This window comes from Labrus bergylta, chromosome 2 (assembly GCF_963930695.1).
Source record: "Labrus bergylta chromosome 2, fLabBer1.1, whole genome shotgun sequence".
In the NCBI taxonomy this organism is placed as follows: domain Eukaryota; kingdom Metazoa; phylum Chordata; class Actinopteri; order Labriformes; family Labridae; genus Labrus; species Labrus bergylta.
In genome coordinates this window covers 27,739,985-27,858,294 of record NC_089196.1, presented here as the reverse complement: position 1 = coordinate 27,858,294, position 118,310 = coordinate 27,739,985, and the positions used below count along the sequence as shown (strand labels likewise).

General features: G+C 40.5%; 6 protein-coding genes, 3 long non-coding RNA genes and 1 other non-coding gene across 11 annotated transcripts; 6 read left to right on the top strand and 4 right to left on the bottom strand.

Annotated features, from left to right (window-relative positions):
- Window positions 1-2,718: 2,718 nt before the first annotated feature.
- Window positions 2,719-7,241, bottom strand: LOC109999954 (type-2 ice-structuring protein). 2 transcript variants are annotated; one of them, XM_065950575.1, is made up of 6 exons: window positions 6,999-7,241; window positions 6,786-6,884; window positions 5,879-5,958; window positions 4,123-4,254; window positions 3,955-4,033; window positions 2,719-2,925 (listed from the first exon to the last, which is right to left on the bottom strand). In XM_065950575.1, the coding sequence occupies exons 2-6, from the start codon at window positions 6,844-6,846 to the stop codon at window positions 2,852-2,854; spliced, it is 426 nt and encodes a 141-aa protein (XP_065806647.1). In that variant the 5' UTR covers window positions 6,847-6,884; window positions 6,999-7,241; the 3' UTR covers window positions 2,719-2,851. The 2 variants fall into 2 exon arrangements, with proteins under 2 accessions (XP_065806647.1, XP_020510787.2); XM_020655131.3 differs by lacking the exon at window positions 6,999-7,241 and having other exon boundaries at window positions 6,786-6,972.
- Window positions 7,242-10,507: 3,266 nt separating this feature from the next.
- On the top strand, window positions 10,508-15,268 carry LOC109999945 (type-2 ice-structuring protein-like). The gene is made up of 6 exons (XM_029281449.2): window positions 10,508-10,630; window positions 11,144-11,240; window positions 13,089-13,198; window positions 13,302-13,430; window positions 14,013-14,142; window positions 14,782-15,268. The coding sequence occupies exons 2-6, from the start codon at window positions 11,177-11,179 to the stop codon at window positions 14,853-14,855; spliced, it is 507 nt and encodes a 168-aa protein (XP_029137282.1). The 5' UTR covers window positions 10,508-10,630; window positions 11,144-11,176; the 3' UTR covers window positions 14,856-15,268.
- An 8,277-nt stretch (window positions 15,269-23,545) lies between these two features.
- LOC110004963 (golgin subfamily A member 6-like protein 25) lies at window positions 23,546-43,799 on the top strand. Its single transcript, XM_065962118.1, has 8 exons — window positions 23,546-23,605; window positions 24,521-24,635; window positions 24,813-25,183; window positions 31,842-31,912; window positions 34,863-35,065; window positions 39,427-39,705; window positions 39,787-39,894; window positions 40,101-43,799. The coding sequence occupies exons 2-8, from the start codon at window positions 24,527-24,529 to the stop codon at window positions 43,487-43,489; spliced, it is 4,530 nt and encodes a 1,509-aa protein (XP_065818190.1). The 5' UTR covers window positions 23,546-23,605; window positions 24,521-24,526; the 3' UTR covers window positions 43,490-43,799.
- On the top strand, window positions 33,573-34,858 carry LOC136177409 (uncharacterized). Its single transcript, XR_010665020.1, has 2 exons — window positions 33,573-33,771; window positions 34,726-34,858. It is a non-coding gene; the product is annotated as an uncharacterized lncRNA (long non-coding RNA).
- A 4,679-nt stretch (window positions 43,800-48,478) lies between the features above and the next one.
- On the bottom strand, window positions 48,479-50,817 carry LOC136181308 (uncharacterized). The gene is made up of 3 exons (XR_010667664.1): window positions 50,698-50,817; window positions 49,608-49,684; window positions 48,479-48,709 (listed from the first exon to the last, which is right to left on the bottom strand). It is a non-coding gene; the product is annotated as an uncharacterized lncRNA (long non-coding RNA).
- Window positions 50,818-52,712: 1,895 nt separating this feature from the next.
- On the top strand, window positions 52,713-89,451 carry LOC110004105 (protein IWS1 homolog). Its single transcript, XM_065962113.1, has 8 exons — window positions 52,713-52,907; window positions 77,128-77,469; window positions 81,933-82,208; window positions 82,290-82,397; window positions 82,604-83,596; window positions 84,299-84,835; window positions 86,678-87,019; window positions 88,628-89,451. The coding sequence occupies exons 1-8, from the start codon at window positions 52,772-52,774 to the stop codon at window positions 89,449-89,451; spliced, it is 3,558 nt and encodes a 1,185-aa protein (XP_065818185.1). The 5' UTR covers window positions 52,713-52,771.
- LOC114919644 (uncharacterized) lies at window positions 62,347-67,447 on the top strand. The gene is made up of 2 exons (XM_065950535.1): window positions 62,347-65,762; window positions 66,342-67,447. The coding sequence occupies exon 1, from the start codon at window positions 63,923-63,925 to the stop codon at window positions 65,018-65,020; it is 1,098 nt and encodes a 365-aa protein (XP_065806607.1). The 5' UTR covers window positions 62,347-63,922; the 3' UTR covers window positions 65,021-65,762; window positions 66,342-67,447.
- Window positions 89,452-96,560: 7,109 nt separating the features above from the next.
- LOC109975125 (uncharacterized) lies at window positions 96,561-104,754 on the bottom strand. Its single transcript, XR_010667662.1, has 3 exons — window positions 104,467-104,754; window positions 97,690-97,766; window positions 96,561-96,791 (listed from the first exon to the last, which is right to left on the bottom strand). It is a non-coding gene; the product is annotated as an uncharacterized protein (transcript).
- A 260-nt stretch (window positions 104,755-105,014) lies between these two features.
- LOC136177402 (butyrophilin subfamily 1 member A1-like) lies at window positions 105,015-108,713 on the top strand. Its single transcript, XM_065950547.1, has 3 exons — window positions 105,015-107,055; window positions 107,206-107,547; window positions 108,394-108,713. The coding sequence occupies exons 1-3, from the start codon at window positions 106,920-106,922 to the stop codon at window positions 108,696-108,698; spliced, it is 783 nt and encodes a 260-aa protein (XP_065806619.1). The 5' UTR covers window positions 105,015-106,919; the 3' UTR covers window positions 108,699-108,713.
- A 6,890-nt stretch (window positions 108,714-115,603) lies between these two features.
- On the bottom strand, window positions 115,604-118,285 carry LOC136181305 (uncharacterized). Its single transcript, XR_010667660.1, has 3 exons — window positions 117,905-118,285; window positions 116,695-116,771; window positions 115,604-115,796 (listed from the first exon to the last, which is right to left on the bottom strand). It is a non-coding gene; the product is annotated as an uncharacterized lncRNA (long non-coding RNA).
- Between the last annotated feature and the right edge of the window lie 25 nt (window positions 118,286-118,310).

Genomic DNA, 118,310 nt, shown 5'->3' with positions numbered 1-118,310 from the left:
AATGTTTCCGAGTTGAAAAATGCAAATGAACGCCTGCTCAAGTCAACAACAACCCAAAAACTTGACGTCATAGTCATCATCACATGGCAGGTAAATTCTGCTTTTTTTATTGTAAGGATACCTTTTATTCACTTATTGCACATCAATGTTATGCTCAAATAAACTTGGAACAGAGCTCAGATGGCCTAGTGGTTAGGTGGCGCCCCATTTAGGAGGCTATAGCTCTCCAAGCGGGCGGACCGCAGGTTCAAGTCCGGCCTGTGGCTCCTTTCCCGCATGTCATTCCCCACTAGATCTCTCCTGTTTCCTACTCTATCCACCGTCCTATCAAATAAAAGTAAAAAGCCCCAAAATAAATCTAAAAAAACAAACAATCTTGTAACAGAGACGTTTCACACATCTTCTTTGTAGCCACGATGTTTGTTGTTACAACATTCAGACTTTCAGAACTGAAAACACGTGAAGAACCACTTCTAAAATCGGAAACTCTTACCCTCCGAGGAGCACCTGAATGCAGCATTACTCTCTGTGGTCCTTCCTTTCTGTCAGCTCATTACGTCTACCTGCTGGTGTTTATTTATGAATTTATTCCTTGTTGCCGCTCCTTGTTTGGTTTATTCTGCAGGTGTAAGATGTATGTTTTGTTAAACGCAATTCTCTTTGGCTCTACAGCCAGATCTTTACCTTCTTCGTTTTTTACTCATGTGACAGTGGACAGTAGAACAACAGGTATTGATCCATATCTGGTATTTTCTTTGTCATATTGTTACTTAGCTCATTTTGCAAACAGAAATCTATATGAAATTAAAATAAAATACATTTTGTCTCACCTATGATGTCACGCTGAAATAAACCTCTGCCTCCTCCTATAGGAAAAGCTGGATGGACAGTTAAACAAGGTGGTTTGTTGCTGCACAACTAATATTTGATGCAATATTTCAACTTTGGAATGAAAACACAGCTGAAATGAACGATAGCGACACTGAAGAAAACGCAGAGCCTACCGGCTCAAAGGAGGAGAAAACATCACAACGTCGACAATAAAGGACGTTCAACTTCAGGAGTTTGGAGACATTTTGGATGTTTACAGTCCGACATAAAACAGAGTAAAGTGCTCTGTTAACTGTGCCAAAGACAAGTGTGGCTAAAACAGGCAACTTTTCCACCATTTGAAACAATATATCCCATTCGAACACAGAAATAAATAAATCACCAAACAGAAAATAAACCAAATGTTTTAAAGTTGTATCCATGTCTGACTTCCCGTCCCGCTTGTTCTTTTCTTTGCTAAATTGATGCGTCGTGCTACTGCAAAAATAGAAGCCTTGTGTCTCAGCGCAGCGGAGCCAGTGGAAACACACACATTGAATAAAATGAAAACCGATCAGCTCCGCTGCCGTAACAGAGCAGAGACGGACCGAACACGCATCTGGTGGAAGTTACTTGCCCGCTGCAAACTGTTATATCAGAGTTTTCCAGAAATGTTCCTCTGTTCAAGTAGAGTTTGTCATGTTCTGAAAGAAAAGAACGTTAACCATAATTAACCATCTGTTTTTTTCAGGAGCCAAAATCAGCCTTCACATTAAAAAAAAAAATTATTTAACATTTATCGTGATAATTATCGACTGATATGAAATTGTTTATTGTGATACGGTTTTGGTCATATTGCCCAGGTGTACTTTAATTTGTTAAATGATTGAGGATAACTAAGTTAACATGCCTGCAAGTAACGATTCATTTCAATGTTAATATTGTTGTTTGGTAAAAGAAAAATAGAGGAGAAGAAAAAACACCAGCACATATTCACGCTCAAGAAGCTGGAGTACACAAACAAGCCATTTATTGTAACTACACTAACGTTAAAATAAAGTTGGAGTCAGAAGCATCATGGCACACAAACACAGCCACGTTCAGCAGGCTCATGGTGGAGATGTAGAGATGAAGATGGTAACCTTTGATAGACGGAGAAAAACATGTTGCCACTGCTGTTTCCTTCCTTAGGTCTCCTCTGCTGCTGCTCTTCGTCACTTGCTGCCTTGCCCGTACCTCACCCCCTGTAATCCAATACCTCTCAGGTATGCATACTCAGGCATCACATATTCTACCTGTTGTTAGTACCTCTTGACACCGTCAAGTTACCTAAAGTCATGTTTTGGTTTTATTGTCATTTGTTATATTGTGTACTTACCCTTGTCTCTGTCTTTCAGATCCTCGTGTTCTCATGCCTTGTGCCTGCCAAGGGTTAAACCAGGGCTGTGCTGCCCTCTGGTGGAACTCTAGGAACCTGGTTTTAATTTTCTTAATGTCTGAATTTTGAATTAAGATGAAAAGTCATGGTGGGGGCACCTCTGGTGTTGAAAAATTAAGCCAATGCAGAAGTACAAAATCCTAATGTGTGTGTGTGTGTGTGTGTGTGTGTGTGAGATAGGGTGGGGGGACTGAAGAGACAACTCAATCAGATTAAAGTAAACTATCAATTAACTCTTAATGACTTACAGAGCAGGGTCAAATTAAACTGTAGAAGCTAGATATAACCATCTGGAAACAGGGTTATGTAGTAAATGTACCTGAAATGAAATCCTGGAGCGTTATATACAACTGTACCTTGGCCCAAGCAAACCTCTTTCATCTGTGCCAGGGCCAAGAAAGTGTATCCTTATGCTCAGTCCCATTTCATGATACTTTGAACATGATTAAAAATGAGGCAAAAAGATCATCAGCCTTTTCAATGCTTAAGGTTTTAATGTGCAGAACACAAGAAAGAAAGAACAGGTAATCCTGCGGAAGAGACTGACGGCACAAAGGCACAAAGCCACGTCAGCCTTCTCTTGCTTCTCTTTAAGCTCAGGGATTACATGAGAGTTATACTGCAAATGGAAGGCAGTTCATCTTTACACTGTACTGCATCGATGCATTCCCATGATCCTGTAAAATATACACACACACACACTAGAGTCAGTTAACACAACAGACACCTGTCCACCTGTCTTACGATCATCAGTATCAGGGCTTGAGCGGACATTTAGTCAGAGTAAATGTGTCTTCATACATTGTACAGAATTCAGCTCAAATACGAGCCACTTTATTTTGATTCTTTTAAACATAATTCATGAACAGTTAATAATATATTATACAAAACCATATAAGCAAGAAGAGCTGAAAGGTCCAATTATTTTGATTAACGCTTGAAGATGAGCTTGAGGAGCTCCCCCTAAAATATGGGGGTTATCAAGACTGTTTGTCGACCCCACCTTCAGAAGTACGGAAATATGGTAGTAATGTCTATATAGAAAAGGTCTCCTCCTAAATGGTAAATTGACTTGACCTTGTATGGTTCTTTTTTAGTCTTCTGACTACTCAAAGCGCTTTTATACTGCAGGTCACACCTACACATTCATACACTGATGTCTACAAGCCCCCCAAGGATGAGAAAAGTCCATCCTCTCCGTCTTTTGCCTGCTCCACTTTTCAGAAAATGTGTGCTCAAACAGGTTGTTTGAAGATTTTCCCTTCATGACATCACAAAGGGCAGTAACCCCTCCCCCAGGTGGGTGACACTCCCACAGCTAGGTGTTTGTTCTGCCCTCTGAGTCTGCCTTCTCACCATAAACAACAGGACATGGAGCGAGAAAGCCCGAGACACACAAGCCCTTCCAGAGAGGGGGCATGGTCAGACACAGATCATTTACATATTTAAAGGTACAGACACAGAAACAGCCTGTTCTGAGCAAGGCATGATCAATAGGCATGATCAAATACAGGATCAGAGTGGATTTAGAACAAGACACTTCACACACATGTTTTGAGGAGCTGAGACTTATTTACACTGGTTGAAAAGGTGGGGAATATGTGACCTTTAATAAACGCCTACATTAGTATAAATCTCTCTATGTGGAAAGAATTAATTTAATATTGTATCACAAATCTTAATGTTGTTCAGGTGGAGGGATTTACCTTCATGGGTTCTCTTTATACAGCTGGGGTTCCTGGGTGCTCCATACCAGTCAAATGTAGACCAGTCCCAAGAGGAGCTCTGTGAGGTGAAGCAGATTATAAAATTATTTCATAAATGATAATGAAAGAAAAATTTAAATATTTTGAGGCCTCAAGTGAATAACATACATCTGTATTACAGCCTCCGACCAAGAGTTGAGGAATCTCAGGACCAATATGCTTCATGATGTCATCGATATTTTCTGAGAATTGATTCTTTAGTGCAGCTACAAGGCCTCCATTCATGAACCGACAGTGACTCTACAGTGCAAAAACAAACCTGATTATGAGGACACAGGATGAGAGGCGATAAAATAAATGGTAGGCAAGCAAATGCAGAATAGTTTTTGGTCTGAGGTCTAACTAACTAATAAGATATTTGTTTCTGGAATGGATTCAGTAGTTTGCTTCAGCCAGTATCAGTGAAACAGGCTGTAATGACTGCAACATCATCCATCAAAGAAAACGTGATTGGTAAAATGAGATTGACTAAAGGTTTTTGTATTTGCAGATCAACTAATCTTGGCCGACTTTCTATCCCCTGCTCTAATTTGTGCCTTCGCTGTTTTAGCCCCCCACTCTTTGGAATCCACTCCACCACACCTTCAAATCAGGAGAATCTTTTAATCTGAATCTGAAAAACTCACTGGATTGTTTATACAAAGGTCGATCGGTATTAACAGGTTTAGAAGGCTGTTTTTTCAATGAAAACAGTTGAAATTGATGGAATTGATGCACATTTTTTCTGAGAACGTACCACTTATTGTGTGGGTCTTGGCAGGTCTACTTGTAACAACCGTTCTGTTGTTATAAATAGAGGGGACTCCAAGGAAAAAAGGTCTGGAAACACTGTCCCTAAATAACACAAAAAACTAACCCATTCATGACAATAATAATAATAATAAATGTTATTTAAAAGCGCCTTTCTGGACACACAAGGACACTGTACAACAATTAACATTTAAAAAACAATGATGGATAAAATCAGCATACAAAAAAGAAATGAAATGTAGGACAGTGTAATTACAGTTAAAATGTTAGAGTGAGATCTTGAAAAGATGGGTTTTGAGTCTGGATTTGAAAATGGAGAGAGAGTCAATGTTGCGTATGTCAGGTGGCAGAGAGTTCCAGAGCTGAGGAGCAGGGCAGCTGAAAGCTCTGCACCCCATGGTGCTGAGGCAACATAGGAGCAGAAAATCCTTAGCTTACCCTCTCTGTCAATGGTGGGTCTGAAGAAAGCCATACATTGGCTATTAAAGGTAAAAGAAAGTTATCTGACTCATTAACAAAAAGGTCACTTGTGCCAGGCTCAGACTACAGGGGAAAAGGTCTGATTTATTACTGTATCATCTTCCCAACTAAAGGAGAGGAATCTGTGTCGGGCCTGAGGTCGGTCCTGTCATTCAGCAGAGATTATCTGGTCACGTAAGGAGTCTACAAATCCATTTTTAAACGGCAAAAACTGCTTATAACTCATAATAGCCATCCCCAAATATCATTCATATTAATCATGAGTTGTAGAATCTGGGTGATAAAGTCGGTACCTACAACAGCCAATGAGAGACTTCTGACTGCGGCTGCAAACAACAGCAATACATCCTAGCTCTGTGGCTAACTTTAGCTAGCATGCGACTGACAGACAACAGTCAGCACCGTTAGTGCAAGCTTCTTGTAAAATGTATTGAATAAAGCTACAGGTTACTACTTACATGAAAAGTGAAGACTTAGTCAGGCACATTTGTCTCTGAGGATTATGTTAAGCTTTTTCAGTTTGTCTCGTGGCTACAAGACCCAGAAATATATGTCAACAATAAAAAAAATTGACACCAGAGTTACTGCAAAAAAATAAAAAAATTGACCCTGAACAAGGAATCCCCCTGATTACCTCAGCATCAGACCAAGTCCTAGTTTCTGGAACGTAGAGCAGACAACGAATATCGTACTTTATCCAGCCTGGAGGACATACTTAAGAGGACAGACACAGAAGAGAGGGTTCAATCACATAAATAACATGCGTAAGTGCGTTATTTTTCTATGTGTTTGCAAGGAAACATTTTTAAAAAGTTATGTTTTTTTTCCCCCAAAAAATCAAATTGACTATATGGAAGAAACACCAACCATGATAACATGTGACTTTCTGGATCTGTTTAAACTGGACAATTGAAAGTTTATCATTCAGTTTTTCATCCATATGTTTTTTTTTGTCATTTGTTATTTAATTCACTTTGAAAACAAAAATTATTATAAATCATCAAACCCATGTGGATGCTAATTTTATTTGGATGGATCAGTAACACTCGTAGGCAGCTCTTTATCCAATGGGCACGGCCAAGCTAGCTCTCATTTTGCTTTGCTTACAGTCTACCGTCCTCAAAGATGAACATATGGCGATTTATATGTTTTCCATTCTCTGGTGTTACTCTAAAGATGTGATTATAGTGGAGAACGAAACTGTAGCTTATTTGCTTATAGCTTATAAACTTCATGCCACACCTGCATAAGTCAGTGCCCAAGTTGGGCCCCCTCCAGTCAAAAGTCAAAGCCAGTCCAGAACATAAGTGTCCAAAAGCAAGCCACTCTTACATGAAGGTTCTTGTATGGATTAAAACAAACAAGACATACAATTTGAGCATATGAGGTGCCTGGGAGCAGATCTTGGATAGTGCCAAGCTAGCTTTGTAAGCTAACAGGCTACGGGCTGTACTTCATTTATTGTTGCAACATAAAGTAAAATGAAAAATAAGAATCAGCAGTTTAGTAAATTATATCCACCACAACCAATATTTACTTACTGAAGGCTTGGGTGAGAGCCATCATGGCACAGAACACCAGAGAAGCAGTCAGCAGGTTCATGGTGAAGATGTCCCGGGTGTAAAGATAATAATGGTAACCTTTGATAAACAGAGACGAAAATGTCACTAAATCTTTAGCAGCAGGAAGACAACCAAACTGATACTGATACTATATGTAAGAGAGAGAGGATGATAATAAAGCTAAAATCAAACCTGCAGCAGAATGATCTCCTCTGCCCTTCGGTGTGGAGCTGCTGAACCAAACACAGACCAGCCCTTAAACATTCCAGTAACCAAACATGACGAGGCCACGTACACCAACAACACACCTAGTGCAAATACCAATTTCATTCTAAGTTCCAGGGAAGCCTGAGGTCAATTTCAAGATAAGACATGTTATGGTTTGGTCTTTTTCTAATTTGGTTTTTCAGTGTTTAGTGTTTCTTCTTGTTGTAATGTCTTTTGTTCATTCTTGAGTTCTGTGGGTTTTTAGTGTTTCATGATTTAGTTTGTAGTTGTCCTCTGTGTTTCTTGTATTCCTGTCTGTGTGTTTCCCAGTGTGATTGCCCTGATTGTCCTCACCTGTGTCTTGTTAGTCTCACCTGTGTTTGATGACCCCTGTTTCTATTTAGTCTCTGTGTTTCTTCCCTCCTGTGTCAGTTCATTGTATGTTGTAGGTGTATGTGGTATGTCAGTCAGTCGTCAGTTTGCTAGTGTCTCTTGTGCTTCCTCGTGGCTCCTTGTTTTGGCATTTTAAACTTCATTTTAAATAAATCCTTTCTTTTGGTTCTGCACTTGGGTCCACCTTCTGTGTTTTACTCACCTAACTGTAACAAGACAAGTGATGTGTTGTATAAAATCCTTGGAAATAAAAAGTATCAAACATTTTTTTAGTCAAAAGGAGCCTGGGTAGTTATCTTGTGACAGACAATATACACACAGGTGGCTTCAATTTGTCAATCATCAAAAATGTGTTCAGCGTTATGGAGATAAATTCTGGTTCTTTAGAAATGACACCAGACACCACACCAACTTTGACATCCCTGAGGGCTGCTTAGATAAGCAAATGTTGCTTGCTGAGTCAAGTGGGGCATTTTAGTGGCAAAAGGTAGAAAAACAAAAACTCAGTAGAAATTAAAAATCATAAATAGGGGTGCTGGTAGCCTAGTGGTTAGTGCACACACCCCATGTATAGAGGCTGATTGATTCCCTTCTTCTCCTTGAAAAGTACCGTCGATAAATGCATGAACTACTGTGAAAAAGGAACTTAGATAGGATTTTTTTTTTTGCAGAAATGGAGCACAGCGTGAGTTCAAGAATGATTATATTCTCTCTCACATTCATCCATTATTCTTCTCTCAACTTAGCCCCTCCTCTCTACCACTCCCTCCATCTCCCTGCTCTGGTGAACAGCTGATTATGGGCGTTTACTCTTTAAGTAATCAACCAACCAGATTCTGCCACAGCCTCTCCCGACCAATCATCCTGGTGCGGTCAAATTAAAAAATCGGTTCGCTCTTTTCCCCAATCAGTTTGTCACTTCAGTGCGATGGCTGCACCCTGGTAACCTAATCCTGCATTCTTCTATCACCACCACCACCACTACCAGGGTCTAGACTCCATTAGGGGGGTCTCATCCTTTAACTTTACTTTATAGTGCCTGTGGTACTAATGGCTGTGGCTACTGTGCCATATAAATATTGTCTACTAGTACTTTGATGTCTTTTAAATAAAAAACTCCTCCTACAATTCAAAGGGGAAATTATATGAATGGCTAACAGTCAAAGTCATGGAAGAGGTTTTCTTTTTCATTTTAAGGAACATCAGTAAGCTACGTCTCTGACTCATTTATTAGATAAACACATTTTCTGTAGGAAAAGGCCCTTGGTGACAGATTTTTGTCCTTAATATAAATTGTAATACAGATGAAAACAAAAAGCTCCAGATCTTTAAAGGATCAGTCAATAAGATGTGTAGTGAGTGAAATGATAAAGTGATCTTACTATATGATCAGACATTAAGGAAACATGCTATGTTGAAGTGCTGGCTTCTCTGACAACAATGCAGCAGCCAGTATGTCCTCCTTCTAACTTTAGATTCTGGTCCTCAGTGCTCTGGATTTGTTTGGACCAGAGAAGGTAGGCAGTTTTAAGGTGTCCCTCCACAGCCGTTTTGGACGCCCCTCGGTTTGCCAGATATGAGAGCAGTTATCAGGTCAACAGGTGTTGCAGCGATGGAAGCGGGCAGGAGAACTGGTTCAGATAGAAGTGATTGTACCCGACCTAAAAAGCCTCTGCATGTTTCTAATAAGCTCCACGAGCAGAAACGTGCTCAAACTAGGATCAATATTGGAGATGCTTTTGAAAAATGGAGAGAGGTTAGAACACAGAAAGGTTTACAGACCGATGCAGAGCTGGATAAACACTGAAGCTTCAGTGTCCACCACATGGTGACCTGCGTGAGCATCAACTCTAGAGAGGAGGGGGGCGGGGGGAGACAGCTCTCTACAATGTTTGAATGACATACAATACAATGAAAGCAAACATACAATGACATTGGACTGCAGTATCCATTTTAAACACTCGGTGTGAGAGTTACATATTGCTCCTTTAATACCTCTAAAGGGTCAAAGATTAAATTTGTTTTAACCCAGATTTAAAATGTTACTGTTTTCGTGTTGCACTTTAGTGTTTAATGTAGTTTAAATTTGCTCTTCCTGCTTTGCACAAATGTTCTTTATGTCTATGAATCATTTCAGTTTTTTTTTCTATTTCTCTTTTTAAAATGATCTTTGACTCTGTATTTATTTATACTTTGATACTTCTTATACTCAATCTTCTATTTGCTGTCCGGATGTTTCTTTTATTCCGCACATTAATAAAGGGGCCTTGCCTTAAGTTAACAACCAGAATAATGAGTGCAGTTTAATCATTACAGATACCTTGAAAAATAAACATCAGGTCAGAGGTCCCAGCTGGTTGAATGTTTGTTCTCACACTTGTGAACTCATTGGTCGATCTCACGTTCTCTCTGGTTATACTTTAAAGCTAACACTGACTGTTGGTTTTGTGCTGTCCTGCCCTGAGCGATGTGTTGAGCTGAGTCAGGGCGTTGTCGGGCGGATGTTGATCTTTGAAGTTAAAGTGCTGTCACATTGACAAAGCAGAGGCGTGTTCTTATCTATTACTGAGCAAATAAGACAAACACACATCATCAGATTCATTTTTTGAGTCACCACTTTTTAATATATTAATGAAAAATGCGCAGCTCGGTCTATTTCTCATATGTAACCTGCAAAAACTCATACGATACGACTTATAATACTCCACATTCACCTGACAAGTCCCGATAAACTTGTTTTTTTTTTCAAGATTAAAAAAGTTTATTCTTATAAGCAAAACATATTTGATGATGGACGGCCTTGCTCACAACCAAAAAACACATAAGGGAGAACATCTGCAGCCTTGAATCTTTTGTTTTACATAGATTCAAATATGAACATCTGAAACTTTGAACTGCCTGGTAAGTAAACACTGAGGTGTTTTATGCTGAAGTATTTATTTAAGATTGATCATTAAGAAGAATTCAGACAAACACAATAATCGTATATCATATAACAGCATAGGTTTACAACACGTCCTTATAGTGATGTATGAATTCTATCGAGAAGGAAACTCCCTTTATGGAAGAAATAAATCATTCTGTTCCTTTGTGCTGTTGGTGGGCACAGCCTGAGTGACGGTGCAATCAGAAACTGTATAAAAGAGCTGAACTTTTCTTTTCTCTGCACTTTGATGCTTCACGCTGACACCGAGGAGGAGCCGAAGATCACCATCTTTCTGCAGGTGAGTTAAAGTCTCACATTAGCTCCTGTCTTTGTAACTTAGATTATCTATCACAGCAGGTTTGTGACAGAGAGTTTGGAATTAAAAATGGGACGTTATGAAGAATACATTTGTAAAAACAATTTTAAAAATGAATTTGACTGTATTTGTATCTTTTGGGGGTCATTTCTTTTTTTAAATGATGTCATTATTTATATTATAATTTCTGTCCCTTCTTTTTCCCTTGTTCTTCTGTGTGACTTTGAAGGGTCAGGCTTAAATCAACAAGCTTTTATTGGCTTATTTTATTTTAATTTTTTTACATCTGTATTTTTTTCGGCACTGATGACTCCATATAGGTGCTATTTTTTCTTATAGGCATAGAAAAAAAACTGTTTGCCTGATGACGGTCTTGCTATGTTGCCAATAAATGTTTTTTTGTTTGTTTGTTATACAGTGTGCAGGTGTTTACCTTTAAGTTTCCTATAGATATATGAAAGTTCATTTGATCATTTTAATTGTATTTCTTTTAAGTTGACGATCTCTGAAATCTGATTCATCTTCACCATGACGCTGTTGGCTGTTTCTGCACTTCTCTGTGCAATGACGATTACGACCCTTGGAGCTGCCTGTGAGTAGATTGTTTGAATATTTTGTGTGGCTTTTCTTTTCCATTTATATATAGACATATTGTTCTTCCCCACCACATACATGGTACTCAAACTTAAAGAAACATTTCACTAATGACCATTTCATAAAAAGAAAGATTCCACTTGGACCTCCTGTAAATGGAACATAAATCCTTCTGAAGAGTTTTGATGATTTCAAAGAAGAGGAGTGTTGAGTAGAGCCAATCATTTTATTTCTTTGCTCATGGAAAACAAACCTCTTCAATCCTCTTTATTATTTTATGAAGACATTTGTCATGCTGTATTTAAACATACACATGCTGTAAATGTTGCCACATGTTACAATGAAAGAGGGAAATGAAAAGGAATCTGAATGTGCTTTGTGCAGCTGTTTTTTATGGCAATGTTTGGTCCCACTTTGAGGGGGTTCGATAGTCACTAGTTCAGCACTGTTCCTTTTGATTGAGTCTGAATGATTTAAGAAGAATTAAATGATTAATATAACAACCCTACAATAATGAGGATGTAAAACTAGGATGACCATACTGTATGTCCCAATTTGACCGGGACTGTCCTGTCCCGAGTCCCCACAAATATATATAAAACACTAATATGTCCTGGTTTTAACCTATTGAAATACCAAAACAATACACCATTCTTGCACAAATGATCAATCAATCAATGTCGTTGGCAAGGCTGCTGATCATCAACACTGATTTTTCGGCGCATGTTTCAATCAATCTCGAGGTTGCAGCTGTTGCTTAGTTAGCCTAGCTTATCATGCCTACAGGACCTGCTGCCTAACAACATGTAGGTGAGCTGTCATACTGAACAGGAAGTCAGTGTTTTCCATATACCTCCAGAAGAGTTACAGCTTCATTCATAAAGTACCAGCCAATAAACATGCTGCTTTTTGCAGACACTGAAGGGGCTGTTTTCAGCCGCCCACAGTGGAGATTCCAACATACAAAGTCATATTAAAAAGAGCAAACACAAACTGTGGATACAGACTGGAAGTAGCACTGTTAAAATTTACTTCAGTGAGGGAAACGACGCTGACAACCAGAGGTGTCAAATGTATTGACATTCATTACTCAGGTAGAAGTATAGATACTAGGGTTTAAAAAGACTTCTATAGAAGTTGAAGTATCAACTCAAACTTTTTACTCAAGTAAAAGTGTAAAAGTACTGGTTTCAAAACTACTTAAAATATAAAAGTAAAAGTAATGTAAGGGGGAAAAAATGGCATGAAGGACAAAAGCTTAGGCCGCACCACAGCGTGTCGGATTGGTATATGTTTATACTTCTCATCCAACCACAATCAAATTCACTCTATCTGGATGGCGTGATTTATCTGGATAAGTTTTTGTTTTTTTTGTCTTTTTTTGAACGATGACAAGCCGGAATGAAAACAAGCCGAAATAAAAAAGGAGTAACGAGGCTATTTTTAAAATGTAAGGAGTAGAAAGTACAGATAATTGCTTAAAAATGTAAGAAGTAGAAGTAAAAAGTCGGCTGAAAAATAATTACTCCAGTAAAGTATAAATACCCAAAATTTCTACTTAAGTGAGGTAATGAAGTATTTGCACTTTGTTACTTGACACCTCTGCTGACAACCAAACATAATGCTCAGGAGGAAACCTTTACCTACCACCTTGAGTGACCAGTGCATGTCATTGATCTGTGGATCGATGCATGTGAGTTTGCGGTAAAATTAAAGTGTCCTTATTTGGAGGTTTGAAAATATGGTCACCCTAACTCTGCCAAGAAATACAACATACTGTCATTATTAGTGGAGGATGTGCAAAACTTTACTGGAGACTCAACACAATGCTCTTCTCTGTCTTCAGTGGAACCTCACGTGTTTAGTAAGTTCTCATCCTGTCCCTGTGCATGGACACAGTTCCAGGACCGATGTTTCATCTATGTCCCGAAGGCCATGACGTGGGCCGAGGCTCAGGTAATGATTCGGTGCAGAAAGCTTCCTCTGCACACAGCCACCTGGATAATAAGCATCTCTTTTATGCCCTTTTCTTTTTAATGTTTGTTCATCTCCTCTGCAGCAACACTGTCAGTCCATGAGGGCCAACCTCGCTTCTGTGCGCAGCTTTGCAGAATACACGGCCATTCAGAGCTTAACTGCAATTGATCGATACAGGAACACGTGGATTGGAGCATCTGATGCTCAACAGGTAGATTTTTTTACATGTAAACTTGTTAAGTTGTAAGCAAGTTCAACTGGAAGAAGGTCCAATAGTAACGAGCTGAAAGGGAGCATATCCTTATCACCACCTACTGTAGCTGAGTCAGACATTTTTTGGTCAATAAATAACTGGCACCGTGCTGGCCTGGATCACTTGCAATCACCTGACCTGATATTCTTATTGAACCAAATATATATATGTTCATTGGGTCTGTGCACTAACAAGAAATTACTTACTAAATAAAAGGGCACTAATAGGGCAGGTGCTCAAGTCACTTGTTATCTATTTGTGCATGTGACTTAATAGAGGTGTGATAAGTCAAGTAACAAATTAAGATAAGCAGAACATTAATGGGATTACTGAATGTTCAGACACAGACCCAGCCTCAGTTCATATAACTCCACATAAAAAGCCCAATATGCGAGTATGTAGTACTTACGACGGTCTGCTTTGACGCGCAAGTATAAACAAGGCTTAACTCTGAGGGGTTAGGATGGCAAAGTTTCCCTTTAATTAAAAGTTCTTCTTCAAATACTTTTTGATATTCTTGTCTCTTCTCGTTTTTTCAAGGATCGTTTTTGGTTCTGGAGCGACGGAACACCTTTCACCTACACAAACTGGTGTCCTTATCAGCCTGATCACAGACACACTGGAACGTATGGACCAAATGGGCCGTATTGTATACAAATGAATTTTGGAGGTAAATCTCCTACAAAGCATCATGTTAATTAAAGGGGCGCTGTGGGTCAATGGTTGAGTCGATCGTGTCTCACCTGGAAGGTCAGGGGTTCAATCCAGCAACTGCAGCCACATATCTAATGTGTCCTTGGGCAAGACACTTACCTCTATGTTGCTGCTTCGTTGGCGGCTTATGAATGTGTTTGAATAGATGAGTTCATACTGATGGACTCTTTACATCAGCCTCATCAGCAGCCTGTACCATCAGTGTGTGAATGTGCAGTTGTGACCTGGGTGAAAAAGTCCATTTACCATTTACCATTTAATATGGGAAAGATGTGTGGAATTTACTTTATATCCATCACTTTGGAAAAATCATAAATATTTAGTTTTGGAGGTTAAAACTAAATAATGAATGACAGTAAATGCAAATCATTTCTTTGGTTGTTAAAAGAAATTAGACATTTCATTGAATTCCTTTCTATATTTTTGGAACATATAGTAGCTGGGATTATACACAGTAGATAGTAAAGATACCATAGTTTTGAGTTCAGTAACTTCTCCCTGCAGCTGTGTGGTGATGTTGGTATGAAGACGAAAATACAGTGTACAACTTCTATCTCTACAGACAGACTGATTCTTGTGTTTTCTGCTCTTACAGTCGGAAAGTGCTGGGATGATGGCGAATGTAAGGCTGTGTTTCCATCCATCTGCGCCAAGAAAGTCCTGGGTTAACACCGAGCCAGGACGTACCTGTCGAAAGCACTATTAAGCCACTTTTTGCATAGTCTGACTTTTTGTGTTATCAGTTTCATAATAACCAGAAATATTTGTCACGCAATTCAAATTATGTCTCTTCTAACGCTGTAACGCCTTTAAAGGAATAAAGGGACAAGTAACTTCTACAGCAGCAGGTTGTTTTTGAGGCTTTAATGAAAGCAGAATGAATGTGTTGAATGCTTGAAGCAAAACTTTATTTATAATTGTCTTTCTCTTCTTGTGCAAACATTAAAGTGTCAAGCCATTTCTCAAAACAAGAAGATCTGTTGGTCATATTTTCTTGGCCTGGGTCTTTTTCTCCCTGTACATTGTAAATCTTACGTTATTGTTGTTATAAAAACTCTGGATTACTGTGCATAAACAATTCAATAAATCTGGTTTATTAAGAGCCTCACGCGGGGCACCATTTATGTTGGGAATTTTAAGAGCTCACAGGTGGACAACAATTATGTTGTGGTTTTATGTAGTCAATTTGTTTATTAGATTAAAATTAATATTAATTATGAATATTAATTGACACAATTATTAATCAGAATTAATAACAATGGGGCACCGTCCTCAAATCATCCTCAAATCAGGGAACAATAACCAAATTACACAAGGCTAGCCCTCGCACCCAGCTGCTATCAAAATGAAGAAATGTTCTGCAAACACTACATTAAGAGTATTTTTTAATCATTTTTATGCCGAACAGACAAAAATGATTTGTGCAGACATTTCAAGCCAACAATGACTTTTTCCGTGCAAAGTGAGACATGCATGTTGATTTTCTATACCTCCACACGTGCATCCAATCACTAATTAAGGCCCTTCACATCAGCATGTGAAGAAGCTGCTACACAAGTGGGCATGTGATTTCAAACATTTTGTAGGTTATATACTTAATATAATATACGACTTACAAATTATCACACAGATGCCAATTTCATAGTATTCATAATTACACAATGTCTGACCACATTCTATGATTAAAATTTTTTCTCCATTTTTGTTTGATCAACCAATCACAGCTTCTGAAAGAAATTGTCATACCTAGCAACGGGGTCAACCACTCTCAATAAGATAAAAGTTTCAACAGAGTAAGCAGTTTCAACAGAGTAAGCAGTAACAAAAAATACAAAGGTAGAAAAATATGTACATAAGAAAACATGAAATATACAGAGGCAAGTATTGCATATTGCGGGTTGTTTTCATTAGTAAATGTTGATTGAAAATACATCTGGAGTCCCAAAGACCCAGAATTCTGACAACCCAAACAAGTCAACCCTTCAAAATCATGTTTATAAGCTAAAGCTAAAGCTTCTAAAAAATAAAATAACTTGAGGGCTATGAGGTCACCATCAACCCATATCCCATATTGATGTTCATTTATTTACCTACAGTTTGATTAACTGTGGTTAACTGTGGCCTGCAAGTGGCTTTTTAATTGATCCTCAGTAATCTTTTTTAATCTTTTATCATGCTTTATTTTACTTTTCAGAACTCAAGGATGCTTCACATGACCATCAGACGGTCCCTTCACTATCATTATGGTGCCTTCAATTCAATTCAATTCAATTCAATTCAATTGTTCTGGCAGGCCGTCAATCAACGATCTTGAGGAGCCTAAGAGAGCTCAAGAGCTCCCAGGAAAGCAGGTGGTTAGTGACTGAGATTTACAGATAGATACATGCAGTAATATGATGTACTGTATATGCACAGAGAGAGAGAGAGAGAGAGAGAGAGAGAGAGCGAGAGAGGAGCTCAAGGTGCCAGTTTCCCCGGTAGTCTAAGCCTATAGCAGCATAACTAAGAGCTGGTCTACACCAGCACTAACTATAAGATTTATCAAAAAGGAAAGTTTTAAGTCTATTCTTAAAAATACAGACTGTGTCTGCCTCCCGGACCCCGGCTGGAAGGCGGTTCCAGAGGAGAGGAGCCCGATAACTAAAGGCTTTACCCCCCATAGTACACTTGGAGATTGTAGGTACCACCATTAGGCCTGCACTCCGGGACCGCAACGCTCTCGAGGGACAGTACGGCACTAGTAGCTCCTTCAGGTAAGATGGTGCCTGGCCATTTAGCGCTTTGTAGGTGAGAAGAAGGATCTTGAATTCTATTCTAGACTGTATAGGGAGCCAGTGCAGAGAAGCCAGGACAGGAGTGATGTGGTCCCATTTCCTGGTTCTGGTCAGTACACGAGCTGCAGCGTTCTGGACCAGTTGAAGAGTCTTTAAAGATTTGCCAGAGCACCCTGACAAAAGAGAGTTACAGTAATCCAGTCTGGAGGTAACAAATGCATGAACTAGTTTTTCTGCATCATTTTGAGACAGGATATTCCTAATCTTGGATATATTACGAAGGTGAAAATAGGCTGTTCTTGAAACTTGACTGATGTGAGAGCTAAAAGACATATCTTGATCAAAAAGAACTCCTAGATTCCTAACAGTGGTGCTAGATGCCAGGCTGATGTCACTAAGGACAGTCAAATCACTAGAAAAAGTCTCTCTGAGGTTCTTAGGGCCTATCACAATAACTTCAGTCTTGTCAGAGTTAAGTAACAAAAAATTTCTGGTCATCCAGGTCCTAACGTCCTTAAGGCACGTTTCTAGCTGACATAACTCACTGGTGCCATCGGGCTTCATTGATATATAAAGCTGATTATCATCTGCATAACAATGAAACTGTATGGAGTGTTTCCTCATAATATTTCCCAGAGGAAGCATATATAATGTAAAGAGAATTGGTCCAAGCACTGAACCTTGTGGGACTCAATGGCAAACTTTAGTGTGCATAGAGGACTCATCATTAACATGTATAAACTGAGATCGGTCTGATAAGTAGGATTCAAACCAACTTAAAGCAGTCCCTGTAATTCCAAGCAAATGCTCCAGTCTGTACAACAGGATCCGATGGTCAATGGTGTCAAAAGCAGCACTAAGATCTAACAAGACGAGCACAGACAGAAGTCCCCTGTCTGAGGCTAGAAGTAGATCATTTGTAACTCTAACTAGTGCAGTCTCAGTGCTATGGTGGACTCTAAATCCTGACTGAAACTCCTCAAATAAACTGTTGTCATGGAGAAAGTCACACAGCTGTTTAGCTACCACCTTCTCCAGGATCTTCGAGAAAAAAGGAAGGTTGGATATAGGCCTGTAGTTAGCCAGAGTTCCTGAGTCCAGAGTAGGCTTTTTAAGTAGAGGTTTGATTACCGCTACTTTAAATGCCTGGGGTACATAGCCTGCCAGTAAAGACGAATTGATCATATCTAATATAGAGTTGCTAACTAAGGGAAAGACTTCCTTAAACAGCTTGGTTGGGATTGGGTCCAAAATACAGGTTGACGGTTTTGACGCAGAAAAAATGGAATATAGCTCTGAAAGGTTGATTGGAGAAGAACAGTCGAAACTAATATCTGGTCCTGGAACTGTCTCTGCTGTATCAGACGTATCCGCACCAGGTAAGGGCAGGAGGTTACCAATTTTGTCTCTGATGTCTAGAACTTTGTTGTTGAAAAAACTCAGGAAGTCATTACTGCTGAGGGCTAGAGGAATACAAGGCTCAATGGAGCCATGACTCTCTGTCAGCCTGGCTACAGTGCTGAAAAGGTATCTAGGATTGCCTTTGTTTCCCTCAATTAGAGAGGAGTAGTAATCAGCTCGGGCGTGACGTAGAGCCTTCATATATCTCACTGACCTGCTGTTCTACACTGTTGTCTTCCTCGCCCTGATGAACTCATGTAGGGGTAAGTTGCAAACATTACAAACAGTGTGGTTCATGTTGGCATGAAGAGTTATTTAAATTACTGAAGTTTAAGTATGTGCTTCTAATGACACCATATGGCTCACATTTGCTGAGCTGTAGGAATAAAAAATGAATCCCTGTTTGTTTTCAGCTCAGTCTGAGGTGATCGTTCCATCTCAGCCAGTAGTTTCATTGGTGGGTAAACCGGACGATGGCTGATGCTGTGATCCGAGGCTGATGGGATGAAGGAGGTGATGAACTTGCGATGGCCTGGTGGTGATGGGGAGGTGGAGGGTCGCTCGTAACGATGGCATGAATGAACTAGTGGAAGAGAAAGCCATTTTTAGGAGGAGGATTGTTTTTTGCAACTAATTTGTTTTTATATATTTTTTGAAAGGATACGATTTATTCATAATAATGCGACCATAATCTATAGCTGTTAGGCCATTAACTAAGAGTTTGCCCTTCTAATTACTGCTTATTGATAGCAAGGATGTTGTTGAACATGAATTATGATCTTAATATGCTTTGCTTATTCTAATTATTATTATTTATGATCAGCCATACAAAGAAGATTTTCAAGCAACCACTAACATATTTTTAATGTATCCAGCTAGTGTTGTAGTACTCGAAATATGTCACTTTTTGAAAGTCTTGGTCTTGTCTCGGTATCAAAAGCATTTTTCACTTGATCTTGTCTTTGTCTCAGACTGGGCGGACTCTGGATTTTAAGTCAAAACCGATTAAGACCACGACTGCTATTTGTCCACGTCATTACTGAGATTAGAAGGAAAACAGCTCTTTCTAAAATAATGAATAACTTCAATTTATTTGTTATTTGTGAGTGAGTGACATGCCCACCGCACACAAGATTATAATTTTTCGGTGGTTCTTGGTCTTGACTCAGTCTCGATCCCTAAATGTCTTGGTCTTGGTCTTGTCTCGGTTTCGATCCCTAAATGTCTTGGTCTTGGTCTTGTCTCAGTTTCGATCCCTAAATGTCTTGGTCTTGTCTCGGTCTTGGAGCACTCTTGTCTCGCGTATGTCTTGGTCTAGATAAGTGTGGTCTTGACTACAACACTACCTCCAGCACACCATTTCCCCTCCATTTTACATGCACTTCCATGTATTTTGTTTGTTTGTCATTTATTGTATGTAATATCTGTTTTATTATGAGAATGAAGAAACACACTTCTGAAACTTCTCTCCTCTATAGGTTCTGTCTCCTCACCTGTTGTTCAGATGACCAAAAACAACAATGGAGTGTTGTTAGAGTGTGAGTCTGCAGACTGGTATCCAGAGCCAGAGATGTTTTGGCTGGACGGCGAGGGAAACCTCCTCTCTGCTGAACCCACTGAGACAGTCAGAGGTCCTGATGGTCTCTAAACTGTCAGCAGCAGAGAAGAGACATGGGAGGAAGTACACCTGTAGAGTCACACAGAGGAAGATCAACCAGACCAGAGAGAAGCACCTCACTATTCCAGGTAAATATAAGTCATTAATTGGTTATATGATCACTGAACTAAACAGTAAATATGAAAAGAATTCTTTTTTTTTGTTGCAATTTTCAGATCATCTCATCATGCTCCCCAGTCTTTCCACTACTCTTGGTACTCTTAGTTAGTTGTTATTGGCTCTGTGATTGGCTGTGCTGCTTTGGTGTTTATTCCTGCGATCATCTTTGTCGTGTGGAAACGGAGACAAAAGAAATTCAGTAAGTTTCAAACTGTCAGCAGTTTTATTGTTAATCTTCAGTCTAAATATTTCTGTTTCATTCTTTGTAATTGAAATATGTTTATTTGCATGTTAAAATTCCATTATTTGGCATTTCCAAACAGTTGCAAGTCAAATTAAAAAGGTCAAGTAATTGTTTTATCTGTCTTATCTCGTCTTTGAATTAAATAAATGCAAAGAAATGTATTTAATGAGCTCCACTTTTAGATTTACTGCTACACAAGTGAGTTCTGACACCATGGTTTACAGGTAGGAGGCAGCTTCAAAGTACTTATTCTATTAAATATACTGTTTGTAGAGGCTAAACCAACGCTTTAAGCCACTGAGGCGCTGCACCTGGATTTACTTATTAATGCACTGAATGTTACCTTGTCAGATGAATGAAAGTTAAAATGCCATTCTTTTATTTTACACTTATTGGCTCCACATGTCCATATTTCCATACTAAAAAAAACACCCACTTGAAACACTTGCAGCAACTGCTTAGCGGTCAAAAACACTCTTCATGATATCACTGCACCGTGAATCTCTTTGAATTTCTCTTTGAAAAACTAAAAACTAATCTTCACAATCCAACGTTTCAATTATCTACCGTTCCCTTGAGCTGTTCTCATTTACTTTTCGACCCATAAAAAGTTACTTTATTCATGGTTAAGTTAAGTCTGGCTCACACTGTGCAATTTTTCCCCGATTGTATAAAAGTCAGGGGTCAGCTCACACTGTACGACTGAATCGTTTACGACGCTGACCAGACCTTGAGATTTATGTGCTCAAACTGTACGACCCGATTGTTGGGCATGGCCAGAGAGCTCACACTGTACGAGTGAAATCCGGACGGAGCATTGACAATTGTGAATAAAGTTTCATTTGAAAAAAATAAAGGACGGCGGTTGGTGAAAGAAAAGGAAGTGAAAGTTGTTGTAGGATAGAGGAAAGTAGATACCATCATATATATATGGATACAAGTTTCAGAAAAGTGCTGCGCTAATGATCTGTGCCTTAAACTAAAAACAAAAAAGGGAAAGCCGGGTTGCGTCCTGCCGCTGGTTGCCATGACTACAGTCTTCCCTTGTCTCTCGTGATTATATTGTAGTCAAACACAACTTCTGCCCTTTCATGACGTAAACGTCAAGATTTTAAATTCTAAATATCAAACATGTTTGAAATAAATCAGGGCGTCCCCGACGATCGCCGGGCAGATCAGGGACGTTAAGATTGGATCTTTGTACCACTCACACTATAAAATAATCTGAGCAGATAATCGTGTCCGAGCAGCTTTGAGTCGGGAGCGACCCTGTGATTGTCGGGAAGGAAAAATCGGAGCTGAAATCGGCCCGATTATCCTGCAGTGTGAGCCAGGCTTTAATGGTGTAATCTTTGATCTGCCAGAAGTTCCTTATTTTCTTTCAAAATAAAAGCAGGTGTGTATCCAAACAGGAAATAGAATACTCTTAGATTAAGATGGTACACAATTCAATGTAAAAGCACAAGAAAAACTGAATTTCAAACATTATCAAAAATGTAATCAAAATGTGATTAATCTCAATTAACAATTGAAACTAAGCAATGTGTTGCTATTAAAACATTTAATTGTTAATAATTATATTAATTGAGAGATTGACCCCACCATTATTCAATTAAGGAGACAATGATTCCTCGCTCCTTCTCTTGCAAACCTGTTTATTCTGTCATGAGAAGTGTCTTCTGACAAAACATGCTCAGCAGGGAAATACAGAAAAAGAGAAATGTCTATGATGTCCCTTCTCTTAATGAAACTGGTGTAACCATTTCTCAATGATAAATGACTGCTTGGTGTTTTTCTGTTTTAAAGAAATGTAGGGGTTATTATATTCCCCATCCAAGCCACACTTCCAATATGATTGTGCAGGAAGGGATGCAAACTGCTGCTCCACTAGTTGAGCAGGCATTCAACTGAAATGCACTATCTTTCATCTTCCATTTAAAAACATCAGGCATTCAATCTAATTTCCAACAGATGTCACCATTTTATTTCATTTAATGTCTACACAGAAAAAAATGGAGGAGACGTGAGGATTGAAGTGAACACTAAGGAAGAAAAGCCAGTCACATCTAAAAGCGATAAAACAGGATTTCATGTTGTGAATGAAGAAGAAGAAGAAGAAGAAGAAGAAAGACTTACACTCATTTCAGTTCAAGAAGAGAACAATGTGAACACAAAAGGAGAAAAGAGTGAACCTAAAGATGAAATTGTGACAGAACCAGAGCCAGTAAAAGACATCGTCTCTGCAGCAGGACAACGTGAAATGAAGGAAACAGATCTACCTGTGATTCTAAAAGAAGAAACAAACCAAGAGCAGGAACAGGGATGATGGAGACGAGAGTGAAGAGGACACAGTGAAAACAGTTAGAGATGATTCAGGACTTTCAATGGTACAACTAAAACACATCAATACTGATCAGAAGATGGAGAGTGAAGAGACACAGCAAGAGGCAGCGAGTAAAGTCGATGGGAAAGAGACAAAAACTGAGAAGGAGAGACCAAAGAAAAAGGAGGCTCTGGAGCAACAGTACTGAAGAAGTCAAAGGAGAAAGGAATCAAACTGAAGTCAGAAAGAGAGAGTGTGGAGAGCAAAGAGATGCTTCATTCAGAGATAAAGAAAGCAGAAAACAAAGCTGAGACTGAGCTCAAACAACAAGAAGTAAATGTTGAACAATGTCTCTTCAAAGATGATAAACAGGAGAGGAGGAAGGCAGAACCTGAGGATAAAACAGAAATAAACCAAGATGGGAACCAGTTGAACATTACTACAATGACAGAAGAGGAAGCAGAGAAGCAAAAGAAGCAAAGCAGTGAGGATGTGAAAAAGACAGAAGGAAAGAAGGATGAGTGGGGGAACAAGGTGTCAGCTAATATGGAAGGTACAGAGAGGTCAGAGCTTGAAAAACATCAAGATGACACAGGAAGAAAGAACCAAGAGGTTTTAGGAGACAAAGACGTTCAGACAGAGAAACACCACTCTAGTTAAAGAAGAGACCTCCCTTTCTAATAAGCGAATTTTGATTTAAAAGACACTGCATTTGAATCTCAGATGTTACACAAAAAGGCTAAGAAGCCTCATCTCCCATTTAACAGTCACTGAAGCTTATCAGGCTGATAAAACTTGAACGCACCTTTTTTATTACAGATGACCATGGAGATCTGTTTATCAGGTTTTTTGCACTTTGAACATGCAGAGCCCTCTTGGATTTCCACAGACGTCGAACAGGTATACATTTTTGTCACTGTAAGTTTGTATTTAATGTTTTTGTCTTGACCTAATACTGGAAAACAAAACTGAATTTTGTCTTGTGAAAACAATGTAGGATTTGGTTTTCTCTGTGCAACAAATGCCATCCCTGCATGTAATTCCAGAAGGTATGTGGTTATGTTTAAAATAATCATACTATTTGTATTTCTTAAATCTATGTTTAATCCAGAAACCCCCGACTATTACCAGCAGCTTGTTTTCAGTTTTTAAAGCGAATGTCTGTCGGGAATTGAGACATTTCTGCAAATCAAATCCCTGCTGTTTCACTAAGGTTTGAGCGATGGTTAAATGATAGTGAGTTGTTTTTACTTAAATTGGCATTTTAGGAAACGTTTAACGATTTTAAAACTGTTAGTTGTCGTTTTAAAAAAGCTGTTAAATCCACATTATCCCTCTTTTTTGTGTTATAAATGAAAATGAAACTTAAGTGTTTGTTCACTGAAGGACACAGAGGGATGTGTTAATCATTATACTAAAAGTAAAATACGTTTGAAATTTCACAAAAATGCCAACATATGTTCACGAGAAGTGAGTATGTTTAAAATCTTGAACACAAACGTGAAATGTGGATTAACAACATTGTGCAAAGGACCTGTATCCCATTAGTCACTCACTTCAAATCCAAATGTTCTTTTTGGGATTTTGGATTGTATTCACAGATTTTCAGATTGATGTAATGGTCATTTAACAATATTTTAGAGTTGGAGTACTTGAGACTTGAGACGGTTATTTTCTATATTAAACATGTCATCCTTTCAAAATCATGTTTACAGGAAAATATCTTCATCATCCCAAACTGAACATTGACATTAAGTATTTTTCAGTATTATCATCCTCATTTATGTTCATTTTTACACTGATTTCTGCTTGCAGAACTCCATGATGCTTCATGTGACAAATAGACAACCCCTCAGCAGTCAGTTTGGTGCCTTCACTGACCCCGCTGTCCATGCTGTTGTCTTCCTCGCCCTGTTACACTCATGTAGAGGTACATGCAAACATAACAAACATTCAGGCTAAAGTATACATGTAAAATAGGTCTATACATGTTTAAATTAATATACAGTATGGCCCTAAATACCACTACATGGCTGTCTTAAAATTATTACTTAGGCATTTTCGTTAGGAATGAAAATGAAGTCCCTGCTTTTTTGTTTATTTGCAGCTCAGTCTGAGGTGATCGTTCCATCTCAGCCAGTAGTTTCATTGGTGGGTGAAGACGTTATTCTGCCATGTCACCTGGACCCCGTCATGAATGCTTTCGACATGTTTCTTGAGTGGACGAGACCTGACCTGAACCCCAGATTTATCCTTTTGTGGCGTCAAGGTGAAGAACTGGAGACTGAAAAACATCCGTCCTTCAGGGGAAGAACATCAGTGTTCATCGATGAGCTGGAGAAGGGAAACATCTCACTGAAACTTTCCAAAGTTAAAGTCTCCGATGAGGGAGGATACAAATGTGTCAAGTATTTAGTAGAGGTGATAATTGATTGTAAATATCATACTCGACCAGTCAAGACTTCTGTCCGTTCAAGCTGAGGACCTCGTCTTAATGATCATATCAAAGCTAATGCAGGACATATTTATGAGTTATGGGACATAAAAACGTGAAACTGATGACACATTTTTTCCTCTACTAAACCACATCCAATCATGGGGACACACTTTGTCTGACAGGTTGCTCTAAGTCAGTGGTTCTCACAGTGATACGTGGGCTCCCTCTGGTGGTACGCAAATGAATCTCCATAATATAATACAAATACTTGTTCAGCATAAAACAACTTTTTTGGGGGGTAATGGTGGGGCGGGGGATCGACACCCCTTTCTTTTTTACTATCTTAGGGTGTATTTGAGCCAAACTCAACCACCTCAAGAAGAATAAATAAGATGCGATGATGTGGTAGTTCTGTACTTGCGTGCCAATATGCCGCTAGTTATATTGTGACTTCAATGTAAAGTGCTGCTTTGCTGTTAATTCCTGCGATCATCTTTGTTGTGTGGAGACGGAGACTAAAGAAATTCAGTAAGTGACAAACTGTCAGTCTTCTGATTGTAAGACTCCAGGTTGCGGATGTTTGATGATGTATTGATGAGGTTATTTTTTAGGACTGAGCAGTCGTTCAGTTTTGACTTACTTTGCATTCTTTTACATTCAAGTATTTGTGGATTCAAAAACAGTTTTTGTGTTAGTATGTCTCTGTGGTGGAGTGTTGTGGCTGGAGCTTTTATATTATCAGGTTGTCTTTTCGTCTATGCATGAGGTACAACATCCAAGAGAATGACACCACCTTTGTCAATAAGTAGATTATCTCCCTTTAAACTTGGTGTACACTTTACGATTTCAGGTCAATTTAGACCACATTTTGTAGTCGTACGACTGATTTTGATTTCTGGCTTTTCAGCCCGAATGTGCGTCTTACGTACACTGAAGCACGGCGTCCAAACTCTGTCCAAACAGCTGCTGACTGGTCTGATGATTTTCTGGCATGTTTGATATTTTGGTCGTTCAACTGCACACACTTGCAGAGCAGGGGCGTGTCCAGACTTTTTTGACTGGGGTGGCCCACCTGGGGCACTAACCTATGCAGGGGTGGCATAAAGAGTGATATGCAGACAAGCACACACAAATATAAATTTGTATCTTCTCAAACCTCATCAATAATATAGACATTATAACATTATTGACAAAAAAACAAGATTTATGTTCAAAACCACAATTTAACATACTTTAAAATTGTATGCTCCTGCACAGTCTAACTTGCAATAATGCAATTATTACAATGTTACAATTCACTTAGCAGACACTTTTATCCAAAGCGACATACATCAGAGAGTAAGTACAACACTAATCCATTCATACACCGACACTGAAGCAGAGGGTGTTAAGTGTCTTGCCCAAGGACACATCAGACATGTTGCCCAGCTGGGGTGTGATATATACCACACCATGGTGTATACCATCCAACAAAGAAAAAGATTCGGGTTGTGTTTGACTGTGCTGCAACCTTTCAAGGAACCTCTTTAAATGCACAGCTCCTGCAAGGACCAGACCTTACGAGCACATTGGTAGGAGTCATGACCCGGTTCAGAAAGGAGCCTGTAGTACTCATGGCTGACATTGAGGCCATGTTTCATCAGATACAGGTACCTGTTGAGGATGCAGATCTGCTACGGTTTCTTTGGTGGCCAGATGGGGACCATGATCAAAACCTGGTTGGACACAGGATGGTTGCACATCTGTTTGGGGCTACATTGTCTCCAAGCTGTGCAAGTTTTGCACTCAGAAAGTGTGCAGAGGACAACCAGGAGCAGTTCCACCCCAAAGTAATTGACACGGTCATGCATAATTTCTATGTTGATGATTGCCTTGCATCTGTAACTTCTGAGGAGGAAGCAGTGGCACTATATCAAGACCTACATGCACTTTTTGCTAAAGGGGGCTTTCAACTCACCAAATGGATTAGCAACAGACGTGGGGTGCTTGCTGCTATACCTGTAGAGGATAGAGCAAAAGTCATCAAGGATCTGGACTTGGACAATGACACACTTCCAGTGGAAAGGGCATTGGGTGTACATTGGTGTGTTCAGTCAGATGTTTTCAAGTTCAAGATTACAATAAAAGACAGACCCTTCACCAGAAGAGGGATCCTCTCCACAGTCAGTTCCATCTATGACCCCCTAGGGATTCTGGCACCTGTGGTCTTGTCCGCTAAAAGGATCCTGCAGGACTTGTGCAGAAAGGAGCTTGGTTGGGATGATGTTGTTCCAGCATCTGCTGCACAAGAATGGGCAAGTTGGTTGCAAGAGCTTTCCCAGCTTGAAGCTTTGAAAGTGGACAGATGCCTGAAACCAGTGGATTTTGGGGAAGTAACTTGTACACAGTTGCACCACTTTGCAGACGCAAGTGAAAGTGGTTACGGGACAGTTACTTACCTGTTATCACACAACATCCACAACACAGCGCACTGCGCATTTATCATGGGAAAGGCCAGAGTAGCCCCATTAAAGTCTATCACCATACCCCGTATGGAGCTGATGGCTGCTATGGTTGCAAGTCATATGGATGTAATGTGGAGAAAGGAGCTGCAGATGTCTCTACAGGATTCAGTGTTTTGGACAGACAGATTTTGACGACTGATTTTGATTTCTGGCTTTTCAGCCCGAATGTGCGTCTTACGTACACTGAAGCACGACGTCCAAACTCTGTCCGATCAGCTGCTCCCGACTGTTCTGATGATTTTCTGGCATGTTTGATATTTTGGTCGTTCAACTGCACACACTCGCAGAGCAGGGGCGTGTCCAGACTTTTTTGACTGGGGTGGCCCACCTGGGGCACTAATCTATGCAGGGGTGGCATAAAGAGTGATATGCAGACAAGCACACACAAATATAAATTTGTATCTTCTCAAACCTCACCAAAAATATGGACGTTATAACATTATTGACAAAAAAATAAGATTTATGTTCAAAACCACAATTTAACATACTTTAAAATTGCATGCTCCTGCACAGTCTAACTTGCAACAATGTTACAATTCACTTAGCAGACACTTTTATCCAAAGCGACATACATCAGAGAGTAAGTACAACTTACCCTTGACCTTTCAGATGAAAGGCAATGACTCTGCCAACTGAGCCACAGCCACTCATTATTTGGTAATGTTTTGGTCCCAACACATTGACAGTACCTGTTTTAAGAAATAGATGTGCAAAGTTTTTATTTACAGTTTAAAGTGCAAACAAAAGAAGATATGATATACTGATATTTAAAGATGAAAAAAAAAGCCCTAATAGTCAGTTTTAATATAAGTCCAGCCTCTGACAGGGCTAATATCCAATCACAGTTAAGGATTTTTGAAATGGCTCCTGGGGTGGCCAATCAGATTTCTAGGGGGGCCCATGCCACCCCTCTTGACACGACCCTGTCGCACAGTGAGAGCAGAGCTACGAGCCGATTCCCCGACTTCAGGACTTTTTTTCCTGATTGTGCCTGCACAAACTGACAGACAACATCCGATATCACCATGACAACAGCAGGTATTCCTGTTTAATCTGTCTTCTCCCTCCTATTATTGGAGAAAAGTTGGCTGGAAATATTTTTAGACCTCCAGCTGGCAGGGAATATTTGTCATAATCTACCTGCTGGTTGGCTTGTGATGCTGAGTGATCTACCTGTGATTCTAAAAGAAGAAGAAACAAACCAAGAGCAGGAGCAGGGACAAAGACGAGAGAAACAAATGATGGAGACAAGAATGAACAGAAGACAGTGAAACCAGTTAGAGACAATTCAGGACATTCATGGTACAAATAAAACACATAAACACTGATCAGAAGATGGAGAGGGAAGAGACAAAGCAAGAGTAGGTGAGAGATGAAGACGAGAAAGACACAAAAACTGAGAAAGAGACACCAAAGAAAAAGAAAAAAGGAGTCTCTGGATCAACAGGACGGAAGAAGCAAAAGGAGAACCGGAGAGAAGAAATCAAACTGAAGGCAGATAGAGAGAGGATGAAGAGCAAAGAGAAGCTTCAGTCAGAGATGAAAAAAAGAAAACATAAAGATGACATGATGATCAACCAACGAAGGGGAATCCAGCATCTTTTAGAAGACAGGAAACAGGAGAGGAGTCAGACAGAATCTGAGGATAGAGAAGAAAGAAATCAAGAAGAAAACCAAAGTACCCTCACTAAAACAACAGAAGAGAAGGCAGGGGACACTTACAAAGGAGCGGACAGTAATGAAAATCAAGAAGAGGTCATGGAAACACAAAGCAAACAGAAGGTAAAAGTAGAGGGTAGAGAAGGAGGGATTGGCATGTCAAATCTGATGAAGGAGCTGAAAATGAAACTCTAAAGAATAAATTAAACATACAAACAGGATTCAAAAGAGGAGGGGAAGGCGATGCTGCATCGTTCAGCAATTATTGAAGAGATCAGAGAGAGAGAGGAGCTGAGTGTCAAGAGGAACTGCAGGAAGAGGAGGACATGGAGAGACTGATGAACCTCAACATGTCACATGGAGGATCAAACCACAACAAACACAAGAGAGCAATGAGGACTAGGAGAGAGGTAGAGATTATGAGAGCTATGACTAAAGAAGAGAAGGGAGATGAGCTGAAACAGAAAACAGTCGACATTAGGCGACTCAGCAGAGAAGAGGAACTGAATGATGGAGTGCTGAGCAGCTTATTTATCTTTTTAACAAATCATTAGAAGAGGATTTTTGATGACTTTTGGATTTTGAAATTGTCAAATCAATCACAAAGAAAACAACGAGATGTGGAATTATTATTAGATGTTTTTCATCTAAGTTTTATCAAAATGCCAACCTGTGCATCCACCAACATGGCAGACATTTTTAAAATTCAGTGACTGAGTGAGCTGAGGTTACACTTAACAGTGAGCATGAAATGTGTACCTCAAACTCACTTTACAACTTCTTTCATTCATCATTTATTGTCTGATGATGTCATTTCTGTGCATTTTGGTTACCATTAGTGTGTTGTATTACATGGACGCTCATAATTCACATTTTCAGATTCAGTTTTTTGCAATGTAATTCTGCACTGTTTACCTCTTATCAACTGTCACTGTGTCAAACTATTTGTTTATTTTTTATTAAATCTACCTCACTACGATGTGGTTGGTCTGAAGACTTTATGGGGCCTTTTGGGGAAGAATTTTTTGATACCTCTATTTTGATATCATTGTATTCAAAGTGGTCTCCTTATTTACATCCAAATATTTGCAGAAACAAACACAGAAGGACTCACAAAGTAGTACACTCCATCTTGTGGCGAAAATTGGTAGTAACACCTACAGTAGACTTAGACTTAGACTTAGACAGTACTTGAGACCACATTGTTAAACAACAAAGATATTTAGGGGATACTTGTTTTTAAACACTCAAGAACTTCCTGTTCTCACACTATTGTGAAAAATGTTATGATTAGATTATTATAAAAAAAGTATAATGCATCTATTTTACCATTAGTTTGTTGTTATATAACAAAATGTTTTCCAACAATCTCACACATTTCAGTTTAATCAGTAGTGTCTGCACGGTTTCTATCTCGTCCTCTGCTGATCCCTTTCTCTCTCTCTCTCTCTTCTCTTCAACTCATTTATGATGTGCTAATTAAACAAAAACACCTACTATCACAAAGACAAACATACATACTCTACTTCTTTTGGAGAAGAGGCTTCAGGGTCTAACTTCTTACCCTTCTTACTTATTTTGCAAAAATTTAGAAGGGACTGAGTTATTTTTTCTGTCTGGATATGAACCCTCAAACATCTCTCATTCTGCAGCTGTAACACTGACAGAGTGCCTAAACATAGTCATACTCTCAGCTGCAGCAGGAAAGAGGAGGAGAGGGCATCGAGGCCTGCATCACATGACCCCCGACCTAATGACCTTTTTCACTCTACAGCTTATAAATGGGATTTATTTAAAATTATTTCTATTAAAAATTACTCAAAATGAGTTTTGATAAAGCATATTTTTCGAATTAAGAAGTGTAGTATAAACAACATGAGATCATATATGTATACAGTGATTTTATTTACAGTTAATTCACCTTTTCAGGATGAAGTAATTGAATATTTTTTTAACATCTTTTTTTTCCGGTGTTGCGATTTGCAGACGGTCCCTGAGAGGGGTGTAGACCAGTGGTACTCAACTTGTCTAGCCTCAGGACCCACCACCAACTCCTCCCTGAAAAACCGTGACCCAAATTCTAACCAAATTCAACCAATCAGATTGATTTAATGAAAATTTTTAAGTTTGCAGGTTCTGTCAAATGTTATAGCTCAGACAATGCAAAACACCTGATGGAAGATATAAACAAACATGTTAAAACAAAAAAAAAGCACTTGACAGACTGTTCAAGAACAGGTTTTTTCCAGGAACATGACCCACTGAAAACAGCTCCCAACCCACCTTTGGGTCCCGACCCTCCAGTTGAGAATCACTGGTCTAGACTGTCTTGGCAGGTTAGGGTCACAACAGGTGTTATGGAGAGAATTGCATGCGCACCTTTCAAGACACAATTTCTACACTGATGGATTTTACATCCATCTTTAAATTTCCTCTACAAACACATTAGAGTCAAACACTGTTTGCAGGTCAGAACAATAAGGACACTTTACGTTTATCAAGTGTAAACTGCACATAGTCTACTTTGTCGTCACAGATCTGCCCGCAGAAATATGAGACCGTTTTCAGACACTTCCGCGACTTCCCGCAACTTATTCATGTGAGCAGGTTTTATCTGTGATGAACCTTAACGAGTGCAAACTGTGCTGTGGCCTGACACACACAGATCTAAAGTCTCTCTCTCTCTCTCTCTAATGCACTGATCCCAGGGCAAGTTAGCAGGTACATCCCTGATGCAATGTGTTCATTTTGGGTTTATAACACGCTGAAAAACAATCTCTCTTTGTTTAAACACTAAACACGTTGACTAGACTTTTTATTTTGTTTGTGCAACAGATCCTCCCATGATGTGTTTACGGGATAACATTACGTTTAAAATACATGTAGCCTATATTCATATTATTTGTATTTAATGAGTCAATATATTCAAACCAAATACCTCCGAGTCCGATTATAACCAGCAGCTGGTTTTGATTTGAGTCTTTTACTCCGTCGGTAACCAGGACAAACTTTAACAGTGTGACGACAGAGAGGTGGTGAACTTCCTGCTGAGCCTTCTTTATTTAAAACGGTCTTTATATAAAACATTTAAGTCTATCTAATGACAAACTGTCCGTTTATGTTTAAATATTGTTAAATTAACTTTATCGCTGATTTTTTTTTCCAAATCAAAGTGAAACTAAACTGTTTGTTTAAAACGTGCAGAGTGAAGGACACAGGAGGACTTGTTAATAATTATACAGAGAGGGTCATACAGACATTCATGCTCACACCTCCTGAGGATTTATCTCAAAGCTTAGCCAGGGACAGGGGTTTCAAATTAGCCACAGCTAGAAACCTGGATGCATGGCATCTAGTTTGTGTTTAAAGAGGACATATCATCCCCCTTCTCCATCTTTTCAAACATTCCCCTGGGGTCTAAATGAAACATCTGTGCTGTGCTTTGGTCAAAATATAACGTGAATCAAGCACCAGAGGAGGTTTGTGACCCTGCAGACCACAAATAAAGGACTGGATGGGTTTATCTCAAATTTTGTGGGTCAGTAGACACTCAGGTTACCCAAATAAATTTCCACAAATACTGTCAAACTGGATTTTTCACAATATGTCCCCTTTAATATATGAAGCAATGGTCACTGCATGTGTTCTTGTTAGTAACTAAAAAGAAGAAATAGCACAAAGACCTTCAGTGAGTGCAGTGGATGTTTACCGCGGCTTTTTTGCTTCTCTGAGCTGTTCTGCAGATAAACTTTGATAAAATATGATTATTAAAGCAGAAATGTGTCCGTTGATGATATTTAACTGAATGTACGCTCAGTGTCCAGTTTATTTGTTCCACTAATATGAATTATAAACAAATTCTTACAAGCTGAGCAGTTAAAAATACTCACTAGTAGCTAATTAAGGGTTATTGATTCAGGTTAGTGCAAGTGGAATTTTTTTCTAAAGCTGGTTTGAACAAACTTTTTACAAGTGAAACAAGACTAATTCAAATGTTCTTGTTTCTGAATTGATAAGAAAATGTAGAAATTCACAGAGGTAAGTTTTGCACACGAGGTCGTATCACATCACAGATTTTCAAAAAGATTATTAAATATACATGTGGAGTCTCAGAGACCCAGAAACAGATTTCTGTTCTGACAACCCAAACAAGTCAACCCTTCAAAATCATGTTTATAAACCATTCTAATAAATTAACTTGAGGGCTTTGAGGTCACCATCACCCCATACTGACATTCACTTTTTTACCTACAGTTTGATTAACTGTGGTCTCCGACCTGCAAGAGTCTTTTTAAGTGCTCCTCAGTATCGTCTTTTTTAATGTTTTATCATGCTGTATTTTACTTTTCACAGCTCCAGGATGATTCACGTTTCCAACAGACGGTCCCTTCACTATCAGCATGGTGCCTTCACTGACCTGGTGTTCTACACTGTTGTCTTCCTCGCCCTGATGAACTCATGTAGAGGTAAGTTGCAAACATTACAAACAATGTGGTTCATGTTGACATGAAGAGCTATTTAAATTACTGAAGTTTAAAGTGATACTTCACCTGTTGAAACTTGAATCTGTATTGACATTGGGTCATATATTTAGTAGAATTGTGAAATACATTTTGAAGTTGTTGCCTTCTTGGCTGTGAAAAGGCAGAAAGTGTCTTTTTGGCTCATGTGGATGAAAGACACCAAATCCCAGAATGCACAGCACCGCAGGCCACTCCCACTAAGGTCCTCTAGTTCAGAATCAGAAATACTTTATTAATCCCAGAAGAAATTTAAATCGATACAGTTTCTCCAAAATATACAATATAGCAGTACAAATAGAAATAAAAACATTTACAGACATATTTACTTCAACTGATTCAGAGATTTCTTCCAGAATTGATCTTGGAAATTCCTGGCAGAAAACAGACTCTATGTCTGTGTCCATAGGCAAACAGTGAGAGCACCGACACTACCAGTCTGCCCCAGCTTCTCGACCTCACCGCCGCCGACAGGCAGGCATCATGTCTCTGCTGCTGAACTGGCAGCGGTGGCAATATAGCCGCGAGACGGTTGCTGCCGACATGCTGGTCTTGTGTTGTGGCCCTGCGGTCAGGCTCGCTGCGGCCGGGCTCCGAAAATATCAGGAACTAGCGTTGTAGTTTCACCCCCGCTAACCGCAACAGCTTCCAGTGATGCAAAAAACGTCATTTTGCGTCACTGGAAGCTCCTTTTCAGACTTAGAAATACAAAGATTTCCCATCTCAGGGGAAAATGAGGGCGGGATGCACGACCATTCAAAAATACTACCAGGTTTCTAATGATACAAAGCTTAATGCAAATGGGTGAAGTATCCCTTTAAGTATGTGCTTCTAATGACACCATATGGCTCACATTTGCTGAGCTGTAGGAATAAAAAATGAATCCCTGTTTGTTTGCAGCTCAGTCTGAGGTGATCGTTCCATCTCAGCCAGTAGTTTCATTGGTGGGTGAAGACGTTATTCTGCCATGTCACCTGGACCCCGTCATGAATGCTTTTGACATGACTGTGGAGTGGGCGAGACCTGACCTGAACCAGATTTATCCTGGTGTGGCGTCAAGGCGAAGAACTGGAGACTAAAAAACATCCGTCCTTCAGTGGAAGAACATCAGTGTTCATCGATGAGCTGGAGAAGGGAAACATCTCACTGAAACTCTCCAAAGTTAAAGTCTCTGATGAGGGAGGATACAAATGCTTCATGCCTGCATTGTCAAAACCCTCCACTGTTCAGCTTGTTGTAGGTAAGAGGACATGTTTTTATGATTATTTAATAAATGTTCATGCAGCGGTCGTGGATTTGCTGCTGATGAGAGAGGAATATGTTAGAAAGGATATGTGCATCCAAATCTTTCATTGGTGCTTTCAAAGTGTTTATCTGTCCAGACGATAATGACACACGATGTGATAGTTTGCACACAGAAACAACATGACAACGTGTTCACAATACTATCAGTGTGATTGACTAAATTACTCAAAAAGCTTAAAGGGGCTATATGTAACTTTTTACATGGATCAATCGTTTTTTATCGTCCATTAATAAGCGAACGGTTAACTCGTGAAAAAGTAGATGTTCATCTGTGTTGCCTGAATAAAAAGTTTTTTCCGCGAAAGCTCCAGAAGTGACATTTTATGCACGTTCTCAACGTCCTCCTCACTCTGCTCCGCTTACAAAGATCAAAGTCAAAGTCAACTTTATTGTCAATTTCAAAATATGCCAGACATACAGTGGAATTGAAATTTCGTTTGTCTCCGTCCCGCGGTGCAATACAACCAATAAGGTAAAATAAGATAAGGTAAAAATAGATAAATAAAATGAGGTAAAAATAAGATAAATAATATTTACAGTAATAAATTCTAAATTGTGCAAAAGGTAGTAAATAAAATACAATAAAATTTAAAGAAAAAGTGAACTTGTGCAGTAAAGTAAGTGTACTTTTGAATAGTTAGCTTCAGAGTTTTTAGTCCAGAGTTTCTTGGTGGAAAACGGGAGGGGGTTTCAACATCCAGTGTTCGTGGGGGCAGAGGGGAGGGAAAGAAGAGAGGGGAGAGAGTTAAGCTTCCTGACAGCTTGGTGGAAGAAGCTGTTTCCCAGTCTGGTGGAGCCGGCCCGCACGCTGCGGTACCGTCTCCCCGATGGCAGGAGGCTGAAGAGGCTGTGTGAGGGGTGGGTGGGGTCATGCACAATGCTGGTTGAGACATTGCTGGTACCGTAGAGGTCCAGAAGAGAGGGGAGTGGGACACCACCATAATCCGTTCAGCAGCCTTCACTGTGCGCTGCAGGGTCTTGCGGCTGGCAGCAGTGCAGCTCCCAAGCCACACAGTGATGCAGCTGGTCAGGATGCTCTCGATGGTGCCTCTGTAGAAGGAGCACATGATGGATGGGGGGGCTCGTGCTCTCTTCAGCTTGCGGAGGAAGTAGAGGCGCTGCTGGGACTTCTTGGCCAGTGATGTGGCGTTGGTTGTCCAGGAGAGATCCTCACTGATGTGAACCCCCAGGAATTTGGTGCTGTTCACTCTCTCCACAGCAGCACCTTTGATGGTCAGTGGGGGTTTAGGAGTGGGGACTCTCCGGAAGTCGACAAAAACCTTCTTAGTCTTGTCGACGTTCAGAAAGAGGTTGTTGTCTCTGCAACACGTGGCCAGTTGGCTGACCTCCATCCTGTAGTGCGTCTCATCGTTGTTGGAGATGAGACCAACCATTGTTGTGTCGTCCGCGAACTTCACAATGTGGTTGCTGCTGAAGGATGGAGCGCAGTCGTGGGTCAGCAGCGTGAAGAGCAGGGGGCTGAGCACACAACCTTGGGGGGCCCCCGTGCTCATGACGATGGTTTTTGATGTGCTGCCGTCGACCCGCACTGTCTGAGGCCTCTCGCTGAGGAAGTCCAGCAGCCAGTTGCACAGGGAAGTGCTGAGCCCCAGCTGGTCCAGTTTGCTGATCAGCTGCTGAGGGATGATGGTGTTGAATGCTGAACTGAAGTCTATGAACAGCATTCTGACGTATGAGTTTTTGGTGTCCAGGTGGGTGAGGGCTGGGTGAAGAGCAGAACAGATGGCATCCTCGGTGGATCTGTTACCTCGGTATGCAAACTGGTAGGGGTCCAGGGTGGCGGGGAGGGTGGATTTGATGTGGGCCATGACTAACCTTTCAAAGCATTTCATGGCGATGGGGGTCAGTGCAACGGGTCGATAGTCATCAGAAAGTGGATGGTGAGGGCTTCTTTGGAACGAGTATGATGGTGGTGGCTTTGAAGCACGACGGAACAACAGCCTGACTCAGAGAAACATTGAAAATGTCCGTGAAGACATCTTTGAGCTCCTCTGCACAGTCCTTCAGCACACGGCCAGGAATGTTGTCTGGACCTGCAGCCTTGCGGGTGTTGATCTTGGAGAAGGTTCTCTTCACGCTGGCTGCAGTCAGGCACAGGGTCTGGTCGTGGGGAGGGGGGGTGGTCTTCTGTGGGGGCGTGCTGTTGTGTGCTTCAAACCTGGCAAAGAAGCTGTTGAGGTCGTTCAGCAGAGAGGTGTTGCTGTCACAGGTCTGTGGCTTGGGTTTGTAGTCCGTGATGGTCTGGATACCACGCCACAGGCTCCGCGCGTCTCTGCTGTCCTTGAAGTGTCCGGTTATTTTTAGTGTGTAGCTGCGTTTGGTTTCCCTGATGCCACGGGACAGGTTGGCCCTCGCTGTTCTCAGGCAGGCTGCGTCCCCAGCTCTGAAGGCGGTGTTCCTGGTCCTCAGTAGCCCGCGTACCTCTCCTGTCAGCCATGGCTTCTGGTTAGCCCGGGTGGTGATGGTTCTGGTGGTGGTGACATCAGCAATGCATTTGCTAATGTAGGAGGTAACAGTGTCAGAATACTCCTCAATGTCTGTGTGGTTGTTGTAGGTGGCTGCCTGCTTAAACATCTCCCAATCTGTGGTATCAAAGCAGTCTTGTAGTGCAGCAGAGGCCCCCTCTGGCCACACACATACCTGCTTCAGAACTGGTTTGGTGACTTTAACCCTGGGTCTGTAAGCTGGCATTAGCATTACACTGATATGGTCAGAGTGGCCGATGTGGGGTAGGGGTGAAGCTTTGTAAGCACCTTTAACTGATGTGTAAATCATGTCCAGAATTTTACCTTCTCTTGTGGGAAAGGTCACGTGTTGGTGGAAGTGGGGTAAAACCGTCTTGAGATTTGCATGGTTAAAATCCCCAGCGATGATGAAAAATCTGTCTGGGTGGGCTGTCTGTTGCTCACTGATGGCGTTGTAAAGTTCCCAAAGTGCGTCGATTCTATTAGCGTTGTTGGTGGTGGGGGGGAATATATATATTCTATGTATATAGAAAGGACGGCACTTAATGATCATAAACTCCGCCAGCGTTGAACAGTGTTTACATACCACAGCAGCATCTCGACACCAAGCATCACTGATGTAAACACAGAATCCACCACCTTCTTTCCTCCTTTAATCAGGATTCTGTCCGAACGGTAGCATGTGAATCGTTCAAGCTGAACGGCGGAGTCTGATATGCGTTCGTTCAGCCATGTCTCTGTGAGAATGTACGCACAGCCGTCCCTCACGTTGTAGGTGCGCAGCTCTCAGTAGCTCTATATGGTCCATTTTATTGTCCAGAGATCTTATGCCTCCACGTTTACCTCGCTTTTGTTTCCGCTCGCACCGTTTACGTTTCCGTCTCCTCTCCGGGGGGTAAACCGGCTCGCGAAGCAGTCCCAAAGTTTGAAACTGTTGTCTCCGGGGAGTTATTCGGGTAATAACTCCACAGAAAGGCTGTTACTGTTTAAGTCCAGTAAAAATCGAAAAGTCAAAAGAAAAGTTAGAAAAAGAAGAAAACACCGCTCTATTATCTCTATTATGCTGGTAAATAATGACGATGCTCGTTTGTGTACGTACGAGCACGTATGACGAGCACACGAGGGAGAGCGAGCAACAGGCTACTGGTGCAGTTCGCCTAACGGCCATGCGGTGTCACTACAAATGCAGTATTTTTGAAAGTTACATGTAGCCCCTTTAAACAGCTTAAACGTTACTGTTGAGGCACGTAGCAGCCATGTTGGATTTAATTCGGCCTACTGAAGGTTCTCTGAGTTTCCAGGTCGGAATTCTGACTTCAGAGGGGCGTTCCTGATGACGTATCAGACTGGAAACTCCACATTGCCGACTTCCCAAATCAAATGCAATGTACCATGTGTCTGTACCTTTGAATGTAAATGAGCTGTGTCTGACCACGCCCCCTCTCTGGAAAGGCTTGGGTATACTCGGGCTTTCTCGGGCTTTCTCCATGTCCTATTGTTTACGTGAGAAGGCAGACTCAGAGGGCAGAACAAACACCTAGCTTTGGGAGTGTCACCCACCTGGGGGAGGGGTTACTGCCCTTTGTGATGTCATGAAGGGGAAATCTCCAAACGGCCTGTTTGAGCACACATTTTCTAAAAAGTGGAGCAGGCAGAAGACGGAGAGGATGGACTTTTCTCATAATTTGGGGGATTTGGAGACAGACTAGAGACCCATATTAGAGTTAGAGAAACATGGTGAAGTGGATTTTCATAATATGTGATCTTTAATAGAGATCTTATGATGATGTAAGAAATCTCTCCTCTATAGGTGTGGTCTCCTCACCTGTTGTTCAGATGACCAAAAACAACAATGGAGTGTTGTTAGAGTGTGAGTCTGCAGACTGGTATCCAGAGCCAGAGATGTTTTGGCTGGACGGCGAGGGAAACCTCCTCTCTGCTGAACCCACTGAGACAGTCAGAGGTCCTGATGGTCTCTACACTGTCAGCAGCAGAGTGACTGTGGAGAAGAGACATGGGAGGAAGTTCACCTGTAGAGTCACACAGAGCAAGATCAACCAGACCAGAGAGAAGCACATCACTATTCCAGGTAAATATAAGTCATTAATTATTTAATGATGTAATTATCAAGATAAACAGTAAATACAAACAAATGTTTCTTCTATTTCAGATCATTTCTTTGTGGTCCCTAATCCTCGTACTCATGTTGTTATTGGCGCTGTGATTGGCTGTGCTGCGATCATCTTTGTTGTGTGGAAATGGAGACAAAAGAAATTCAGTAAGTGACAAACTGTCAGTCTTCTGATTGAAAGACTCCTAAAGGTTTTATGAAGTCATGCAGACGTTTGATGATGTATTGAGGAGACTAGAGTTCAAGAAGTGATTAGCATTTAGTTTTAGTTTCATTTGCATACATCCATTTATGATGAGGCCAGCTTTTATTCAAAAACTTCACCAGTTGTTCCATCTTTTGTGTCTTCACAGAAAACAAGAAGAGGAGACGTGAGGATGGAAGTGAACACTCTGAGGAAGAAAAGCTAGTCACATCTAAAAGTGATGAAACAGGATTTCAGGTTGTGAATGAAAAAAAAGAAGAAACAAACCAAGAGCAGGAACAGGGACAAAGACGAGAAACAAATGATGGAGACAAGAATGAACAGAAGACAGTGAAACCAGTTAGAGATGATTCAGGACTTTCAATACAAATAAAACACATCAACCCTGATCAGAAGATAGGGAGGGAGGAGACACAGCAAGAGGCAACGAGTGACATCGTCCAGAAAGAGAGAAAAACTGGGAAACACTCTGAGGAAGAAAAACCAGTCACATCTAAAGCTGATAAAACAGGATTTCAGGTTGTAGAAGAAAGACTTCAACTTACTTCAGTTCAAGAACAAGAGAACAATGTTGACACAACAGGAGAAAAGAGTGAGACTGAAGATGAGATTGTGACAGAACCAGAGCCAGTAAAAGACATCGTCTCTGCAGCAGCAGAACGTGAAATGAAGGAAACAGATCTACCTGTGATTCAAAAAGAAGAAGAAACAAACCAAGATCAGGAACAGGGACAAAGACGAGAAACAAATGATGTAGACGAGAGTGAACAGGAGACAGTGAAACCAGTTAGAGACGATTCACGACTTTCAATACAAATAAAACACATCAACACTGATCAGTTGATTGAGAGGGAAGAGACACAGCAAGAGGCAACGAGTGATGAAGGCAAGAAAGAGACAAAAAATGAGAAACACTCTGAGGAAGAAAAACCAGTCACATCTAAAAGTGATAAAACAGGATTTCATGTTGTGAATGAAGAAGAAGAAGAAAGACTTCAACTCATTTCAGTTCAAGAAAAGAACAATGTGGACAAAACTGCAGAAAAGAGTGAACCTAAAGATGAGCTTGTGACAGAACCAGAGCCAGTAAAAGACATCGTCTCTGCAGCAGCAGAACGTGAAATGAAGGAAACAGATCTACCTGTGATTCTAACAGAAGAAGAAACAAACCAAGAGCAGGAACAGGGACAAAGACAAGAAACAAATGATGGAGACAAGAATGAACAGAAGACAGTGAAACCAGTTAGAGACGATTCAGGACATTCAATACAAATAAAACACATCAACACTGATCAGAAGATAGAGAGGGAAGAGACACAGCAAGAGACAGTGAGAGATGAAGACGAGAAAGAGACAAAGCAAGAGGCAACGAGTGATGAAGACGAGAAAGAGACAAAGCAAGAGGTAACGAGTGATGAAGACAAGAAACAGACAAAGCAAGGGGCAACGAGTGATGAAGACAAGAAAAAGACACAGCAAGGGGCAACGAGTGATGAAGACAAGAAAGAGACACAGCAAGGGGCAACGAGTGACGAAGACAAGCAAGAGACACAGCAAGAGGCAACGAGTGACGAAGACAAGCAAGAGACAAAGGAAGAGGCAACGAGTGACGAAGACAAGAAAGAGACACAGCAAGGGGCAACGAGTGACGCAGACAAGAAAGAGACAAAGCAAGGGGCAACGAGTGAGGAAGACAAGAAAGAGACAAAGCAAGGGGCAACGAGTGAGGAAGACAAGAAAGAGACACAGCAAGGGGCACCGAGTGACGAAGACAAGCAAGAGACAAAGCAAGGGGCAACGAGTGAGGAAGACAAGAAAGAGACACAGCAAGAGGAAACGAGTGACGAAGACAAGAAAGAGACAAAGCAAGAGGCAACGAGTGACGAAGACAAGAAAGAGACACAGCAAGGGGCAACGAGTGACGAAGACAAGCAAGAGACAAAGCAAGGGGCAACGAGTGACGAAGACAAGCAAGAGACACAGCAAGGGGCAACGAGTGACGAAGACAAGAAAGAGACACAGCAAGGGGCAACGAGTGACGAAGACAAGCAAGAGACACAGCAAGAGGCAACGAGTGACGAAGACAAGCAAGAGACAAAGGAAGAGGCAACGAGTGACGAAGACAAGAAAGAGACACAGCAAGAGGCAACGAGTGACGAAGACAAGAAAGAGACACAGCAAGAGGCAACGAGTGACGAAGACAAGAAAGAGACACAGCAAGAGGCAACGAGTGACGAAGACAAGCAAGAGACAAAGGAAGAGGCAACGAGTGACGAAGACAAGAAAGAGACACAGCAAGAGGCAGCGAGTGACGAAGACAAGAAAGAGACACAGCAAGAGGCAACGAGTGACGAAGACAAGAAAGAGACACAGCAAGAGGCAACGAGTGACATCGTCCAGAAAGAGAGAAAAACTGGGAAACACTCTGAGGAAGAAAAACCAGTCACATCTAAAGCTGATAAAACAGGATTTCAGGTTGTAGAAGAAAGACTTCAACTTACTTCAGTTCAAGAACAAGAGAACAATGCTGACAAAACAGCAGAAATGAAGGAAACAGATCGACCTGTGATTCAAAAAGAAGAAGAAACAAACCAAGAGCAGGAACAGGGACAAAGACCAGAAACAAATGATGGAGACGAGAATGAACAGAACACAGTGAAACCAGTTAGAGACGATTCAGGACTTTCAATACAAATAAAACACATCAACACTGATCAGAAGATGGAGAGGGAAGAGACACAGCAAGAGGCAGCGAGTGATGAAGATGAGAAAGAGACAAAAGGAATCACAGAGGAGATAAAAGTAGAGTGGAAAGGTGGAGAGAAACAGGAGTCTGTAACTGATAAAGAAGCTGACACATATGAAACCCAAAAGAAGCACAAGAAGATAACATCAGAATCTAAAGAAGGAGAACAGCAGCTGATGCTGCAACATTCAGACATGAATAAAGAAATGAGAGAGAGAGGACTGGAGGGTCAGGAGGACCTGCAGCAGGAGGAGGACATGGAGACTTATCAACCTCAACCTGAATCAGCTACAGAGGGACATAAAAAGGAGGCTTTTGGTAGAGGACAGAAAGAGGAACAGACCCAAAACATCAAGACTGATCAGAAGATGGAGAAGGAAGAGGAGTCTGTAACTGATAAAGAAGCTGACACAAATGAAACCCAAAAGAAGCACAAGAAGATAACATCAGAATCCAAAAGAGGAGAACAACAGCTGATGCTGCAACATTCAGACATGAATAAAGAAATGAGAGAGAGAGGAGTGGAGGGTCAGGAGGACCTGCAGCAGGAGGAGGACATGGAGACTTATCAACCTCAACCAAATGTCATACAAAGTACTGAACCACTAAATACACAAGAGGAAGGTCTCCATATGGATCAGCAACAAAGAGACGATTTAAGGAGGAATTCAGAAGAAGGCAGAATGCAGATAGAGGCTAGTTCTGAAATGCTAACACAGGGTCATGAAGAGCAAAATATGAATTTAATAAAGGAACAACAGCAGCAGGAGGAGGACATGGAGACTGATTAATCTCAACCAAATGTCATACAAAGTATTGAACTAAATACACAAGTTCATTATGAATCAGCTACAGAGGGACATAAAAAGGAGGCTTTTGGTAGAGGACAGAAAGAGGCACAGCCCCAAAACATCAACACTGATCAGAAGATGTAGAAGGAAGAGAGACATCAGGAGGCAGCGAGTGATGAAGATGAGAAAGAGACAAAAACTGAGAAAGAGAGACCAAAGACAGAGAATAGGGAGGAGCAAACGAATAAAGGAGTCTCTGGATCAACAGGACTGAAGAAGCAAAAAGAGAACCAGAGAGAAGAAATCAAAGCAAAGAGAAGCTTAGGAGAGGGTAGAGAAGGAGGGGGATGAGGGGTCAGAAACTGATTATAAAGAAAACAGTGAGATGTGGAATTATTATTAGACGTTTTTTATCTAAGTTTTATCAAAATGTCAACCTGTTCATCCACCAACATGGCAGACATTTTTAAAATTCAGTGACTGAGTGAGCTGAGGTCACACTTCACAGCGGGCATTAAATATGTACCTCAAACTCACTTTACAACTTCTCTCAATCAACATTTATTGTCTGATGATGTCATTTCTGTGCATTTTGGTTACCATTAGTGTGTTGTGTTACATGGACGCTCACAATACAGCACACTATCATTCAAATCCCATATTAATAACATTAACCGGTCTGCATACTTCCACTTATGAAACATCAACTGTCTCCATCTCCTCCTGTACACCTTCAAGGCCATCCACAACCTCGCCCCTCCACATCTGTCTGACCTCCTTCACATCGCCACTTCAGCCCGCTCCCTCAGATCCTCCTCCTCCATCCACCTCACCGTGCCCTTTGCCCGCCTCAGCACCATGGGGGGCAGAGCTTTCAGCTGCTCTGGAACTCTCTGCCACCGGACATTCGCAACATTGACTCTCTCCCCATCTTCAAATCCAGACTCAAAACCCATCTGTTCAAGATCGCCTACTCACTAACATTTTAACTGTAATTACACTGTCCTACATTTCATTTATTTATTGTATGCTGTTTTTATCCATCGCTGTTTTTAAATGTTGATTGTTGTACAGTGTCCTTGTGTGTCTTGAAAGGCGCTTATAAATACAATTTATTATTATTATCATTAATTCACATTTTCAGATTCAGTTTTTTGCAATGTAATTCTGCACTGTTTACCTCTTATCAACTGTCACTGTGTCAAACTATTTGTTTATTTTTTATTAAATCTAGCTTAGTACGATGTGGTTGGTCTGAAGACTTTGTGGGGCTTTTTTTGATACCTCTATTTTGATATCATTGTATTCAGAGTGGTCTCCTTATTTGCATCCAAATCAATGCAGAAATAAACACAGAAGGACTCACAAAGTAGTACACTCCATCTTGTGGCGAAAATAGGTAATAACACCTACAGTACTTGAGACCACATTGTTAAACAACAAAAATATTTAGGGGATGTCTGTTTTAAACACTTAAGAACTTCCTGTTCTCACTCTATTGTGAAAAATGTTATGATTAGATTATTATAAAAAAGTATAATGCATCTATTTTACCATTAGTTTGATGTTATATAACAAAATGTTTTCCAACAATCTCACACATTTCAGTTTAATCAGTAGTGTCTGCACGGTTTCTATCTCGTCCTCTGCTGATCCCTCTCTCTTTCTCTCTCTCTCTCTCTCTCCCTCTCTCTTTCTCTCTCTCTCTCTCTCTCTCTCTTTTCCTGTTCATCATCTGCAGCTTTCTGTCTGGATAGAGAGAATAAAAGCATGTCAACGTGATCCCTCAATAATTGTGCACTAATTGAACAAAATCATTTACGATGACAAAGACAAACACACCTACTCTTATGTACATATTTTGCAAAATTCAGAAGGGACTGAGTTATTTTTTCTGTCTGGATATGAACCCTCAAACATCTCTCATTCTGCAGCTGTAACACTGACAGAGTGCTTAAACATAGTCATACTCTCAGCTGCAGCAGGAAAGAGGAGGAGAGGGCATCGAGGCCTGCATCACATAACCCCCGACCTAATGACCTTTTTCACTCTACAGCTTATAAATGGGATTTATTGAAAATTAATTCTATTAAAAATTACTCAAAATGAGTTTTGATTAAGCATATTTTTCAAATTAAGAAATGTAGTATAAACAACATGAGATCATATATGTATATATAAATATTTTATTTACAGTTAATTCACCTTTCCAGGATGAATAATTGAATATTTTTTTAACATCTTTTTGTTTTGGTGTTGCAATTTGCAGACGGTCCCTGAGAGGGGTCAAGACCAGTGGTTCTCAACTGGTCTAGCTTCAGGACCCAACACCAACTCCTCCCTGAAAAACCATGAACCAAATTTTATTTTTCAACCAATCACATTGATTTAATGAAAATTTGTGCAGTTTTTTAGGTTTGCAGGTTCTGTCAAATGTTATAGCTCAGACGATGCAAAACACCTGATGGAAGATATAAACAAACATGTTTAAAAAAGCACTTGACAGACTGTTTGAGAACAGGTTTTTTCCAGGAACATGACCCACTGAAAACAGCTCCCGACCCACCTTTGGGTCCCGACCCTCCAGTTGAGAATCACTGGTCTAGACTGTCTTGGAGGGTTAGGGTCACAACAGGTGTTATGGAGAGAATTGCATGCGCACCTTTCAGGACACTTTTCTACACTGATGGATTTTACATCCATCTTTAAATTTCCTCTACAAACACATTAGAGTCAAACAGTGTTTGCAGGTCAGAACAATAAGGACACTTTACGTGTATCAAGTGTAAACTGCACATAGTCTACTTTGTCGTCACAGATCTGCCCGCAGAAATATGAGACCGTTTTCAGACACTTCCGCGAGGGGTGCATTTCTCGACATAACACCAGCAGTCTACATTACTGTGAGTGAAAGCTGAATCTGTGAATATCTTTCTAACTTTACTGAAGTTCTGAAGCCTTTAATCCTTCACTGAACGGTATGAACGGTCACGTCCACTGAAGCTCATAAAGCCGATGAAACGTGAACACACCTTTTTAGTACTGCGGTGAAGCCAGCCGCTCCTCGAGTTTACCTGGTGAAGTGAGCCGCCCCTAAATTTGAAGTGCTCACGTATTCTGATCTTTATGGTAAATGCTCCGGACTGCAGAGCGAGCAGGAGTAACAGACAGAGAGAGCGAGTCTGTTATTAATCTCCTTTTCCAGGCAAAAGTGATAAATGCCGAAGTCTTACCATAAAACTGGCGATGAGGTACACGTGTATGAAACGGGAGCAAACAAAATACTGTTCAGGGAATAGTTTAGGAGGTCGGTGAAATTAGTTTGAGAATAATACTGCAAGTCTGAGATAACTTCCGTTTTTCAAAATAAGGTGTTTTCCTGGGAAAAAAATATAAAAATATATTTTCTTCCATAAGTTGAAAATTATTCTGATATGGTTAGACTTATTACTTCCTAGACTACATGCACAGGTACTATGAAGTACTTTTACTGTGTACTTTTTGAGAAATCCACTGTCAAAGTCCATAATAAATCACTATAATGAGTTTTTTTTCTGACTTTGATGTCTTGTAAGAAAGAAGAAAGAAAAGTACACCATGATTCTGATATGGTTAGACTTAGTACTTGTTAGACTACATGCACAGATACTATGAAATACTATTCCTGCACTTTTTGTGAAATCCACTTTCTCACTTCCCCATGTAAACTCGAGGAGCGGCTGACTTAACCGCAGTCTCCTTTCCCGCATGTCATTCCCTACTCTCTCTCCCTGATTTCCGACTCTATCCACTGTCCTATCTCTACATTAAAGCCCCCCCCAAAAATGTTGTGATTAGATGATGATAAAAAAGTAAAATGCATCTATTTTACCATTAGTTTGTTGTTATATAACAAAATGTTTTCCAACAATCTCACACATTTCAGTTTAATCAGTAGTGTCTGCAAGGTTTCTATCTGCTTCTCTCTCTCTCTCTCTCTCTCTCTCTCTATCTATCTCTCTCTCTCTATCTCTCTCTCTCTCTCTGTCTCTCTCTCTCTCTGTCTCTCTCTCTCTCTCTCTCTCTCTCTCTCTTTCTCTCTCTCTCTCTCTCTGTCTCTCTCTCTCTCTCTCTCTCTCTCTCTCTGTCTCTCTCTCTCTCTCTCTCTCTGTGTATGTGTGTGTGTGTTTGTGTATATATAGATAGTTGAAGATTTTCTCCTGTCTCTGTCCTCAGATCTGCTTCACAGGCGGAAATCTCAACCCCCCCCACAATGTCCAACTTAAAGTTACGCCCTTGGATCTGAGGATCCGCTTATTTCTTTTTATCAGACTTTAACCCATCAGAGTCCTCGGTAGACTTCCACAACCATCCAACAGGTTTGAATATGTTTCAATTAATTTTGTTCATTTTGGGTTTATAACACGCTGAAAAACAATTTCTCTTTGTTTAAAGATTAAACACGCAGACTAGACTTTCTGTTTTCTTTGTGCAACAGATGCTCCCATGATGTGTTTACGGGACAACATTATGTTTAAAATACATGTAGCCTATATTCATATTATTTGTATGAGTCAATATATTCAGATAAAATACCTCCGAGTCCGATTATAACCAGCAGCTGGTTTTGATTTTAGTCTTTTACTCCGGTCTTTATATAAAACATTTAAGTCTACCTAATGACAAACTGTCCGTTTATGTTTAAATATTGTTAAATTCATTTTATCGCTAATTTTACTATGCAAATGAAAGTGAAACTAAACACTGCACAACTAAACCAGCCGCTCCTCGAGTTTAAATGGGGAAGTGAGCCGCCACTAAATTTGAAGTGCTCACGTATTCTGATCTTTATGGTAAATGCTATGGTTGGACTTAATCCTCTTTGACTACATGCACAGGTACTATGACACAGCTCTCTGCAGTGTTTTGAATGTGACAGTACCAATTTGATTCGCTCTGTCACAGCTACATGTTGCACTTTTAATACTTTGCAATAAACACACAAACAAGCATTTTTCAAATATGAATAATCAGTCAAAAATACAAAATTACTTTTGACATTGTTTTTACATTTCTTATAAACATTAACATTTTCAAATAACATACATATGAAATTACAAAGACTCTGAACACCAACTACTATCTACAATCCCAATCGTTCACTCTTGCATGTTGGAGTTTTTCTTCATCCATGGCTAGGCACTGCTCATGGTACCATCTTTCACATGTGTCACACTGTATCTGTAAAATAAAATGTGCAAACCTTTATCAACTTGTCAGGAATAGAGAATCTTGTGCAATAGAGAAACATTTCTAGTTATAGGCACTCATTGTAGACAGTCATGACTCACAGTGATATTTACAGAGGATATACTGGATTTCTGCTTTATTTACAGTGTGTGTAAAATGTCGCACATTCAGCGTTTAAGACCACATTTTGATTTAGGAACATCTCTGTATAGAAGTGCTCCCGGTTTGTGTCAAAAGTACAGTTGAGCTCAATACATGACAGTAATGTGAAGGCTGAAACTGATTTGATGCGTTACATTAACGCTCACTGGACTTCTATATTTTCTGTTTACATTGCACTCTGTTTTAGACTGCAAATCATGCACATATCTGCACAACTCCTCCATTGCACATTTTGTGTTTTATATTCTATTATATATTTTTTATTGCTTTTTATGTTTTTATTGTATTCTTTTTAAGCCGTCAGCAGGAGATCTTGTGCTTTTATTCTGATTCTGAAGAGTCAATAACCCTGTTTCAAGGTGGAAAACCATAACCAGTTTGGAAATCCTTTGTCCTCTTTCTGACTAAACTTAAATCTAGAATCCTCTCATAACCCTCTTATTGTCGCTGTATAAACTTATTAAACACTATAAAAATTAACTCTTAAAAGAAGTCAACATACATTTGAGTATTCATTTCATCTGTTGACATTCGACATGGTCAGAATTGTCAAAATCAGATGTAATTGCACATTATTTTGTGTCTTCTCTCTGTTCACTTTTAGTACATATTGGAAATAAATAAATATCACAGAGCGGTTGTGCATCTAAAACTACACATTTTAATTTACAGTTTTATCATAGGATAAACCATAAATTATAAAGAACACACAGCAACAACCACTCACCCTGTCAGTAGTTGGAGGCCCTGATCCTGGGGGCTTTGAGGTCGAGCACATAGCACAGTGGTTGTTCATGTCAAACACTGGCAGAAAATAAAATCATATTCAGTCACATGATGTGTACATTTTTAAGTTTATTGGCATTTTTGTTTCTGTAAAATGATATGTAGCTTGTTAACTGGATCAGGATTAAGATCATTTGCTACTTGGACAATAATACTAATGTTAATACTGGTGAAGCTGGTTTATACACCAGATTGACACTTTTTTTAACATGTAAACACATACAAGAACTTTAAATGGCTCCTTAAAATTTGTCTGGCTGCCATTACATTTTTAACCCTTTTTAAAACTGAAATTTTCACGATAGTAGCTCAAATAAAAGTCAATATGAAGCAAACAATGAGCTCAACTGCAGATTGAGTGTACTTAAGGTAAATCAGGCAAAGTTTTTATTGAAACTATCAACACTAAATCCATGGATTCAAAGGAGAGAGGACATTGAAACAGCGTTAAGGCTTCGGTCTTGAGAGCATGTTTGTTATTTTACATGTTTTATTTACATTTAGAGATAAATGAAGGAACATCTTGAATGTTGGTTTTCTTTTTATTTATGAATTGCAGAGTAATTCAGTTGTCAATATCCATTGGACCGACTAAATCAACTCCAAAGTACTGAATGTGCATTGTGCAGCGGAATCTATCTGAAGACTTAGTATTGGCATATACTCATCACAAATAACTACAAGAAACAGTCTACAACAAGCCTGATTTCTATTTGTAAAACAATTGAATTGGTGCTGAAAAACAATTCTGATGATGCCACAATTGAACTCTGATCATCCACTCAGCAGATAGCCTCAGACTCCCCCTGCTCCTAGCTATCTGTCTGTCACTCAGCTTCCCATCAGCTTCCATGCATACAGAAATCAATGATTCATTAAGATGAAGAAATCAATGATTCTGGGGACTATGAAAAGCTGCATTTTGTGAACTCATTTTCAGAGGCTGTAGTTTGTTTAGATGTGTTAGAGAGAAAATAAGAGAACAAAACTCAAACCTTTAATATCATTTAAAGGGGAAATTACTTTCTTACCTGAACCACTGAGTAAAGATAGTGCAAGCTTTGTCCTCTCAAATGCCATCTCCTTCTTGGATGTCCCAAAGGACATAACTGGAAATGCCGGAAAGGCCTCCATCACGGCCTTTGCCATCTACACCAACACATAATCTTTAATCAATCATACATCTTTATTGTGTTTCACAAGAATAACTTGGACTTTTCTAATTGAAAAAAATCAAAATCAAAGTATTGTTATAGTCCGATTATAACCAGCAGCTGGTTTTGATTTGAGTCTTTTACGCCGTCGGTAACCGGGACAAACTTTAACAATGTGGCGACAGAGAGGTGGTGAACTTCCTGCTGAGCCTTCATTATTTAAAACGGTCTTTATATAAAACATTTAAGTCTATCTAATGACAAACTGTCTGTTTAAGTTTAAATATTCTTAAATTCACTTTATCGCTGATTTTTCTTTGCAAATGAAAGTGAAACTAAACTGTTTGTTTAAAACGTGCAGAGTGAAGGACACAGGAGGACTTGTTAATAATTATACAGAGAGGGTCATACAGACATTCATGCTCACACCGCCTGAGGATTTATCTCAAAACTTAGCCAGGGACAGGGGTTTCAAATTAGCCACAGCTAGAAACCTGGATGTATGGCATCTAGTTTGTGTTTAAAGAGGACATATCATCCCCCTTCTCCATCTTTTCAAACAGTCCCCTGGGGTCTAAATGAAACATCTGTGCTGTTCTTTGGTCAAAATATAACATGAAACAAGCACCAGAGGAGGTTTGTGACCCTGTATAAACCAGCTCTCTCAGGACGCTCCGTTTTGGTGTGTGTGTCTCTTTAAATCAGTGGTTCTCAAACTATGATAGTACACAGGACTCCCTGTGGTAGTACGCAAAGATATCTCCACAATATAAAAAAAAACACCCTCTAAATTAATCTAGTTTTTGCAACAACTTTAATCTGCTCAATTTATGCTCGAACGTACACAGAAATAAACAACAACAGGAGTACAATACAGTATAATACAGCGGCTCTGGTTGCACGGAGCCCCCCCCCCCCCGAGTTTTCCTGGTAGACATCACTCCTCTGTAGGGAGAATAAAAATGGCATGCCTGCGCAAAAGTTTTGCTCTAGGGTGGGGGTGGAGTCCATTGGTGGTGATACCAGGGGAGGGGAGGGGATTTTTAAAAAACCAGAATCCCACTGTGACATCACAAGGAGAGCACATTTGAAACAGAGCATTTCTCTCTGTGTTCTAAGACCACAAACAAAGGACTGGATGGATTTATTTCACATGTTGTGGGTCAGTAGACACTCAGGTTACCCAAATAAATGTCCACAAATACTGTCAAAGTTGATTTTTCACAATAAGTCCCCTTTAATATATGAAGCAATGGTCACTGCATGTGTTCTTGTTAGTAACTAAAAAGAAGAAATAGCACAAAGACCTTCAGTGAGTGCAGTGGATGTTTACCGCGGCTTTTTTGCTTCTCTGAGCTGTTCTGCAGATAAACTTTGATAAAATATGATTATTAAAGCAGAAATGTGTCCATTGATGATATTTAACTGAATGTACGCTCAGTGTCCAGTTTATTTGTTCCACTAATAGGAATTATAAACAACTTCTTACAAGCTGAGCAGTTAAAAATACTCACTAGTAGCTAATTAAGGGTTATTGATTCGGGTTAGTGCAAGTGGAATTCTTTCCTCAAGCTGGTTTGAACAAACTTTTTACAAGTGCAACAAGACTAATTCAAATGTTCTTGTTTATGATTTGTTCAGAAAATGTAGAAATTCACAGAGAAGTTTTGCACACGAGATCGTATCACATCACAGATTGTCAGAACGATGATTAAAACACATGTGGAGTCTCAGAGACCCAGAAACAGATTTCTGTTCTGACAACCCAAACAAGTCAACCCTTCTAAATCATGTTTATAAACCATTCTAATAAGTTAACTTGAGGGCTTTGAGGTCACCATCACCCCATACTGACGTTCACTTATTTACCTACAGTGTGATTACCTGTGGTCTCCGACCTGCAAGAGGCTTTTTAAGTGCTCCTCAGTATCGTCTTTTTTAATGTTTTATCATGCTGTATTTTACTTTTCACAGCTCCAGGATGATTCACGTTTCCAACAGACGGTCCCTTCACTATCAGCATGGTGCCTTCACTGACCTGGTGTTCTACACTGTTGTCTTCCTCGCCCTGATGAACTCATGTAGAGGTAAGTTGCAAACATTACAAACAGTGTGGTTCATGTTGACATGAAGAGTTAGTTAAATTACTGAAGTTTAAGTATGTGCTTCTAATGACACCATATGGCTCACATTTGCTGAGCTGTAGGAATAAAAAATGAATCCCTGTTTGTTTGCAGCTCAGTCTGAGCTGATCGTTCCATCTCAGCCAGTAGTTTCATTGGTGGGTGAAGACGTTATTCTGCCATGTCACCTGGACCCCGTCATGAATGCTTTTGACATGATTGTGGAGTGGGTGAGACCTGACCTGAACCCCAGATTTATCCTGGTGTGGCTTCACGGCCAAGAACTGAAGACTATAAAACATCCGTCCTTCAGTGGAAGAACATCAGTGTTCATCGATGAGCTGGAGAAGGGAAACATCTCACTGAAACTCTCCAAAGTTAAAGTCTCGGATGAGGGAGGATACAAATGCTTCCTGCCTGCATTGTCAAAAGCCTCTTCTGTTCAGCTTGTTGTAGGTAAGAGGACAAGTTTTTATGATTATTTAATAAATGTTCATGCAGCGGTCGTGGATTTGCTGCTGATGAGAGAGGAATATGTTAGAAAGGATATGTGCATCCAAATCTTTCATTGGTGCTTTCAAAGGGTATGTCTGTTCAGCTATCTACAAGATTAACTACAGGGCAAATGTCTTACCAAATTTGAATCTCATGTTTCTGAAAAAAACTATCACTCAGAATAATCATGCGTAATACTTCATCATTACAAGTCAGCATGGAATTAATTTAATTTTAAGAACAGTTTGTCCCCAGAGTAGGCCTGCACGATATGAGAAAACTATTGTTTATATAGCTAATACCAGACGATAACGACACATGACGTGATAGTTTGCACACAGAAACAACATGACAACATGTTCACAATACTATCAGTGTGATTGACTAAACTACTCAAAAAGCTTAAACAGCTTAAATGTTACTGTTGAGGCACGTAGCAGCCATGTTGGATTTAACTCGGCCTACTGAAGGTTCTCTGAGTTTCCAGGTCAGAATTCTGACTTCAGAGGGGCGTTCCTGATGACGTATCAGACTGGAAACTCCACATTTCCAACTTCCCAGATCAAATGCAACACACCACGTGTCTGTACCTTTAAATGTAAATGAGCTGTGTCTGACCACGCCCCCTCTCTGGAAGGGCTCGGGTGTACTCGGGCTTTCTCGCTCCATGTCCTATTGTTTACGGTGAGAAGGCAGACTCAGAGGGCAGAACAAACACCTAGCTGTGGGAGTGTCACCCACCTAGGGGAGGGGCTACTGCCCTTTGTGATGTCATGAAGGGAAAATCTCCAAACGGCCTGTTTGAGCACACATTTACTGAAAAGTGGAGCAGGTAAAAGACGGAGAGGATGGACTCTTCTCATCATTGGGGGTTTGTAGACAGACTAGAGACACATATTAGAGTGAGAGAAACATGGTGAAGTGGATTTTCACAATAAGTGACCTTTAATAGAGATCTTATGATGATGTAAGAAATCTCTCCTCTATAGGTGTGGTCTCCTCACCTGTTGTTCAGATGACCAAAAACAACAATGGAGTGTTGTTAGAGTGTGAGTCTGCAGACTGGTATCCAGAGCCAGAGATGTTTTGGCTGGACGGCGAGGGAAACCTCCTCTCTGCTGAACCCACTGAGACAGTCAGAGGTCCTGATGGTCTCTACACTGTCAGCAGCAGAGTGACTGTGGAGAAGAGACATGGGAGGAAGTTCACCTGTAGAGTCACACAGAGGAAGATCAACCAGACCAGAGAGAAGCACCTCACTATTCCAGGTAAATATAAGTCATTAATTATTTAATGATGTAATTATTAAGATAAACAGTAAATACAAACAAATGTTTCTTCTATTTCAGATCATTTCTTTGTGGTCCCTACTCCTCGTACTCATGTTGTTATCAGCGCTGTGATTGGCTGTGCCGCTTTGCTGTTCATTCCTGCAATCATCTTTGTTGTGTGGAAATGGAGACAAAAGAAATTCAGTAAGTGACAAACTGTCAGTCTTCTGATTGTAAGACTCCTAAAGGTTTTATGAAGTCATGCAGACGTTTGATGATGTATTGATGAGACTAGAGTTCAAGAAGTGATTAGCATTTAGTTTTAGTTTCATTTGCATACATCCATTTATGATGAGGTCAGCTTTTATTCAAAAACTTCACCAGTTTCTCTATCTTTTGTGTCTTCACAGAAAACAAGAAGAGGAGACGTGAGGATGGAAGTGAACACTCTGAGGAAGAAAAGCTAGTCACTTCTAAAAGTGATAAAAGAAGATTTCAGGTTGTGAATGAAAATGAAGATGAAGAAGAAAGACTTCCACTCATTTCAATTAAAAAAGAAGAGAACAATGCTGACAAAACAGGAGAAAAGAGTGAGTCTGAAGATGAGCTTGTGACAGAACCAGAGCCAGTAAAAGACATCGTCTCTGCAGCAGGAAAACGTGAAATGAAGGAAACAGATCTACCTGTGATTCTAAAAGAAGAAGAAACAAACCAAGAGCAGGAACAGGGACAAAGACGAGAAACAAATGATGGAGACGAGAGTAAAGAGGAGACAGTGAAACCAGTTAGAGACGATTCAGGACTTTCAATACAAATAAAACACAATAACACCGATCAGAAGTTAGAGAGGGAAGAGACACAGCAAGAGGCATTGAGTGACATCGTCCAGAAAGAGACAAAAACTGGGAAACACTCTGAGGAAGAAAAACCAGTCACATCTAAAAGTGATAAAACAGGATTTCAGGTTGTGAATGAAGGAGAAAAAGAAAAACTTCCACTCATTTCAGTTAAAGAAGAAGAGAATAATGCTGACAAAACAGAAGAAAAGAGTGAGACTGAAGATGAGATTGTGACAGAACCAGAGCCAGTAAAAGACATCGTCTCTGCAGCAGGAAAACGTGAAATGAAGGAAACAGATCTACCCGTGATTCTAAAAGAACAAACAAACCAAGCGCAGGAACAGGGACAAAGACGAGAAACAAATGATGGAGACGAGAATGAACAGAAGACAGTGAAACTAGTTAGAGACGATTCAGGACTTTCAATACAAATAAAACACATCAACACTGATCAGAAGATGGAGAGGGAAGAGACACAGCAAGAGGCAGTGAGAGATGAAGACGAGAAAGAGACAAAAACTGGGAAACACTCTGAGGAAGAAAAACCAGTCACATTTAAAAGTGATAAAACAGGATTTCAGGTTGTGAATGAAGGAGAAAAAGAAAAACTTCCACTCATTTCAGTTAAAGAAGAAGAGAATAATGCTGACAAAACAGAAGAAAAGAGTGAGACTGAAGATGAGATTGTGACAGAACCAGAGCCAGTAAAAGACATCGTCTCTGCAGCAGGAAAACGTGAAATGAAGGAAACAGATCTACCCGTGATTCTAAAAGAAGAAACAAACCAAGAGCAGGAACAGGGACAAAGACGAGAAACAAATGATGGAGACGAGAGTAAAGAGGAGACAGTGAAACCAGTTAGAGACGATTCAGGACTTTCAATACAAATAAAACACAATAACACCGATCAGAAGTTAGAGAGGGAAGAGACACAGCAAGAGGCATTGAGTGACATCGTCCAGAAAGAGACAAAAACTGGGAAACACTCTGAGGAAGAAAAACCAGTCACATCTAAAAGTGATAAAACAGGATTTCAGGTTGTGAATGAAGGAGAAAAAGAAAAACTTCCACTCATTTCAGTTAAAGAAGAAGAGAATAATGCTGACAAAACAGAAGAAAAGAGTGAGACTGAAGATGAGATTGTGACAGAACCAGAGCCAGTAAAAGACATCGTCTCTGCAGCAGGAAAACGTGAAATGAAGGAAACAGATCTACCCGTGATTCTAAAAGAAGAAACAAACCAAGAGCAGGAACAGGGACAAAGACGAGAAACAAATGATGGAGACGAGAATGAACAGAAGACAGTGAAACTAGTTAGAGACGATTCAGGACTTTCAATACAAATAAAACACATCAACACTGATCAGAAGATGGAGAGGGAAGAGACACAGCAAGAGGCAGTGAGAGATGAAGACGAGAAAGAGACAAAAACTGGGAAACACTCTGAGGAAGAAAAACCAGTCACATTTAAAAGTGATAAAACAGGATTTCAGGTTGTGAATGAAGGAGAAAAAGAAAAACTTCCACTCATTTCAGTTAAAGAAGAAGAGAATAATGCTGACAAAACAGAAGAAAAGAGTGAGACTGAAGATGAGATTGTGACAGAACCAGAGCCAGTAAAAGACATCGTCTCTGCAGCAGGAAAACGTGAAATGAAGGAAACAGATCTACCCGTGATTCTAAAAGAAGAAACAAACCAAGAGCAGGAACAGGGACAAAGACGAGAAACAAATGATGGAGACGAGAATGAACAGAAGACAGTGAAACTAGTTAGAGACGATTCAGGACTTTCAATACAAATAAAACACATCAACACTGATCAGAAGATGGAGAGGGAAGAGACACAGCAAGAGGCAGTGAGAGATGAAGACGAGAAAGAGACAAAAACTGGGAAACACTCTGAGGAAGAAAAACCAGTCACATCTAAAAGTGATAAAACAGGATTTCAGGTTGTGAATGAAGGAGAAAAAGAAAAACTTCCACTCATTTCAGTTAAAGAAGAAGAGAATAATGCTGACAAAACAGAAGAAAAGAGTGAGACTGAAGATGAGATTGTGACAGAACCAGAGCCAGTAAAAGACATCGTCTCTGCAGCAGGAAAACGTGAAATGAAGGAAACAGATCTACCTGAGATTCTAAAAGAAGAAGAAACAAACCAAGAGCAGGAACAGGGACAAAGACGAGAAACAAATGATGGAGACGAGAGTAAAGAGGAGACAGTGAAACCAGTTAGAGACGATTCAGGACTTTCAATACAAATAAAACACAATAACACCGATCAGAAGTTAGAGAGGGAAGAGACACAGCAAGAGGCATTGAGTGACATCGTCCAGAAAGAGACAAAAACTGGGAAACACTCTGAGGAAGAAAAACCAGTCACATCTAAAAGTGATAAAACAGGATTTCAGGTTGTGAATGAAGGAGAAAAAGAAAAACTTCCACTCATTTCAGTTAAAGAAGAAGAGAATAATGCTGACAAAACAGAAGAAAAGAGTGAGACTGAAGATGAGATTGTGACAGAACCAGAGCCAATAAAAGACATCGTCTCTGCAGCAGGAAAACGTGAAATGAAGGAAACAGATCTACCTGTGATTCTAAAAGAAGAAACAAACCAAGAGCAGGAACAGGGACGATGGAGACGAGAAACAAATGATGGAGACGAGAATGAACAGAAGACAGTGAAACTAGTTAGAGACGATTCAGGACTTTCAATACAAACAAAACACATCAACACTGATCAGAAGATGGAGAGGGAAGAGACACAGCAAGAGGCAGTGAGAGATGAAGACGAGAAAGAGACAAAAACTGGGAAACACTCTGAGGAAGAAAAACCAGTCACATCTAAAAGTGATAAAACAGGATTTCAGGTTGTGAATGAAGGAGAAAAAGAAAAACTTCCACTCATTTCAGTTAAAGAAGAAGAGAATAATGCTGACAAAACAGAAGAAAAGAGTGAGACTGAAGATGAGATTGTGACAGAACCAGAGCCAGTAAAAGACATCGTCTCTGCAGCAGGAAAACGTGAAATGAAGGAAACAGATCTACCCGTGATTCTAAAAGAAGAAACAAACCAAGAGCAGGAACAGGGACAAAGACGAGAAACAAATGATGGAGACGAGAATGAACAGAAGACATTGAAACTAGTTAGAGACGATTCAGGACTTTCAATACAAATAAAACACATCAACACTGATCAGAAGATGGAGAGGGAAGAGACACAGCAAGAGGCAGTGAGAGATGAAGACGAGAAAGAGACAAAAACTGGGAAACACTCTGAGGAAGAAAAACCAGTCACATCTAAAAGTGATAAAACAGGATTTCAGGTTGTGAATGAAGGAGAAAAAGAAAAACTTCCACTCATTTCAGTTAAAGAAGAAGAGAATAATGCTGACAAAACAGAAGAAAAGAGTGAGGCTGAAGATGAGATTGTGACAGAACCAGAGCCAGTAAAAGACATCGTCTCTGCAGCAGGAAAACTTGAAATGAAGGAAACAGATCTACCTGAGATTCTAAAAGAAGAAGAAACAAACCAAGAGCAGGAACAGGGACAAAGACGAGAAACAAATGATGGAGACGAGAGTAAAGAGGAGACAGTGAAACCAGTTAGAGACGATTCAGGACTTTCAATACAAATAAAACACAATAACACCGATCAGAAGTTAGAGAGGGAAGAGACACAGCAAGAGGCATTGAGTGACATCGTCCAGAAAGAGACAAAAACTGGGAAACACTCTGAGGAAGAAAAACCAGTCACATCTAAAAGTGATAAAACAGGATTTCAGGTTGTGAATGAAGGAGAAAAAGAAAAACTTCCACTCATTTCAGTTAAAGAAGAAGAGAATAATGCTGACAAAACAGAAGAAAAGAGTGAGACTGAAGATGAGATTGTGACAGAACCAGAGCCAGTAAAAGACATCGTCTCTGCAGCAGGAAAATGTGAAATGAAGGAAACAGATCTACCTGTGATTCTAAAAGAAGAAGAAACAAACCAAGAGCAGGAACAGGGACAAAGACGAGAAACAAATGATGGAGACGAGAATGAACAGAAGACAGTGAAACTAGTTAGAGACGATTCAGGACTTTCAATACAAACAAAACACATCAACACTGATCAGAAGTTAGAGAGGGAAGAGACACAGCAAGAGGCATTGAGTGACATCGTCCAGAAAGAGACAAAAACTGGGAAACACTCTGAGGAAGAAAAACCAGTCACATCTAAAAGTGATAAAACAGGATTTCAGGTTGTGAATGAAGGAGAAAAAGAAAAACTTCCACTCATTTCAGTTAAAGAAGAAGAGAACAATGCTGACAAAACAGAAGAAAAGAGTGAGACTGAAGATGAGATTGTGACAGAACCAGAGCCAGTAAAAGACATCGTCTCTGCAGCAGGAAAACTTGAAATGAAGGAAACAGATCTACCTGAGATTCTAAAAGAAGAAGAAACAAACCAAGAGCAGGAACAGGGACAAAGACGAGAAACAAATGATGGAGACGAGAGTAAAGAGGAGACAGTGAAACCAGTTAGAGACGATTCAGGACTTTCAATACAAATAAAACACAATAACACCGATCAGAAGTTAGAGAGGGAAGAGACACAGCAAGAGGCATTGAGTGACATCGTCCAGAAAGAGACAAAAACTGGGAAACACTCTGAGGAAGAAAAACCAGTCACATCTAAAAGTGATAAAACAGGATTTCAGGTTGTGAATGAAGGAGAAAAAGAAAAACTTCCACTCATTTCAGTTAAAGAAGAAGAGAATAATGCTGACAAAACAGAAGAAAAGAGTGAGACTGAAGATGAGATTGTGACAGAACCAGAGCCAGTAAAAGACATCGTCTCTGCAGCAGGAAAATGTGAAATGAAGGAAACAGATCTACCTGTGATTCTAAAAGAAGAAGAAACAAACCAAGAGCAGGAACAGGGACAAAGACGAGAAACAAATGATGGAGACGAGAATGAACAGAAGACAGTGAAACTAGTTAGAGACGATTCAGGACTTTCAATACAAACAAAACACATCAACACTGATCAGAAGTTAGAGAGGGAAGAGACACAGCAAGAGGCATTGAGTGACATCGTCCAGAAAGAGACAAAAACTGGGAAACACTCTGAGGAAGAAAAACCAGTCACATCTAAAAGTGATAAAACAGGATTTCAGGTTGTGAATGAAGGAGAAAAAGAAAAACTTCCACTCATTTCAGTTAAAGAAGAAGAGAATAATGCTGACAAAACAGAAGAAAAGAGTGAGACTGAAGATGAGATTGTGACAGAACCAGAGCCAGTAAAAGACATCGTCTCTGCAGCAGGAAAACGTGAAATGAAGGAAACAAATCTACCTGAGATTCTAAAAGAAGAAGAAACAAACCAAGAGCAGGAACAGGGACAAAGACGAGAAACAAATGATGGAGACGAGAATGAACAGAAGACAGTGAAACTAGTTAGAGACGATTCAGGACTTTCAATACAAACAAAACACATCAACACTGATCAGAAGTTAGAGAGGGAAGAGACACAGCAAGAGGCATTGAGTGACATCGTCCAGAAAGAGACAAAAACTGGGAAACACTCTGAGGAAGAAAAACCAGTCACATCTAAAAGTGATAAAACAGGATTTCAGGTTGTGAATGAAGGAGAAAAAGAAAAACTTCCACTCATTTCAGTTAAAGAAGAAGAGAATAATGCTGACAAAACAGAAGAAAAGAGTGAGACTGAAGATGAGATTGTGACAGAACCAGAGCCAGTAAAAGACATCGTCTCTGCAGCAGGAAAACGTGAAATGAAGGAAACAAATCTACCTGAGATTCTAAAAGAAGAAGAAACAAACCAAGAGCAGGAACAGGGACAAAGACGAGAAACAAATGATGGAGACGAGAATGAACAGAAGACAGTGAAACTAGTTAGAGACGATTCAGGACTTTCAATAGAAACAAAACACATCAACACTGATCAGAAGTTAGAGAGGGAAGAGACACAGCAAGAGGCATTGAGTGACATCGTCCAGAAAGAGACAAAAACTGGGAAACACTCTGAGGAAGAAAAACCAGTCACATCTAAAAGTGATAAAACAGGATTTCAGGTTGTGAATGAAGGAGAAAAAGAAAAACTTCCACTCATTTCAGTTAAAGAAGAAGAGAATAATGCTGACAAAACAGAAGAAAAGAGTGAGACTGAAGATGAGATTGTGACAGAACCAGAGCCAGTAAAAGACATCGTCTCTGCAGCAGGAAAACGTGAAATGAAGGAAACAGATCTACCTGTGATTCTAAAAGAAGAAACAAACCAAGAGCAGGAACAGGGACGATGGAGACGAGAAACAAATGATGGAGACGAGAATGAACAGAAGACAGTGAAACTAGTTAGAGACGATTCAGGACTTTCAATACAAACAAAACACATCAACACTGATCAGAAGATGGAGAGGGAAGAGACACAGCAAGAGGCATTGAGAGATGAAGACGAGAAAGAGACAAAAACTGGGAAACACTCTGAGGAAGAAAAACCAGTCACATCTAAAAGTGATAAAACAGGATTTCAGGTTGTGAATGAAGGAGAAAAAGAAAAACTTCCACTCATTTCAGTTAAAGAAGAAGAGAACAATGCTGACAAAACAGAAGAAAAGAGTGAGACTGAAGATGAGATTGTGACAGAACCAGAGCCAGTAAAAGACATCGTCTCTGCAGCAGGAAAACGTGAAATGAAGGAAACAGATCTACCCGTGATTCTAAAAGAACAAACAAACCAAGAGCAGGAACAGGGACAAAGACGAGAAACAAATGATGGAGACGAGAATGAACAGAAGACAGTGAAACTAGTTAGAGACGATTCAGGACTTTCAATACAAATAAAACACATCAACACTGATCAGAAGATGGAGAGGGAAGAGACACAGCAAGAGGCAGTGAGAGATGAAGACGAGAAAGAGACAAAAACTGGGAAACACTCTGAGGAAGAAAAACCAGTCACATCTAAAAGTGATAAAACAGGATTTCAGGTTGTGAATGAAGGAGAAAAAGAAAAACTTCCACTCATTTCAGTTAAAGAAGAAGAGAATAATGCTGACAAAACAGAAGAAAAGAGTGAGGCTGAAGATGAGATTGTGACAGAACCAGAGCCAGTAAAAGACATCGTCTCTGCAGCAGGAAAACTTGAAATGAAGGAAACAGATCTACCTGTGATTCTAAAAGAAGAAGAAACAAACCAAGAGCAGGAACAGGGACAAAGACGAGAAACAAATGATGGAGACGAGAGTAAAGAGGAGACAGTGAAACCAGTTAGAGACGATTCAGGACTTTCAATACAAATAAAACACAATAACACCGATCAGAAGTTAGAGAGGGAAGAGACACAGCAAGAGGCATTGAGTGACATCGTCCAGAAAGAGACAAAAACTGGGAAACACTCTGAGGAAGAAAAACCAGTCACATCTAAAAGTGATAAAACAGGATTTCAGGTTGTGAATGAAGGAGAAAAAGAAAAACTTCCACTCATTTCAGTTAAAGAAGAAGAGAATAATGCTGACAAAACAGAAGAAAAGAGTGAGACTGAAGATGAGATTGTGACAGAACCAGAGCCAGTAAAAGACATCGTCTCTGCAGCAGGAAAACGTGAAATGAAGGAAACAGATCTACCCGTGATTCTAAAAGAAGAAACAAACCAAGAGCAGGAACAGGGACAAAGACGAGAAACAAATGATGGAGACGAGAATGAACAGAAGACAGTGAAACTAGTTAGAGACGATTCAGGACTTTCAATACAAACAAAATACATCAACACTGATCAGAAGATGGAGAGGGAAGAGACACAGCAAGAGGCAGTGAGAGATGAAGACGAGAAAGAGACAAAAACTGGGAAACACTCTGAGGAAGAAAAACCAGTCACATCTAAAAGTGATAAAATAGGATTTCAGGTTGTGAATGAAGGAGAAAAAGAAAAACTTCCACTCATTTCAGTTAAAGAAGAAGAGAATAATGCTGACAAAACAGGAGAAAAGAGTGAGACTGAAGATGAGATTGTGACAGAACCAGAGCCAGTAAAAGACATCGTCTCTGCAGCAGGAGAACGTCAAACGAAGGAAACAGATCTACCTGTGATTCAAAAAGAAGAAGAAACAAACCAAGAGCAGGAACAGGGACAAAGACGAGAAACAAATGATGGAGACGAGAGTAAAGAGGAGACAGTGAAACCAGTTAGAGACGATTCAGGACTTTCAATACAAATAAAACACATCAACACTGATCAGAAGATGGAGAGGGAAGAGACACAGAAAGCGGCAGTGAGTGAAGAAGACGAGAAAGAGACAAAAACTGAGAAGGAGATACCAAAGACAGAGGATAACAGGGGAACAAGGTGTCAGCTAATGTGAAAGGTACAGAGATGTCAGAATTTGAAAAACATCAAGATGACACAGGAAGAAAGAACCAAGAGGTTTTAGCAGACAAAGACGTTCAGACAGAGAAACACCAGGGAGAAAAATCTGAACCAGATCAGAACGAAACCAAATACCAGCCAGCAGAATCAAAAGAGGGTGTAGGGGTTGAGATTAAACAAAGACAAGAAGAGAGGCAGGAAGCTGGTCTACAAGAGGACAATGATACAACTCAAAGGAAGTCTGTGGAGATACTAAACCAAGTTAGAGGAGTAGAAGAAGAAAAGCAGGCAGAGCAACAACTGGATGTAAAGGTAAAAGTCAGAGAGCAAAGAGAGGAATCTAAAGAGGAGGTTATGGTGGAGGATAATGGAAGAGGGGAGGAGAGTTTAGAGACTGACAGAAAAGCTTCTGTTGATGAAACCCAAAGGAAGGCTGAGGGGAAAGAAAACCAGAGAAGAAGAAGAAGAGAAGAAGCAGCCAGACAAGCAGCTACACGCAGACGAGAAGCTCAGCATAAAGCTAAAGGAATCACAGAGGAGATCAAAGTAGAGGGGACAGACGGAGAGGAAGAGGAGTCTGTAACTGATAAAGAAGTTGACACATATGAAACCCAAAAGAAGCACAAGAAGATAACATCAGAATCCAAAAGAGGAGAACAGCAGCTGATGCTGCAACATTCAGACATGAATAAAGAAATGAGAGAGAGAGGAGTGGAGGGTCAGGAGGACCTGCAGCAGGAGGAGGACATGGAGACTGATCAACCTCAACCAAATGTCATACAAAGTATTGAACCACTACATACACAAGAGGAAGGTCTCCATATGGATCAGCAACAAAGAGACGATTTAAGGAGGAATTCAGAAGAAGGCAGATCGCAGATAGAGGCTAGTACTGAAATGCTAACACAGGGTCATGAAGAGCAAAATATGAATTTAATAAAGGAACAACAGCAGCAGGAGGAGGACATGGAGACTGATCAATCTCAACCAAATGTCATACAAAGTATTGAACCACTAAATACACAAGTTCAATTTAAATCAGCTACAGAGGGACAGAGTAAGGGGGCTTTTGGTAGAGGACAGAAAGAGGAACATCAACACTGATCAGAAGATGAAGAAGGAAGAGAGACAGCAAGAAACAGAGAGAGATGAAGACGAGAAACAGACAAAAACCGAGAAAGAGGCCCAGCTCCAAAACATAAACACTGATCAGAAGACGGAGGAGACAACAACTGAGATAGACCAAAGAAAGAGAAAAAGCTTAAGAGAAAAGGAGGCTCTGGAGCGAGAGGACAGTAAAAGGAGAAAGGTATGACAAAGTCAGATCGAGAGACGTTGGAGATATGCTTCAGTCAGAGACAAAGAAAGGAGAAAACAAAGATGAGACTCAGCAGTCATTCATTAATTAATGAACGACAAACACTGACAGAGCCAAGTATGATGAGCCCAATAACAAATACCCGAGTGAGTGGTAAATATTAGCACTAGACAACACTAGAGCAGAACTTGTTAGGTGTGGACTGGTCTCTCTCTCTCTGGTCTCCCTCCTCCCTCTGCCTGCTGCACATCTGATACTAGTTTTCACCATAGACTGTAAATATTACTGGACGAACCCTGACCCGTCTGTTACATAGGCAGAAAATGAGTCCAATCGACGGCCGCATCCATATTGGATTTGCAGTCTCAACCTAACTTCGGATCAACCTAGCGACAGCAGTAAGGCGGGACCGGCGGGACTTAACTCCGCCCATTCAGCTCGACGTTAGCAGTCCACTTCACAGCATAGCTAACAGCTAGGCTGCTATCATCCCCTATTCCTGCTCATCCTGAGAAAACTCTACAAACAGTAAGTTAACATTTAACTTTTCTACAACACAGTTAAAACTAATTATATTCAACCCAAATATTTAATTAAAGTCTTAAAACTACACTTTTTTAAATATACAATCATTGTTATTAATTATTTGTCAGAGCAGTTAGACTTTGTCAGTGTTAGCAGAGAAATACATTAACAAAGTTTTATCCATAAACTGTAAATAAATATGAGACATCCAGAAGAAATCAATTTTACAAAGCATACAGTTCATGTTACTGTTCTGACAAAAAGAGGAATGTCTGTGTTTTATATTTACTGATGTCAACAGCGATGAGGTGAACATGACAATTGAAAAATAATTATTTAGTATTTATTATAAGACATTTGTTTTCTATAGAACCTGTGAAGTCATGGAGTCTGTGGACAGTGTCAGCTTCACACCAAAAACTAAGCATTAGAAAAAATAGTAATAGAAAAAATACCTTGTTCAATATTATTCCTGCAAATGTGGCTCATAACAAAAAAACACCCTGAGCTGTCACATGTAGTTAACTGTACATTTTGTCTTGTCTGAGGTATTAATTGAACACCTTTGTATTTCTCCTATAGACACAGTGTGGATTATTGGTGACTGGTCCATCAAGGTGCCCAGAGAGCTGCAGAGACAGAGGAAGAAACCTGAGCCTCAACAACATCTGCATTTGTTGGTTCTTCTGAGGTGGACTTCGGTTGCTTCTCTTCAACAGCTCGCTGTGAGGGAGGTCTCCCCCGGACGGCCTGAGTGATGTCACCCACAGGCTGAGAGCTGGAGCTGAGGCAGGTTTTAAACCTTTTAACAAACCGTTACACCGCGCCCACCTGTCAAGCTGGTCAGCTACACGCCTTATTGTGAATAACTCTTATTCTTCATCAAATCAAAACTGATGAGTCATCAAAACATTCACCCCCCCCGTACAGTGTGTGTCCATCGAGACATGAGCTAATCACACCTATTTGTTTGTTTTGTACCAAGCTGTAAACATGTTCATCTCTGCTATAAAAACAGACTTTTTTTAATGTTGTTTTTCAGATTAAATAAATATTTCTATATAAATGCACTCCTTTATGTCTACTTATGAGTATACATTTCAGATTTGAAATGACAAGACTAAAATGTGCATTAATGCTCAACTCAATAGCTAAGGGAAGGAAGTCTACTTTTACACAACTTTTTATTCTTTCGACATTTTCTTTTACCAAATACTAATGTAGTTCATTTCTGAAAATGGGATGGAACAGAGTCATTGCAAAAATATGCCCTTAAACACAGCCCCATTCTTAAATCAAGATACATGGAGAGTAAATAAAATCAATAACTTGTGAATAAAAACACAGTTAAAAATGATTTAGAAATGTAGTCTTCCCTGATCAATATCACATAATATCAATTTCTCCCATCTAAACTGGACAAAGGGATTTAAAATGGGAAGAAAATGGTTTGATTGCAAGTTGTTTGGAGGAGATCTATTTTTATTTGAACAGCTGAAGCATGAATACAGTCTTCCAAGGTGCAAACCCTCCTCCTCCTCCTGAAGCCTGTGGAGCTCCTTCATGTACTGCTGTCTTATCTGCTGGCCATCTTCTCTCAGCAGAACTTCGACTGTTGAAAAGTCATTCAGAAGAAGCTTGAGCATGTGACATGGATCCAGGAGAACATGGACTTTTAGTGAGGGGTCTTCAGGATGGAAAAGAAAGAGAGAAAATATCAGTTATTCATTAAATCATTTTGTTTGTTCTCATCTATTTTTCTGTATTCATCTGTGTGTAAGAGCACATTTATAAATTCAACAGTGTACTACCCAGACAACAAAGGTACAGTATTCTGGTAATTAACATCTATTCAAAGTTAAGAAGATAAACATTATTGTAATCATGCTGTTTTCAGCTCTCTCTCTCACATAATGATATTCCACATCAAATGATCTCAGATTTTGGAAAAATTAAGCAGTTTATTGTGGATAGTACTTCATCTTAACATGAAACAAATATAACCTGAATTATTTAAATCATTAACAGGTCCCAACTCTCTGTGCTTTAGTACAGAACATACAGTAACTCATTTATTATTAATATGAGCTCAGTACATGGCTGTATTCTTCAAACTATTTCTTATACTTTATATCTATGTGCTTTATATCTTATTTTCATTCCATATGTTATTTATATTTTATGTTTCTACTGCTATATTCTGTGTACGAGTTCAGTGAAAATTAATATGGTTATTAGTATAATTCTTAATGGTTACAGATGCTCTTACAAAGTGAAGTTTTTTTTAAATTTGTTAACAGTTTGCTCAAATCTTAAGACACTACATCAACCATGTAACATTAATGTCATCCTCTATAACCTACACAGCACATTAGGTTCAGTTCAGTTTATGTTACTGACGGATAATTACTACACAAAGTTTGTTTTTTAATGTCCACATTTACGTGGAGTATAACATTCATCATAACGTCAGATAACCATATTTACAGTCTGTGGTTAACCACCGAGATGAACCTTTAGCTTCTAACATCACACAAACTCACTATTTTCAACAACAACATCTTAACAACAAACATTTTTAAACCATTGACCGTAAATAATGTAAATAATGTAAATAATGTAAATAATGAGCTACACAGTTAGTCGACTGGTTTACAAGCTAACGCTAAACAAGCTAGGTCCGTAAATATAAATACCGACACATGAGTAAGCAGTAAATATAACACTACTATATCACTTATCGAAAAAAACTGAAGCATCAACTTGTTGGATGGTCTGTTAACCGCACAGCAAGCCATGTATGTTGTCAGATATGTGTTAAACAAACTCTCCAAACGAAGTAAGAAAGAGGAGAAATCAGACGGATCAAGCTGTTAGCCTCCTGACCTGCTGACCGCGCAGAGCTGTCAATCAAATCTGACACAACCAAATATGGGCATAGTCGTTTTCCTTAATAGAATAAAATCCGATGAGTTATGAAAAAATTCACCCCCCCCCCACAGTTTGAGGAGAAGGGGCCGTCAACTTCTCAGATATATCTCGTTTTTTGAACCAGGCTGTAAACATGTTGATTCCTGTGGTAAAAACGGGCTTTTTTGGCTGTGGGCTTATGGCACTTCCGGCGTTTCTGCAGCCAGCCTCAAGCGGAACCTCGAGGAACTGCAGTTTTTTGTACAACCGCATAGGCTTCATTTTTCGAGACTGGAGGTTGCCCCTTGGTTTTCACTCAAGTATGAGGAGGAGTGGCAGAGTGCAGAGGGCTCTCTAACAGACACACACTCCCTCTGGGCAATAGACAGAGAGGTATCTTTTCCCCTACCCGGGCATGTCCAGATTGTTGTTTTGTTTTTATTTTAGTCGAACCTTCAATTCCTTCAGTTTAGTTCTGTTTTCCTTTGTTTTTAGGAGGTGGTGCTGAGAGCGACGGCCCATCACGTAGCTGGCTCTGCACTTTCCCATATTTTGTTATTTTTTTGCCGGGGTCTCCAGCCCCTTTTGTTTTGTTAGTTTTATTATTTATCTTTGATTATGTCTTGGGGGTTATTAACAGCCAAATAAAGCTTGGGTTTAAAACCTAATATCTGTGTGGCGCCCTATCTGTTCTGGTCTCCTTTGTTTTCAGCCTTGATTTAATTATTTTGGATAAGAAGGACATGACAAAACTTCTTGGTGCGTATTGTAGAAAATGAACATCTCAGCCAGACACATATTCATTCTGACATTTGTTTCAACAGTTCTCCAGTTGACAACAAAAAAACAAACCACCTGAAATGTTCGAATCAGCAAATAAACTAGCACTGATCTGCTGAGGTGACTCTGAAGCCGGGTACACACTAAAAGATAATCAGGCCGATTTTGGACCTCAGAGGCCTGATTATCTGATGGTTTCAAAGATCATCTTGCCAGATTCTCCTGTGGTGTAAGGTGTGTTATGAGTGATTTTAACCTCCCCGATCTTCACGGAAGACGATCGGGGCCGCCCTAATTTAAAATCATGTTATATATGATCAGTAGTCTTGTTGTGAGGAGAAAACACAGAGGACAGCCGAGCACAGACTCTGTGGATTGTCAAGTGTAACAGAACAACAGGCAATCAGGAAGCAAGCTGACTGAATCAGGAAGCACAACAAACATAACCATGGCGACGACACATCTAGTCACATCTAAAACAGGATTTAAGGTTGTGAATGAAGGAGAAAAAGAAGAAGTTGTCACTAAAACAACAGCAGAGAAGGCAGGGGACACTTACAAAGGAGCGGACAGGAATGTAAATCATGGGTCATGGAAACATAAAGCAAACATCTAAGGGCTATAGAAGAAAGAGCTACACAAGCAGCTGAACGCAGAAAAATAACTACGAAACCAGGTGGAGGAGTCACAGAGGAGGTAAAAGTAGAGGGTAGAGAAGGAGGGATTGCCACGTCAAATCTGATGAAGGAGCTGACAATAAAACTTGAAAGAATAAATTAAACATACAAACAGGATTCAAAAGAGGAGGGGAAGGCGATGCTGCATCATTCAGCCATTAATGAAGAGATCAGAGAGTGAGAGGAGCTGAGTGTCAAGAAGAGCTGCAGGAAGAGGAGGAGTTATAGAGTGATGAACCTCAACATGTCACATGGAGGATCAAACCACAACAAACACAAGAGAGCAATGAGGACCAGGAGAGAGGTAGAGATTATGAGAGTTATGAGTAAAGAAGAGAAGGGAGATGAGCTGAAACAGAAAACAGTCGACATTAGACGACTCAGCAGAGAAGAGGAACTGAATGATGGAGCGCTGAGCAGCTTATTTATCTTTTTAACAAATCATTAGAAGAGGATTTTTGATGACTTTTGGATTTTGAAATTGTCAAATCAATCACAAAGAAAACAACAAGATGTGGAATTATTATTAGATGTTTTTCATCTAAGTTTTATCAAAATGCCAACCTGTGCATCCACCAACATGTCAGACATTTTTAAAATTCAGTGACTGAGTGAGCTGAGGTTACACTTAACAGCGAGCATGAAATGTGGACCTCAAATTCACTTTACAACTTCTTTCATTCATCATTTATTGTCTGATGATGTCATTTCTGTGCATTTTGGTTACCATTAGTGTGTTGTATTACATGGACGCTCATAATTCACATTTTCAGATTCAGTTTTTTGCAATGTAATTCTGCACTGTTTACCTCTTATCAACTGTCACTGTGTCAAACTATTTGTTTATTTTTTATTAAATCTCGCTCACTGCGATGTGGTTGGTCTGAAAACTTTATGGGGATTTTTTTTGATACCTCTATTTTGATATTGTATGCAGAGTGGTCTCCTTATTTACATCCAAATAATTGCAGAAACAAACACAGAAGGACTCACAAAGTAGTACACTCCATCTTGTGGCGAAAATTGGTAGTAACACCTACAGTAGACTTAGACTTAGACTTAGACAGTACTTGAGACCACATTGTTAAACAACAAAGATATTTAGGGGATACTTGTTTTTAAACACTCAAGAACTTCCTGTTCTCAAACTATTGTTAAAAATGTTATGATTAGATTATTATAAAAAAAAAGTATAATGCATCTATTTTACCATTAGTTTGTTGTTATATAACAAAATGTTTTCCAACAATCTCACACATTTCAGTTTAATCAGTAGTGTCTGCACGGTTTCTATCTCGTCCTCTGCTGATCCCTCTCTCTCTCTCTCTCTTCTCTTCAACTCATTTATGATGTGCTAATTAAACAAAAACACCTACTATCACAAAGACAAACATACATACTCTACTTCTTTTGGAGAAGAGGCTTCAGGGTCTAACTTCTTACCCTTCTTACTTATTTTGCAAAAATTTAGAAGGGACTGAGTTATTTTTTCTGTCTGGACATGAACCCTCAAACATCTCTCATTCTGCAGCTGTAACACTGACAGAGTGCCTAAACATAGTCATACTCTCAGCTGCAGCAGGAAAGAGGAGGAGAGGGCATCGAGGCCTGCATCACATGACCCCCGACCTAATGACCTTTTTCACTCTACAGCTTATAAATGGGATTTATTGAAAATTATTTCTATTAAAAATTACTCAAAATGAGTTTTGATAAAGCATATTTTTCGAATTAAGAAGTGTAGTACAAACAGCATGAGATCATTTATGTATACAGTGATTTTATTTACAGTTAATTCACCTTTTCAGGATGAATAATTGAATATTTTTTTAACATCTTTTTTTTCCGGTGTTGCGATTTGCAGACGGTCCCTGAGAGGGGTCAAGACCAGTGGTACTCAACTTGTCTAGCCTCAGGACCCACCACCAACTCCTCCCTGAAAAACCGTGACCCAAATTCTAACCAAATTCAACCAATCAGATTGATTTAATGAAAATTTTTAAGTTTGCAGGTTCTGTCAAATGTTATAGCTCAGACGATGCAAAACACCTGATGGAAGATATAAACAAACATGTTAAAACAAAAAAAAAGCACTTGACAGACTGTTCAAGAACAGGTTTTTTCCAGGAACATGACCCACTGAAAACAGCTCCCGACCCACCTTTGGGTCCCGACCCTCCAGTTGAGAATCACTGGTCTAGACTGTCTTGGTGGGTTAGTGTCACAACAGGTGTTATGGAGAGAATTGCATGCGCACCTTTCAAGACACAATTTCAAGACACACTTTACGTTTATCAAGTGTAAACTGCACATAGTCTACTTTGTCGTCACAGATCTGCCCGCAGAAATATGAGACCGTTTTCAGACACTTCCGCGACTTCCCGCAACTTATTCATGTGAGCAGGTTTTATCTGTGATGAACCTTAATGAGTGCAAACTGTGCTGTGGCCTGACACACACAGATCTAAAGTCTCTCTCTCTCTCTCTCTAATGCACTGATCCCAGGGCAAGTTAGCAGGTACATCCCTGATGCAATGTGTTCATTTTGGGTTTATAACACGCTGAAAAACAATCTCTCTTTGTTTAAACACTAAACACGTTGACTAGACTTTTTATTTTGTTTGTGCAACAGATCCTCCCATGATGTGTTTACGGGATAACATTACGTTTAAAATGCATGTCGTCTATAGTCATATTATTTGTATTTAATGAGTCAATATATTCAAACCAAATACCTCCGAGTCCGATTATAACCAGCAGCTGGTTTTGATTTTAGTCTTTTACGCCGTCGGTAACCGGGACAAACTTTAACAGTGTGACGACAGAGAGGTGGTGAACTTCCTGCTGAGCCTTCATTATTTAAAACGGTCTTTATATAAAACATGTAAGTTTATCTAATGACAAACTGTCCGTTTATGTTTAAATATTGTTAAATTCACTTTATCGCTGATTTTTCTTTCCAAATCAAAGTGAAATTAAACTGTTTGTTTAAAACGTGCAGAGTGAAGGACACAGGAGGACTTGTTAATAATTATACAGAGAGGGCGTGTATATAGTGGCACAGGTGACAGGAAAGGGAGGGCACAGGTAGGGGGAGCACAGACAGTTCTCACCAGACCGGCATTCATGTTTCAGACCAGCACTCAGACAAACTACAATTCATTCATTCTACTGGCTACGCTTCACTGGAAATGGTATGTTGTTTGTTCTCATATCTCCATCAAGTCACTTCAATAAACCTTCAACTCAACTTTAATAACGGCTGGAAAATCATTGTTTGCATCTGCGTAAGACTTCACCACTACCTGTGTATTAATGGCAATAATTGGAGCAAAGGAAACAATTGGAAAATTGCTATTACAATTAAAAAAAGCAAAAGTATTGAAGAACACTGTATTTTAAATATTTCCTCAAAAATTAGACCACATTGTTAAATGCCAAAAATATTTAGGGGATGCCTGTTTTTAAACACTTAAGAACTTCCTGTTCTCAAACTATTGTTAAAAATGTTATTATTAGAAAGTAAAAGTAAAATGCATCTATTTTACCATTAGTTTGTTGTTATATAACAAAATGTTTTCCAACAATCTCACACATTTCAGTTGAATCAGTAGTGTCTGCAAGGTTTCTATCTCGTCCTCTGCTGATCTCTCTCTCGCTCTCTCTCTCTCTTCTCCTGTTCATCATCTGCAGCTTTCTATCTGGAAAGAGAGAAAAAAAGCATGTCAACGTGATCCCTCAATAATTGTGCACTAATTGAACAAAAACACATACGATCACAAAGACAAACACACATACTTATTCATACTTAGTCATACTCTCAGCTGCAGCAGGAAAGAGGAGGAGAGGGCATCGAGGCCTGCATCACATAACCCCCGACCTAATGACCTTTTTCACTCTACAGCTTATAAATGGGATTTATTGAAAATTATTTCTGTTTGCGAGGGGTGCATTTCTGGACATAACACCAGCAGTCTACATTACTGTGAGTGAAATCTGAATCTGTGAATATCTTTCTAACTTTATCGAAGTTCTGAAGCCTTTAATCCTTTATTGAACGGTATGAACGGTTACGTTCACTGAAGCTCATAAAGCCGATGAAACGTGAACACACCTTTTTATTACAGTTGATCTGAGGATCTGCTTATCTCTTTTTATCAGACTTTGACCCATCAGAGTCCTCGGTAGACTTCCACAACGATCCAACAGGTTTGAATATGTTTGTTCTCTCTTTGTTTAAAGATTAAACACGCAGACTAGACTTTCTGTTTTCTTTGTGCAACAGATGCTCCCATGATGTGTTTACGGGACAACATTAAGTTTAAAATACATGTAGCCTTTGGTCATATTATTTATATTTAATGAATCAATATATTCAAACCAAATACCTCCGATTATAACCAGCAGCTGGTTTTGATTTTAGTCTTTTACTCTGTCGGTAACCGGGACAAACTTTAACAGTGTGACGACAGAGAGGTGGTGGACTTCCTGCTGAGCCTTCATTATTTAAAACGGTCTTTATATAAAACATGTAGGAGCCATTTTGTGTTTATCGTTGGCATGTTGTATAATTAGATTTATCTTAATATATTATTTTCCACTAGGGACACTGAATACACAGGGGCGTGTATATAGTGGCACAGGTGACAGGAAAGAAAAACGGTCTTTATATAAAACATTTAAGTCTATCTAATGACAAACTGTCCGTTTATGTTTAAATATTGTTAAATTCACTTTATCGCTGATTTTTTTTCCAAATCAAAGTGAAACTAAACTGTTTGTTTAAAACGTGCAGAGTGAAGGACACAGGAGGACTTGTTAATAATTATACAGAGAGGGTCATACAGACATTCATGCTCACACCTCCTGAGGATTTATCTCAAAGCTTAGCCAGGGACAGGGGTTTCAAATTAGACACAGCTAGAAACCTGGATGCATGGCATCGAGTTTGTGTTTCAAGAGGACATATCATCCCTCTTCTTCATCTTTTCAAACATTCCCCTGGGGTCTAAATGAAACATCTGTGCTGTGCTTTGGTCAAAATATAACATGAATCAAGCCCCAGAGGAGGTTTGTGACCCTGCAGACCACAAATAAAGGACTGGATGGATTTATTTCACATGTTGTGGGTCAGTAGACACTCAGGTTACCCAAGTAAATGTCCTCAAATACTGTCAGACTGGATTTTTCACAATATGTCCCCTTTAATATATGAAGCAATGGTCACTGCATGTGTTCTTGTTAGTACATAAAAAGAAGAAATAGCACAAAGACCTTCAGTGAGTGCAGTGGATGTTTACCCCGTTTTTTTTGCTTCTCTGAGCTGTTCTGCAGATAAACTTTGATAAAATATGATTATTAAAGCAGAAATGTGTCCGTTGATGATATTTAACTGAATGTACGCTCAGTGTCCAGTTTATTTGTTCCACTAATATGAATTATAAACAACTTCTTACAAGCTGAGCAGTTAAAAATACTCACTAGTAGCTAATTAAGGGTTATTGATTCAGGTTAGTGCAAGTGGAATTTTTTTCTAAAGCTGGTTTGAACAAACTTTTTACAAGTGCAACAAGACTAATTCAAATGTTTTTGTTTATGATTTGTAAAGAAAATGTAGAAATTCACAGAGGTAAGTTTTGCAAACGAGGTCGTATCACATCACAGACTTTCAGAACGATGATTAAAACACATGTGGAGTCTCAGAGACCCAGAAACAGATTTCTGTTCTGACAACCCAAACAAGTCAACCCTTCAAAATCATGTTTATAAACCATTCTAATAAATTAACTTGAGGGCTTTGAGGTCACCATCACCTCATACTGACGTTCATTTATTTACCTACAGTTTGATTAACTGTGGTCTCCGACCTGCAAGAGGCTTTTTAAGTGCTCCTCAGTATCGTCTTTTTTAATGTTTTATCATGCTGTATTTTACTTTTCACAGCTCCAGGATGATTCACATGACCAGCAGACGGTCCCTTCACTATCAGCATGGTGCCTTCACTGACCTGGTGTTCTACACTGTTGTCTTCCTCGCCCTGATGAACTCATGTAGAGGTAAGTTGCAAACATTACAAACAGTTTACATGAAAATTTATTTAAATTACAGAAGTTTAAAGGGATACTTCACCTGTTGAAACATGAATCTGTATTGACATTGGGTCATATATTTAGTAGAATTGTGAAATACATTTTGAAGTTGGTGCCTTCTTGACTGTGAAAAGGCAGAAAGTGTCTTTTTGGCTCATGTGGATGAAAGACACAAAATCCCAGAATGCACAGCACCGCAGGCCCCTCCCACTAAGGTCCTCTAGTTTAGAATCAGAAATACTTTATTAATCCCAGAGGGAATTTCGATCGATACAGTTTCTCCAAAATATACAATATAGCAGTAGAAATATAGAAATAAAAACATTTACAGACATATTTACTTCAACTGGTTCAGAGGTTTGTTCCAGAATTGATCTTGGAAATTCCTGGCAGAAAACAGACTCTATGTCTGTGTCCATAGGCAAACAGTGAGAGCACCGACACTACCAGTCCGCCCCAGCTTCTCGTCCTCACCGCCGCCGACAGGCAGGCATCATGTCTCTGCTGCTGAGCTGGCAGCGGCGGCAATATAGCTGCGAGACGGTTGCTGCCCACATGCTGGTTTTGTGTTGTGGCCCGCGGTCAGGCTCGCGGTGGCCGGGCTCCGAAAATATCAGGAACTAGCGTTGTAGTTTCACCCCCGCTAACTGCAACAGCTTCCAGTGATGCAAAAAACGTCATTTTGCGTCACTGGAAGCTCCTTTTCAGACTTAGAAATACAAAGATTTCCCATCTGAGGGGAAAATGAGGGCGGGATGCACGACCATTCAAAAATACTACCAGGTTTCTAATGATACAAAGCTTAATGCAAATGGGTGAAGTATCCCTTTAAGTATGTGCTTCTAATGACACCATATGGCTCACATTTGCTGAGCTGTAGGAATAAAAAAAATAATCCCTGTTTATTTGCAGCTCAGTCTGAGGTGATCGTTCCATCTCAGCCAGTAGTTTCATTGGTGGGTGAAGACGTTATTCTGCCATGTCACCTGGACCCCGTCATGAATGCTTTTGACATGACTGTGGAGTGGGCGAGACCTGACCTGAACCCCAGATTTGTCCTGGTGTGGCGTCAAGGCAAAGAACTGGAGACTAAAAAACATCCGTCCTTCAGTGGAAGAACATCAGTGTTCATTGATGAGCTGGAGAAGGGAAACATCTCACTGAAACTCTCCAAAGTTAAAGTCTCTGATGAGGGAGGATACAAATGCTTCATGCCTGCATTGTCAAAAACCTCCACTGTTCAGCTTGTTGTAGGTAAGAGGACATGTTTTTATGATTATTTAATAAATGTTCATGCAGCGGTTGTGGATTTGCTGCTGATGAGAGAGGAATATGTTAGAAAGGATATGTGCATCCAAATCTTGCATTGGTGCTTTCAAAGTGTTTATCTGTCCAGACGATAACGACACACGACGTGATAGTTTGCACACAGAAACAACATGACAACGTGTTCACAATACTATCAGTGTGATTGACTAAATTACTCAAAAATTACTCAAGGGGCTATATGTAACTTTTTACATGGATCAATCGTTTTTTATCGTCCATTAATAAGCGAACGGTTAACTCGTGAAAAAGTAGATGTTCATCTGTGTTGCCTGAATAAAAAGTTTTTTCCGCGAAAGCTCCAGAAGTGACATTTTATGCACGTTCTCAACGTCCTCCTGCCTCTGCTCCGCTTACAAAGATCAAAGTCAAAGTCAAAGTCAACTTTATTGTCAATTTTAAAATATGCCAGACATCCAGTGGAATTGAAATTTCATTTGTCTCCGTCCCGCGGTGCAATACAACCAATAAGGTAAAATAAGATAACGTAAAATTGATAAATAAAATGAGGTAAAAATAAGATAAATAATATTTACAGTAATAAATTCTAAATTGTGCAAAAGGTAGTAAATAAAATACAATAAAATTTAAAGAAAAAGTGAACTTGTGCAGTAAAGTAAGTGTACTTTTGAATAGTTAGCTTCAGAGTTTTTAGTCCAGAGTTTCTTGGTGGCAAACAGGAGGGGGTTTCAACATCCAGCGTTCGTGGGGGCAGAGGGGAGGGAAGGGAGAGGGGAGAGAGTTAAGCTTCCTGACAGCTTGGTGGAAGAAGCTGTTTCCCAGTCTGGTGGAGCCGGCCCGCAGGCTGCGGTACCGTCTCCCCGATGGCAGGAGGCTGAAGAGGCTGTGTGAGGGGTGGATGGGGTCATGCACAATGCTGGTTGCTTTGCGGGTGAGGCGGGTACCGTAGAGGTCCAGAAGAGAGGGGAGTGGGACACCGATAATCCGTTCAGCAGCCTTCACTGTGCGCGGCAGGGTCTTGCGGTTGGCAGCAGTGCAGCTCCCAAGCCACACAGTGATGCAGCTGGTCAGGATGCTCTCGATGGTGCCTCTGTAGAAGGAGCACATGATGGATGGGGGGGCTCGTGCTCTCTTCAGCTTGCGGAGGAAGTAGAGGCGCTGCTGGGACTTCTTGGCCAGTGATGTGGTGTTGGTTGTCCAGGAGAGATCCTCACTGATGTGAACCCCCAGGAACTTGGTCCTGTTCACTCTCTCCACAGCAGCACCTTTGATGGTCAGTGGGGGTTTAGGAGTGGGGACTCTCCGGAAGTCGACAAAAACCTTTTTAGTCTTGTCGACGTTCAGGAAGAGGTTGTTGTCTCTGCAACACGTGGCCAGTTGACTGACCTCCATCCTGTAGTGCGTCTCATCGTTGTTGGAGATGAGACCAACCATTGTTGTGTCGTCCGAAAACTTCACAATGTGGTTGCTGCTGAAGGATGGAGTGCAGTCGTGGGTCAGCAGCGTGAAGAGCAGGGGGCTGAGCACACAACCTTGGGGGGCCCCCGTGCTCATGACGAGGGTTTTTGATGTGCTGCCGTCGACCCGCACTGTCTGAGGCCTCTCGCTGAGGAAGTCCAGCAGCCAGTTGCACAGGGAAGTGCTGAGCCCCAGCTGGTCCAGTTTGCTGATCAGCTGCTGAGGGATGATGGTGTTGAATGCTGAACTGAAGTCTATGAACAGCATTCTGACGTATGAGTTTTTGGTGTCCAGGTGGGTGAGGGCTGGGTGAAGAGCAGAACAGATGGCATCCTCGGTGGATCTGTTACCTCGGTATGCAAACTGGTAGGGGTCCAGGGTGGCGGGGAGGGTGGATTTGATGTGGGCCATGACTAACCTTTCAAAGCATTTCATGGCGATGGGGGTCAGTGCAACGGGTCGATAGTCATCAGAAAGTGGATGGTGAGGGCTTCTTTGGAACGAGTATGATGGTGGTGGCTTTGAAGCACGACGGAACAACAGCCTGACTCAGAGAAGCATTGAAAATGTCCGTGAAGACATCTTTGAGCTCCTCTGCACAGTCCTTCAGCACACGGCCAGGAATGTTGTCTGGACCTGCAGCCTTGCGGGTGTTGATCTTGGAGAAGGTTCTCTTCACGCTGGCTGCAGTCAGGCACAGGGTCTGGTCGTGGGGAGGGGGGGTGGTCTTCTGTGGGGGCGTGCTGTTGTGTGCTTCAAACCTGGCAAAGAAGCTGTTGAGGTCGTTCAGCAGAGAGGTGTTGCTGTCACAGGTCTGTGGCTTGGGTTTGTAGTCCGTGATGGTCTGGATACCACGCCACAGGCTCCGCGCGTCTCTGCTGTCCTTGAAGTGTCCGGTTATTTTTAGTGTGTAGCTGCGTTTGGCTTCCCTGATGCCACGGGACAGGTTGGCCCTCGCTGTTCTCAGGCAGGCTGCATCCCCAGCTTTGAAGGCGGTGTTCCTGGTCCTCAGTAGCCCGCGTACCTCTCCTGTCAGCCATGGCTTCTGGTTAGCCCGGGTGGTGATGGTTCTGGTGGTGGTGACATCAGCAATGCATTTGCTAATGTAGGAGGTAACAGTGTCAGAATACTCCTCAATGTCTGTGTGGTTGTTGTAGGTGGCTGCATGCTTAAACATCTCCCAATCAGTGGTATCAAAGCAGTCTTTTAGTGCAGCAGAGGCCCCCTCTGGCCACACACATACCTGCTTCAGAACTGGTTTGACTTTAGCTGGCATTAGCATTACACTAATATCGTCAGAGTGGCTAATGTGGGGTAGGGGTGAAGCTTTGAAAGCACCTTTAACTGAGGTGTAAATCATGTCCAGAATTTTACCTTCTCTTGTGGGAAAGGTCACGTGTTGGTGGAAGTGGGGTAAAACCGTCTTGAGATTTGCATGGTTAAAATCCCCAGCGATGATGAAAAATCTGTCTGGGTGGGTTGTCTGTTGCTCACTGATGGCGTTGTAAAGTTCCCAAAGTGCGTCGATTCTATCAGCGTTGTTGGTGGTGGGGGGAATATACACAGCAACCAGCAGGGTCGGTATGTGGTATGTGTATATAGAAAGGACGGCACTTAATGATCATAAACTCCGCCAGCGGTGAACAGTGTTTACATACCACAGCAGCATCTCGACACCAAGAATCACTGATGTAAACACAGACTCCACCACCTTTCTTTTTTCCTCCTTTAATCAGGATTCTGTCCGAACGGTAGCATGTGAATCGTTCAAGATGAACGGCGGAGTCTGATATGCGTTCGTTCAGCCATGTCTCTGTGAGAATGTACGCACAGCCGTCCCTCACGTTGTAGGTGCACAGCTCTCAGTAGTAATGGTCCATTTTATTGTCCAGAGATCTTACATTTGCCAGTAGAAGAGATGAAAGAGCGGACCTGTGTGGTATTTTAGCCAGTCTCTCTCTTATGCCTCCACGTTTACCTCGCTTTTGTTTCCGCTCGCACCGTTTACGTCTCCTCTCCGGGGGGTAAACCGGCTCGCGAAGCAGTCCCAAAGTTTGAAACTGTTGTCTCCGGGGAGTTATTCGGGTAATAACTCCACAGAAAGGCTGTTACTGTTTAAGTCCAGTAAAATTCGACGGCTGTAATTGTGTTTTTACATCGTAAAACACGGAGAAAAGTCAAAAGAAAAGTTAGAAAAAGAAGAAAACACCGCTCTATTATCTCTATTATGCTGGTAAATAATGACGATGCTCGTTTGTGTACGTACGAGCACGTATGACGAGCACGCGAGGGAGAGCGAGTAACAGGCTACTGGTGCAGTTCGCCTAACGGCCATGCGGTGTCACTACAAATGCAGTATTTTTGAAAGTTACATATAGCCCCATTAAACAGCTTAAACGTTACTGTTGAGGCACGTAGCAGCCATGTTGGATTTAATTCGGCCTACTGAAGGTTCTCTGAATTTCCAGGTCGGAATTCTGACTTCAGAGGGGCGTTCCTGATGACGTATCAGACTGGAAACTCCACATTGCCGACTTCCCAAATCAAATGCAACGTACCATGTGTCTGTACCTTTAAATGTAAATGAGCTGTGTCTGACCACGCCCCCTCTCTGGAAGGGCTCGGGTGTACTCGGGCTTTCTCGCTCCATGTCCTATTGTTTACGGTGAGAAGGCAGACTCAGAGGGCAGAACAAACACCTAGCTTTGGGAGTGTCACCCACCTGGGGGAGGGGCTACTGCCCTTTGTGATGTCATGAAGGGGAAATCTCCAAACAGCCTGTTTGAGCACACATTTTCTAAAAAGTGGAGCAGGCAGAAGACAGAGAGGATGGACTTTTCTCATAATTTGGGGGATTTGGAGACAGACTAGAGACCCATATTAGAGTTAGAGAAACATGGTGAAGTGGATTTTCATAATAAGTGACCTTTAATAGAGATCTTATGATGATGTAAGAAACCTGTCCTCTATAGGTGTGGTCTCCTCACCTGTTGTTCAGATGACCAAAAACAACAATGGAGTGTTGTTAGAGTGTGAGTCTGCAGACTGGTATCCAGAGCCAGAGATGTTTTGGCTGGACGGCGAGGGAAACCTCCTCTCTGCTGAACCCACTGAGACAGTCAGAGGTCCTGATGGTCTCTACACTGTCAGCAGCAGAGTGACTGTGGAGAGACATGGGAGGAAGTTCACCTGTAGAGTCACACAGAGCAAGATCAACCAGACCAGAGAGAAGCACATCACTATTCCAGGTAAATATAAGTCATTAATTATTTAATGATGTAATTATTAAGATAAACAGTAAATACAAACAAATGTTTCTTCTATTTCAGATCATTTCTTTGTGGTCCCTACTCCTCGTACTCATGTTGTTATCGGCGCTGTGATTGGCTGTGCTGCGATCATCTTTGTTGTGTGGAAATGGAGACAAAAGAAATTCAGTAAGTGACAAACTGTCAGTCTTCTGATTGTAAGACTCCTAAAGGTTTTATGAAGTCATGCAGACGTTTGATGATGTATTGAGGAGACTAGAGTTCAAGAAGTGATTAGCATTTAGTTTTAGTTTCATTTGCATACATCCATTTATGATGAGGCCAGTTTTTATTCAAAAACTTCACCAGTTGTTCCATCTTTTGTGTCTTCACAGAAAACAAGAAGACGACATGTGAGGATGGAGGTAAACACACAAAAAATGAGAAACACTCTGAGGAAGAAGAACCAGTCACATCTAAAAGTGATAAAACAGGATTTCATGTTGTGAATGAAGAAGAAGAAGAAAGACTTCCACTCATTTCAGTTAAAGAAAAGAACAATGTGGACAAAACTGCAGAAAAGAGTGAACCTAAAGATGAGCTTGTGACAGAACCAGAGCCAGTAAAAGACATCGTTTCTGCAGCAGCAGAACGTGAAATGAAGGAAACAGATCTACCTGTGATTCTAAAAGAAGAAGAAACAAACCAAGAGCAGGAACAGGGACAAAGACGAGAAACAAATGATGGAGACGAGAGTAGACAAGAGGAGACAGTGAAACCAGTGAGAGACGATTCAGGACTTTCAATACAAATAAAACACATCAACACTGATCAGAAGATAGAGAGGGAAGAGACACAGCAAGAGACAGTGAGAGATGAAGACGAGAAAGAGACAAAGCAAGAGGCAACGAGTGATGAAGACGAGAAAGAGACAAAGCAAGGGGCAACGAGTGATGAAGACGAGAAAGAGACACAGCAAGGGGCAACGAGTGAGGAAGACGAGAAAGAGACACAGCAAGGGGCAACGAGTGAGGAAGACGAGAAAGAGACACAGCAAGGGGCAACGAGTGAGGAAGACGAGAAAGAGAAACAGCAAGGGGCAACGAATGAGGAAGAGGTGAAAGACACAAAGCAAGGGGCAACGAGTGAGGAAGACGAGAAAGAGACACAGCAAGGGGCAAGGAGTGACGAAGACGAGAAAGAGACAAAGCAAGGGGCAACGAGTGAGGAAGACGAGAAAGAGACACAGCAAGGGGCAACGAGTGACGAAGACGAGAAAGAGACAAAGCGAGGGGCAACTAGTGAGGAAGACAAGAAAGAGACACAGCAAGGGGCAACGAGTGAAGAAGACGAGAAAGAGACAAAGCAAGGGGCAACGAGTGACGAAGACAAGAAAGACACACAGCAAGGGGCAACGAGTAACGCAGACAAGAAAGAGACACAGCAAGGGGCAACGAGTGAGGAAGACGAGAAAGAGACACAGCAAGGGGCAATAAGTGACGAAGACGAGAAAGAGACAAAGCAAGGGGCAACGAGTGACGAAGACGAGAAAGAGACAAAGCAAGGGGCAACGAGTGACGCAGACAAGAAAGACACAAAGCAAGGGGCAACGAGTGACGAAGAAAAGAAAGAGACACAGCAAGGGGCAACGAGTGACAAAGACAAGAAAGACACACAGCAAGGGGCAACGAGTGAGGAAGACAAGAAAGACACACAGCAAGGGGCAACGAGTGACGCAGACAAGAAAGACACACAGCAAGGGGCAACGAGTGACGCAGACAAGAAAGACACACAGCAAGTGGCAACGAGTGACGCAGACAAGAAAGACACACAGCAAGGGGCAACGAGTGAGAAAGACGAGAAAGAGACACAGCAAGGGGCAAGGAGTGACGCAGACGAGAAAGACACACAGCAAGGGGCAACGAGTGACGCAGACAAGAAAGAGACACAGCAAGGGGCAACGAGTGACGCAGACAAGAAAGACACACAGCAAGGGGCAACGAGTGAGGAAGACAAGAAAGAGACAAAGCAAGGGGCAACGAGTGACGCAGACAAGAAAGAGACACAGCAAGGGGCAACGAGTGACGCAGACAAGAAAGACACACAGCAAGGGGCAACAAGTGAGGAAGACAAGAAAGAGACACAGCAAGGGGCAAAGAGTGACGCAGACAAGAAAGACACACAGCAAGGGGCAACGAGTGAGGAAGACAAGAAAGACACACAGCAAGGGGCAACGAGTGACGCAGACAAGAAAGACACACAGCAAGGGGCAACGAGTGACGACGACGAGAAAGAGACACAGCAAGGGGCAACAAGTGAGGAAGACGAGAAAGAGACACAGCAAGGGGCAAAGAGTGACGACGACAAGAAAGACACACAGCAAGGGGCAACAAGTGAGGAAGACGAGAAAGAGACACAGCAAGGGGCAAGGAGTGACGACGACAAGAAAGAGACACAGCAAGGGGCAACGAGTGACGCAGACAAGAAAGACACACAGCAAGGGGCAACGAGTGAGGAAGACAAGAAAGTCACACAGCAAGGGGCAACGAGTGAGGAAGACAAGAAAGACACACAGCAAGGGGCAATGAGTGAGGAAGACGAGAAAGACACACAGCAAGGGGCAACGAGTGAGGAAGACAAGAAAGACACACAGCAAGGGGCAACGAGTGACGCAGACAAGAAAGAGACACAGCAAGGGGCAACGAGTGAGGAAGACAAGAAAGAGACACAGCAAGGGGCAACGAGTGAGGAAGACAAGAAAGAGACACAGCAAGGGGCAACGAGTGACGCAGACGAGAAAGAGACACAGCAAGGGGCAACTAGTGACGCAGACGAGAAAGAGACACAGCAAGGGGCAAAGAGTGACGCAGACAGGAAAGACACACAGCAAGGGGCAACGAGTGAGGAAGACAAGAAAGACACACAGCAAGGGGCAACGAGTGAGGAAGACAAGAAAGACAAACAGCAAGGGGCAACGAGTGAGGAAGACAAGAAAGACACACAGCAAGGGGCAACGAGTGAGGAAGACAAGAAAGACACACAGCAAGGGGCAACGAGTGAGGAAGACAAGAAAGACACACAGCAAGGGGCAACGAGTGACGCAGACAAGAAAGACACACAGCAAGGGGCAACGAGTGACGCAGACAAGAAAGACACACAGCAAGGGGCAACGAGTGAGGAAGACAAGAAAGAGACACAGCAAGGGGCAACGAGTGACGCAGACAAGAAAGAGACACAGCAAGGGGCAACGAGTGACGCAGACGAGAAAGAGACACAGCAAGGGGCAACGAGTGACGCAGACGAGAAAGAGACACAGCAAGGGGCAACGAGTGACGAAGACGAGAAAGAGACAAAGCAAGGGGCAACGAGTGAGGAAGACGAGAAAGAGACACAGCAAGGGGCAACGGGTGACGCAGACGAGAAAGAGACACAGCAAGGGGCAACGAGTGAGGAAGACAAGAAAGACACACAGCAAGGGGCAACGAGTGAGGAAGACGAGAAAGAGACACAGCAAGGGGCAACGAGTGAGGAAGACAAGAAAGACACACAGCAAGGGGCAACGAGTGAGGAAGACAAGAAAGTCACACAGCAAGGGGCAACGAGTGACGCAGACAAGAAAGACGCACAGCAAGGGGCAACGAGTAACGCAGACAAGAAAGACGCACAGCAAGGGGCAACGAGGGAGGAAGACAAGAAAGACACACAGCAAGGGGCAACGAGTGACGCAGACAAGAAAGACACACAGCAAGGGGCAACGAGTGAGGAAGACGAGAAAGAGACAAAGCAAGGGGCAACGAGTGAGGAAAACGAGAAAGAGACACAGCAAGGGGCAACGAGTGACGAAGACGAGAAAGAGACACAGCAAGGGGCAACGAGTGACGCAGACAAGAAAGAGACACAGCAAGGGGCAACGAGTGACGCAGACAAGAAAGACACACAGCAAGGGGCAACGAGTGACGAAGACGAGAAAGAGACACAGCAAGGGGCAACGAGTGACGCAGACAAGAAAGAGACACAGCAAGGGGCAACGAGTGACGCAGACAAGAAAGAGACACAGCAAGGGGCAACGAGTGACGCAGACAAGAAAGACACACAGCAAGGGAAAACAAGTGAGGAAGACAAGAAAGAGACAAAGCAAGGGGCAACGAGTGACGAAGACGAGAAAGAGACACAGCAAGGGGCAACGAGTGACGCAGACAAGAAAGAGACACAGCAAGGGGCAACGAGTGACGCAGACAAGAAAGACACACAGCAAGGGGCAACGAGTGACGCAGACAAGAAAGAGACACAGCAAGGGGCAACGAGTGACGCAGACAAGAAAGACACACAGCAAGGGGCAACGAGTGAGGAAAACGAGAAAGAGACAAAGCAAGGGGCAACGAGTGACGAAGACGAGAAAGAGACACAGCAAGGGGCAACGAGTGACGCAGACAAGAAAGAGACACAGCAAGGGGCAACGGGTGACGCAGACGAGAAAGAGACACAGCAAGGGGCAACGAGTGAGGAAGACAAGAAAGACACACAGCAAGGGGCAACGAGTGAGGAAGACGAGAAAGAGACACAGCAAGGGGCAACGGGTGACGCAGACGAGAAAGAGACACAGCAAGGGGCAACGAGTGAGGAAGACAAGAAAGACACACAGCAAGGGGCAACGAGTGAGGAAGACAAGAAAGTCACACAGCAAGGGGCAACGAGTGACGCAGACAAGAAAGACGCACAGCAAGGGGCAACGAGTGACGCAGACAAGAAAGACGCACAGCAAGGGGCAACGAGGGAGGAAGACAAGAAAGACACACAGCAAGGGGCAACGAGTGACGCAGACAAGAAAGACACACAGCAAGGGGCAACGAGTGAGGAAGACGAGAAAGAGACAAAGCAAGGGGCAACGAGTGAGGAAAACGAGAAAGAGACAAAGCAAGGGGCAACGAGTGACGAAGACGAGAAAGAGACACAGCAAGGGGCAACGAGTGACGCAGACAAGAAAGACACACAGCAAGGGGCAACGAGTGAGGAAGACAAGAAAGAGACAAAGCAAGGGGCAACGAGTGACGAAGACGAGAAAGAGACACAGCAAGGGGCAACGAGTGACGCAGACAAGAAAGACACACAGCAAGGGGCAACAAGTGAGGAAGACAAGAAAGAGACACAGCAAGGGGCAAAGAGTGACGCAGACAAGAAAGACACACAGCAAGGGGCAACGAGTGAGGAAGACAAGAAAGACACACAGCAAGGGGCAACGAGTGACGCAGACAAGAAAGACACACAGCAAGGGGCAACGAGTGACGACGACGAGAAAGAGACACAGCAAGGGGCAAGGAGTGACGCAGACGAGAAAGACACACAGCAATGTGCAACGAGTGAGGAAGACAAGAAAGACACACAGCAAGGGGCAACGAGTGAGGAAGACGAGAAAGTCACACAGCAAGGGGCAACGAGTGAGGAAGACGAGAAAGACACACAGCAAGGGGCAACGAGTGAGGAAGACAAGAAAGTCACACAGCAAGGGGCAACGAGTGAGGAAGACAAGAAAGTCACACAGCAAGGGGCAACGAGTGAGGAAGACAAGAAAGACACACAGCAAGGGTCAACGAGTGAGGAAGACGAGAAAGACACACAGCAAGGGGCAACGAGTGAGGAAGACAAGAAAGACACACAGCAAGGGGCAACGAGTGACGCAGACAAGAAAGAGACACAGCAAGGGGCAACGAGTGAGGAAGACAAGAAAGAGACACAGCAAGGGGCAACGAGTGACGCAGACAAGAAAGAGACACAGCAAGGGGCAACGAGTGAGGAAGACAAGAAAGTCACACAGCAAGGGGCAACGAGTGAGGAAGACAAGAAAGTCACACAGCAAGGGGCAACGAGTGAGGAAGAAAAGAAAGACACACAGCAAGGGGCAACGAGTGAGGAAGACGAGAAAGACACACAGCAAGGGGCAACGAGTGAGGAAGACAAGAAAGACACACAGCAAGGGGCAACGAGTGACGCAGACAAGAAAGAGACACAGCAAGGGGCAACGAGTGACGCAGACGAGAAAGAGACACAGCAAGAGGCAACTAGTGACGCAGACGAGAAAGAGACACAGCAAGGGGCAACGAGTGACGCAGACAAGAAAGACACACAGCAAGGGGCAACGAGTGAGGAAGACAAGAAAGACACACAGCAAGGGGCAACGAGTGAGGAAGACAAGAAAGTCACACAGCAAGGGGCAACGAGTGAGGAAGACAAGAAAGACACACAGCAAGGGGCAACGAGTGACGCAGACGAGAAAGAGACACAGCAAGGGGCAACGAGTGACGCAGACGAGAAAGAGACACAGCAAGGGGCAACGAGTGAGGAAGACGAGAAAGAGACAAAGCAAGGGGCAACGAGTGAGGAAGACCAGAAAGAGACACAGCAAGGGGCAACGGGTGACGCAGACGAGAAAGAGACACAGCAAGGGGCAACGAGTGACGAAGACGAGAAAGAGACAAAGCAAGGGGCAACGAGTGAGGAAGACGAGAAAGAGACACAGCAAGGGGCAACGGGTGACGCAGACGAGAAAGAGACACAGCAAGGGGCAACGAGTGAGGAAGACAAGAAAGACACACAGCAAGGGGCAACGAGTGAGGAAGACAAGAAAGTCACACAGCAAGGGGCAACGAGTGACGCAGACAAGAAAGACGCACAGCAAGGGGCAACGAGTGACGCAGACAAGAAAGACGCACAGCAAGGGGCAACGAGTGAGGAAGACAAGAAAGACACACAGCAAGGGGCAACGAGGGAGGAAGACAAGAAAGACACACAGCAAGGGGCAACGAGTGACGCAGACAAGAAAGAGACACAGCAAGAGACACAGCAAGAGGCAGTGAGTGATGAAGACAAGAAAGAGACACAGCAAGAGGCAACGAGTGACGGCGACAAGAAAGAGACACAGCAAGAGGCAACGAGTGATGAAGATATGAAAGAGACACAGCAAGAGGCAATGAGTAACGAAGATATGAAAGAGACAAAGCAAGAGGCAACGAGTGATGAAGACATGAAAGACACACAGCAAGAGGCAACGAGTGACGAAGATATGAAAGAGACAAAGCAAGAGGCAATGAGTGACATCATCCAGAAAGAGACACAGCAAGAGGCAACGAGTGACGACGACAAGAAAGAGACACAGCAAGAGGCAACGAGTGACGAAGACAAGAAAGAGACACAGCAAGAGGCAATGAGTGACATCGTCCAGAAAGAGACAAAAACTGGGAAACACTGAGGAAGAAAAACCAGTCACATCTAAAAGTGATAAAACAGGATTTCAGGTTGTAGAAGAAAGACTTCAACTTACTTCAGTTCAAGAACAAGAGAACAATGCTGACACTACAGGAGAAAAGAGTGAGACTGAAGATGAGATTGTGACAGAACCAGAGCCAGTAAAAGACATCGTCTCTGCAGCAGGAAAACGTGAAATGAAGGAAACAGATCTACCTGTGATTCTAAAAGAAGAAGAAACAAACCAAGAGCAGGAACAGGGACAAAGACGAGAAACAAATGATGGAGACGAGAGTGAAGAGGAGACAGTGAAACCAGTTAGAGAAGATTCAGGACTTTCAATACAAATAAAACACATCAGCACTGATCAGAAGAAGGCGAGGGAAGAGACACAGAAAGAGGCAGTGAGTGAAGAAGATGAGAAAGAGACAAAAGGAATCAGAGAGGAGATCAAAGTAGAGGGGAAAGGTGGAGAGAAACAGGAGTCTGTAACTGATAAAGAAGCTGACACATATGAAACCCAAAGGAAGCACAAGAAGATAACATCAGAATCCAAAGGAGGAGAACAGCAGCTGATGCTGCAACATTCAGACATGAATAAAGAAATGAGAGAGAGAGGAGTGGAGGGTCAGGAGGACCTGCAGCAGGAGGAGGACATGGAGACTTACCAACCTCAACCAAATGTCATACATGGAATAAAACCACTAAATACACCATTTCAATATGAATCAGCTACAGAGGGACATTAAAAGGAGGCTTTTGGTAGAGGACAGAAAGAGGTACAAACCCAAAACATCAGCACTGATCAGAAGATGGAGAAGGAAGAGACACGGAATTCAGGACCAGCCTCTTTTAGAAGACAGGAAACAGGAGAGGAGTCAGGCAAGACCTGAGGATAAAGGAGAAAGAAACCAAGAAGAGAATCAAAGTACCCTCACTAAAACAACAGAAGAGAAGGCAGGGGACACTTACAAAGGAGCAGACAGTAATGAAAATCAAGAAGAGGTCATCAAAGGGAAAGAGAAGAAAGAATCAGACGAGCAGCTGAACGCAGAAAAACAAAAAATAAAAAAGCTGGAGGAGTCACAGAGGAGGTAAAAGTAGAAGAATGGAAAGAGGGGTCCAAAACTGATGAAGGAGCTGAAATTGATGAAACTCGAAGGAAGAAAGAAAATATACAAACAGGATTACAATGAGGAGGGGAAGATCAGCAGCTGATGCTGCATCATTCAGCCATTAATGAAGAGATCAGAGAGAGAGAGGAGCTGAGGGTCAAGAGGAACTGCAGGAAGACGAGGAGTTATAGAATAATGAACTTCAACATGTCACATGGAGGATCAAACCACAACAAACACAAGAGAGCAATGAAGACCAGGAGAGAGGTAGAGATTATAAGGCTTTGGAAGAAAACAGTGAAGAAACATGATTTTCTCCAAAAGATAAAACAGTACCAAAATGAGGAAGAGGGAGATGTTAGTATGGAGTCTGAAGAAGAAACTTAAGAAGAGAAATATTAAACCAAAACATTTGATTGGACTCCACATGAGGAAGAAGCTTTGAGTAAAGAAGAGAAGGGAGATGAGCTGAAACAGAAAACAGTCGACTCAACAGAGAAGAGGAACTGAATGATGGATAACATTCATATCAATAACATTACCCGGTCTGCATACTTCCACTTACGAAACATCAACCGGCTCTTATTGTAATTCTCTCCTCTTCGGCTGCCCTCATAAATTCCTCCATAAGCTCCAACTGGTTCAAAACTCTGCTGCCCGTATTGTCACCAAAACCCCCTCATACCATCACATCACCCCCATCCTACAGCAACTCCACTGGCTCCCGGTGAAGCAAAGAATCGTCTTCAAACTCCTCCTGTACACCTTCAAGGCCATCCACAACCTCGCCCCTCCATATCTGTCTGACCTCCTTTACATCACCACTTCAGCCCGCTCCCTCAGACCCTCCTCCTCCATCCACCTCACCGTGCCCTTTGCCCGCCTCAGCACCATGGGGGGCAGAGCTTTCAGCTGCTCTGGAACTCTCTGCCACCGGACATTCGCAACATTGACTCTCTCCCCATCTTCAAATCCAGACTCAAAACCCATCTGTTCAAGATCGCCTACTCACTAACATTTTAACTGTAATTACACTGTCCTACATTTCATTTATTTATTGTATGCTGTTTTTATCCATCGCTGTTTTTAAATGTTGATTGTTGTACAGTGTCCTTGTGTGTCTTGAAAGGCGCTTATAAATACAATTTATTATTATTATTATTATTATTATTAATTCACATTTTCAGATTCAGTTTTTTGCAAAGTAATTCTGCACTGTTTACCTCTTATCAACTGTCACTGTGTCAAACTATTTGTTTATTTTTTATTAAATCTAGCTTAGTACGATGTGGTTGGTCTGAAGACTTTGTGGGGCTTTTTTTTTAAAACCTCTATTTTGATATCATTGTATTCAGAGTGGTCTCCTTATTTGCATCCAAATGAATGCAGAAATAAACACAGAAGGACTCACAAAGTAGTACACTCCATCTTGTGGCGAAAATAGGTAATAACACCTACAGTACTTGAGACCACATTGTTAAACAACAAAAATATTTAGGGGATGTCTGTTTTAAACACTTAAGAACTTCCTGTTCTCACTCTATTGTTAAAAATGTTATGATTAGATTATTATAAAAAAAAGTATAATGCATCTATTTTACCATTACTTTATATATATATTTATATATATATGTATATGTATAAATATTCCAACAATCTCACACATTTCAGTTTAATCAGTAGTGTCTGCAAGGTTTCTATCTATACCTCTGCTGATCCCTCTCTCTCTCTCTCTCTCTCTCTCACTCTGTCTCTGTCTCTGTCTCTCTCTCTCTCCCTCTCTCTTTCTCTCTCTCTCTCTCTCTCTCTCTCTCTCTCTCTCTCTCTCTCTCTCTTCTCCTGATCATCATCTGCAGCTTTCTGTCTGTATAGAGAGAATAAAAGCATGTCAACGTGATCCCTCAATAATTGTGCACTAATTGAACAAAAACACATACGATCACAAAGACAAACACACATATTCTTATGTACATATTTTGCAAATTCAGAAGGGACTGAGTTATTTTTTCTGTCTGGACATGAACCCTCAAACATCTCTCATTCTGCAGCTGTAACACTGACAGAGTGCCTAAACATAGTCATACTCTCAGCTGCAGCAGGAAAGAGGAGGAGAGGGCATCGAGGCCTGCATCACATAACCCCCGACCTAATGACCTTTTTCACTCTACAGCTTATAAATGGGATTTATTGAAAATTATTTCTGTCAAAAATTACTCAAAATGAGTTTTGATAAAGCATATTCTTCCGAATTAAGAAGTGTAGTATAAACAACATGAGATCATATATGTATACAGTGATTTTATTTACAGGTAATTCACCTCTCCAGGATGAATGATTTGATATTTTTTTAACATCTTTTTGTTTTGGTGTTGCAATTTGCAGACGGTCCCTGAGAGGGGTCAAGACCAGTGGTTCTCAACTTGTTTAGCTTCAGGACCCAACACCAACTCCTCCCTGAAAAACCATAAACCAAATTTTATTTTTCAACCAATCAGATTAATTTAATGAAAATTTGTGCAGTTTTTTAGGTTTGCAGGTTCTGTCAAATGTTATAGATCAGAGGATGCAAAACACCTGATGGAAGATATAAACAAACATGTTTAAAAAAACGCTTGACAGACTGTTTGAGAACAGGTTTTTTCCAGGAACATGACCCACTGAAAACAGCTCCCGACCCACCTTTGGGTCCCGACCCTCCAGTTGAGAATCACTGGTCTAAACTGTCTTGGAGGGTTAGGGTCACAACAGGTGTTATGGAGAGAATTGCATGCGCACCTTTCAGGACATTTTTCTACACTGATGGATTTTACATCCATCTTTAAATTTCCTCTACAAACACATTAGAGTCAAACAGTGTTTGCAGGTCAGAACAATAAGGACACTTTACGTTTATCAAGTGTAAACTGTACATAGTCTACTTTGTCGTCACAGATCTGCCCGCAGAAATATGATACCGTTTTCAGACACTTCCGCGAGGGGTGCATTTCTCGACATAACACCAGCAGTCTACATTACTGTGAGTGAAAGCTGAATCTGTGAATATCTTTCTAACTTTACTGAAGTTCTGAAGCCTTTAATCCTTCACTGAACGGTATGAACGGTCATGTCCACTGAAGCTCATAAAGCCGATGAAACGTGAACACACCTTTTTAGTACTGCGGTTAAGTCAGCCGCTCCTCGAGTTTACCTGGTGAAGTGAGCCGCCACTAAATTTGAAGTGCTCACGTATTCTGATCTTTATGGTAAATGCTCCGGACTGCAGAGCGAGCAGGAGTAACAGACAGAGAGAGCGAGTTTGTTATTAATCTCCTTTTCCAGGCAAAAGTGATAAATGCCGAAGTCTTACCATAAAACTGGCGATGAGGTACACGTGTATGAAACGGGAGCAAACAAAATACTGTTCAGGGAATAGTTTAGGAGGTCGGTGAAATTAGTTTGAGAATAATACTGCAAGTCTGGGATAACTTCCGTTTTTCAAAATAAGGTGTTTTCCTGGGAAAAAAATATAAAAATATATTTTCTTCCATAAGTTGAAAATTATTCTGATATGGTTAGACTTATTACTTCCTGGACTACATGCACAGGTACTATGAAGTACTTTTACTGTGTACTTTTTGAGAAATCCACTGTCAAAGTCCATAATAAATCACTATAATGAGTTTTTTTTCTGACTTTGATGTCTTGTAAGAAAGAAGAAAGAAAAGTACACCATGATTCTGATATGGTTAGACTTAGTACTTGTTAGACTACATGCACAGATTCTATGAAATACTATTACTGCACTTTTTGTGAAATCCACTTTCTCACTTCCCCATGTAAACTCGAGGAGCGGCTGACTTAACCGCAGTCTCCTTTCCCGCATGTCATTCCCTCCTCTCTCTCCCTGATTTCCGACTATATCCACTGTCCTATCTCTACATTAAAGGCCCCCCAAAAAATGTTATGATTAGATTATTATAAAAAGTATAATGCATCTATTTTACCATTAGTTTGTTGTTATATAACAAAATGTTTTCCAACAATCTCACACATTTCAGTTTAATCAGTAGTGTCTGCAAGGTTTCTATCTCGTCCTCTGCTGATCTCTCTCTCTCTCTCTCTCTCTTTCTCTCTCTCTCTCTCTCTCTCTCTCTCTCTCTCTCTCGACAGGTAGATCGCTGACTGATTCTCAGTCGATCGCAAGATGTTTAGTCAATATAAAATAAAATTGTAAAATAGAAACGTGATTTCAATTTCATCTCATTGCAGTGTTTCCCACACAGAGACGATACCTGAGTGGGGAGCCCAAGTATACTTCCTACCTGTTTGTATTTTTCATTTATTCATGAAATTGCTGCGTGCATGAGAGAGAGAGAGAGAGAGAGAGAGAGAGAGAGGGAGAGAGAGAGAGGGAGAGAGAGAGGGAGAGAGAGAGAGAGAGAGAGAGCGCAAGAGAGAGAGAGAGAGCGAGAGAGAGAGAGAGAGACATATTCCAGTCTGTGGAGAGGTTTCAGATGAGCAGATAAAAATGGTCATGCTCTGACAAGGCACACAATTATGAATGAAAAAATTCTAGATACTAATATCACATGATTTCTTAATGGGTATTTCTGAAGTACTGTATATACAGTATATTCAGTGTATATACGTGTGTGTGTGTGTGTGTGTGTGTGTGTGTGTGTGTGTGTGTGTGTGTGTTTGTGTATATATAGATCGTTAAAGATTTTCTCCTGTCTCTGTCCTCAGATCTGCTTCACAGGCAGAAATCTCAACCCCCACAATGTCCAACTTAAAGTTACGCCCTTGGATCTGAGGATCCGCTTATTTCTTTTTATCAGACTGACCCATCAGAGTCCTCGGTAGACTTCCACAACCATCCAACAGGTTTGAATATGTTTAAATTAATTTTGTTCATTTTAGGTTTATAACACGCTGAAAAACAATTTATCTTTGTTTAAAGATTAAACACGCAGACTAGACTTTCTGTTTTCTTTGTGCAACAGATGCTCCCATGATGTGTTTACGGGATTGGTATGTGTGAGTCAATATATTCAGATAAAATACCTCCGAGTCCGATTATAACCAGCAGCTGGTTTTGATTTGAGTCTTTTACTCCGTCGGTAACCGGGACAAACTTTAACAGTGTGACGACAGAGAGGTGGTGAACTTCCTGCTGAGCCTTCTTTATTTAAAACGATCTTTATATAAAACATTTAAGTCTATCTAATGACAAACTGTCTGTTTAAGTTTAAATATTGTTAAATTCATTTTATCGCTAATTTTTCTATGCAAATGAAAGTGAAACTAAACACTGCACAACTAAACCAGCCGCTCCTCGAGTTTACCTGGTGAAGTGAGCCGCCACTAAATCTGAAGTGCTCACGTATTCTGATCTTTATGGTAAATGCTCCGGACTCCAGAGCGAGCAGGAGTAACAGACAGAGAGAGAAATGACGTCAAGTGCTAAATGTCTGGGTCTTACCATAAAACTGACTATGAGATACACGTGTATGAAATGGGAGTAAACAGAATACTGTTCAGGGAATAGTTTTGGAGGTCGGGGAAGTTGGTGTGAGAATAATTCTGCGAGTCTGCGGTAACTTCCGTTTTTCAAAATAAGGTGTTCACAATTTAAAAAACAAAAACAGTTTTCTTGTATATATCTTCTTACATAAGTACACCATGATTCTGATATGGTTGGACTAAGTACTTCTTAGACTACATGCACAGGTACTATGAAGTACTTTCACTGTGTACTTTTTGAGAAATCCACTGTCAAAGTCCATAATAAATCACTATAATGACTCTTTTTTATGACTTTGATGTCTTGTAAAAACATAATTCTTCCATAAGTAGACAATGATTCTGATATGGTTGGACTTATTACTTCTTAGACTTCATGCACAGGTACTATGACACAGCTCTCTGCAGTGTTTTGAATGTGACAGTACCAATTTGATTCGCTCTGTCACAGCTACATGTTGAACCTTTAATACTTTGCAATAAACACACATACAAGCATTTTTCAAATATTAATAATCAGTCAAAAATACAAAATTACTTTTGACATTGTTTTTACATTTCTTATAAACATTAACATTTTCAAATAACATACATATGAAATTACAAAGACTCTGAACACCAACTACTATCCACAATCCCAATCGTTCACTCTTGCATGTTGGAGTTTTTCTTCATCCATGGCTAGGCACTGCTCATGGTACCATCTTTCACATGTGTCACACTGTATCTGTAAAATAAAATGTGCAAACCTTTATCAACTTGTCAGGAATAGAGAATCTTGTGCAATAGAGAAACATTTCTAGTTATAGGCACTCATTGTAGACAGTCATGACTCACAGCGTTATTTACAGAGGATATACTGGATTTCTGCTTTATTTACAGTATGTGTAAAATGTCGCACATTCAGCCTTTAAGACCACATTTTGATTTAGGAACATCTCTGTATAGAAGTGCTCCCGGTTTGTGTGAAAAGTACAGTTGAGCTCAATACATGACAGTAATGTGAAGGCTGAAACTGATTTGATGCGTTACATTAACGCTCACTGGACTTCTATATTTTCTGTTTACATTGCACTCTGTTTTAGACTGCAAATCATGCACATATCTGCACAACTCCTCCATTGCACATTTTGTGTTTTATATTCTATTATATATTTTTTATTGCTTTTTATATTTTTATCTTGTCCTTTTTAAGCTGTCAGCAGGAGATCTTGTGCTTTTATTCTGATTCTGAAGAGTCAATAACCCTGTTTCAAGGTGGAAAACCATAACCAGTTTGGAAATCCTTTGTCCTCTTACTGATTAAACTTAAATCTAGAATCCTCTCATAACCCTCTTATTGTCACTGTATAAACTTATTAAACACTATAAAAATTAACTCTTAAAAGAAGTCAACATACATTTGAGTATTCATTTCATCTGTTGACATTCGACATGGTCAGAATTGTCAAAATCAGATGTAATTGCACATTATTTTGTGTCTTCTCTCTGTTCACTTTTAGTACATATTGGAAATAAATAAATATCACAGAGCGGTTGTGCATCTAAAACTACACATTTTAATTTACAGTTTTATCATAGGATAAACCATAAATTATAAAGAACACACAGCGACAACCACTCACCCTGTCAGTAGTTGGAGGCCCTGATCCTGGGGGCTTTGAGGTCGAGCACATAGCACAGTGGTTGTTCATGTCAAACACTGGCAGAAAATAAAATCATATTCAGTCACATGATGTGTACATTTTTAAGTTTATTGGCATTTTTGTTTCTGTAAAATGATATGTAGCTTGTTAACTGGATCAGGATTAAGATCATTTGCTACTTGGACAATAATACTAATGTTAATACTGGTGAAGCTGGTTTATACACCAGATTGACACTTTTTTTATTTTATTTTTATTTTTATTTTTTATTGATTTTCAAACACAAAACAATAACAGCTCAGTGCACTTTAGCAAAATAATTGCATAGTTGGTCCAGTAGTCACATTCAGCATCCATCAGTATAGTATACATGTGATTAACAATGATGTTGTATAATAGCAAGATAATCATTCAGGGATCATTATGATAAGTTGCACTTAACATTTAGAAGATTCAAGGGCTTCTCCCATTTCCTTTTAAAGAGATGAGTCTTTCCACTAATACAGTATCTTAACTTTTCTAACATCACAACATCAGATATCAGAGATTTCCACAAGTGAACAGTAGGGGATTCATCCCCAACCCATTTTGTCATTATAGCCTTCCTAGCCAACATTAAAAGAAATTGGATTACGTCCTTATGTTCCCTCAAAATGTTCGGTAGACTTCCTAGGAGGCATAGAAGTGGGCCAGGAGGCAGTTGTTGTCCTATCACCGTGCCTATTTCTCCACATACTGCTTTCCAAAATAATTTAATTTTTTCACACTCCCAAAGACAATGCATTCTAGTTCCAGTATTAGCTTTGCATTTGGAACAAATTGGGGAAGCTCCTGTTGTGAACTTACTATAAACATATGGAGATATATAAACATTATGCAAGATATTGTATTGCATCTCCTTATATCTATTACAGATTGAAATCTTGGAGGGTAACATCAGAATTTCTTCCCATGTATCTTTATCTATAACCATCTTCAGCAGCGCCGACCATGATGTTCTTAAGGAAGCAAGTTTATCCACATCCAAATTCTGTAGCTCAGAGTAAAACCTTGATACAAAATGTTCATTTTTTGTATGATCCAAGAAAAATCTTTCCAGCATATGCGAACCACTAAAGAAATTGAGGGTATTTGCCTTCTTCAATACATAGTGCCTGACTTGTAGATATTTGTAAAAGTCCTTGGTAGGTATATTGTACTGATCTCTCAGAGAGTCAAACGTTTTGAAAATTCCATTACTGCAAAGATCATGTACCCTTTTTAAGCCTGCTTCCTGCCACTGTTTATAGTTAGGCCCTGCCCCCTCCACTGATAAATCTGGATTGTCCACCAATGTTGTAAGCGCATTCAAGGGATAGTTTTCCTTAAACATTGCCTTTAAGCTTCTCCACATCCTTATGATCTTGGTTATTAACAAGTTGTCCTTAACTAGAATTGGTAATTCCTTCAGTCGTTTGTCTAATAAATTTATAGGGGAAAAAGGTTTACACATTATGGCCTCTATTTCAAGCCAAGGCAACCCAGTGTTTCCAACCACCCATGAAGAAATAATCCTGGCATGTATTGACATAACATAATTTTCTACTTTAGGTAGACCCCACCCACCTTTTTCTTTAGTGAGTTGTAACTTCTATAATTTTATTTTGGGTTTCCTTCCTGCCCAAATGAAGTCTGATATTGCTTTATTAATATCTCTAATATCTTCTGTCCTTAAAATTACAAAAAGCATAGATACAGGATAAATTATCTTAGGGAGAATAGTCATCTTAATGAGATTGATCCTACCAAGAAAGGAAATGGGCTGATTCCTCCATCTCATCATATTTTCTTTCAAGTGCTTAGTCAACGGGTAAATGTTTTCACTATACAGTTGATTGAGTTTTGGCGTGACTTTTATTCCCAGATAACTGAAACCATCAGGGGCCCAGCGAAATGGTCTAACAAAATCAGGTTCAACACGCCTATCGCTCACCAGGGGCATTATCTCAGATTTGTCAAAATTAACTTTGTATCCAGATATTAGTCCAAATTCTTTAACACATTCTATGACAGCAGGTACTGACACACTCGGGTCTGTTAAGGTCAACAGGACATCATCTGCATACAACAAAATCTTGTTTTGCTTTGTACCGATCATTGTTCCTTTAATATTAATATTTTGTCGAATAGCTATTGCTAACGGCTCTATAGCCAGGGCAAACAGAAGCGGGGACAGAGGACTGCCTTGGGCTGTACCTCTTGACAACTTGAAAGATGTTGAAATAAGACCGTTTGTCAGGACAGAAGCTGTGGGCTTCTTGTACAGAAGTTTCACCCAGCCTAGAAAGTTGGTTTGAAAGCCAAATCTCTTCAAAATGTCAAACATGTATTCCCATTCAACCCGATCAAAGGCTTTTTCAGCATCCATTGATATAATTGCTCCAGGAATTTGGCAATGATTGAGATAATGAATGATGTTAAATAAGCGTCTTGTATTGTGACATGACATTCGATCCTTTATAAAACCGGTCTGATCTGCACCCACGATATGAGTCATTACCCGTTCTAACCTGCGAGCCAATACTTTAGATAAAATGTTTGTGTCCACTCCAAGTAGACTGATTGGTCGGTATGAGGAGCAGAGTTCTGGATTTTTCTTTTTCTTTAATATAAGTGTTATATTGGCCAAATACATTGATTCTGGGAGTTTTGAGTCCTCAATAGATGTATTGAAAACTCTATGTAATAATTTATTGATCTTATCTTTTAGTGTTTTAAAAAACTCAACCGGAAATCCGTCCGCCCTGGGCGACTTCCCGGATTGGAGTGAGGATATGGCTGTATCGATTTCAAATAAGGAGATGGGGCCTTCCAAAAGATTAGCCTGATCTTCTGATAGTTGCGGGATTGTCAAACTGTTTAAGAAGAACCCTTCCTCGAGCTTATTCACATCGCTTTCAGAACTATATAACTTTTCATAGAACCTTTTAAATGCATCATTAATCCGAAGGTTATTTGTTTGTCATTGACTATTTTCGTCCTGTATAGCTGAGATAAAGTTCTTTATTGGGGCATTCTTTGCTAGGCGTGCTAGTAGGCGGTTTGGTTTGTTGCCAAATTCAAAGAGTCTTTGTTTGGCAAAGAGAATGTCCTTTTCTGCTTTTCTTGTTATCAGATTCTGCAACGTTATCCTGGTTGCCTTTAGTTCAGTTAAGACCTCATCTAATTTAGTTCTATAGTAGTTTTCTTCAAGCTTTTTTATTTTATTTTCGATCTTAGTTTGTTCGGCAACCCGCTCTTTTTTCTTCCGGCTTGAATATGAAATAATCATACCTCTCATATAGGCTTTAAATGCCTCCCACAGAATTCTTGGGTCTGCCCCATCTTTATCGTTAAACTCTAAAAATAAGTCTGTTTGTTCTTCCAAAAATGTAATAAAGTTGCTATCCATGAATAATAAAGTATCCATTTTCCAAGAAAATGAGCGTTCAATAGGTCTTAGAGGTTGCATTAACATAGTGACAGGTGTATGGTCTGAGAGAGCGATGTGACCTATATCTGAGTGTTCTATCAAATGAGATAAACATTTGGACACAAATATATAGTCAATACGTGACGCTGAAGAATGGGGAAGAGATTGAAATGTGTAGCCTTTTGACAAAGGATTGAAATGCCTCCACACATCTAGAAGATCAAATTCCTTAATAATGTTCAGGACTGCCCGTGCATTACTGGACTGACTGTTTTGAGGTGGAAGTCTATCCAATGACGGAGATAAACTACAATTAAAATCTCCTCCTATTATCATATTTGGACAGTCCATTTCAGCCAGCTGACTAAATAACAGAGCAAAGAAAGCTCCATCTTGAGCATTAGGGGCATAAATATTTCCTAGCAAAACATCTTCTCCAAATAATACCCCTTTAACTAAAACAATTCTTCCCTCCGTATCTTGGAATGAAGCTGTAACAGTAAATGGCAGATTTTTGTGTAGTAATATAATCACACCCCTCTTATTTGTTGAATAAGATGAAAAGTGAACCTGACCAACCCATTCCCTAAGATATTTTTTGCGTTCCTCATCGGTTAGATGCGTTTCCTGTAAAAATGCTACCTGAATCTTTTCTTTTTTAAGCGAATTCAGGACAGATTTCCTCTTAACAACATTATTAGAGCCCCGGATATTCCATGTACATATCTTGATACTCATTTATAACTGGTAAATGTATATGTATGTTGTGTTCCAACAATAACTGCTTCATATGATCCTGACCAAACTATGACTTTAAATCGTGTGCGAGCTTCAAAAGAGAACAGAGATAGTTCCAAGCAAAAACTGAACCTAACGCTAAGAATCCTGAACAGTCCAGTTCCAAAAGGGAACTGGGAAAAAACAAAAGAAAAAACAAACATAAGTCTAAACTTGTCATACTCAAGCATTGCAAAAGTATAGCTGGGGGGGATGGTGACCCAAACTATCCTCCCCATCTGGGTTGTAGTAATATGGTGCCAGTAAATCTGCAATCAAAGCCACCACAATAAAACAAGAAGTATCAATAATGAAAACATCTAACAAAAAGACGTTTTCCTCAAGGATTTGCATTCACAGCGTAAACTTAACATGGCACGGCTGACTCATTATTGTGTACTGATGTTAAGGGAGACTCGTCCACTAGTTGTCAGTAGAAGCCAAATAGTAAGATCTAACCCTGGTCGGTCAATGTCAACACAGCTAGAATAACCTTATCAACATACTCCTATGCGATGATGTACGTACCCTTACCGAGCTCATTATGGAGCTGGCAGTTTTTTAATATAGTCATTAATTTCTTCCATGCAGGAGAGTGACATCATCTTCCCATTGATGTTGGTTATTTTGATCACGGCAGGATACACAAATGAGTATCTTATACCAGCCTCACGTAGTCTCCTCCGGGCGCTTGCTGACTCCTTCCTCCTTTTCACTACCTCAGCGGAGAAGTCCTGGAAGAAAGATACGTCCTGGCCTTCCACTTTAATCCTGCCCTTGTTCCTTGCCGCATACAAGATTCTCTGCTTGTCGGTGTAGTTGTGTAGCCTCACCAAAACAGCTCTCGGACCATCTTTGCCGCCAAGCCTCAGCGGAGGACCGGTGCGGTGGGCTCTCTCGATCCGGATTCGCTCTCCTAATATGCCCAGAATTTCTGGGATCCATTTTTCAAAGAAGCCCACCGACTCCTTTCCCTCCATGCCTTCCTTAAGTCCAACAATTCTCACATTTTGCCGTCGGCTTTGGTTCTCCATGCTTTCAATACAATCCGTTGCTCTTCTCAGTGCAGTCTCCAGAGTATCCACTCGCGGTGTGACCAGCGGTATTGTATCCTCCAGGTCCGAAACCCGTTGCTCAACAGCGCCGATCCTCTCAAATAAGGTGTCAAATTTCTGAGAGAGCTCGTTAACCGGTTTGAATATAGCAGCTAGCTTACTGTCCAGCATTGTGGCTATATTGGTGGTAACTCGATCCACTATCAAGTCATCTCGTTGCACGTTCATCTCCTCTCTGTCAGTCAAGTTAGCCTCTCGTGCTGCATCATCGGAGTCACCATGCTCGTTATCTTGGCCAGCAACAGGCATAGCATTAGCAGTTAACTTTCCTTTTCTGCGAGTTTCTTTCCTTTTAACCGACCCACACGACGTGAAAAAGTTATCCACAGATATTATCAATACCGTCGTCACTTTGGAAATCAGTTGACCGGCAAAAAATACTATAAAATATTGATTAAGAATCAACCCGCTGGGGAGACGACAAATCTACGTCCTCTCACCTCCGTGCATCACGTGACCCCCCCCAGATTGACACTTTTTTTAACATGTAAACACATACAAGAACTTTAAATGGCTCCTTAAAATTTGTCTCGCTGCCATTTCATTTTTAACCCTTTATAAAACTGAAATTTTCACAATAGTAGCTCAAATAAAAGTCAATATGAAGCAAACAATGAGCTCCACTGCAGATTGAGTGTACTTAAGCTAAATCAGGCAAAGTTTTTATTGAAACAATCAACACTAAATCCATGGATTCAAAGGAGAGAGGACACTGAAACAGTGTTAAGGCTTCGGTCTTGAGAGCATGTTTGTTATTTTACATGTTTTATTTACATTTAGAGATAAATGAAGGAACATCTTGAATGTTGGTTTTCTTTTTATTTATGAATTGCAGAGTAATTCAGTTGTCAATATCCATTGGACCGACTTAATCAACTCCAAAGTACTCAATGTGCATTGTGCAGCGGAATCTATCTGAAGACTTAGTATTGGCATATACTCATCACAAATAACTGCAAGAAACAGTCTACAACAAGCCTGATTTCTATTCTCCCAATTATTGCAAATCTTTTTTTCTACAATAGCAGAAATGCATATTCTTTTCATATTTCTGATATTATTTATTTGTATTGTCATCTAACAAACACAATTGAAAACATTTCATTTGTAAAACAATTGAATTGGTGCTGAAAAAAACTTCTGATGATGCCACAATTTAACTCTGATCATCCTATCCACTCAGCAGATAGCCTCAGACTCCCCCTGCTCCTAGCTATCTGTCTGTCACTCAGCTTCCCATCAGCTTCCATGCATACAGAAATCAATGATTCATTAAGATTAAGAAATCAATGATTCTGGGGACTATGAAAAGCTGCATTTTGTGAACTCATGTGAGAAGAGAAAATAAGTTTATCAGTTATACAACAAAACTCAAACCTTTAATGTCATTTAAAGAGGAAATTACTTTCTTACCTGAACCACTGAGTAAAGATAGTGCAAGCTTTGTCCTCTCAAATGCCATCTCCTTCTTGGATGTCCCAAAGGACATAACTGGCAATGCCGGAAAGTCCTCCATCACGGCCTTTGCCATCTACACCAACACATAAAATGAAGCGTTTCATCTTTATTGTGTTTCACAAGAATAACTTGGACTTTTCTAATTGAAAATAATCAAAATCAAAGTATTGTTATACTTGTAATATGTAAATGACAAAGTGCATGAGCTGTATCTACAATTATCCCTCTCTTCAATCACTTTTACAAAAAGTGAATTTATTATTCACATGTTTTATAACTAAATCCATTTAGACACCTCTAAAGACTCTAAAGTACTGCTGCACTTAGTTAAAAGAACCCCCGGTGTAAAAAAAACAAAATTAATGCATGTCCACAAGTCCTGTTTGTGCATATTTGTATTTGTATTTCGGTCATGTGTGTGTGAGAAGCATGTTTGTTTAAAACGTGCAGAGTGAAGGACACAGGAGGACTTGTTAATAATTATACAGAGAGGGTCATACAGACATTCATGCTCACACCGCCTGAGGATTTATCTCAAAGCTTAGCCAGGGACAGGGGTTTCAAATTAGCCACAGCTAGAAACCTGAATGCATGGCATCTAGTTTGTGTTTCAAGAGGACATATCATCCCCCTTCTCCATCTTTTCAAACATTCCCCTGTGGTTTAAATGAAACATCTTTGCTGTTCTTTGGTCAAAATATAACATGAATCAAGCACCAGAGGAGGTTTGTGACCCTGTATAAACCAGCTCTCTCAGAACGCTCCGTTTTGGTGTGTGTGTCTCTTTAAATCAGTGGTTCTCAAACTATGGTAGTACACAGGACTCCCTGTGGTGGTACACAAAGAAATCTCCACAATATAAAAAAAACACCCGTTCAGCATAAAACAACATTTTATTTTGATCATACTCTTATTTTATCTGTCTTGTATCTATTGGGTTGTATTTATATCAAATGTGTTTTCCCCTCTAAATTAATCTAGTTTTTGCAACAAACAACTTTAATCTGCTCAATTTATGCTCGAAACGTACACAAACATAAACAACAACAGGAGTACGCCTCACGTTTAGAAAAGTTCAGTACTGTTTAATACTGAAACATCAGCAAGCAGCTGTAGGCCTACATTAACAGATATTCTGTTATTTATTGGAGTTCAGCACAGAATCGGCAGCAAGCAGCTGTACATTAACATTTTTAAAACGGAGCCAGGAGAAACTTCAGTTTTGATGCATGTACGGACAGTGGAACTTATCGCTCCCCCTCCCTCTCTCTCTCTCTCTCTCTCTCTCTCTCTCTCTCTCTCTCTCTCTCTCTCTCTTTCTCTCTCTCTCTCTCTCTCTTGCTCTGAAGCTGATGTGATTCTGCTCTCTTGTGCTGTCTTAACCCTCCGCAGGATTCAAGAGGGATTTTTTTTGGCAATTTAGCGATGTTGAACACAGAGCCTTATAATACAGCGGCTCTGGTTGCACGGAAAGGTATCCTTAAATGACTTCTTTTCCTGATTTCCGACTCTATCCACTATCCTATCTCTACAATAAAGGCACAAAAAGCCCAAAAATGAATCTTAAAAAAAAAAACCTTCAGAGGGGGGCGGGCCGCCCCCCTAATATAATGGTAGGGGAAACACTGCTCAGGTTACCCAAATAAATGTCCACAAATACTGTCAAAGTGGATTTTTCACAATATGTCCCCTTACATATATGAAGCAATGGTCACTGCATGTGTTCTTGTTAGTAACTAAAAAGAAGAAATAGCACAAAGACCTTCAGTGAGTGCAGTGGATGCTTACCGCGGCTTTTTTGCTTCTCTGAGCTGTTCTGCAGATAAACTTTGATAAAATATGATTATTAAAGCAGAAATGTGTCCGTTGATGATATTTAACTGAATGTACGCTCAGTGTCCAGTTTATTTGTTCCACTAATATGAAATATAAACAACTTCTTACAAACTGAGCAGTTAAAAATACTCACTAATAACTAATTAAGGGTTATTGATTCAGGTTAGTGCAAGTGGAATTTTTTCCTCAAGCTGGTTTGAACAAACTTTTTACAAGTGCAACAAGACTAATTCAAATGTTCTTGTTTATGATTTGATAAGAAAATGTAGAAATTCACAGAGGTAAGTTTTGCACACGAGGTCGTATCACATCACAGATTTTCAGAACGATGATTAAAACACATGTGGAGTCTCAGAGACCCAGAAACAGATTTCTGTTCTGACAACCCAAACAAGTCAACCCTTCAAAATCATGTTTATAAACCATTCTAATAAATTAACTTGAGGGCTTTGAGGTCACCATCACCCCATACTGACGTTCATTTATTTACCTACAGTTTGATTAACTGTGGTCTCCGACCTGCAAGAGGCTTTTTAAGTGCTCCTCAGTATCGTCTTTTTTAATGTTTTATCATGCTGTATTTTACTTTTCACAGCTCCAGGATGATTCACGTTTCCAACAGACGGTCCCTTCACTATCAGCATGGTGCCTTCACTGACCTGCTGTTCTACACTGTTGTCTTCCTCGCCCTGATGAACTCATGTAGAGGTAAGTTGCAAACATTACAAACAGTGTGGTTCATGTTGACATGAAGAGTTATTTAAATTACTGAAGTTTAAGTATGTCCTTCTAATGACACCATATGGCTCACATTTGCTGAGCTGTAGGAATAAAAAATGAATCCCTGTTTGTTTGCAGCTCAGTCTGAGGTGATCGTTCCATCTCAGCCAGTAGTTTCATTAGTGGGTGAAGACGTTATTCTGCCATGTCACCTGGACCCCGTCATGAATGCTTTTGACATGACTGTGGAGTGGGCGAGACCTGACCTGAACCCCAGATTTATCCTGGTGTGGCATCACGGCGAAGAACTGGAGACTATAAAACATCCGTCCTTCAGTGGAAGAACATCAGTGTTCATTGATGAGCTGGAGAAGGGAAACATCTCACTGAAACTCTCCAAAGTTAAAGTCTCTGATGAGGGAGGATACAAATGCTTCATGCCTGCATTGTCAAAAACCTCCACTGTTCAGCTTGTTGTAGGTAAGAGGACATGTTTTTATGATTATTTAATAAATGTTCATGCAGCGGTCGTGGATTTGTTGCTGATGAGAGAGGAATATGTTAGAAAGGATATGTGCATTCAAATCTTTCATTGGTGCTTTCAAAGTGTTTATCTGTCCAGACGATAACGACACACGACGTGATAGTTTGCACACAGAAACAACATGACAACATGTTCACAATACTATCAGTGTGATTGACTAAATTACTCAAAAAGCTTGTAGTGACCAATTTTAACAAACCAATTTTAACAAACCCAATATTGTTTGGAAAAGTTACTTGAGGGATGAATGTGGAAGCTTTCGGACGCGTGCTTAGCTCAAAGAAATTAACACAGTCCATTGATGTTGTGATTTGGATTTTTCAATCCATTTATTTTTAAAAACTTCTTATCAATAAAGGAAAATATGATAAACCACTGTCTATAAATAAAACAAACAAATCTGCTTTGGATGCGTTTAACTCCGACAGGCTGACACGGTATAAAAACTGTTTGCCTCCATTCAGTCACCTGTCCCACCTCACCTGGAGCGTTGCTTTAACCACAGCATTTGCCCAGGCTACACACAGTGCCCAGTAGAGGGCCAACACACACAACCATAAGGAAAATAGCATCACACAAAACAAACACGTCATTTGGCTCCAACAAAGCTTAAACATCTTAAATGTTACTGTTGATGCACGTAGCAGCCATGTTGGATTTAACTCGAGCTACTGAAGGTTCTCCGAGTTTCCAGGTCGGAATTCTGACTTCAGAGGGGCGTTCCTGATGACGTATCAGACTTCAACTCCACATTTCCGATGTAAGAATTCTCTCCTCTATAGGTTCTGTCTCCTCACCTGTTGTTCAGATGACCAAAAACAACAATGGAGTGTTGTTAGAGTGTGAGTCTGCAGACTGGTATCCAGAGCCAGAGATGCTTTGGCTGGACGGCGAGGGAAACCTCCTCTCTGCTGAACCCACTGAGACAGTCAGAGGTCCTGATGGTCTCTACACTGTCAGCAGCAGAGTGACTGTGGAGAAGAGACATGGGAGGAAGTTCACCTGTAGAGTCACACAGAGGAAGATCAACCAGACCAGAGAGAAGCACCTCACTATTCCAGGTAAATATAAGTCATTAATTATTTAATGATGTAATTATTAAGATAAACAGTAAATACAAACAAATGTTTCTTCTATTTCAGATCATTTCTTTGTGGTCCTTACTCCTCCTACTCATGTTGTCATCGGCGCTGTGATTGGCTGTGCTGCTTTGCTGTTGATTCCTGCGATCATCTTTGTTGTGTGGAGACGGAGACAAAATGAATTTGTCCCCGTCTTTTATAGCAACACAGATTCCATGATGGCACAGAAAGAAAGTGAACAGTGTGTGATAGAATGGCTACTCACACTTAAAAGTGATGAATCAGAATTTAAGGTTTTTAATGAAGAAGAAGAGAATAATGCTGACACTACAGGAGAAAAGAGTGAGACTGAAGATGAGCTTGTGACAGAACCAGAGCCGGTAAAAGACATCGTCTCTGCAGCAGGACAACGTGAAATGAAGGAAACAGATCTACCTGTGATTCTAAAAGAAGAAGAAACAAACCAAGAGCAAGAACAGGGACAAAGACGAGAAACAAATGATGGAGACGAGAGTGAACAGAACACAGTGAAGATGGAGAGGGAAGGGACACAGCAAGAGACAATGAGTGAAGAAGACGAGAAAGAGACAAAAACTGAGAAGGAGAGACCAAAGAAAAAGAAAAAGAAAAAAGGAGGATCAACAGGACAGAGGAAGCAAGAAGAGAAAGGAATCAAATGGAAGTCAGAAGGAGAGAGTGTGGAGAGCAAAGAGATGCTTCAGTCAGAGATAAAGAAAGGAGAAAACAAAGATGAACCTGAGCTCAAACAACAAGAAGTAAATGGTGACCAATGTCTCTTCAAAGATGATAAACAAGAGAGGAGGAAGGCAGAACCTGAAGATAAAACAGAAATAAACAAAGAGGGGAACCAGTTGAACATTAATACAATAACAGAAGAGGAAGCAGAGAAGCAAAAGAAGCAAAGCAGTGAGGATGTGAAAAAGACAGAAGAAAAGAAGGATGAGTGGGGGAACAAGGTGTCAGCTAATATGAAAGGTACAGAGATGTCAGACTTTGAAAAACATGAAGATGAAACAGGAAGAAAGAACCAAGAGGTTTTAGCAGACAAAGACATTCAGACAGAGAAACACCAGGGAGAAAAATCTGAACCAGATCAGAACGAAACCAAATACCAGCCAGCAGAATCAAAAGAGGGTGTAGGGGTTGAGATTAAACAAAGACAAGAAGAGAGGCAGGAAGCTGGTCTACAAGAGGACAATGATACAACTCAAAGGAAGTCTGTGGAGATACTAAACCAAGTTAGAGGAGTAGAAGAAGAAAAGCAGGCAGAGCAACAACTGGATGTAAAGGTAAAAGTCAGAGAGCAAAGAGAGGAATCTAAAGAGGGGGTAATGGTGGAGGATAATGGAAGAGGGGAGGAGAGTTTAGAGACTGACAGAAAAGCTTCTGTTGATGAAACCCAAAGAAAAGCTGAGGGAAAAGAAAATCAAAGAGAAGAAGCTGTCAGACAAGAAGCTCAGCATAAAGCTAAAGGAATCACAGAGGAGATCAAAGTAGAGGGGACAGACAGAGAGGAAGAGGAGTCTGTAACTGATAAAGAATCTGACACATATGAAACCCAAAAGAAGCACAAGAAGATAACATCAGAATCTGAAGGAGGAGAACAACAGCTGATGCTACAACATTCAGACATGAATAAAGAAATGAGAGAGAGAGGAGTGGAGGGTCAGGAGGACCTGCAGCAGGAGGAGGACATGGAGACTGATCAACCTCAACCAAATGTCATACAAAGTACTGAACCACTAAATACACAAGAGGAAGGTCTCCATATGGATCAGCAACAAAGAGACGATATAAGGAGGAATTCAGAAGAAGGCAGAATGCAGATAGAGGCTAGTTCTGAAATGCTAACACAGGGTCATGAAGGGCAAAATATGAATTTAATAAAAAAACAACAGCAGCAGGAGGAGGACATGGAGACTGATTAATCTCAACCAAATGTCATACAAAGTATTGAACCACTAAATACACCATTTACACAGAGTAAGGAGGCTTTTGGTAGAGGACAGAAAGAGGAACAGCCCCAAAACATCAACACTGATCAGAAGATGGAGAAGGAAGAGAGACATCAAGAGGCAGTGAGTGATGAAGATGAGAAAGAGACAAAAACTGAGAAAGAGAGACCAAAGACAGAGAATAGGGAGGAGCAAACAAATAAAGGAGTCTCTGGATCAACAGGACAGAAGAAGCAAAAGGAGAACCAGAGAGAAGAAATCAAACTGAAGGCAGATAGAGAGAGGATGAAGAGCAAAGAGAAGCTTAGGAGAGGGTAGAGAAGGAGGGGATGAGGGGTCAGAAACTGATTATAAAGAAAACAGTGAGATGTGGAATTATTATTAGACGTTTTTTATCTAAGTTTTATCAAAATGCCAACCTGTGCATCCACCAACATGGCAGACATTTTTAAAATTCAGTGACTGAGTGAGCTGAGGTCACACGTAACAGCGAGCATGAAATATGTACCTCAAACTCACTTTACAACTTCTTTCATTCATCATTTATTGTCTGATGATGTCATTTCTGTGCATTTTGGTTACCATTCATGTGTTGTATTACATGGACGCTCATAATACAGCACACTATCATTCAAATCCCATATCAATAACATTACCCGGTCTGCATACTTCCACTTATGAAACATCAACCGTCTTCGTCTCCTCCTGTACACCTTCAAGGCCATCCACAACCTCGCCCCTCCACATCTGTCTGACCTCCTTTACATCACCACTTCAGCCCGCTCCCTCAGATCCTCCTCCTCCATCCACCTCACCGTGCCCTTTGCCCGCCTCAGCACCATGGGGGGCAGAGCTTTCAGCTGCTCTGGAACTCTCTGCCACCGGACATTCGCAACATTGACTCTCTCCCCATCTTCAAATCCAGACTCAAAACCCATCTGTTCAAGATCGCCTACTCACTAACATTTTAACTGTAATTACACTGTCCTACATTTCATTTATTTATTGTATGCTGTTTTTATCATCACTGTTTTTAAATGTTGATTGTTGTACAGTGTCCTTGTGTGTCTTGAAAGGCGCTTATAAATACAATTTATTATTATTATTATTATTATTATTAATTCACATTTTCAGATTCAGTTTTTTGCGATGTAATTCTGCACTGTTTACCTCTTATCAACTGTCACTGTGTCAAACTATTTGTTTATTTTTTATTAAATCTAGCTTAGTACGATGTGGTTGGTCTGAAGACTTTGTGGGGCTTTTTTTTGATACCTCTATTTTGATATCATTGTATTCAGAGTGGTCTCCTTATTTACATCCAAATAAATGCAGAAATAAACACAGAAGGACTCACAAAGTAGTACACTCCATCTTGTGGCGAAAATAGGTAATAACACCTACAGTACGTGAGACCACATTGTTAAACAACAAAAATATTTAGGGGATGTCTGTTTTAAACACCTAAGAACTTCCTGTTCTCACACTATTGTTAAAAATGTTATGATTAGATTATTATAAAAAGTATAATGCATCTATTTTACCATTACTTTATATATATATTTATATATATATATGTATAAATATTCCAACAATCTCACACATTTCAGTTTAATCAGTAGTGTCTGCAAGGTTTCTATCTATACCTCTGCTGATCCCTCTCTCTCTCTCTCTCTCTCTCTCTTCTCCTGTTCATTATCTGCAGCTTTCTGTCTGTATAGAGAGAATAAAAGCATGTCAACGTGATCCCTCAATAATTGTGCACTAATTGAACAAAAACACTTACGATCACAAAGACAAACACACATACTCTTATGTACATATTTTGCAAAATTCAGAAGGGACTGAGTTATTTTTTCTGTCTGGATATGAACCCTCAAACATCTCTCATTCTGCAGCTGTAACACTGACAGAGTGCTTAAACACAGTCATACTCTCAGCTGCAGCAGGAAAGAGGAGGAGAGGGCATCGAGGCCTGCATCACATAACCCCCGACCTAATGACCTTTTTCACTCTACAGCTTATAAATGGGATTTATTGAAAATTATTTCTGCCAAAAATTACTCAAAATGAGTTTTGATAAAGCATATTCTTCCGAATTAAGAAGTGTAGTACAAACAACATGAGATCATATATGTATACAGTGATTTTATTTACAGTTAATTCACCTTTCCAGGATGAATAATTGAATATTTTTTTAACATCTTTTTGTTTTGGTGTTGCAATTTGCAGACGGTCCCTGAGAGGGGTCAAGACCAGTGGTTCTCAACTTGTCTAGCCTCAGGACCCAACACCAACTCCTCCCTGAAAAACCATAAACCAAATTTTATTTTTCAACCAATCAGATTTATTTAATGAAAATTTGTGCAGTTTTTTAGGTTTGCAGGTTCTGTCAAATGTTATAGCTCAGATGATGCAAAACACCTGATGGAAGATATAAACAAACATGTTTAAAAAACCGCTTGACAGACTGTTTGAGAAAAGGTTTTTTCCAGGAACATGACCCACTGAAAACAGCTCCCGACCCACCTTTGGGTCCCGACCCTCCAGTTGAGAATCACTGGTCTAGACTGTCTTGGAGGGTTAGGGTCGCAACAGGTGTTATGGAGAGAATTGCATGCGCACCTTTCAGGACACTTTTCTACACTGATGGATTTTACATCCATCTTTAAATTTCCTCTACAAACACATTAGAGTCAAACAGTGTTTGCAGGTCAGAACAATAAGGACACTTTACGTTTATCAAGTGTAAACTGTACATAGTCTACTTTGTCGTCACAGATCTGCCCGCAGAAATATGAGACCGTTTTAAGACACTTCCGCGAGGGGTGCATTTCTCGACATAACACCAGCAGTCTACATTACTGTGAGTGAAAGCTGAATCTGTGAATATCTTTCTAACTTTACTGAAGTTCTGAAGCCTTTAATCCTTCACTGAACGGTATGAACGGTCACGTCCACTGAAGCTCATAAAGCCGATGAAACGTGAACACACCTTTTTAGTACTGCGGTTAAGTCAGCCGCTCCTCGAGTTTACCTGGTGAAGTGAGCCGCCCCTAAATTTGAAGTGCTCACGTATTCTGATCTTTATGGTAAATGCTCTGGACTGCAGAGCGAGCAGGAGTAACAGACAGAGAGAGCGAGTCTGTTATTAATCTCCTTTTCCAGGCAAAAGTGATAAATGCCGAAGTCTTACCATAAAACTGGCGATGAGATACACGTGTATGAAACGGGAGCAAACAAAATACTGTTCAGGGAATAGTTTAGGAGGTCTGTGAAATTAGTTTGAGAATAATACTGCAAGTCTGAGATAACTTCCGTTTTTCAAAATAAGGTGTTTTCCTGGGAAAAAAATATAAAAATATATTTTCTTCCATAAGTTGAAAATTATTCTGATATGGTTAGACTTATTACTTCCTGGACTACATGCACAGGTACTATGAAGTACTTTTACTGTGTACTTTTTGAGAAATCCACTGTCAAAGTCCATAATAAATCACTATAATGAGTTTTTTTTCTGACTTTGATGTCTTGTAAGAAAGAAGAAAGAAAAGTACACCATGATTCTGATATGGTTAGACTTAGTACTTGTTAGACTACATGCACAGATACTATGAAATACTATGACTGCACTTTTTGTGAAATCCACTTTCTCACTTCCCCAGGTAAACTCGAGGAGCGGCTGACTTAACCGCAGTCTCCTTTCCCGCATGTCATTCCCCGCTCTCTCTCCCTGATTTCCGACTCTATCCACTGTCCTATCTCTACATTAAAGCCCCCCCCAAAAATGTTGTGATTAGATGATGATAAAAAAGTAAAATGCATCTATTTTACCATTAGTTTGTTGTTATATAACAAAATGTCTTCCAACAATCTCACACATTTCAGTTTAATCAGTAGTGTCTGCAAGGTTTCTATCTCGTCCTCTGCTGATCTCTCTCTCTCTCTCTCTCTCTCTATCTCTCTCTCTCTCTCTGTCTCTCTCTCTCTCTCTGTCTCTCTCTCTCTCTCTCTCTCTCTATCTATCTCTCTCTCTCTTTCTCTCTCTCTCTCTCTCTGTCTCTCTCTCTCTCTCTCTCTCTCTCTCTCTCTCTCTCTGTCTTCTCCTGTCTCTGTCCTCAGATCTGCTTCACAGGCGGAAATCTCAACCCCCCCACAATGTCCAACTTAAAGTTACGCCCTTGGATCTGAGGATCCGCTTATTTCTTTTTATCAGACTTTAACCCATCAGAGTCCTCGGTAGACTTCCACAACCATCCAACAGGTTTGAATATGTTTGAATTAATTTTGTTCATTTTGGGTTTATAACACGCTGAAAAACAATTTCTCTTTGTTTAAAGATTAAACACGCAGACTAGACTTTCTGTTTTCTTTGTGCAACAGATGCTCCCATGATGTGTTTACGGGACAACATTATGTTTAAAATACATGTAGCCTATATTCATATTATTTGTATGAGTCAATATATTCAGATAAAATACCTCCGAGTCCGATTATAACCAGCAGCTGGTTTTGATTTTAGTCTTTTACTCCGGTCTTTATATAAAACATTTAAGTCTACCTAATGACAAACTGTCCGTTTATGTTTAAATATTGTTAAATTCATTTTATCGCTAATTTTACTATGCAAATGAAAGTGAAACTAAACACTGCACAACTAAACCAGCCGCTCCTCGAGTTTAAATGGGGAAGTGAGTCGCCACTAAATTTGAAGTGCTCACGTATTCTGATCTTTATGGTAAATGCTATGGTTGGACTTAATCCTCTTTGACTTCATGCACAGGTACTATGACACAGCTCTCTGCAGTGTTTTCAATGTGACAGTACCAATTTTGATTCGCTCTGTCACAGCTACATGTTGAACTTTTAATACTTTGCAATAAACACACAAACAAGCATTTTTCAAATATGAATAATCAGTCAAAAATACAAAATTACTTTTGACATTGTTTTTACATTTCTTATAAACATTAACATTTTCAAATAACATACATATGAAATTACAAAGACTCTGAACACCAACTACTATCTACAATCCCAATCGTTCACTCTTGCATGTTGGAGTTTTTCTTCATCCATGGCTAGGCACTGCTCATGGTACCATCTTTCACATGTGTCACACTGTATCTGTAAAATAAAATGTGCAAACCTTTATCAACTTGTCAGGAATAGAGAATCTTGTGCAATAGAGAAACATTTCTAGTTATAGGCACTCATTGTAGACAGTCATGACTCACAGCGTTATTTACAGAGGATATACTGGATTTCTGCTTTATTTACAGTGTGTGTAAAATGTCGCACATTCAGCCTTTAAGACCACATTTTGATTTAGGAACATCTCTGTATAGAAGTGCTCCCGGTTTGTGTCAAAAGTACAGTTGAGCTCAATACATGACAGTAATGTGAAGACTGAAACTGATTTGATGCGTTACATTAACGCTCACTGGACTTCTATATTTTCTGTTTACATTGCACTCTGTTTTAGACTGCAAATCATGCACATATCTGCACAACTCCTCCATTGCACATTTTGTGTTTTATATTCTATTATATATTTTTTATTGCTTTTTATATTTTTATCTTATTCTTTTTAAGCCGTCAGCAGGAGATCTTGTGCTTTTATTCTGATTCTGAAGAGTCAATAACCCTGTTTCAAGGTGGAAAACCATAACCAGTTTGGAAATCCTTTGTCCTCTTACTGACTAAACTTAAATCTAGAATCCTCTCATAACCCTCTTATTGTCACTGTATAAACTTATTAAACACTATAAAAATTAACTCTTAAAAGAAGTCAACATACATTTGAGTATTCATTTCATCTGTTGACATTCGACATGGTCAGAATTGTCAAAATCAGATGTAATTGCACATTATTTTGTGTCTTCTCTCTGTTCACTTTTAGTACATATTGGAAATAAATAAATATCACAGAGCGGTTGTGCATCTAAAACCACACATTTTAATTTACAGTTTTATCATAGGATAAACCATAAATTATAAAGAACACACAGCAACAACCACTCACCCTGTCAGTAGTTGGAGGCCCTGATCCTGGGGGCTTTGAGGTCGAGCACATAGCACAGTGGTTGTTCATGTCAAACACTGGCAGAAAATAAAATCATATTCAGTCACATGATGTGTACATTTTTAAGTTTATTGGCAGCTTTGTTTCTGTAAAATGATATGTAGCTTGTTAACTGGATCAGGATTAAGATCATTTGCTACTTGGACAATAATACTAATGTTAATACTGGTGAAGCTGGTTTATACACCAGATTGACACTTTTTTTAACATGTAAACACATACAAGAACTTTAAATGGCTCCTTAAAATTTGTCTGGCTGCCATTACATTTTTAACCCTTTTTAAAACTGAAATTTTCACGATAGTAGCTCAAATAAAAGTCAATATGAAGCAAACAATGAGCTCAACTGCAGATTGAGTGTACTTAAGCTAAATCAGGCAAAGTTTTTATTGAAACAATCAACACTAAATCCATGGATTCAAAGGAGAGAGGACATTGAAACAGTGTTAAGGCTTCGGTCTTGAGAGCATGTTTGTTATTTTACATGTTTTATTTACATTTAGAGATAAATGAAGGAACATCTTGAATGTTGGTTTTCTTTTTATTTATGAATTGCAGAGTAATTCAGTTGTCAATATCCATTGGACCGACTAAATCAACTCCAAAGTACTGAATGTGCATTGTGCAGCGGTATCTATCTGAAGACTTAGTATTGGCATATACTCATCACAAATAACTGCAAGAAACAGTCTACAACAAGCCTGATTTCTATTCTCCCAATTATTGCAAATCTTTTTTTCTACAATAGCAGAAATGCATATTCTTTTCATATTTCTGATATTATTTATTTGTATTGTCATCTTACAAACACAATTGAAATTTTTTTATTTGTAAAACAATTGAATTCAAAAACTTCTGATGATGCCACAATTTAACACAGATCATCCACTCAGCAGATAGCCTCAGACTCCCCCTGCTCCTAGCTATCTGTCTGTCACTCAGCTTCCCATCAGCTTCCATGCATACAGAAATCAATGATTCATTAAGATTAAGAAATCAATGATTCTGGGGACTATGAAAAGCTGCATTTTGTGAACTCATTTTCAGAGGCTGTAGTTTGTTTAGATGTGTTAGAGAGAAAACAAGTTTATCAGTTATACAACAAAACTCAAACCTTTAATATCATTTAAAGGGGAGATTACTTTCTTACCTGAACCACTGAGTAAAGATAGTGCAAGCTTTGTCCTCTCAAATGCCATCTCCTTCTTGGATGTCCCAAAGGACATAACTGGCAATGCCGGAAAGTCCTCCATCACGGCCTTTGCCATCTACACCAACACATAAAATGAAGCGTTTCATCTTTATTGTGTTTCACAAGAATAACTTGGACTTTTCTAATTGAAAATAATCAAAATCAAAGTATTGTTATACTAATCTATATGTAAATGACAAAGTGCATGAGCTGTATCTACAATTATCCCTCTCTTCAATCACTTTTACAAAAAGTTACATGTGAATTTATTATTCACATGTTTTATAACTAAATCCATTTAGACAACCTCTAAAGACTCTAAAGTACTGCTGCACTTAGTTAAAAGAACCCCCGGTGTACAAAA

Coding starts and splice junctions, on each gene's coding strand:
- LOC110004105 (XM_065962113.1), top strand. CDS start 52,772: ATGCTGTATTTTACTTTTCACAGCTCCAGGATGATTCACGTTTCCAAC. Junction 52,908..77,127: donor CCTGATGAACTCATGTAGAG/GTAAGTTGCAAA, acceptor GTTTATTTGCAG/CTCAGTCTGAGGTGATCGTT. Junction 82,209..82,289: donor GAAGCACATCACTATTCCAG/GTAAATATAAGT, acceptor CTTCTATTTCAG/ATCATTTCTTTGTGGTCCCT.
- LOC110004963 (XM_065962118.1), top strand. CDS start 24,527: ATGATGCTTCATGTGACAAATAGACAACCCCTCAGCAGTCAGTTTGGT. Junction 25,184..31,841: donor AGACTTCTGTCCGTTCAAGC/TGAGGACCTCGT, acceptor TTGTCGTCACAG/ATCTGCCCGCAGAAATATGA. Junction 39,895..40,100: donor ATGGAGACAAAAGAAATTCA/GTAAGTGACAAA, acceptor GTGTCTTCACAG/AAAACAAGAAGAGGAGACGT.
- LOC109999945 (XM_029281449.2), top strand. CDS start 11,177: ATGACGCTGTTGGCTGTTTCTGCACTTCTCTGTGCAATGACGATTACG. Junction 11,241..13,088: donor TACGACCCTTGGAGCTGCCT/GTGAGTAGATTG, acceptor CTCTGTCTTCAG/TGGAACCTCACGTGTTTAGT. Junction 14,143..14,781: donor TATACAAATGAATTTTGGAG/GTAAATCTCCTA, acceptor CTGCTCTTACAG/TCGGAAAGTGCTGGGATGAT.
- LOC109999954 (XM_065950575.1), bottom strand. CDS start 6,846: ATGAACCTGCTGACTGCTTCTCTGGTGTTCTGTGCCATGATGGCTCTC. Junction 4,255..5,878: donor GGACTTGGTCTGATGCTGAG/GTAATCAGGGGG, acceptor TTTGCACTGTAG/AGTCACTGTCGGTTCATGAA. Junction 4,034..4,122: donor TCGGAGGCTGTAATACAGAT/GTATGTTATTCA, acceptor TTCACCTCACAG/AGCTCCTCTTGGGACTGGTC.
- LOC136177402 (XM_065950547.1), top strand. CDS start 106,920: ATGCTGTATTTTACTTTTCACAGCTCCAGGATGATTCACGTTTCCAAC. Junction 107,056..107,205: donor CCTGATGAACTCATGTAGAG/GTAAGTTGCAAA, acceptor GTTTGTTTGCAG/CTCAGTCTGAGGTGATCGTT. Junction 107,548..108,393: donor CACTGTTCAGCTTGTTGTAG/GTAAGAGGACAT, acceptor TCTCCTCTATAG/GTTCTGTCTCCTCACCTGTT.
- LOC114919644 (XM_065950535.1), top strand. CDS start 63,923: ATGTCAGAATTTGAAAAACATCAAGATGACACAGGAAGAAAGAACCAA.